Source organism: Phoenix dactylifera, unplaced genomic scaffold (assembly GCF_009389715.1).
Source record: "Phoenix dactylifera cultivar Barhee BC4 unplaced genomic scaffold, palm_55x_up_171113_PBpolish2nd_filt_p 001197F, whole genome shotgun sequence".
NCBI classification, from domain to species: domain Eukaryota; kingdom Viridiplantae; phylum Streptophyta; class Magnoliopsida; order Arecales; family Arecaceae; genus Phoenix; species Phoenix dactylifera.
This window is the reverse complement of record NW_024068533.1, coordinates 1-131,249: the sequence shown is the minus strand read 5'-3', so window position 1 is coordinate 131,249 and position 131,249 is coordinate 1. Positions and strand designations below refer to the sequence as shown.

The 131,249-nt window shown below is 40.6% G+C and overlaps 1 protein-coding gene across 1 annotated transcript; it reads right to left on the bottom strand.

Moving 5' to 3' along the window:
- Nucleotides 1-18,835: 18,835 nt before the first annotated feature.
- Nucleotides 18,836-97,417, bottom strand: LOC103698335 (importin beta-like SAD2). Its single transcript, XM_039121730.1, is given in 24 exon segments — nt 18,836-19,695; nt 19,806-19,929; nt 23,279-23,436; nt 23,950-24,089; nt 24,197-24,336; nt 35,896-36,075; nt 36,933-37,036; nt 39,736-39,867; nt 44,701-44,899; nt 44,992-45,110; nt 45,192-45,233; nt 45,320-45,479; nt 65,734-65,784; nt 65,786-65,918; nt 66,014-66,140; nt 66,226-66,291; nt 66,294-66,373; nt 83,638-83,811; nt 83,890-84,074; nt 84,171-84,333; nt 84,991-85,146; nt 94,582-94,669; nt 94,754-94,889; nt 97,098-97,417. Coding segments are annotated over 24 exon segments (3,099 nt in total). The 5' UTR covers nt 97,188-97,417; the 3' UTR covers nt 18,836-19,543.
- Between the last annotated feature and the right edge of the window lie 33,832 nt (nt 97,418-131,249).

Below are 131,249 nucleotides of genomic sequence, written 5' to 3'. Positions count from 1 at the left end.
ATAAACTAAATCCAGACGGTAGTCGCAGATGGTAGGTGCCACAGCCACAGCAGCAACTTTTGCCCCGTTGCCAACCCGAAGGGTTACCGCACCTTCCGCCAGCCTTCTACTTTCCTTTAGACCCTGCATGGTATGCACAAATGAGCACTAGAACCAAAATCTATAACCCAACTAGAAGTAGAAGAAATCGTTAGATTAGTTTCAATTATGAGCAAGTCTATACCTTCTGAAGGTGTGTCACCTTTCTTGTTTTTCAGGCTCTCGAGGTATGAAGGACAGTTTTTCTTCCAGTGGCCGTCAACATTGCAGTGGAAACATTTTCCTTTGTCATTAGCCTTTTTCTTTTGAACTTCCTTCTTCGGCTTTTTGTCTTTCTTCTGCTTCTTAGCAGGCTTCTTTTTCTTCCAAGTAGACTTTCTCTTGGAACCAGAAGTCAGCTCAGCAGTAAGGACATTGCCCCTTGAACCTTTCAAGGCTCCCTCAGCAGTTACCAACATGTTGATTAGTTCAGTCTTAGTGCATTCAATCTTATTCATGTGGTAGTTTACTATAAACTGACCAAATGAATCAGGAAGTGACTGTAGGATCAAATCCACTTGTAATTCCTTGTGCATGTCCATACCGAGCTTCTCAAGCTCCTCTAGGTCCTTGATCATGGTCAGACCGTGATCATGGACAGACTGCCCCTCGCGCATCTTCGCTTTGAAAAGCCTCTTGGACACTTCAAAACGAGCTGTGCGACTCTGCTCACCATACAACTCTTGCAGGTGTGCCAGTATGTCCCTAGCAGTCTTCATATTTTCATGCTGGCATTGGAGTTCATTAGACATGGATGCCATCATATAGCATTTTACTCTAATGTCATCATCCAACCACTTTTATGCATCTCACGCTGAACGTCAGTAGGACGTGCTGGTAGTGTGGAGATATCTGAATTGAGTATGTAGCCTATTTTCTCACAGTCCAAAACAATTTTGAGATTTCTAAGCCAGTCTTTGTAATTGGTTCCGGTCAGTCGGTTGGTCTCAAGAATACGGGTCAAAGGGTTTGAAGCCGACATTGTATCTGCAGAGAGTAAAGATTCTAGTTAGACTTTTGTACTTGATCCTAATCTGTTCTAAGGTCTTTTAGAACAAATGTAACTCCCACTATTTTCTCGAATCCCTCACACTCCCCTGGTAGGGAAACGAAAATCCCACACGACTAGGGTTTCTAGTGGGTACTGCGGTCCCACCGATTTACATGCCACCTCACCTAACAGTTATTGGTGACACATAGATGGATGAGTGTACAACTCTTGTACAATGCTTCTCAAGCATGTTGCAGTGTAACTTGGTCTCTAAGCCATGAAGACCTCACCTAACAGTTATTGGTCCCATTTCTTAGTTAAGTCAGACCCACCGTATAACCGTAGGAATAAAGTCGTCATTGGGTCCTCACCTAACAGTTATTGGTGCCCAACCCCACCTTTACCCTACAACATCTCATATCTATAGAGAGGTCCAGCCCCCCGATGCAATTTGACCACTGTGTCCAGCCGAGACAAATCAACATCAGAAAGGCCTTAGCAGCTCTACTACAGTGGAAGACCTATTGACTTAACATTGGTTAATCAGGTCTTAGTGTTTGCAACTTGAGCCCTTCATAAGAGGTAATCGAACAATTGGCCAGGTAAGCAGGTGGGAGGCTCCCCTTACTCAGAGAGTAAGGTCCTAATTAAGTAACCACCTTTCATGCTTTCCTAGACACCAATTAGATCAATTAATCTAATATGACTTGCTCATGTCGGTTCACTCTCGACTTGATTGAGGAGGTTTTGATTTATGTCTCAATTGGGTTTGCTACATCACATGTAAACCTATCTATCCGACTCGCATTCACATCACATGCAAACGGCACATCACAGGCAGTTATAATCGCAGCATCAAATTAAAGTTAAACTTTAAATAGGTGATGATCATGGATTCTAGTTAGGTCGTATTACAAGCACATGCACGTCAATCGATCAAATGGTCTTCAACTCTTGAATTGGTTCCAAGCCTCCTTGATTCGATCCTTGATCAACTCTTGATCCCATCGCCATCAACCGCTTAGATCACCTTTCATCTCATGCCTTTGCTTCAACTTGATCGTTGATGTACATCACATCACAGAAATACAACCAGATGTAAAATAATAATTAAATAAATTTCATCCCCTTTCAGGAGGCACGCAGGCCTCTCAAAACATCAAATAAGATGCATGCAAGCATCTGAAAAATTACATGACATCACAGATCACATCGCAGGTCATTACATTTGATACCGAAAGGGTTTGAATCCTATGATCATCACCATATGCAACAATTATAATTTTCAGATCTGAAAACTAACTGATTATATCATGACATAGGTCGCTGATCATGCTAATCATGATTCTAAACTTTGTAATCCCATTAACAATGCAATTAGAATCATCTTTTTATCACATAAAAATCAGCATGCAAAAATCAGCACCCTGAAAAATCTGCATGCAGAATTTTTCAGCATGCATGATCATTCAATTTTCAGATCTAATAAGCCTTTAGATATTTAATTCTTACCTTAATCTACGAAGCCTAGGCTCTGATACCACTGTCGGGAACCCGCCCATGCCGCTGATATTTCAAAAATTAAATCAGATGGCAGCGGAATCGGCATAAACGGGATCGACATTCATCGCATGAACGCTGTTTCTAGACCGTTCGTAGTTAGATAAGAATTAATAAATTTAAAACCTTTAGGGAGATCAGATCTTCACCTTGTGCGGGTAGATGATCACCGCAAACTGATGATCGTGGTTTTAGGATGAAGGTTCATTTGAAGCCGTTCAAACGTCCGGCCTCTACGGGTATCCACACGAAGCAGAGGACCGATCAAAGCTTTCTTGTCTTCCCGGGGTGCTAGCTCCCTTGCAAAGACTTCTTTTGATGGCTGATCTCCTCTCTTTCAATCAACCCTTGATTGTGCTTGAGAGGAGGAAGAAGAAGGATGAAGAAGAGGAAGAAGAAGAATCCCCACGCAGCCTTCTTTCTTTTCCCTGCGTTGGAAGGAAGAAGGGAGGAAGAGGATGCCGCCAACACTTGGAGTTCTTCTTCCCTTGCTTGCGGCTGAAACCAAAGGAGAGGGAGAGGGTGGCCACGGCTCAAGAGGGAGAGGCTTCAATGCTTCTAGGGCGCCGGCCTCATAAGCCCTTTTATAGCCATCAAGGGCTCCTCCAAAGTAGGAGCCCTAGATGACTTTCCAAAAAGGGGGGGGGGGGGCGCCGGCCCCTCTCTTCATGCCGCACACAAGGAGAGGAGGAGGGGCGTGATCCCTCCTTCTTGTGATGCCCTAATCCTCCTCTAAGGAGGATTAGGTGTCCCTCTTATGGCTAAGTCCTAATCCTATTAGGCTTTAACCAAATCATGAATCAATTGGGTTCAATCCATGCTAGTCCTAATCCAATTAGAACTTGAATGAACCATGACTCAATTGAACTCTTCAATCCTAATCCAATTAGGAGTCATGTTGATTCATTAGATTAATAATTAATTAGGACTTAAGGAATCCTAATCCAAATAGGATGTATTTAATTTTAGTCCTAATCCAATTAGGACTCTATTTGAATCCGAAGTCCTAATCCAATTAGGATTTCTAGGAATCCTACTCCAAGTAGGAATCCAATTTTAATTCAAAATTCCTAATCTCATTAGGATTGTAGGAATCCTATTCCAAGTAGGAATCCCAGTCCTACTCCAACTAGGATTCCCAGTCCTAATCCAATTAGGACTCTAGGAATCCTACCCGAAGTAGGACTCTTGTTTCAAGTCCAATTAATTAATTTTCTTTGTTCCTTCTTCAACTTCTTATCAATCAAATTGATTACTTGTGATTTCTAATCACGATTTCAACCATCGGATCGGTCAATACTTCTAGTGTGTGTGACCCCATAGGTTCTATTCTGACTGGTAGTGAGATATATTGTGATCTCTATCACTATATCATTGAAAACTCCTTTCAATGGGTTGGAACGATTCCAACTCAACTCATTAGGGTTTATCGATCATCGAGATAATCCCTGTGAGTCCCACCATCCACCAGTGACACCTAGCAGCATGTAGTGGCTACCCAGCAGAATAGAATGATGAACCTCTAGGTGCAGTTAACATGTGATACAGTCCTACTATCGTGGATCCCTACAGAACGGAGGTCATGGACAACTCGTCAAACCCCATCGTCTGTCATATGTCAAGATTTATTCGACTTGAGTTCGATAGCGGAAAACTCTTTTTCCACTTTATATTACTGCCCCGGCCAAGGTCTTAGAACTCAGTCTAACAAATCACATAGGATCACTCCTCTTCTATCAAGGTCGATAGATTCCTTATAGGTGCATACCCTACTCCTACAGTGAACTTACTGCAGCCAATCTACACTGCATGGACCCATATGGCTAGAGACCATGTATGTGTGCAGTCAAACTACAATAACCTCACTGTGAGTAGCCGAAGCACCGCAGGTCAAAGGACCAGTCACACTACTACAACATCAAACAAGTCACTGACGAGTGGATAGACATCCAAGTAACTTCTTGTCTTGGTCACGCTCAGTACCCTTGTTCTCTAACAAGCACCTGCACTATCACTTCAGTGTCCCTACACTGTGGACTCAAGTCTCGTCCATCCAGAAGGAAAGTGATCTGTGCACTGATCGGATCGATCACCGTCCTCGTGATGATCCATTGATCAGGAGCATTTAGAAATTAATCACCAATGATACATGGCTCAAATTCTCAACTCTTGAGAATATGTATCATCATCTTATTAATTCCTTGGACGATTCATAGACACATAAATAATATGAATGAAAAGATGCCTTTTATTTATTCAATAATAAACAGTCAAGTACAAAATTATGTCCCTAGAATCAACAATGTGTCAGCCAAATTGGCTTCTAGGGCATACATCTAATAGAGTGGAGTGGTAACCTATGAAGACAATGGAAAAGAACTTATCATGGAAAAGGGTAAAATCTATATAACTCCATCCATATTTATAGAAAATATTTTATTAGTTAATGGTCTGAAACATAACTTGCTTAAATCAATTTTGTGATAAAGGTCTTAAAGTCACATTTGAAACCTCAGTATGCATAATTACAAATTCTAAAGATAATAGCATTGTACTTATGGAAAATAGGCATGAAAATATTTATATGGTAGATCTTCATGATTTAGACAAGAAAAATGGATTATGCTTAATTACTAATGAAGAAAGGAAAAGTGAAACAAGTTGGCTTTGGCACCGTAGACTAGGACATGCTAGTATGGACTTAGTATCAAAACTAGTCAAGAAGGATTTGATAAAAGATGTGTCAAAATTGATATTTGAAAAAGACAAAATCTGTGAACCATGCTCATTAGGAAAGCAAATAAAATCATCCTTCAAATCAAAGAATATAGTATCAACCACTAGGCCCTTTGAACTCATACACATGGATCTATTTGGGCCTACTAGAACTGCAAGTTTTGGAGGAAAAAACTATGGACTAGTTATAGTAGATGATTTCTCAAGATATATATGGGTTTCATTTCTTGCACATAAAAATGAAGCATTTTCAGCATTCTTGAAATATTATAAAAATATCATAACTGAAAAGAAGCTCACCTTAATTGCAATTCGAAGTGATCATGGAACTGAATTTGAAAATCAACACTTTGAAGAATTTTGTAATGAAAATGGTATCTCACATCAATTTTCAGCACCTAGAACGCCTCAACAAAATGGAATTGTTGAAAGAAAAAATAGGACCTTGGCAGAAATGGCACGCACGATGTTATGTGAGTCAAATCTTCTAAAATACTTTTGGGCTAAAGCTATAAGTACTGCTTGCCATATTTTAAATCGTGTTTTAATACGACCTATAACCAAGAAAACTCCTTATGAACTTTGGAAGAATAAGAAGCCAACTGCTAAATATCTTAGAGTATTTGGATGTAGATGTTTCATTTTAAACAATGGCAAGGAAGATCTAATAAAATTTGATGCCAAGTAAGATGAAGGTATCTTTTTAGGATACTCTACATCTAGCAGGGCATACAGAGTGTTCAACAAAAGAACTCTTGTAGTTGAAGAGTCAATTAATATCATTTTTGATGAGTCTGATAGTGAGTCTCCTAGGAGAGAAAATACTTTTAATGATGATGCAGGAATTATTGAGTTTGAAAAATTGAATCTTAATGACATGCCAAATCAAGAAAAGGAAGATGATCGTGTGCCACCACAATCTCAAGATTTGCCAAAGAAATGAAGGTACGCACATGAACACCCTAAAGATTTAATCATTGGTGATCCATCTCAAGGGGTAAGAACTCGATCCTCTCTTAGAAATTTAAATGACTATCTTGCTTTTGTTTCACAAATAGAACCTAAGACTTATAAAGAAGCTGAAAATGACATAAATTGGATTAATGCTATACAAGAAAAATTAAATCAATTTAAAAGAAGCAATGTTTGGACATTAACTGAGAGACCAAAGCATAATTCTGTAATTGGTATAAAATAGGTTTTTAGAAATAAATTAGATGAAAATGGGGTTGTTTTAAGAAATAAAGCTAGACTTGTAGCTAAAGAATACAATCAAGAAGAAGGGATAGATTTTGAAGAAACATTTGCTTCCGTGGCTAGATTAGAAGCTATTAGATTACTTCTAGCATTTGTATACTTCATGGACTTCAAATTATATCAAATGAATGTTAAAAGTGCCTTCTTAAATGGTTATATAGAAGAAGAATTGTATATAGAGCAACCGTCTGGTTTTGAGAATCATGAATTTTCTGATTATGTATTTAGATTACATAAGGCACTATATGGATTGAAACAAGCACCTAGGGCATGGTATGATCGACTAAGCAAATTTTTGTTAAATAATGATTTCAGTAGAGGAAATGTAGATAAAACACTTTTTCTCAAGAGAAAAGACAAAAATTTGCTAGTAGTACAAATATATGTAGATGACATAATTTTCGGTGCTACTAATGATAGTCTTTACAAAAAATTTACTGAATTAATACAAGGAGAATTCGAGATGAGTATGATGGAAGAACTGAATTTCTTTCTGGGATTGCAAATCAAACAAACTAAGGAAGGCATCTTTATTCATCAAACTAAGTACACAAAGAAAATATTAAAGAAGTTTGGAAATGAAAATCACAAGGAAATAAGCACCCCAATGAACCCCACTAGTAAGCTAGACAAAGATGAAAAAGAAAAAAGTGTAGATATGAAGCTCTATAGAGGCTTAATTGGATCTTTGCTTTACCTTACTGCTAGTAGGCCAGACATAGTATTTAGTGTGAGAATATGTGCTAGATACCAATCAGATCCTAAGGAGTCACATCTAAGTGCTGTCAAAAGAATCTTTAGATATTTGAGAGGAACCACAAACATAGGATTATGGTACTCTAGAGACTCTTGTCTAGATTTGCTTGCATATTCTGATGCAGATTTTGCTGGATGCAAATTAGATAGGAAGAGCATTAGTGGAACATGTCAATCTTAGGAAATAACTTAGTATCATGGTTTAGTAAAAAGCAAAAATTCAGTAGCATTGTCAACGGCTGAGGCTGAATATATAGCTGCCGGAAGTTGCTGTGCTCAAGTACTATGGCTCAAGCAACAACTAGAGGACTATGAAACTAAACTAGATAACATTCCTATAAAGTGTGATAGCACTAGTGCCATTAACCTTACCATAAATTCGGTTCAACACTCTAAAGCCAAACATATTGAAATAAGGTATCATTTCATTAGAGATTATGTACAAAATAGGAATGTATGTATTGAACATGTCTGTATCGAGAAACAATTAGCTGACATATTCACAAAACCTCTAAGTGAAGATAGATTTTGTATGCTTAGGAGGAAATTAGGTATATGTGATCCCTTTGATTGAAAACAAATGAAGAGAACAAGTTGTCACATGATACTCTCCTTCCATTTTGAAAATCCCATGAAACATGAGTAAAATTATTCATTTATAGATTCCTTACTCACATATCAATGTCCCACAAAGATTTGGTAAGGATTGGAAGAACTGAAGAATTAAAAAAAAATATTTAAAGCCTGAACTGGGGCCGACCCGAGCTAGAATGGGGTCGACCCCACGTTGAGTCGACCCAAGAAAAATCTAGGGTCGACCCAACGGAGGGACCCTATTTTTAAAAGAGGGACTCGAGAGCCATTTTAGGGCACTATTTTCATTTGTCCTCTTCCTAAAACCCTATTTTCCACTTTTCAATCTCTTCCAATCACCTCCAAACAGTAGAAGATTGCTTCCCCAAGCTGTTGGATCAAGACCTAAGGAAGCATTTGGTGAAAATGGGACCGAAGCAAGCCGTTGTAAGAGATCCGAGAGAGTTTCACGGCCAACCCTTGTAGATAGACATGCTAGAGATTCTTCTATAGTGCCCCCACAAGGTGAGACACGTGTAGAGCCTCCTCCTCCTCCTTTCCCTTCAGTTCAACTTGCAAATATGCGAGAAGACCGGTAACTATGGGGAGAAGGATCCACTCCGAATTTTTGGATCAAGAAAGGTTCCGTTTGGGGGATTGGATCCGAAGGCAAGGATGGGAGTATCTTTGCTCCCTAGATTTGGTGACCTACCCGGGCTTGGTTCGTGAGTTCTACGTCTTCCTAAAAGTTGGACCGGGAGGGCTTGTGTCTGTGGTCCGAGGAGTAAGGGTTAGGGTTTCAGAAGAAAGTTTGAGTGAGTTGCTTCATCTTTCTTGCAAAGGAGCCACACCAGAAAGACCAGACAACAAGTTGAGGGCTCTACAGATAATCTTTGAGAGAGATGACTTTGACTACTCCGAAAATATGATTGCTAGCTCTCTATCAGCTGAGATGAGGTTGTTGCGCAACTTCATAAATCGGATTTTGTTTTCGAAGAGTGAAAGATTTGATCACATATCTGAGCGAGACATGGTCATTATGGAGCATGTCATTCAGGGTATTCCCCTGAATCTTCCAGCTATGATGATCAGGCAGATGAGAGAGGCCATTAGCAAATCGAAAGTTTCCTTGCCCTACGGTATGATGCTCATCCTGATATTCCGACAGCATGACATATCTGTGGAGGGAGAGATATCCAGACATCTGCTATTTACTAACACTTATACTGCACGGTCCTTAGTTCGCATGGGTTATGAGAAGGTGAACGGTCAGTGGGTGCATGGAGGAGCAGGGATACATGCACCAGAGGGTGATGCACCAGAGATTGGAGACTCTGTCCCTGAGCATGAGATATCTGCGGATCATCCTACAGCACCTTCAGAGGCTGGACCTTCGTCATCCGTACCTACGGGATGCACAGAGGAGTTTTGGAGTAGGATGACTGAGCTTGTGTCAGCTCAGGTGAGGACTCTCTCTGATGGGATGATGAGCAGGATGGATATTATGACTGCTGAGATTAGACACCTCAGAGACCAGGTGGGAGCATTACAGAGAAAGAGAGGCTCATGGTCCATCTGTGTCTCGAGCAGCTGAGTCGGAGGTTTCGGCACAGAGTCACCCAGCTCAGTGAGGTCCACGCCAGACTCAGTCCCATTAGGCTCGACCTCCCCTCGCCACTTATGCTAGGAGGATGAGGACTAGATCACAGCCCTTAGATTTTCCCTAGGCCCGATGTTAGCACTACAAGAGTCCATCATGAATAGTGCCTAGGATTTATCTAGTTCTTATATGCATTTTACTTGGTTGATGTATTTTGCACCTTAATTGAAGAACATTGTACTTTTGGCATTAATGTACTACAATGTTCCATTTTGATCAATGAAATTTGAATTTTTATCATTTACTGCTTCTACTCATCTATTGCTATACACTCGTTTGATGATAATAAAAAGGAGGAGAAGTAAGAAAAGAAAGAAGTTGCAATATAAAGGGACAAATAAGTTTGAAAATTATAGTAAGAGATAATATTCAATTATGGGGGAGCAATATGTAACAATGAAAATTTTTAAAACAAGAAAGTCTGAATTTTTAATCAAAATTTCTAAATTTAGCGCATACTTCTCTTGCCTCGATACATAACCTGAAACTCTTGCTTTATCTCAAATTTTTGAAGTTTCATCCTTAATAAAATACAAAAGAAAGGGGGAGAAAATCAAAAGTTCTAATTGGCAATATTTGGATGAAAGAGGGAGAGTCTTCACTTTCAAATTTGAAAAGCTAAAATTCAGCAACTTGAGCTCTTTCTAAAACAGAACTCCTAATTTCAATATAAGTATCAATCTGTTCATATTCAATGTTTTGTAATCATCAAAAAGGGGGAGATTGAGGATGATAGTGTTATTTCGATGATTGACACAATTATTGAAGAAATATCAAATTAGAAATACAATTTAATATGATACATCACTAATGAATACGACACCTTCAATACATTTAGAGAATGAGATCAAGATGTCTTCCAATGATTAATAACGAGATAAAATCTGTAATAGAAAAGGGATAGAGAATTCTTAATTCTAATTCAGCAAGGTTTCAAGTGAAATATACTCTTAAGGGGAAGACAGTGATTTTCATTATTAAGAGTATGCAGCACTACCATAGCATACACTCAAAATTGCTTGAAATATATTTCATTGATTATATGGATTAGTCTAACCTTAAGATGCAGCAAAGTGTGGAATGAGTCGATCCCAACATAAGTGGAGTCGACCCTGGCACATTATGGAACCATCTGGCACACCCCTGCAAAAATGGTACTGATGAACAGTAAGTGGAGTCGACCCCATATATGCTTGAGTCGACCCCAAAGAACCTTGAGTCGACCCCAGCTTCAAGCCTCAAGAAAACAACTCTCTGGAATTTACTGAGAGGGCCGCCCCCAAGCTTCCTTGAGCTGACCCAGCTGGAGCCGACCCCAAGAATACTTGAGTCAACCCTAATGAAGCCGACCCCAACTAAACATGAGCTGACCCCAAGGATATATGCTCAAAAACTATGCCTCTGGAATCCCTGAGAGGGTCGACCCCAATAGAACTTGAGTCGACCCCACTGTAGCTTGGGTCGACCCCAAGAAAGGTTGAGTCGACCCTAGTGAAAGCAGCTGAAAATATAAGTTTTTGTGGTTTCTGAGAAAGCCGACCCCACTGTAGCAGGGGTCGACCCTAGTGAAGGTTGGGTCGACCCCAGAGGAAGTTGAGTCGACCCCAAGTCCAATAAATAGTAAGTTGAGTCGACCCAAGTAAAGTTTGGGTCGACCCCACCACGGACAAGGGCATAACGGCTAGTTCTGCAGAAGTACTTTTTAACCTCCCAACAGCTAGTAACGGCTAGTTTTTCAAATCTAACCAACGGAAAGTGACCAATAGATGAGGAAAAGTATTTAAAGTGATACTATTTATCAGAGGAAGCATCCTTTTGCAAAAAGATCAAAGCTCATTCAAGAAAGAAAAAGCCCTAGCATTCTTCATTCAAGTGTTTCATTCAACGAGCCAAAAGGAGAAAAGTCTTATCAAAGCGATAACTATATTCTAAACTCTTTTTTGTAACTCATAATTGTTATATTTGCTCATCTAGGAGTTTCAACTTTCTTCTTCTTAATCACTTTGTAAGGTTTGTTGGTGAGCCCGTAAAACCAACGGTGTAGGTTTATTGGTGAACCCGTAAACCAACGGTGAAGGTTTGTTGGTGAGCCTGTAAAACCAACATAGGTTTTTGGTGATCCCGAAAAACCAAAGTGTAAAGATATTTGGATTGTGAGCCCAGAAAACAATCCAACTGTAATCTGTGAGATTATAGTGAATTTCCAAGGGGACGCTTGGGGAGTGGACGTAGGTGCTTAGGAGAGCACCGAACCACTATTCTTTTTGTGTGTTTGCCTTGTGTGTCTTTCTATTTTCACTACACACACTTAATTAGTATTAACTAAGCGATTCAATCTTCTAACAATTTAATTGGAGAACCAAAAAAATTTAGAAGAACCAAACCAATTCACCCCCCCCCCCCCTCCTAGCTTATCACTTTGGGCAACACGGGCGAAAGACGGAAAAATTTGAATACGTGGTTAAGTTCTTAAAGGCGAGGCCACGTGAATTCAAAGACATAGAGGAATTAAAGGAGAAAAAGTTTACTTCATTAATACCAAAAGGCGAGGGCCAAATACAAGGGAAGTTGACCTCAAGGTCAGACAAAATATGAAGGGCCTCCCAGGTGGCCAACTTTACAAAGAAGAAAAGAAAAAAGAAAATGTACACTTAAGCCAAAGGCTTAATCGGCCTGTTCCACCTCGGGTCAACTTCGGGAGAGGTTTTCACTCTCAGCCTCAGTAGCGGGCACCGTCGTGGCCTTTGTAGCAGCTTCAACGAGGTCTGCCGCCCCAACAGTGGATCCATGTGTTTCCACTGACTCGCCCGCCTATCTGTCATCGTCCAAACACGGGCATAAGCCACTAAAGTCGACCCCGGGATATAGTTTTTGGGCTTGGTCCCGACAATTGTCAAAACCCCGGACCATGGCATCCGCCGCCACCTCTGCCAATTTGTCCATATACTCCCTAGACTCGCGGAAGTTCTGGACGGCCACTGAAACTTGCTCCTTAGTGAACCGGCCAAGCTACTTGGCCTTCTGTTCCAGAGCTTCAATTTTGCGCCCCCGGTTGGCTAGCGCAGACTCCAACTCCGAGATGCGACCCTCGGAGGCCGATCGCACCTGAAGAAGCTCGGCCTCCATCTCTTGAATTCGGGCGAGCTCAGCCTCGACCCAAGACTCGACCTCTTCTCTCCATTGCTGTTGGGAATTGTATCCTAAATGTCAATCATCAGCATGTTGATGATTGAATTTTGTAAATGAATTGACATATTAATAAAGTGTTATTTGGCATTATTCATCATTTCATCTTCAAATAAACTCTTATATGATGAAGTCCTTAGGAATTATATTATGATAAAGGAGGATTTATCTTTGAGTCCTTAAACTTGTTCGCGACCAAATGATTGTTGTTACTAGGATGATAGCATTATCGAGATTAGGTCGTTGTGTGACATATACGTTGGTTGTCCTCTTAACCAAGAAGTGTGGAGACACTGGTATGCCACACAGGTGAAGTGTAAGAGTACATTTCACTAAACGTGACCAATTTCGGAACACTCTACTGTCAAAGATGTTCCGAGTGGATATGGGTATAAGTTTGGCCCTCTGACTTGAGACCGCAACCTGTGACTATCAAGCAACTCACTGTACTTTGGTACCGAACTACCCGAATTTCTAATTCAATGACGGAAGGTGACTGGGTGCAGTCAAGTACTTGCGTAGTCAGTTGTGAGTCTAGATGGAATTGAACCCTCTTAAAAATAGGAGATAATGTCTTGTGATTAATTTAGCAAAACCTTGGCTAGGGTAATCCCATGAGGAGTCACGGGATATCTAAAGTTAATCATATAATGGATGTACTAATTATAGGGTTGACAGTGAGCTTTAATTCATCCTGGCATTACGAGTCAAAGTGATTGAATTATACAGTAACCATAGTTCAGGGTTCCAGAATATTTGCTTCGCATATATTCGGCCTATCCGGACGTCGGGTACCATTGCTAGATGGTCACATCGATTAGTGTAGGAAGACGTTCCTATACCACCAGCTTAGGTTCGAACCTATGAGGTCATATGTATAGAAGTTTCCTAATTGATCAAGATGGCTGATAGATGATTGAGAATCATTCAGAGGTAATTTGGTCAATTCGATTGACAAATTATCCCATAAAATAATTAAAGTAATTATTAGAGGATTAATTAGTAATTAGATTACTAATAAACTCAATTTGATTCAGTAATTGGACTAAGGATGAGCCAAATTGAATTGGATTCAATTCTAGGCTCAATCAGGGTTTTTAATCTGATTGGATTAGGTCTGAATCAAGAGGACTTAGGTTAACCAAATTAAATTAGATTAAATTTGTGCTTAATTAGGGATTGACCTAATTAGATTAGGTTCAACCCAAGGTAATTGGACCATCCTAATTGTTAGGATTTAATTTAATTAAATGGGTTTGATCTGAAACTGTTTGGATCTTTAAATCCACATGTCACATATCCATGCATAGCGCCATAAATTAATTTTTTAATATGATTAAAATTTAATTTAATTTATTTAATGGCGCCATGGGACATGTGGTACACATTAGGGGCCTCCTTCATCATCAGATGGGGTGACATGGAGAGATAAATTCATGAAAAGAATTGGATAAGATCAAATTCTCTCTCTTCATGGCATATGTCATCTTTATCTTTATCTCACTTCTAATTAAGTTTGAATTTCGAATTTAAACACCACAAAATCACCACATGACTTTCTAATCTGGTTGTGGGCATGGAAATTCGAAATTGAAAGAGGGAAGTGACGATATGATGAATGGTTTAGATTAGATCAAGCTTCATCATGTTATGGCGTATGAACTTGAATTTTGAATTCAAAATTCAAAACCCCACAAAATCCTTCCCAAATATGGGATGGTTGGCGTGAAGTTAGAGGGAAGAGCAACATTAAAAGGACCTCCATCAGCTGGTGGTTGAATTCAAGAAAAAAAGAAAGAAAAAAAGAAGAAAAAAAAGGAAGAAGCCTAATGCATGAAAAGAAAAATCAGCCTTCCACTCGCCATTAGTTCATCTACTAAGTTCATGTTGCCATAGCTGTTAGGGATCCAAGAGTCTTTAGATCATATCTAAGTCCTCTTCCATCCCTCTAAACCTTTCCTCCAAGTTCTTCCAAGAAGGTGAATCAAAAGTTGATAGCATTGGAAAAATCAAATTTCAGCCTCAAGAAATTCTGCGCAAGCTAGCACTTCCGCAGGATTGGATATCTTCGGAAACTTCGTGTGTACTTCTCGTACTACGAGGCCATTCGTATGCATAGCTGCGAAGTCAAAGATCAGATCCACAAGTTTCATCCATTATAAAAGGTATTAATCCCACATCAATCTTTTATTTTGGTGTCAAGGTCTAGGTCCGATTCTCCGAAGTTTTACCCTCCTTTGGGGCTCCTCACGGAGTTATCTCCAGAATCCATTCGATGGATATTCGGAGATTAATTGAAATAGAGTGTTTAACTTTCAGATCTGATAGTGAATCATGCATAAAGTTTTAGCATAATTGTTTAAACGATTCCGGCATAATCCTATGTGTTCTTACAATGCTGATTTCTAGATTTGTTCTTATAAGCATGCACGAATTAAATTGTTTGATTCGATTTTTCCGCTGCATTTTTGAAACTTAAAAAAAACTATGTATGGCTTGATCCCCCTTATGAAGTGGTACATAGGCAACCCGATCAGGTTCAGCCATGATTTAAAAAAAAAAATTCAACATGCTTAACACCGAAGAACCTAGAATTCACTTTCAGTTGCTTTTCGGTGGTTACGTCCGACCGCAAATCCCAAATCTTTTTCCAGAAGTTGGTCGTGGCGATCACCAATATATCGACCCAATCATTATCTGGTACAAAAGAACAAGAGTAAGCCAAGGTCAAGTACCTATGCAAAAGCAATATCGCTTACCGAAACAATGGTAGTGTAGGCTTCGTCAACGACTCCAGGTAGTCCGAGCTCCACCAACTCGGCACGATTGCACGGGAGTGAGGCCCAACGCACAACCTTACGCGTGACCTCACTTGATTGCAGTGTTGTGTCATCTTCGAACAGCTAGCAATCAAGATGGAACGGCCTCCTTCTGGACTCCGGGGGAGTAGGCCGAACCTCGGACGAAGCCACGGTCATGGAAGAAACCCGAGCCTTAGGTCTATTCCCAGGCTCGAGACCCGACGAAGGCGATCGGGCGACTCTCTTGGCGCTACGAGCTTCAGCGGGTGATGTGACCGCCCGCTTTCCTGCGCCCTTCCCCGCCACCTGCGGTGGTGGCCTTACTCCGAGTGGAGTAACTTGCTTGGGCTCGGGCCGAGCAAGTTCAGCAGTAACTATTCCAAGACGGCGCCTCTCGGCACCAGGTCCCGAAGCAGCTCAAGCTTTCTTCTTCGACTCTGGCCGAGCTCCATCAGAGGCCACCGCTTTTTTGCGGTATTTGGCCGTTAAAGTCTCAGAATCCAGGCACATCCTTGCAACCACTGGCAAACGAAATTCCATCAGAATTCAACAATAATAAAAAAAAACAAAATAAATATTTTGCCTTTAAGCCGACCTTTACCAAGACCTCTTCAGTGAGTAGGTCGAGGAGTCCTGGAGTTTCTTCCAAACTGAGCAGCGTATCTAGGGTCGTCTGCTCGAGCTGTGATAACTTGGGCAGCCTGTTATTAATGATAACCCGCGACATGTCTCAGGCTGACTCAAAACCCCACGGCTGCTCGGAGGAAATAAAGAAGAACTTGCACTTCCACCCATGAATGGAGGAAGGCGCCCCTCGGAAGAGTGAGTAGCCTCCCTGAGGAGATAAATACTACCACCCTTTGCCTGCGGAGTTAGCTTTCAGCATGAAGCACCACCCTTTGCCTGCGGAGTTAGCTTTCAGCATGAAGCACCTCTGGAAGACATTAACCGAGGGAAGTAGGCTATGTGCAAGGCACAAAACGAGGAAGCCCACTATCATCCTCCATGAATTCGGGGTAAGTTGCGCTGGGACTAAACAGTAAGACGCCAGGAGCTCGTTCACGAACCCATGCAAGGGGAATCTCAGTCCTGCTCGGAGTGTATCCATGTACACCCCAATCCGACCCTCAGGAGGATCGTCAACGCGAGCCCCAGGACCAGGGAGTTCCAAGGTAAACCCCGAGGGAATGAAAAACTGCGCTCGAACATGGGACAATTCTTCCCCAACCATGCGAGAGCTAAGCCCATACGGGTCAAGGTTCCCATCAAGCTCAGCTTCCTCCGACGATGAAGAAACCCGAGCTTGAGATGGGCCCGCATCAAGCACAAGGGCCCTTGAGGGTGACCCCATTGCCTTGCCCACAGTAAAGGAAGAAAATAAAGAAAGAAAAGTCCCTCCGAGCAACCAACAAGGGGTTAGGACACCTACTTAAGGGACTCACCGAAGAAAAGAGACAGAAAAGGGTCGCCGAAAGTTTCGCCGAAAGTTTCACATTGCTCCGTGAATCTCCAAAAAGGTTCGAAAAGAAGGCGACAACAGATAAAAAAAGAAAGAAAAATAGGAATCCTGGAGATCTCCCTCTCAAGGCTTTATATAGCCTGCTTCAGCGGCTCCGATCGACTTCCCGAAACGACGGGACGATCAAATCTCGCCACGCGGTAACCCTCCGGGGCCGTCATAGCAAATCTTCCCCCAGACTGTCATACTAAAGGCCGGTCATCATGGCGGGCGCTTTTGAAAACGGGGCATTGATGAAGCCCCTCGCGTTCCTCGTGTTCCGCCCAACGACGCTTCGAAAGGAAACGCGCACGCAAGGCATTAAAGGAACTCTAGCAACCCCTTCCTCTTCAGCTGACGTGGCGACCTAATCCGTCCAAGTTCGCCTCACGAAATGCGACCGAAAGAGACGGACCCTTAACATGCATACCCAGTTCGGTACACGCCTCTTTTTACTTATGTAACTGAAGCACTGGACGATCAGCAGTCTGACTACTTCCATCATCCGAGCAGCAAGTCAGCTCAGCCTTGGAAGTGAGGGGCAAATGATAGAGGAAAAAATGGATCATCCAACCCACAACTAAAAGGCCGCCCAGTTTCGGCCCAGTAAACACCAACGACAATTAGCTAAATTTTCGCTTCGGCCCAAGGTCAGCTCGTCTTCGGGACCCCGCTGAAGGCTCCACTAACTTCGGATATTCGCCGACTCCCTCGACCAAGCTCGGGATACCTCCAGACGATCGCCGATCGGGGCGCCAACCCCAGCAGTATGCCCCGACCCTCGAGCTCGAAGCGCTCCAGCGAACACGCCTCGGAGCCTAGGAAGCCGAGCTACTCCCGGCACCTGCCGAGCCGACCTCTTCAAACGCATGATGCGACTACTTGACGAGCACGGCTTCGCCAATGATTGCGCATATGTGCGGGCCTGCGCCCACCTACGTAGCTGTACTTCACAACACTACCGTATCATGTCTCTATAACCAGCCTACAATAGTCAGACGGCACCTTGATACTCCAGCCATACCCTGCCATAACTGTCAACACCCTACCGTTCTCAAGAACGAACTGTACCGCACGTTACCAGCCAGCCTGAGCTGCGCGCCATCCGGCTTAGAACCACGCCCCCTCATGATGAGGGCTGACAGTACCTCCACCGTCTGAGCCACTCCACCGAGTCTATAAATAGCTCGATCAGATAATTTCTAAGGGACTTTTAGCTAGACCAACTTTACCCCACTCTAATTTGATCGTCTGAGGGCCCTCACCAGAAACACCGGTGAAGCTTTGTGCAGATCCGCAACAGTCGCGTAGAACCACAACAATGTTAATGCATATTCGAAGGAAGCAGATTACCCGGCATGTCTGCATCTTACTTTGAATTAAGATTTACCCTCTACCTCTCTCATTTCGAATGATGATGTTTCCGGCCAGTACATTGAATGGTTTTTGTAAGGAGACCTTGAAGACTCAGCCAACAGTATATCTAAAATAATAGAGTTAAAAAGCTAAATGGGAAGTTGGGACAGTGAAATTACAGGTAAATAATTGCTAAACCTAATTGCTAAACCCGTGCATGCTGGAAGATCATGAATACCGTCACAACAGAACTGAGTGAACGTACGTTCACCAGCTTCAACCAGAAACCGTAACATGAACACATGCACTTCACATGCCATCAGTGGGTTAGTACAAAGGAATCACATCATGCATCATATATCTTTAAAATCTTTTCTTATAGATTTGAAAAGAAAAAAGGAAAACTCCCAGCTTAACAAATCCAATCTCCAATTATCAAGACCATTAAAAGAATATAGATGGTTTGAATACAACCACTAATGCAGGTCGCGACCTGAACCTCAACAACTAATAAGATATTTTTGACGCCACAAAATTATGTAACACAGCCTCTCACATGCCTCTCTGTTGTCCTCAGTATACCTGATAGAACAATCATATCATATACACTCTATACCGGTAGAACCCCCAGTCTGAAACAAAGACAACTACAAAGCTTAAATCAAAATTCTCTTGACAGATCTGCTGATGAAGGGAAATTCCTCCAAAGAAATAAAGCTTGTAAACTTCTAAAGGGGAAAACAACAGAAAGAGGAAAAAACAACAGGCACTCTTAGGCATGACAACCTCAACCGGAGAAGCTGTCACATCCATCAATAAGAATGCTAATAGCACTACCATAGACAACAGATGATTCCTCACCTTGAATCTGTCATCTCCGGTTCACCTGACATGGGAGAAGCAAAAATTGTAGGAACCTAGAACAAGCCCTAACAATCAGACCTCAGGAAGACCATGGCACTGTAGGTCCTCAAGAACAGAGCCAACCAATACATGGAACTCTGCAACCTACATCAGTTCTACCCCAGCTGAGGAAACGGTAAACAACAAGAATACCAAGACAAATCCAATCTGCACTACAGCAACAATCATCACTGAGTAGTAGTGCTGCCCAGCTTCTCTTTCTCAATCTCTACTCTTCTCTGATCAGCATGTTGAGCTATGCCACTGGCAAGTGCTTGATAGTGGAAGTCCAAGGTCTGCATTAGGCTCTGGAACCTAGTTGAATTGGATGCTTGCACAACTGCACATAATTGTTACATGTCAGATGTTTCTGTGCCTTAAAATCTACAAAAGAAGAAACTGACTGGAGCCAATAAAAATTGATTTTAGAGTTGAAAAGGTAATGCTTGCCTTGGACTGTTTCCACAAAGAAAATGAAAGGATCCACCTCATCAATAGGTGATTGCAGCTCTTCATCATCAGTAAAATCATCGTCTGAATCATCATCCTCATCATTCGACGGGAAAGCTTTCGCCTGATTTTTCCATGAATAAAATATACAGTAAATTTAATAATTAAGAATGAGATAAATGAGCTTCAAGGACCGGATCAAAAACTACGCAAATAAAAGAAGTGAAAACCAGATTATCGGGATTCATTAAAGGGTATGTAACAGATGTTTAGAAATAAGAAAGTTCAGGAATTTTCTGGCAAAATATTTTACAATTGTAAGAGTACAAATAGCACCAGAGAACATACAAAAGATAAAAGGCTCAATGTCTGCACAAGCAAGCTTTATTCCAGAGAAATGCACTGACCTAGGCACGTCAGTGCATCAAACATGCACTTGACTGTAAGTAGAACCTACAATAATAAGAGCACATGTATCACATCCAAAGGATTGATCAGTCCAAAACCTACAGAATGCTCAACCTAAATGATGGCTTAAGTCAACAGGGGTGTAAACAAACGATAGGCATGTATTTGTCATCTTCATGAGTCCTATGTGACAATAATTTCTATCCAAGACCATGTTCTCATCTTCGTCACTCGATGCAATAACTCAGCTGCTGGCAGTATCAGCTGGACACAGACACAGAAGTCAAGTGTCCAAGTCCCCAAACCACTTGGTTTGTTTCTGAAGGCTGAACAAAACCACTTTGGACAATTTGAAATTTTCTCCAACATAAAGCCCAATCTGCTTGGCCCTTGCTAGACCGGATCTAATCAACTTAAACCCATCTTTCCCTACGTGGCTTCAGATCTATTGTCCTCTCCAACTCACTCAATTCCCTCTCTGACTCTCTAAAATACCTGCGGACTGCAATGGTTAACATGATCATGCCTGATGCCTCCGATGGCTGAAAGGTGATGGACATGCCCATCAACAGATCTGCCAGGATTACCTTCTTGAACACACAGAGAGATTGCCAGATTATTTGCAATTGTCTGCCCCAAAGAAGACAACTGTGGGAGCAGTGGAACAGGTAGCAGGCATGACTTGAGGACCTGGAGGCCAAGAAAAAATTGTTCAGCCAAGCCCTAGTTCTACCCTCTTCTATCTCGTATTTTTCTCGATTTTTTCCTTCTTGAGTGAAACAAGATCAGAGCTTTGTTAACATGTAATACACATCTCACGTGCAGTACAATGTCCATGTGGGGGCACAGAAAAAAAAAAACCTTAAATTTTCTGTGGCTAGGTAACATTTTCTGCTGGTTTAGAACACATGGGGCACATTGAAATCAGAGGCCCCAATGTTCATATTGTATGTTATATGCCACGTGGATTTCTTAAATACATGGCACAAATAAATAGGCATCCAATATACTTCTAACTCTTAACACAATTTTGATGGTACATAACATTGTAAACAACTTGTTTTTTTAGTATAGACAACTTCAGTAGTTACACCATGCAGAGATCAAATTGTGCAGCCAACAGGTTATCATCAGAAGTGCTTGCCAAGGAAATTACATTTAGTCCTTTAGGCACTAGATCTTCAAACCATTTGATAAAGATCAAGCAGGATATTCTGTCCCCAGTCCTACATGCCAATCCTAACACCATGGTAAATACAGACCGTTCCTTGTGACCTTCAACAATAATTCAACCACATTACTCTTCATTTGCATGCTCGATCCTCTTCCCATAGTAATGGTTGACCTGACTGGCCTGAGGCCTGCTGAGTCATTCCAACTTGGGACCTGACTTCTTTTGCAATATCTATGCTTTGATAATGCTTATTGACATTCAGAAAACTAGTATACGAGATTTGAGCTTCAGGATAGAGAAACTACAATGAAAAAGGTTACTTTTTCTTGAAGTTCTTTAGGATCTGATGTTCAAATTATTCCAGTCTTCTTAAATTTGCAGTCTTAGTCTAATCTAGAGAAAATCCTTCTTAGCATTTAAAGAAATGAAGAAATGGAAAAGAAGCATAAACATCCCATATATCCACTAAATTTGGCTGTATAGGTGTCAAAAAACTTTGAAACGCACACTAGGTTTAGAACAGCCAAACTTGGAAATTGACTTCAATTACAGAGTTTCAGATGAAAGTTCAAGCCACAACATTAATATTTTATAAGTTGGGCTTACATATTTTCATATATCACCCAAGCAAGGCACTGGTTTCATGTACATGAGGAAGTGTATATCTTATTAAGAAAAATGTTAACAGCAAAGAAGAAAAAGATCTAACATCAAAATCATTAAACTTTTATGTCCAAGCTGATAGAGCGACAATAACCCAGAAATTTCAGTTTGAAAATTGTTTTAATTAAATGTCCACATATTGCACTGATTTGGTTTTTTTGTAGTAGCTTGCTAGTGGCCCAGACATTAAACATAACATTTGATACTGATTTCTTTTTTGCTGGACAGTACATGCTTTAATACTTGAATGTATTACCTCATGTTAACAGAAACTAATAACACTTATTCATTCAAGTATATTATTTTCAAATAGTAAATATATCACAGGAAGGTGCTCATGTACACATGATTTAGACATGTTCATCTGAATAAACCATATGTGAGACGGACCTATACCAACAAAGGGGTATGGACCCTGATTGTACTTCAATCTGGTCCTTCTCACTTTATCTAGGTTTTCAAAATTGGAAGGCAAATTTGACGGTTAATCCCCAAGTTAATGAACTTAGGTTGCATAAGAAATAAGTCCTAAAACTTAATATTGAGTAAAATTCTATACCAGTGATTTGATGTTAAGGTTTGGTAGATAGCCATCCATAAAAGACTCAAGCTTATAGGGATCATACCATGATCCATAGAAATAACCCTACATATGGGGTAAAAATTATCAGTTAATTGGTTCATACTAAATAAACTCGGAGTTTTTCCGAATTTACCATGAAACGATGCTTCGTAAGCATGCCAGGTTTCTAAGTAAAACTTAGAATATAATGAGGACAGAAGATGTTAAGAACCAAGGGAAGAAGGAAAAAAAAGGTGGGGGGAGAGGTATAGCTGTTGTACACACAGAGAGAGGAGGTTCAGCAACAACAAATCCACTTATTTCTCATAAACAATTGAAAAAATTTATGAAAAACCAAAAAACTTCATTCTCAAGATGTTCTGAAGGTAAAATATCTGAGGGGAATTGAAACCTGAATACAATGAAAAGTCTTAACCTGGAATTTTCTGCCATTGTTCCTCTAATTAACAACCAATATTAAGACTACAAAATTTATACATAAACAATTTTATAAGAAAAATATTTTCCATTAAATAACGTGAAGACAAATCTCTGAAACTGACAAAAGCCAAACATCCTTTTAGGAGGGACAAAACACTTGATGCTAGACCGACATGAAGATGAAGCAGGATTCTAAAAAACGACTTTGCGGCTTATACTACTAACCTCCGCAGCTAGCCTTTGGAGCTTGAGGCTGTCTGCTAAATCTCCATCCTCAGCATCAACTCCCATTTCCTTGTCCTCCTCATCTTCCTCCTCATCTTCCTCATCAGCTTCAAAGCCATCCATTTCATCATCATCGACATCATTTTGCTTCATAGACTCTGTCCAGCAAAACCCAACAAAAGGTGTAAGCATAGATTATTTAGTTTCATAATGACTAGAAAAAGCGAAGAAGGGTAAGAAAAGCAAGAGAAATGCTGAAAATGGAAATACAACCATAACATGGGGAGTTCAATATACCACACTGTAAAATGATATACAAGATCAAAAGTTGATGCTGGATTGAAGCAATCAATCAAAAAGTCATCTATAAATGAATTGACAACAGAACAAATCCTATATGCAAAATATAACCCGCATAAGGACACTTGGAACTTCAGATTAAATTTTTCAGGTACAATAGATGGAGCTGGTAGGATTAAGAAGAGTGTATCCAACTGATACATGAAAACGTAACTATACATAAGAAGATGCTTCTCAGAAGACAACTAAAAGATAGCAACATAACATTTTCAAAGCAAAGGCCATCTTGCAACCCATATAAGCGATCAAAGAAAAAGACCCTTCAGAAACAATACAAAGCTATAGCAGAAAATGGCAATGAGATGCACCACCTGCAACTTGATCCTTGTAAGAGACAAGTAGTTCAAGTGTTGCTTTAAAGATACGTTCGAAAGCTTCCCCTGGTAACTGGTCCGCAGGGAGGCCAAGAAGTGAAGTCAATCCTAGGGAGCAAACTTTTTTATCATGTTCTCTGCAATTATAAGAGGATGTTGATGTCCAGCCGGAAGGCAAAAGATGACATATAAAGAAAACTTATAAAGAAAAGAGCATAGGAGAAGGAAGAGCTAGTAATCTTACCTTTTAAAATTAGCACGTAAACCACTCTTTTTAACTTGTTGTAGCATCTGGAACCAGAGATTGAAAACTTCTGTTGCAACCCCAAGCTTATGCAAAATCCCAAGTGTCAAGGAGGCATTGTAATAAAGAGCATCTGCAATCTGCAGCATAAACAAGATTTTATAATAAAGAAGGCATAGAAAACTGAAAATGCCAAATAACATCAAATCCAAACTTAATGACATAAAGTAGTTTAACTTTAGAGTGGATAAAGGAGAAAGCAGAGAGGATAGCAGATAGAATTTTAGCACTCCCATCTCTCTCTGCTGACCCAAAGATTGATTTTGATGATCACAAAACCTTGAAGTATAATTACTAATGTTTGTGTTGCAAGAAGAAAGATAATTTGTTTTGCAAGGAACATAGCAAGTTGGAAAAATACAAGAAGGCCTCAAAAGCTCTCAAGAAAAGTTGGAAGAAAGCCACACTTCATTGGCCCAAGTTTCAAGTTCAAAGAATTCAAGTTGGAGTAGCAAATTGAAAGAAAAATTCAAAAGAACAGTCGTCGAGTCGACTCCTGGAAGTTCAGAGTCGACTTTGACACTCTGGAGTTTCAAGGAACAATGCTCGAGTCGACTCCTACTGTTCACGAGCCAACTCCCACAGAAAAAGACAGAGATTTGATTTTCAGCGCTACAGTGCTCGAGTCGACTCCAGCTACAATGCCAGGCAGACTCCTATTCACGAGTCGACTCCTACTTCAGCCGAGTCGACTCGAGAACGCTGAGAGGCATAACGGCTAGTTATTTCTCAACTCCAACGGCTCTATTTTTGTCTCTAACGGCTAGATCTTTGTTTCCACGTCATCCAAAGCTATAAAATCAAGAGGAGAGCTATGGGAGAACTTAAGAAAGTGGGAGAGAACACATAGGAAAGATATTTCAAGAAAAACCTCCCAAAAGTACAAAAGGGTCATTCAAAGCAAAAGAGAGAAGAAGAGCATCCGAGTGAATCCCAAAGCTTCCTCTCCAACTGTGTGCTGTCTCAGTGATCCTCTACCTCGAGCGAAATCAGAAGAGGATCAAGTAAAGAAGAAGCCGAGTTCCTTCATCTACAAAACTTGTTTGAGGACTTCTTCTCTTTACTCTATTTGTTTATATTTGTTTATATTTGTTATATCTGCTTGTTTGAGAAGCTTGTATTTGTTTTAAACTCCTATTCTGACATCTTGTAACTTGATTCAATCAAGGAATTGAATCAAGGGGTTAAGGGTTGTTGGTGAGCCAGTGAAAACCAACATTGTAGGTTGTAGTTGGTAATCCGGAAAAAAACAACTGGGTTGGATTGTGAGCTCGTGAAAACAGTCGGATTGGTTCTAGTCGGTGAGCCTGTGAAAACCGACCGAGTTCATTGTGATCTCGTGAAAACAACAAGTTAGGTTGTGAGCTTGTAAAACAACCGGCTGTAATCTGAGGGATTATAGTGAAATTCCCAAGAGATCTTGGGAAATGGATGTAGGTGCTGGGGTGCACCGAACCACTATATATCTTTGTGTCTGTGATGCCTTATCTCTTGTGTTTCATGCCTTAAATTCATGCTTGATTGTGTAATATCTCTAGCTTTGTTTCCTATAGATTTATAAGTGATTGTTTAGAACTTGCTTAGCTTCCACTCTATTCTTACCATTCACATAGATTAAAATTGATCATACAACTATAAGTTAATTTTAGATCAATTGCACCCTAAAGCCATAGTATAATTGCTCTAGCCTAATTTTCCACTGCTTTACTTGTAATTGCCTAGAGCTTAAGTAAATAACATCTTATCATTCTGCTGCATTCAATTCAAAGTTAATTAGGGAACATAATTTTTGAAAAACCTAATTCACCCCCCCTCTTGGGTTGTCACCTTGGGCAACAAGTGGTATCAGAGCAGGTGCTCTAAGGTTAATTGTTAATTTCACGATCAAGAGCCAAAGATCATGACAACTTAGATAGTTTTCTAAGAGAGGAACAATTAATTGATAGACCTCCACTATTTAATGGCATAAACTACACACATTGGAAAGCACGCATGCGCATTTTCATTCAAGCACATGACTATGATTTATGGAGTATCATAGTCAATGGTCCACACATAAACACTAATCATGATAAGGGAATGGCTCAGCAAAATACAAAAGCCATGAATATTCCATATTGTGCATTAGATGATAGTGAACTTAATAACATATCTTTTTGCATAACTGCTAAGAAAATCTGGAATATGCTTGAAGTTAAATATGAATGCACTCACATTTTTAGTGAATCTGAAACTAGCTCTGAAGAAGAACAGCAAACTGAAATTGAAAATTTTTGCTTTGTGGGACATGAAGATGAGGTATGTACTAGAACACAAAGTGATTTCTCATTCAAAGATGAAGTACATGCCGAAACTCAATCTGATTTTATATTTGATGAACTTCATGATGCCTTTTCTGATTTGTATTTAAAATATAAGAAACTTATTTGTAAGAACAAGAACTTGAAGAATGAAAATCAAATCCTAATAGATGAAAAACTAAAACTAACTAATAAAACTGAAATCTTAATTGAGAAAAATAAAGAACTAAAAAGCCAACTTCTCACTAAAAGCCATGATAAACTTAAGAAAAACAATGAATTGTTTTCAGAAGATAACAGAAGATTAACTAAAGAAGTTGACAAATTAAAACCTGTTGTTGAAATATTTACTTTGAGCTCTGAAAAGTTGAACCTAATGATAAATAATCAAAGAGCTGAATTTGATAAAGTTGAATTGGGATATCAACCTTGGTATACCCAAAAAAATTTCAAGAATATGTTTGTTAAAACAGTTTCTAATTATTTTAAAATAGATTCTTATAATGCTGATAAACAGGAACAAAAGCTATGCAAAATCTCTTCTGTTGTTCCTAAATCTGTACATTACAAATTAGATGAATCTAAAAGGCAAAAACAGAAAACTGAAGGTTTATCTACTACTCATGTTAAATCTATGTTAAATTTAATAAGAGGATGTAGAAATACACTCCTCGTAATCCTAAAATCTGCAAACCTATGGACAAAATAACTATTAAGAAAATATGGGTTCCTAAAGGAACAATAATAGCTAACCTGCAAGGACCCAAAAGAGCTTAGGTTCCTAAGTTGAAAACTTGAATATTTTCTGCAGGTGTCTAGCACTCAAGGCTCCAACAAAAGATGTTAATTTGGATATTGGATGCTCTAGACATATATTAAAAAATGAAACTTAAAATATACTTAAGAAAAGTAATTGAAATGAAAAGAATAATAAAATTAGTAATCCTTGCATCTCATCATCCTCTTTACCTTAGTATCTGATTAAAACATAAATTGCAGGTATTAATCAATTTTGTGATATAGGTAATATTTTTAAAAATATAATCAAATCACTTCATTTTATAGTATGCTTTACTTACTGTTGGATAAGTTGCTAAATGATTAATCAATTTATTAAGAATAACTCTATGAATTTTCTATATGCTTGATTGAGAGTTTTTCTCCATGGCATTATCTTTTATTGGTCATAGACATGAGAATGTATACTTGGTATGCCTTTGAATATATGCACTATGAATACCAAGACTAAATAAACCACTTTTGGCATATAAAATCAACTCATGCTAGTATGTACTTAACCTCAAAAGACCTGTCATTGGCTTACTTAGATTAATTTCTATAAGGTCAAAGTTTGCTATGCATGTCATCTAGGAAAACAAACTAGAATCATTTCTAAATCTGAAAAACATTGTTTCCACCTCATAGTCTTTGAAAATTCTCCACGAACTTATTTGGATCTCTAGAATTGTGAACCTAGGAGATACGTTTCTTGATTTTGTAATTGTGGATGATTTCTCAAAGTTAACGTTGGTTTTGTTCTTGGTACTTAAATTGAAATATTTTCTGCATTGGCACAAACTCACAAAAAGGGTTCAAATGAAAAAGGTTTGCAAACTGTGAAAATAAAGAAGTATCATGGCATAGTTTTGAAAACCAATTTCTTGTTAAGTTTTGCACAGAAAATAATATTGAATACAATTGTTTCTGTACCAAGAACACCATAAGTAAAATAGGGTTAATAGAATTTTTGAAGAAATGAAAAAGACAATGTTGTATGATAGTCATCTACTTAAATGATTTCTGTTAAAAGCTATCATCACTGCTTGTCATACATATAGTTTCTATTAGATCTATTTTTGATAAAAACTTCTTTTGATCTTCTGAAAAATAGAAAATGAACTATAGCATATCTTTCATATTTTTCAGTTGTACATGTTATGTTTGATATGTTCTTATGAAAATAATGCCAAATCTGATAAAGATATTCCTATCTTTGGATATCATTCATCAAGCAATGCATATAGAATATTCAATGAAAAGATCCTAGTTGTAGAATATCAATTCATTTTATTCTTTATGAGACTAATGATCTTTCATCAAGACACTAAAATCAAATTATATATGTATATGGCTAATCTTTTTGCTTACATATAACAATCTTAAACTTGAACAAGATTATAATTAGTCAAGTTAAACTAAATCATTTTTGAAAGAGATAAAATTTGAAACCTTGCCAATAAAATCTGAAAACTTGTTTATAATTAGAACCAAATTGAGTTTTTCAGAAATGCACTTAATGAAGAAAAATTGGTGATTACTAAAAGATTTAATCAAGAAAAGATGAAATAGATCTTGATGAATTTCTTGCATGATTAGAAGTAAAGATCACCATTATCATTTGCTTGCTTTATGAGCTTTATATTTTGTCAAATGAATGAGTAGAATACACTCCTATGTGGTTATTTCATTAAAAAAGATCTATGTAAAATGACCACCTTATTTGAAAACACTCATTACAAATATGATAAAGCAATATGTGATTTGGAACAAGCACCAAAAGCATGATATAAAAGCTTGAGTAACTTTTTGATAGAAAGTAATAGTGATAAAACTATGCATCAAAAAGAAGAATTTGTGATATCCTATTTACTCAAAGTATACATTGATGACATCATTTTTGGTTTTACTAATGAAGATTTTACTAAGCTCTTGCAAGGTGAGTTTGAAATATATATGATGAATGAGTTAACATTTTCTCTCAAACTCCAAATTAAGACAAACAAGAAAGGAGATCTTCATTGACCAAAGTTAGTCCACAAGAAAACTCTTATAGAAAATTGGCATGAAGAAAGTATGTCTATAACCTCATCTTGTAGAATTTGAAAAGGATGAACAATGTAGATCTATTGTTTTAAAGTTGTATTGAAGCATGATAGAATAATTATTTTATCATACAGCTAGTAGACCAGATTGTATGCTCATTATATGCCCTTGTGCAAGACTTCAATCTAACTCTAATGAATCATATTTTATTGATAACAAATAAATCATAATCAGAATTTTGATAGAAACAACTGACAATTAGATTAAAACTTAATTTGTGATCTTTTGAGCATAATAAGAATTTTGTTTGCATGATATATACTTATGTGTTATGAAGCATATTAGATTATTTCTTTATTTCTGCTCTTTCATGTAAATTACTTGAGAATAACAAAAAGAGAGAGAGAGATTAAAAAAAATGAACATTATTCAAGGGAAATAAAATCTAAGTAAAGGCAAATACTCCAATCTTAAGGAAAAGCAAAACAAGCATAATATATTCGGCACATTTGTGAGAATTGTGTGAGCATTCTTTTGGAAGGGATAAGATCCGTAATTAATTACACACAAACAGGAAAAGTTTGAAGCGAACATTTTAACCTTTTTATATTGCTCATCATAGGGATGGTGCCAATGGAGAGGCTAGTGATAGTACCCGGCACTATTTGATCCAACAATTTGGTGTAGGGTGTATTAGGGACGGCACAAGAGGGAGGCCAGTGGTAGTACCTCGTGCCCCTTCCAACTCCACCGGATAAGGAGCAAATAGAGTATTGAGCATAAGAAAGTAAAAACGAAAAACAAAATCAAAATGTTCATTAATTGGTTAAGAAAAGAAATTCAAAAAAAAATGAGAAAATGAATGACAAAGTAAATGAAAGTATATAAGAAGAATCAAGTCAAGTTTTAATTACTTGAAAACACACCTTAAGGATGAAATCAGTGCATAATTATATAAGAAAAGTTTATTTGAAAAGAATTGATTTTGATCCATGACATACTTGTTATGTTTTGCATTCTTTGAATTATATATTTTCAATATTCAGTTTGAAATGCTCCATGCTTGAATAATTTGATTGAAACATGCTTCTACCAATAGCAAATTTATTTTTCTTTTTATGAAACTCATAATTTGAAATAGGCTTTAACTTTGTACACAAGTCTTTGCTTCACCTTTGACTTCGAAATAACTTGTGTTCCAAAGCCTAATGAAAATTGTTTTCACTTGCATTCCATACTCATCAATGATATTTTGGATTTCTCTTGTACTCTTTTGATTAAAAAAATTTTCTTATTAAATCGGTTCCAATGCTTGAATATTTGAAAAATTACATAAGAATTTTTCTAAAAGTATTTTTGAAAGAAATTTTAGATTTGTCGTTCATGATCACCTTTGAAATCTGAAAGTTGAATATATTTACAAAAAGAAGAAGAAAAGGATACTTCTATTTTAATGAATATCTTCTGAAAAAATAAAAGAAAAGGATAATCTGAATTTGCAAATTAGGCAGAATGAATTGATTATAATTTATCTTTCAACTTACCTAATATTGGTACATAATGTCCTAATACTTGTTAAAATATCCTCCATTTTGTACCGAAACTCAATATTAAATACAAAGATTCTGAATGTGCTCTAATGTGTTTGAAATATGTGTTTTCAATCTTAATAATTTATGATGAGCTACGATGTAGAAGATGCATATCTCAAATTATAATCCTGAAAGCTTTCTTGAAAATTTTTTATGAAGTTCAGAATCTGATTTTGTATAAAAGCTTAAACTTAATTTAAAAATGCTTATATCATTACATCTTTGTAACCTTAGTTATATGCTTCAAGGATCGCATCATTTAGGAGAATAACTCAATATGATTCCTAAATGAAAATTTTAACTTAAGAAAAATAGAATTAATTTTGATGTCTTGGTTGATTGCTCCGATACGCATCTGAAACATATCATTTCTTATTTTTAAAGTGTACTAAAATTGGTCTAAATGATGTATTTTTCAATGATCTTGATTCTAAATATATGATTTTATTTTGATATTAAAAAGATTCATTGTGTTTCATGTATACATTGATGTCTATGAGTAAGAAATTAAATTCTATAAACATTCACTTGAATGATCTTCTATCCCTTTCTGCATGATTGTTGCTTCCATCACTAAAAGAAAGCTATTTTTAAAAGAGAGTGAATGCTCCTAAAGCTAGAAACATTTCAGCTCACTCAAATGACTCTTAAAAGAAAGAAAATGTAATTGCTTTTGAAAGAAATTGACCTTCAAATGAATTATTTTCTGATTAATATTTCAGTACATTTTCTCAAAAATTAATAGGAAGCATAACTTGTTCTTGAAAGATGAAAAAGAGTGATTGCTATAAATTTTGAAAAACTCTAGATCACTTTACATTCTTGATATCATAAAATTTCAGTTTTATTTACGCTTATCATTAAAATCTGAAATTTAATAAGAAAAGAATGATTAAAGAAGAATGCATCTTTTGAGGGGAGCTTTAGACATATCAATCTCTCTAGATTTTGCATCTTATTCAAAAGTCACCATCATATGATGCATACCTTGAATATTTTATGCATTGATTTTGATGAATCTCCTTGTGTTGCCATTACCTGTCTTAGTTATATATAGCCTATACTTTGAGTTTAATTCTATAAAGCATTTATTATCTCAAATGAATATGATTTGATACTTGCAAATATGCTCTCAATGGGTTAAGGTGAAAATATGCTGAAATTTGTAGAAAACATATTTTCAAGATTAACAATTTGAATGTTTTATTGAAAATTATCTTCAAATTCTAAACTCTTAAATGGAATGCTTAATTAATGGGGAGAAAAAAAATTTCAGAGGGAGAGATCATATGAAACTTAAGCGCATAAATCCATAACTAAAGGAGAGAGAAAGAATACTAAATGAGAAGTGATCCTAATACTCTCTAATATGTATCATCTGAAATTTAAATCTGAAAATCTTTATGTTATTTGGTTAGTATATCTTATACATCAACCATGAACCAAATTGCAATTCAAACAGTTGATCTTAAGTGCCTCTAATTTAATAAAAAAGGGGGAGAAAAATAAAAGTAAAAAAATAGCTTGGAACGTAATGTTTTATGTCTGATTCATGATCATTGTTGTCGATATCTGAAAAGTATGAATAGATCTCAAGAGGCTTACATAAATGAAAAAAATGAATGTTCTTAAAAACTAAATCAATAAAGGATACTCTATGTAAATTTGGCAAAGGACTTTTAGTATGCTTTTAATGTCTAATTGGTATCAATTTAAGCAGATTTTTGGTATCAAACTTTATGCTTCATTGAATATCTTTTGAAAGTTGAATTTTCATTTGTACTTAATTGGTAAATCATTTGTTGTGAAGAATTTCACCTGTCTTAGTACCAGAAATTTTCATTGGAATCTACTAATGAGTTCTTATTGGCTTGCACTTTAGAGTTTTAATCCTGTGCCAATTCATTTTAATTGATTTTAATGTTATTCTCTTTAACGGAGTAAAAGAAAGTCTTTAAAAGAGCTCTAAAAGAACCTTCAAAGCTTTGAATTTTATGTATGTTCTAAGATATATCATAAATTGCATGAATTCGTATTTTGGTACTTGTGCCCGAATGCTTTTATTATCATAAAAGAACTTTAGAGTCATTAAGAATCGATGATCCAACATGATGGTATATTTTTCAAGTATATAAGTTTTGATCTTATACTCTGAAAATTAATTAGATTGCACTCATATTGTTAAATACTTAATATATTGGGCAAAAGATCTTAAATGACCAAACTTTCATACTTGTTATTAAAGATCTTTCCCAAAAAAAAAAGATTAGATTTTCATTCGTGCTTTCTTTGAATATCATTCTTGACATTCCTTGAATTAACTTGAAAAAGATTCCACCTGCACTTGATTTGAAAACTATCTTTGGAATCTATATTTAAAGGTTTCTTTTGGTTCGTATCTCAAATGTATTATTCTTAAAGCCAAACTTTTCATTCTTGATTCTGATGACATTCTTAAAGCCAAATAATTTCGAGTTTATTCTTTTTGAAAGAGGGGTAAAAGAACTTTAAAAGAATGTTAAAATTATCAAATTCAATGTGATCTCATTTAAATTTGCTCTGAAATCATTGTAATTGGCTCTGATACATGCTCATTAATTTTGTTCTGACATTATTGCCTTGAGTTATATCATTCATATTCTTGCAATAATTCCACATGCATTGACTGAAAACCAGAGTACAATAAGGGAGAGAAATATCTAAGTTTAGTTTATTACTTTGCGCTTAATGTTTTATTATTTTGCAACCTTTTTGATGTTGTCAAAAAGAGGAAGAAATATCTGAGTATATGCTCATAATGTTTTATGTGTTGATTATGTTAAGTTGATTAAATCTAAAACATTATCATGAAGTATGTTTTAAATATGCATGTTTTCTACTTCATGCAACTTAGCTATACATTAGTTCTATAACACAATCTATTTTATATTGCATATACTCCAAGTTCTATCATCATCAAAAAGGGGGAGATTGTTGACCCAAAGATTGATTTTGATGATCACAAAACCTTAAAGTATAATTACTAATGTGTGTTGCAAGAAGAAAGATAATTTGTTTTGCAAGGAACATAGCAAGTTGGAAAAATACAAGGCCTCAAAAGCTCTCAAGAAAAGTTGGAAGAAAGCCACACTTCATTGGCCCAAGTTTCAAGTTCAAAGGATTCAAGTTGGAGTAACAAATTCAAAGAAAAATTCAAAAGAACAGTCCTCGAGTCGACTACTAGAAGTTCAGAGTCGACTTTGGAGTTTCAAGGAACAGTGCTCGAGTCGACTCCTACTGTTCACGAACCGACTCTCGTAGAAAAAGACAGAGAGTTGATTTTCAGCGCTACAGTGCTCGAGTCGACTCCTATTCACGAGTCGACTCGAGAACGCTGGAAGGCATAACGGCTAGTTTTTTCTCAACTCCAATGGCTCTATTTTTGTCTCTAACGGCTAGATCTTTGTTCCCACGCCATCCAAAGCTATAAAATCAAGGAAAGAGCTAGGGGAGAAGTTAAGGAAGTGAGAGAGAACACATAGGGAAGATATTTCAAAGAGATTTCAAGAGAAACCTTCCAAAAGCACAAAAGGGCCATTCAAAGCAAAAGAGAGAAAAGAGCATCCGAGTGAATCCCAAAGCTTCCTCTCCAACTGTGTGCTGCCTCAGTAATCCTCTACCTCGTGCGAAATCAGAAGAGGGTCAAGTAAAGAAGAAGCTTCTTCTCTTTACTCTATTTGTTTATATTTGTTATATCTGCTTGTTTGAAAAGCTTGTATTTATTTTAAACTCCTATTCTGACATCTTGTAACTTGATTCAATCAAGGGATTGAATCAAGGGGTTAAGGGTTGTTGGTGAGCCAGTGAAAACCAACGTTGTAGGTTGTAGTTGGTAATCCGGAAAAAACCAACTGGGTTGGATTGTGAGCCCGTGAAAACAGTCGGATTGGTTCTAGTTAGTGAGCCTGTGAAAACCAACCGAGTTCGTTGTGATCTCGTAAAACAACCGGCTGTAATCTGAGGGATTATAGTGAAATTCCCAAGAGATCTTGGAAAGTGGATGTAAGTGCTGGGGTGCACCGAACCACTATACATCTTTGTATTTGTGATGCCTTATCTCTTGTGTTTCATGCCTTACATTCATACTTGATTGTGTAATATCTCTAGCTTTGTTTCCTATAGATTTATAAGTGATTGTTTAGAACTTGCTTAGCTTATACTCTATTCTTACCATTCACATAGATTAAAATTGATCATACAACTATAAGTTAATTTTAGATCAATTGCACCCTAAAGCCATAGTATAATTGCTCTAGCTTATTTTTCCACTGCTTTACTTGTAATTGCCTAGAGCTTAAGTAAATAACATCTTATCATTCCGCTGCATTCAATTCAAAGTTAATTAGGGAACATAATTTTTAGAAAATCCAATTCACCCTCCCTCTTGGGTTGTCACCTCGGGCAACACTCTCTCTCTCTCTGGTGTTTGGATTATGCCATGTTGGGCTGGATTGGTTCACCATTCCAAGTAAACATCCAATCAAAAAGGATCACCTAAGCCTTGCCAGATCACCCAGGCAGGTGTCCAAAAGGGTACTTGTTCGCATGCTAGGTCTCCTGGGCAGGCCACACCTACCAGCCTAGCTGAGCACCCATGATAACTATGCTCATAGTCAAATTAGCTACTAAACTTGTAGCCATCAACGATTATATACAGAATAAGCATGTATGATTGGTTTCTTAATTTACTCACAGTTACCATAATTGAGAAAGAAAATGCTTGTCACTATGGTTGGCTAGCTATAAGACACCAAAGCTAAAAGTTTATGTGCCAGATAAATTATCCACCATGTCAGATTTACGATAATATGCTATCAGCATGACCATAAGAACATAAAAACAAGCTAGGAACTTAAGAACGCCAACATCTCAAATACACTCTTACCACTTGTATTAATAAACATTTTAAGAATGGCTTTTCTGCTTGTCGCAATCGATCAATTGTAATCCTGAGATATGCCTCAACCCATTGATCCACTTGACCTTTGCAATTATGGAATACTACTTCAATAAGCTTTGGTGCAGGCTCAATATCAGTATCTTCAATGTTTTTGTCCGACATAATCTGCATAATGCATAATACATAGGTTTTGTAATCGATTTGCATCAAAAAACAAAATCTTTACTTCATAAAATATTTGTTCAGATCGAGTATAAACAGCAAGTAGAATCAATGTTTTCAAGATGGCTATAAATTATCTGGATCTCATCTTTGGATCAGTATCAGTTTGGATCAAAATATCTAGATCTGTATCATGGATCAAAAGATCCAGCTTGAGCATGAATCATATGGAAGTCCATATTATATAATTTGTTGGACTATGCAGATTTTAGAATCACTTATTTGTCTCTAATAAGCCTAAGCACAAAAAGTTAGCAAGCTTGATAGGGATTGACTTATAAAGACAGAAAAAGAAGTTTTGCAGTTAAGTTTCAATCAAATATCAAAATTTGCATATATTTACAACCACCTGCTAAAATGCAATTCCCTTCTTCCCAAAATATCCTACCTGAAATGATACTTGAATTGGCAGCTAGACAAGATGTTTGTACCATGAGACATGCCCTATATAGTTTATGATGGTGGAAACTAATAATCATATGTGTGGCTTTTAATTCTTCATCAATCTAATTATAATTGACTCATTTTCCTATTTTCAAATTATATTATACATTTTAAATTCTTGAAGAAATTATAAAATCAATCTTACAGTCTGCAATTTAATCTACAAGGGATCCAATCTAACAGCCTCCATGATTTATTAATTGCAACTGATCTCGACAACGTTTAGAATTTATTAATTTTATATTGGAAACAAATTTGATGGGATTAGACTTCTGATATTCATGGTTATGTGGAGAAGAACAGAAAAGAAATTCCAGGAAGACAGAAATTTAAAAAAAAAAGGTAATATGACTCACAGATGAAAGTATATTCCACAAGCTTTGCTGGTAGTCAGGATCTTTGCATGTTAGAAAATGTGCAGTCCCCCTGGATATGTAGTTGTCCAGTGGAACAAGAATATCTACATGAAAATAACCCTGTAAGATCTAAAGGTGCATTTAAAAATGGAAGAAAAAGAAATGCCGGAAGACTTCTGTCAAAAATATTGCTAGTTGAAATTTGAACATTCAAGTTAACACTCAAAGCATATAACGAATTAAGAAAGAAAGCAATTAAATGCAAGTAAACTTTGTACATATCTGCTTTTCTTAGATGGAACTATATGAACATAAAATGTAAGCCAAGCGGGTTTCAAATTTCATTATGAAAAATAACAAAAAAAAAATTCTTAGAAATAATCATAACAATCAAACCAATTAAGCAACACTAGAAAAGAAACAGATTCCCACATATGCAGATACCTGTTGAAAAATAACTTGATGGAATGTACAGTCCATGTAATCCAATAACTAGTTCATGACAGAAGAACTAATCATGTCCATTCCCATATTTCTCATCCATCTACTTTTCCTTCTCATCATCCTCCATCTCCTCGGCAGTAAGAAAGCAGCCATTTTGAAGGTTTGCCTTCTCCAAGGATTCAAAGCAAGGTTCGCCGTATTGACCGTACCGACGTACCGGTGCAGAACCGAGCCAAACCGGTATTGTACCGAAAGTGCCACAGTGTGCGGCACTTAGCGCGTGGCTTTAGCCACGCACTATCTTCCATGAAGAACACCCTGTAGCGGTGCGAACCGGCTCGGTTCGCACCGGTACAGGCCATGAACCAATCCGTTCTGATACAGATTGGGTCGGTACTGATTGCTCGGTTTGCACCAGTACAGGCCATGAATCAATCCATTCTGATACAGATTGGGTCGGTACTGATTTCAATAGCCGTATCGTACCGGTGCCTGTCGGTACCGGTACGGTACGGGCTGTACCGTACCGGTCGGTTCAGCAAACCATTTCAAACCAAAAAGCACGAAGACTATTGGTAGAGTCAGACAAACAGTTATTCAAATCTTCTATTCTGCCAGCAACTTATTTTTAATTTTGTCTTTTCTGTTAAAAATCAGAGTCATCACCGGTCCTTGCTCTGCCCAAAAACTTTAGCCTCCAAACTCCCTTCCACTCCTAAGCGCTCAAAACCTCAAGAACATTTGCATTCTTTCCTTCACAGCAAAACACCCATGACATATCGAACACAAATCTGGATAGTGAGCCTCATTTATCTAAAAATGCAATAAGTTTCAGTTCTCTTTATAATCCCATCCAATTCATTACTTGAAATTATATGAACTTTATAATGGTCTCATCAATGCTTTGTTGATATAAGTTAACATCTCCTTCAGAGTAGGTCCGCTGTGCCGATCATACCGACGTACCGGTGGGCACCGGTACCCTACCGAACCGATACTGTACCGGTTCGGCTGGTTCGGGCCAAAAGCTAAAAAAAATTTGAGGTCGGTACGAGCCGGTCGGTACCGGGCCGGTACGAGGCCGGTACTGACCGATACGGGTTGCGAATAGTCGGAACCGAAAAATATAGCTGTACCGTACCAGCCCGTTTCGACCCGTACCGATCGGTACGGTAGACCATGCTTCAGACACAACACTTGAATAGAGGCAACCAAGCATCCACTGCAAGAAACAGATCCAACTTCCTCCCTAATGGGAGAACAACACCTTAATTCCTCTTCACAGAAAGTATAATAATCCCCATTATTGTGCATAATATTCATTACATATTTTGGTTCATTATATAAATTACCAGGGATTTATTGATCTATATCCAAGACAAAGTTCTTAGCTGATACATGCTCCGTTTTCTTATAAATGCTGACTTGATAAACTCAGATCAGGAAGCAATACTTATTTACAGATAAAGAAAAAGTGCAAAGAATTCTAGGATTGGCAAATATGGCTGAATTTTTGTTTGGTTTCTCAAAATGTAAAAACATTTTTCCCTAAGTTCAGAAGATGACATATAATCCAACTCATGGATTCAAAAATAGTGAAGGGCATGTATATCAAGAAACTTCAGAGGAGCAACGTGGCCAAAGGACATCTCACAATAACCAATTACAACGTGTTTGAGAAGAGGTAGATTAGGGCATCAGGCTTTGGCTAAAAGTTCGAAACGGAGACAGGCCTACATGCGCTCCATAATGACTAGCTCCAATTACATCAGATTCGACGTATGTAACACAAGAAATAAACATTTATTTCAATGGCATTCTCATATTTTTTTAATATCGCATGCATTTAACAAAATGCAATCACGTGTTATTAAAATTTCACTAGTTATACTTCCTAGTGGATACCATGCATCTTTTACTTAACCCATCCCAACCAGAACAAAAATATTCCAGCAAATCAAAACAATTTTGAAATGACTCCTTGTGAAGAATTCAATGAATTCACTTAGCAAAAGTTATGAAATTTTTTTAAGAAGTTATATTTTTATAATCAATTGTAATCTACAAATCAAGATTTAAAAAGAAACTAAGCAAGATTTAGCATAACCAGCATAACAGAAAATCATCAAGTATATTACCATGGAAAGTCCATAAATTGTATATTCAAAATACATAACATATATGGAACATAAAATAAGATGCCAACATCAGCATGCAGGAATTTTAATAGAAATCCTGCTCCACTAAGCAGAACCCTTTACCCCATTGAAGAGAGAAACAGTTTTGTCAACAATGAGAGTATAGAAACTTCAGAAAATATAAACAACGGCAATGAGTTCATTGCGATGTATACACTTACTTTCAAAGTAATCAATAGCCCAATCATTAAGAGCATCCACCATCAAAGGCCAAAGACTCCACATCTCCAATGAAATTGTTGGAGAGAAAAACGTCACGTAGGAGACAATTTCCAAAACTTCTTCAAAAACATCTGCCATGCATAATAAAGAGTATAATAAAAGAAAAATAAGATTACCCTAAAAGGATGAAGCAAACTTTCAGATAGAGTTGAAGGAAGACAACAAGAGAAAATAAGTTCATAAATAGGATGCAAGCTTTCTGGAAGGAGTTCCAATTGGCAAAACTGAAGTGAAGCTTATACATCAGATAAAGCGATAATGGCATGCACATAACATGAAAATATTAGATATCCTTACCAAATAATATCCACAATGCTTAACAAGACTGACAAAACAGTCAGTAGTGGCAACTAAAGTAGACAATCAACCATTAAGAAAACAATATCTATTTAGCAAATATTAAAAAATATGCACAAGAAACAAGTTAGATCTAAATAAAAGGAAGTTAATAGAGGGGAGGCTTATTACTCAAGCACATATAGACATACCTTCTATTACATAAACCAATATATGATTCCAAGCTCAAATACCAACAATGCTGGTCACAAGCCATTATAGAAAATGTGGAGGGTTTGTCAAGTTAACAGCCTACCATCAAAATGAATGAACAACCTAATCGAAATGAGTGTGATTAAAAGCCACAATACATATGGGACAAGGTTGGTTAACAATTCTTGTTAAAAACTATCTAGATTGCAGAAGCTGACCTCAGCTAGAAGTGCCAACACTTGTCACATTTTTCCGGGGTGTCATTTAGGGGAATCTTAATATCAAGTGATGTGCACTTTAAGCACAATAACAAAAGTTACCATTATTATTTATCAACACGAGTACCTAAAAACAAATCTTAGGTAACCTTAAATATATCTAAGGAATAACTTATACAATGCCTGTTCTATAACTTTGTATTTTAGACATCATATATATATATATATCTTCTTTCTCGTTCAATTTTCCATTTCTGGATAAGCATCAAAACGATAGATGTATGTATATGTATATGTATTATAAACATATACATGTGTGTGCAACACCTGAGGACAGTTAGACAATCAGCACCCATTCCAAATGAGCAAGTAAAATGACGACGAAACAGATTGTTAGCAGCACCAGATAGGTTTGTCAATTTATGGTTCAAATTGTGTTGAATTCTTTAAGCTGACTAATATGCGTAGATTTGGTTCCTCACTATGACATATACATGGAGGTTTAAATCCATAGCCAAAAAGATGTAAGATGATTAATGAAATTACCTATATTATTTTGGAAGAAGGGTATGAACACAAAGCCAACAGGTAGAGGGTTGTGTCACACTTTGGCCTTTGAGCTGGAAGAGTCTGCAAGTCACAATTGGAGAGTGAACAAGTGTAAGTGGTGTAAACCATCAAGAGAATCAGATCATTTTGGACACTTGAAATTGTCCAAAACTACAGGTAAAGTTAGGGGTGCAAATGGGTCGGGTCGATCCGACCTGATTTCTTATTCAGGTTCTAATTTTGGACCCAGACCCGACCCAATTGAAAATCGGTTCAGGTCCGCGGTTACAATTTTTAACCCAACAGGTCATTCGGGTTGGGTCGGGTCGGGTCCAGATGGGTTTGGATCCGGATCGGGTCCGGACTTCGTTTTCTCTTTAAAAGTTTTCCTACAACCATCCCATCATCATTAAGGGCAACATGACATTTCGCCACGTGTCATATGACGATCGGCTGTTGCTGCTGCTTCACCATTTAACGATGGAAGGAAGAGGTCTCAGAGGATGGGAGGAGTCCTCCACCTCTATAAAGAAGTAAAAAACCCATTCCTCTCCTCCTCTCCTTTGTTGTTGCTGTTGTCTCCATGCCATTGTTGCTGCAGGTATGCCGAGAGGCTGACGCAGTCCTTTATCCCCACCGTGGCACCCTTGGGCCACCTCAACGCAGGCAAAAATCAAGGACATCCCCCTCCACTACCTCTCATTCCTTCCGTCGTCCACCTCAGCTCCCTAGTCATCAATCGGACGGTTGGCGGGCGGCGGAGGGGACAGGATAAGGAGGCGGCGACTACTCCTGGGTAGTCGCCTCAGTCGGACTTAAATTTTCTTTCCTTCTTCAAGTTAGATAGGGGTAGAGAACGAAATGAGAGAGAGAGAAGAGACCAAGGGGAATAGAAGCGGAGGAGTCTCAAATGTGTCTTCCTTTGGGACAATGACGCAGCCCTCATAAAACCGCACCACCACAACCCTCTCTCTCCGGGGATTTACAACAACCCAGATGCATAGGAATGCACAATGGCAACCGCGTCCATGGGTTTAGATTTAACGAAGTATCTGCCCTCAACCTGATATTGTAGGATTGTTGTTTTTAAATGGTGAGATAGAGAGATCCAAATGCATGTAAAACTATATCACGCCTCTTTTGTCGTACCACTCCCCCCCACCTCCTTTAGCTGTCATGTACTCTTGTTAGGGATATAAATTTGCCTTCTTTTGTTGTGGTCAGTGGTCTGGGGAATTAAGATGTTCGTGAGGTGCATTTGAAACAGGGCGGTGGGTTACATTTGTGTGGAAAAAGGCAAGGTTTAGCTTCTCGGGCCTAAATGGGTAATTCAGATTCGAGTCGGGTCGGATCGGATCATTGGATAAATGATCCAAAATTGATCCAAAAAAAAAAGGGATCAGGTCGAGTCGAGATTCAGTAAACCCAGATCCAACCCGAAAAATAGAATGGGTCCAATTTTAGGACCCGACCCAGCCCCGTGGGTCCTCCAATTGAGGTCGGGTCAGGTCACGGGTCAACCCGACCCATTTGCAGCCTTAGGTAAGGTTGGGCACCGCATTCATATGGCTATCATTCTGTACAATATCTGATAAAAGATTAGAGTGGATGTTTTCCTCATAGTCATCAAAAAATTTGACTATGCACTATCATAATGAATAGGCTTCATACTAAAAGGTCAATAGAACAAGACCATATCTTGGAAACCACTATCAAAGTTGGAGATATCGATCTCGTATGTACAACATGCAAGTGGTCTCTTGACTTGAGAACACGACTACCCACTATCATTTTGATTCATTTTGATTACTGTCCATAATCCCCTGGATTTTATCCTTAATAGAGAGCACAGTAGTTTATTCTGCGGCTCCGCCTTGTCATGATAGATAAGCATTATCCAAGGAATCTACCTACAGCATGTTTTCCACATCAAAGAGGCACGTGTCTTGCAACCAAGCAGCATTTTAATCGAATTGATTTTATATTATAAAATATTATATACATTCAATATAGAAAAATGTTATTCAAAAATTGATTTTGCATGTGAATCAGTTTTTAGTCGTCTCAAACATGCGATCCAAGGTTCTGATGGGCCATGAAATTGACTGCCTACTATATTGATTATATATTTTCCACATGATCCATCAAGGATAGAAGGTTGAGGGACTGAATTGCAGCAATAGTTGTTATGAATGGATACTTTTTTGTCCATTCTATCTACTAGGGATTAGCATGATTATACATCCCTATATATAAGGAAACTGGCCTACCTTGTTTCATTGGACAATCACACATCAATCAAGCAAGATAGGGCATGGTAGATTAGAAAAACAAGTTAACCTTGGGGTCCCATACTTTACACCATCCTTAGCATTTCACTGAATTTCTCAAGTACCCACCAAACTCTTAATCAATCAACTGAGCAGGTAAATCCAACCCTTGGTATAGGGATTGATTCTTATGGGCTAGCATAACATTGTTGGGCTGGTTTATGGATCAGACCAAGCCCAACCTTGGATTAGCCGACTCCTAGGGTTAACCCTAGATGGCTGACCCACCACTAGAAAACCCTAGGTTAGTTGGCCACACACCAAGCACTTCCTAGGTGGCCGCCACATGCTAGGTCTTATCACTAGCGAGCGCCACAAACCTAGGGTTTCCAAGGGTGGCATGCACGACCTAAGATTTCACCCTAGGTCGGCTCCTCCTGTTACAAATAGGAAGGAAGGCAGGTTTTTAGGTGTGCAATGTATTATTTTTCAGATATCTCATGTAGAAATCTCAAAAAAGAGCGATTGAGAGAAGAAATAGGGCAGAAAGAAAGAGATGAGATTGTCGAGTAATTCTTGGAGGGCCTGCTGGGTGCGATTACTCTATGTGGATCCAAGTCTTTCAACCAATCTTCTTCCATTTTTTATGTTCTCATGTTTTCGCTGTAGAAATTAATCTATGCTATTATGCATTTAATATATGTTTTTTTTTGGTAATTATCGAAAAAGAGCAATCTAAGTATTAATCTTCCACCGCATCATGATGTTGGACTTTATTTGTGTCCATCATATATTTCATTTTTGGTTCCATTCAACTCTTACAAAAGCTCCATGCTAAGATTTGGGCTTTTAAACATGAACATTTGATCTTGCACTTGAAGATTTCTTAGACTCTATTACTCTTTTCTAAATATTTAATTCAAAAATAAGATCTAAAACAATTAGTAGAACCAACACTCACCGAGAAATAGAATTTCCAGAGGGGCAGAAACATAGCTTCAGTGCCAAATATCTATTAAATTGCTTGGCAACAAACTCTGAGCTACTTAAGCAAGCCAAGCACCCATAAAGGGACAATAATATACCACAGAGAAACAAAGAATAACTTGATTATTATGACAATGTTGTGATTATGACACTACATGCCCATTTCAATATGTTCCAAGAATAAAGGAGCGGGCAGCATACTAGCATTGCTAGATAAATGAGATATTAATTTAGATAATCATATGACAGAGAAACGTACTTAAGAGGCAAGGTCAAATCATGCCATTTTAACATTGGTATATGTCATAAGGCAACATGTATATGAACAATTGATATTCACCACATATATTTGGTCAATTACATTTGTTATATGCACTCGAAAAGTAGTTACCTTGACCATCTGTAGTCAACATTCTTCGCATTATAGGTAATAATGTAGGCTCAATTTGGACAAAAAGATGGGGAAGCCTGCTCACAGACTCAAGAATTGTGCCTATGGCACGCAAACAACCAACAGCTGCCAGAGCACCTGAATCATCAGCCTCCTCATCTGCTTCAGATGTATCCATGCACCTCCAGAATGCAGCAGCCTAGGCAAAGATTTTCCGCAGATATATATGATAAGGAACTGCCTTGCAGCACATGAATATACAGAGAATTGTTAGACACGAAAGTAAATTACTAGATTCTGGCATAAGCCAATAGCATATGGTGCCATCTCTTCACCAAATTTGTCCACAATAGTCTCAAGAGTGAAGACAAGGTCCTCATTTTCAACTTCATTCATGAGTTTGAAGAACTCTGCAAGTGAGAATTCAAAATTCTACTAAATAATATCCATTCAGACAGAAATATTTATAAAATTATAAGAAAGATACATACCATCAAGCAATTGAGGAAGAATTGGACGGACCTCATTTAGATCTATATCAGAAATAGAACTCTTAGAAAATTCAGGAGAACAAATATAAAAAGTATAAAAAGTTGAATAGGAGGCCAAGAAAACATGCCTTTGCATGCTTCAACAAAAGAGCGCAATGCAAAGACTGAATCAACACGGACAGGAAGCTCTGGGTCACGCAATCCAGAGACAACACAGTGAAATGCCCTCCGAAAGTTGTTTTGATCTTGAAAGTTGATATGAGCATACTGCCCTGCAACCCATGCTGCCTGATAGTCCAGAATACAGATGAATCAATTAACAAAAACAAATAACTTTGTAAAGCAAAAAAATTAATTCAACTTCAACAAATACACCATTAAAATGGATTTGAAAAAGAAATAGAGAAGAAACAATCAACAAAAATGACACTCAAGATACACCATACCATACCGAACCGGACGGTACAGCGCATACCGCACCGTATCGGTACCAAACCGGTATATGTGATATAGAGGGCGTACTGAGTGTCGGTATTGCCAAACCAAACCCCATACCGGGCATACCAACATAGTAACAGATTGGCACTGGTACAAAGCCGAATAACAAGACGGCATACCTTGATGACACTTATTGAAGCAACTGTAGAACATAGGATGAAAAAGGGTAATGATAAGATTTAAGCATAAATACGAACAAGATTTTGTTTCCAAAAGCTAATAACCATTTGATTGATGTAATTTATTTACATGATTGGATTTTGCGAAACTTTCAACTAACACCTTAAACATATCTCAAGTCATGCACAGCGAGCATTAATACAAACAATCCCCAAAGTTATCAAATATATCCAATGTTACTTGGACACATGGTCAAGTGCCAACATGGGAATCTTCTGAAAATTCGACACTGAGTATCTTACATATGTAAGTCTAAGTACACATTGATGTATGCATATAATAAATAATGAGATAGACCTATACTCCTTAAGTTCATAAAGTCTAACAAGATCGTCACTAATTATGATGCCAGAAATAAAATAACTTTCACATTGAAGTGCCAAAATAAGACATGCATAATGATTGCATCATAACTAAATAGTATGTAGTGTCAAGGAGTGTCATAAAGCATCCGAAGTGTCCATGTGTCCCATACATCTAGAAACCCAAAACATAAAGTGTCTAGGTAACACATATATACCTTAGCATTATTGGTGAGAGTTGGAGATGCAGATGCACAACTCATGTGCATTCATTTTGTCCATTCCCACTTAATGTATTCTAGCTGTGAAATGTTAGTAGACATCATTATGATCAATCTCTTACAGATTACATTTTGAACCCAGATTATGCACCGTATGGCTGTTAGAGGTGATCTCCTATTGGCTGTAAAGGAAATGGTGAACAGGCTAGATGACTCAAAAGAGAGGCATCTATTGCTATTAGAGAGGTAATACTGATTTTAAGGGAGTTTGACTATCGGTAATAATTAAGTGCAAGTCTCAAACATCATTCTAGCATGAAAGGATTTGAACCAATGGAGAAAAATTTTGCCAGTCATGCATAGCTTTAAGGAGGCTAATGAGTTTTTGGGAGAGATTAGCCTGAGACCGGTGTGATTTATTACAATACAAATTTTACAGAATTCAATTCAAACAGTGCCTGCTAGCAGATTACCTGCAAATGGGCTTACATGAATACTTTTGGCTTGCAGATGATTGGTGGCTCTAATATTCTAGAGATGTAGCGAATCTAAATATTACAGTTCACATCCTCCAAGTTTTTGCATACCCTCCCTGACCCATGAGCTCCCCCCACTGGGCTCATCACCCATATGTGAGTACATCACCCCAGCGCCACCTCGGTACCAGCGGACCAGTAGCGCTTCCACCGACAGCATCCAGGCGTGGGGCATCCGGTCCCCAAATTTAACCGACGCTCGCGCGTTTCGAACCTGCACCACCCCAGTGAAAGCCAACATCCTCCTTTTGCAAACTGTCACATTCAATGGATACAAGAGGATCTAGCAAAACTCCCATATACATTCAAAAGAGAGAAATCACCTCATACATCACTGGCTCGAAAGGTTATACATGCAGTTAAGGCTAAAGTACACCAGCCAACAACAAAAGGTGTAAGTTGATCCTCTCAACGCGGAGTACACACATGATACAAAGAATCTTGTGATTAGTTGCCTCAAGGACTAACATAATCAAGACGAGCCCCAAGTAAATGAGCCTAATTTTCCTTTGTCACAGGGCAGGCCAGGGTTATCAAAATCATGATGGCAGGAGAATCAAGGAACTTCTTAACATCAGAAACAACAAGAGTACCCCTCAAATCTATAAGGCTGGAAACAAGCAAAAGAGTAGTAGCACTGAAGAGAAAACACCATATCTTTTGGAGGTCTGGATTGCGGCTTCCCCAAATCATCCAGAGATAACGACAAGAATGATAACACTAGCCAAGATTTTAGGACTACATGTGGTGATGGTAGCATAGGCATGGGACACAGGCAATCATACAGGTCACTGAGCCCATTTACTTGTAAGACCAATTGGTAACTAAATCCAAAATTCTGATCTCTGTCAAGGCATGGTTTGCCGAACCAAACAGTACTGATACGTACCGACCATACCGTACCATACCAATACATGGTACGAGAGGCATACTGAGTGTCGATACGCCAAACCAGCCTCCGTACTAGGTGTACTGATATAGTAATAGGATGGCATCAGTACAGGACCCGGTACTGAGATGGCGAATCTTGATCAAAGGTAACTTAGTTTTAAGAGATCATACCTAAGGAGGAGCAATGGCAAGGGAAACAGGGGGCCTACAAACAGCCATAAGGGGCACAAATTCCAGATGGGGACATCGAGAGGGTATGGATGCTATCACAGAAAAAAGTTAGCTCAATGGGGTAGTCCAGTGTTGATAATCAATATCCGTAGCAGAATGCATCATCGACATCCATTCTATAATCCATGACACATTTAACTTGTGGTCATAAAATGAGGGATCTCTTGTGATGACTCAAGTCCCGACGGGATGTTCCATAGGACACCGACATGGGGTACCATCCCGAGTGTTGGGATAGAACCATCCTACCATTGTCCCATCATCCCAATTGGCATGTCTTGGAATATCCCTTGTCCCAAGTGTCAGAACAAGATGAGACAATAGCATGTCCGGTTCCATAGGAAAACGAGGGCAGCCCCAACCCACGAGATTTAAAACCTTGATCTCTTGCATCATCTCCAATAATCAAAGACACATGCAAGACTCACAACCACATCCAACCTCTAAGATTATGGTGAATCAAGGTATCTTTGGGTTCTCGGAGATACAATAACACAGATGCTTACCTTCTATAATCAAATAACTCCATACCAACTTGTTGCAGTTGGTGTTTAAATGTTGATGCCCATGCAGATTGTTCAAGTTGCATACCATAAGCACAAGAGATGTATATAATTGTTCAAGTTGCATACCACAATAAGAACCTGGCAGCTAATGAGGATGCCTATGAGCCCACTACATAATTAATGCAGAAGTGAGGTAAGGACAATTTATAATAGAATAACACTGGCATGCTGACCCCCCAAGACCATGAAGACTCATGCCCTTGGACAGCATGGCACATATTGAGGCATACTCTATCATTTGATAACCAACAAAGTTATCAACAAAAACTTTTAAAACCAATGTCGGCAGAACCAACCTGAACCGTCCGGTTCTGCCCGTTTCGAACCATACTGGTGGCTCACCGGTAAAGTTCCGGCTCAAAAAAATAGGACGTTTCCGGAGCTGAAGAAGAAGGAAAAAGAGCAAGCGGAGGAGGGAGGGAGAGAGAGAGAAGAAGAGGATGCCGGCGAAAGGCCGACAGAGCCCGGCGGAGGCTGCAAGGGGGCCAGCACTGGAGAAGAAAGGCTACTTAAGCGGTCGACCCATGAGAGAGGCAGAACGAGAGAGGAAAAGAGGGCGGGGGAGGGAGGGAAGGACGCCGGCGGAGGGCCGACGGAGCATGATAGAGCCCGGCGGAGCCTGCGAGGGGGCCGACGCCAAGGAAGAAGGCCGCTTAAAAATTTTGCCAATTCATAAGTGAAGTCGGCAATCGACTTCACTTAAGCGGCCTTCTTCCTCGATGCCAGCCCCCTCGCAACCTCCGCCGGGCTCCACCAGGCTTCGCTAGCCCTCCTTCTATTGTGTTACCCCCACACGCGTTGCGACGATCGCAGCGGAAAGACACGTGCGGGGGCGTTCATCTCATGAACGTTCTAAGGAACATAGATTTCAAAATTTTTCTAGAGTTCTCTAACTCAGTTTTATGAAATCTAAAGAAAAGATTAAAATTAAAAGACATGATTAATTTCAGATCTACTACAATTCCTAATTGTATAGAATTTATAAAGATCTAATCTTTAGCTTTGAGCAGGTAGAACTTCACCGCTATCTGATAATCATAGGATTTCTGGTTGCGACGATCCGCACAAGCATCCGGCCTCTACAGGTATCCACACGAGGTACAGATCGCTCCAAGATCTCACCGGGGTGCTAGCTCCCTTGCAGAGATCACCTTTGATGGCTGAATTCCTCTCTCTTTAATCAACTTCTTGATTACTTTGAGAGGAAGAAGAAGGAAGACGACGAACGTCAAAGGGGAGGAAGAAGAAGACGACGGCTCTTCTTCTTCCTCTCTTGCTCACACCAAAGGGAAGGAGGGAGAGGATGGCGGCTGATTGAAGGCTCCAATTCCTTATGCATCACGCCTGGTCCCTTTAAATAGGCATCTCATGCCTACACAAACAAGGAATAATTTCATCAATCAATCAATCCTTGATTCATCCCTCCAAAATCAGCAACACCCCTTACTTAATTCTATCACAACCCTTACTTAAAAGTGATTGGAGAGAATCCAAGGGATGTGCTCGTGCCATGTGGTAATCCGCGTGAAAGAGGAGCATCCGGCCCTCCATGTGGCATGGGATCAAACTAGGAAAGGAAGGGCGGACGCCCCTCCTTTCTTCATGCGTGTGAGGAGGGGTGGACGCCCCTCCTTTCCTTCTTTGTTCCACACGGCATGAAGGAAGATCCCTTCCTGGTTTTACATACATTTATTTCCTAATCTAATTAGGAATTACATGGTCCCACTTGGCCAATTGAATTCTAATCTAATTAGAACTAAATGTGTCCTCCAAATTGATTTATATGAATCCTAATCCAATTAGGACTTGAATTGGACTTCATGAATCAAGTTCCTTATCTAATAAGGAGTTCTAATTAATTAGGCCTTCCCATCCTTATCCAATAAGGTTAAGCCTAATTTAATGAGGTCCAATTAAATCAATTAAATTGCAATCCAATTGCAAATCCTTCTTCTTTAACTCACTAACTTTTAGCGGGTTAAACCAATTGTCAATCAAATTGACAATCAATTTTAATTGCGAATCTAAACCGCAATCCAACCGTCGGAACGATCAAAACCTCTAATGTTTGTGACCCCGTAGGTTCTATTCTGATTGGTAGTGAGATATATTATGATCTCCATCATAATATCATCGAAACTTCTTTCAATGGGTTGAAACGATATCAACTGTACTCTTAGGATTCACTGATCACCAAGTGAATGCCTTTGAGTCTCACAATCCACTAGTGATACCTAGCAGCATATAGTGACAACCCAGCAGAAACAGAAGGGATGAACCTCTAGGTGCAGTTAGCGTATGATATAGTACCTCTATCGTAGATCCTGACATGACGAAAGTTATGAATAACTCGTCAAATCCATCGTCTGTCTTATGTCAGATTTCTTTGACTCAAGTTCGAGATTGGAAAACTCTTTTTTCAGAACTGCCCTGACCAAGGTCTTTCGAACTTAATCTTATAAATCACATAGGATCACTCCTAATCTATCAAGGTCGATAGATCCTATCTAGATGCAACCCTAATCCGACAGCGAACCTACTGCAGCCAATCTGCACCACAAGAACACTTAGGGCTCATGTTTATGTGCTCGTCAAACTACAGAAACCTCACCGTGACTAGTTGAGGCATCGCAGATCTAAGTACTAGTCATACAACTGCAGGCATCAAGTAAGTCACTGACGAATGGATAGACATCCCAAGTGACTTCTTGCTTTGGTCACGCTCAGTACTCTTATTCTCTAACAAGCACTTGCACAATCACCCCCAGTGTCACCACACTGTGGACTTAAGACTCCGTCCATCAAGGAAAATGATCTGTGCACTAATCTCATCGGATCGATCACCGCCTTCGTGATGATTCACGATCAGGAGCAATTTAGGGAATTAACTATTATTACACATGCCTTAAATTTTCAACTCTTTGAATATGTGTTAATCATCTTATTAATTTCTAGGGCGATTCATGGACATCATAATAACATGAATGAAACAAAAATGCCTATTTTTATTTATTAATAAAATGATCAAGTACAAATTTCATGCCTCTAGAATAATTACAATGTGTCTGCCAAATTGGCTTCTAGGGCATACTCCTAACACCTCCGATGTCCTCTCCCTCCCTCCCTCCCCCGCTCTCTTTTTCTCTCTTGTTTTGCCTCTCCCGTCTATCGCTGTGTCGGTACGGGCCCCAGCACGGCATGGCGTGGGCCCGTACCGAGCTGTCCCACCGGAGAACTATTACGACGTCTGGTACCGCCGGTTCCTCCGACCTTGTTTAAAACCTTGATAGTTTGAACAATGAATTTTATTTTCTATGCAACATCATTAGTATTTAAACATTAAAATTCTACTTTTCAGTTTGTTTGATGTACAGATTCACCTAAGACAATTCTATCCATCTCTGTTGAGATCTCAAATTATATCTCAGTTTAACCCAGAATTAGCAATACATCCAATTAGTACCTAAGAAAAAGTTCTTTTCCAAGAATTGGATGCAATCAAAACATATAACAAAATAACAATGAATGAGTTGCTAAACATCAATGGTGAATCAAGACAAGTCTAGTACCACATGGACACAAACATAAGAGATGGCTTCAAACACAGCCAAGTGTTTGATCGTCAAGAGGAGAAATACAACAAATAAAATAGAACAAAGAAAGAAGCACATAGATAAATTCTAACCAATTTTTATAAATATTTTAGGATATTATAAATTCTTACCATATACAATTAGAAAAGCTTTTCTGCATTCTTCTTATGGGTTGTAAGTGGAGTCATGTCTCTTTAGAGTGGGAAAAGACAATTTATCTCACCTCCACCTCTATAAAATACAATTCATTTAATAAATACCACCGTTCACCTTCTAATCCATAACTAAGAAAGAAAAGTACAAACACTAAAAACAGGGACTACAGCTATCAAGTCAGAATTGTTCATCATGTGCTGCTCTTGTACAAAATTGCATGCACGTATATACTCCAAGAAGAATCAAGAAATATGGGATCACAAACCATCCATCATATGCTCCTCCCTCTCAAATAAGCCACAAACATCATTTGTATTTGACACAAGTATTATACTAAGGTGGTTCAACTTGCAAATAAATTTGTCACAGGCTTTTCTTTCTTGTCAACTATTAATTGTGATGGATTAGTTCCTTATGTCCCTCTTGAGTTTCATTCATTTTAATGAGTGTAACCAATTTGATGTGTATGTTGTAGCAGTGGTAACAATGGTTATTAGCAATGTTCTTGCAAATCCTAAATAGAGGTCATGAGAAAAAACTATGATATAGGATAGCTCATTTCCTGAGTTAAAATTATGCGAAAGGCACCGAAAGTGTATGTAGCAATGTTATTTTTTAAAACCTTTTAAAAGGATTGTGTTATATGTCTTCATAGTAGCATTGCTACTAAAATACGTGTTCCTCATTCGAAACACCAGATTGACTCAAGAAATCAAAATATTACATTTCGCAAAATGTGTTCTTTTATATCTCCACCCTTAACCAGCTATAAAAACTATCACATGATCCAAGTCAAACTCATTGCTGGAAGTAAGGTCAGTGCACATCCCAAACCACCCAATTCCGGAGCATACCAAAAGCATACCAAACGGGCAGATCGGCACAATTCATTCCCTCAATTAGAGAAACCAACAAGGGAGGTGAAGAGGGAGAAGGAGAGAGAGGAAAAGAGAGAGGGAGAGGGAGAGGAAGGGAAAGAGAGGGAGAGAGCAGCAGAGAGAGAGAGATGCGGAGGGAGGGAGAGAGAGGGCTTTTGTGAGACCTTGGAACTGGGCCCGGTCCATTTGACCGGCCCAGTCCCAAGTTACGGTCTCACGTGCGTTGCACGTGAGGCAGCGAGATGGAAGGATCCATCCCAAAGAGGAAGGAAGCCCTGTTTTAGGGCTTCTCCTCATTTGATGCCACTGAGGTAGAGCCACCGCACCCAAGGAAGAGGGGGGTTCTTCGTGTTGCCGCCAAGAGAGAGAGAGAGAGAGAGAGAGAGAAGAGGGTCGTTGGGTGGCCTTCTTCTTCCTTTGCCGCCGGAAAGAAGCTGCCGGATCTTCGCCGAGGCTGAGGTAAGGATTTCTACCCTTCACTTCTTTGTTATACCATTTAAAAAAAAAAAAAAAGAAAAAGAAAGAGAGGGAAGGAGAAGGCCGACCGTCGCGGGCTCTTCTCCCGTGCGCATGCCTCCTCCGCGTGAAGAAGGAGAGGGCCGGCCGTCACGTGCCCCGCCGGCCTCGACTTGGCCTCTCCCGAGCTCGCCGACCTCCCTTCGCAGGAGAAGAAAGAAGAAAGAAAGGAGGGGAAGGAGAAGAAGTCGGGAGAAGAGAAGAGGAGGAGAAAGAAAAAGAAAGAAGAAAGAAAGGGGGGAAGAAAGAAAGAAGTCGGGAGAAGATCCTGGAGAAGAAGAGAAGAAAAAGAAAAAGAAAAGGGAAGGAAAGAAAAGAAAAGAAAAGAAAAAGAAAAGAAAAGAAAAGAAAGAAAGAAAGAAAAAATAATAATAAAGGCAGAGGGTGGTTTACGGGTATGAACCCGAACCCGAACTTGAACTTGGGATGCTAAGCACTTCTGCAGGATCAGCCATGGGAAGATATTAAAATTTAAGTTTTTTTGTATACATATATTGTGATGAATTTTAAAAAAGAATATGATTTTGGATATTAGGTTCTGCGAGGAATTGCCGGAATTAATTGAATTTATATGGATCGTGTTCGCGAAGTGATGTAACCTCTTTACTAGATTTATCGGAAACTATATGTTTTACGAATCGAATTATTCGTGATTACGATTTGATGCGTGGTTATTTGTATATTTTTAGACTATTGTAGATTCTGATTGAACGTATGTGCTTCTGATTTGGATTTTATTTGATTGCTCTGACATTGTACCTTTCAGTTTGGAACACTGAACATAATGTGAGAAAAGATAATAACTTGAAATAGATTCAGACTCGCAGTCGGGCTATGTGAGGACCCTGCCAATGGAGGCTAATAAATTGGTACTGCAAGAAGATTAGTCGGTGATATGACCCTGCCACACAGAATATGTGGTCATATTCCTGGCTGTCGATTGAATCTGATAAATTGAAAGAAATTAAGATATGAACGATATTTGATTTGACAACGCATGTTTTCATAACTGAAATATGAAATAAAGAACTAATTGAACTTTGACCTGGCATGTGAGGACCCCGCCAATGGGGCAGATACATTGGCAATTGACTGTCTTGAAGAACTCACCGCAAGAAGATTAATGGGTGTATGACCCTGCCACAGAAAATGGTCATAGTTCAGGATCGACAAGATGAATTAAATATGTGAAAGAATCTCGAAACCGTGAAAAGTATCTTAAAAATTTAAGAAATATTTGGACTTGTACCTTGGAACTGCATATATATTATTTTCTACATATTATTGCTTGATTTATCTAGTTAGAGTGTTCATTACTTACTGGGTTGTTTAGCTCATTATACAAATTTCTTGTTGTTTTACAGATTCGAGAACTAGTCTATTGTGGTTCCAAAATGGGAGAGCGACTAGCAGGATTGTGGCATAAGCTATCTTATATTAGGGTTATTTAAGTTGAACTATTATCTTAGACATTTATTGATGCTGACATTGCAAGGTTTTGTTATTTTAAGAACTAAGTTTGCATGTTGCTAAATTAGTGTTCCGCTGCGTACTTAGAATTGTGAGACTTTATGACTGAGTTAGTTAATGGAATAAGATGGCATTAATTTAGTTGAATTATTTAGATTTATAAAATTGAAATGTTTGGTTAAGATGCCTTGCATGCTCATGGGGAGAGTTTCCTATGGGTGTGCGGCGGTTGGTGTGACCCCGGCTCGCGATCTCGGCCGGGGGCGTGACAACTTTTATAGTATCAGAGCTTAGGTTTAAGATTACTAGGAAATCGTGATAGTCATATCAGAGCTTAGCTTTTAGGATCTAGAAATTGTCGAAAAGTGTGAGATGGGGCAAGAAGACAAATATCTTTGTTTACTTTTGTTAGTGGTAAATTTGTGTTATCTTATCTGAATTTTGTGATGTTGAAATCAGAATGCTAGCTAACTGTGTTTGTAGCCAAAGTATGAATAAGCTATTTTGAGAGTTTTCTTAGTGGAGTAATTTGTATTCCAAGTTATGATTAATTGGATTTTGACTAAGTTAAGTAAAAGAGTATTAGTCATGAAATATTATCGTGCAATGTAAGTATTTTGGAAGTTCAAATTGATATCGGGTATGGTGATGTTACTTTTAGCTTGAAGTTAATCAATTTGGTGACAAGTTGAGGTTCACAAATGAAATGTTGTTTAAGGTTTGGGTTTAAATAATATATATATATTTCATGATATTCCTTAAAATATTCTTCGAGGATTGAAAACTGTATGTGGATCATGTATGAAACTTCAGTGTAGATGGAGAATATATTTGGGATGAAATTCTACAATTATTCTTTGGCTTTACCGAGAATTTGAAATTTTAGACGCGCACTTTACAACACAAACAAGACAAAGAAGCTAAGCGTGAACAGAAGCATCCGCATCCGCAGAATCCGAATCATCCGCCGAAACAGACGCAGCTGCCACTAAAGCATTAGCATCAAAAGAAGCAGAAGCTTAAGCAGAAACAGAAGCATCCGTATCGGAAAAAGCTAAAGCCGAACCAGACGCTGAAGAGGGGAAGAGTTCCAACAACCGTGATCCCGATTCTGAGTCTTTTGACTTGTTTAGGAAGGAGGGCTTTTTCAAATCTCAAACTTATGAAGCTACTAATTCCTCCTCTGCTTCCGGTAAATCAAATGGCAATCTCTCACATTCGGCTAGAGAAGAAATTAGAAAAAAGAGCTGGTGCAAAAGCCCAAGCTAGAACTCATACTTTACTCAGAGCTTTAGCTTTGCTGTGAAACTCACACTCGAGCTAGAGCTCAAGCAATAGCAATGTTTTGATTTTTGTCAGAAGAGTGAACCCACATAGTAGACACTGGTGGAAATAGAAACTCGAATTTTCATTTTTCGCTAGTGGCTACGTGATGTGGAGTTCAGTTTGATTGTGTCGAGTTTCCATTTCCAAAAGCAACCAAAATATTCCTAGTCGATAAAAAAGAAGCTGGTGTGGTAGTATTTGTATTGTAGCCAGCAATGGGTCTGTCGGCGGCGAGGTCTTAAATGGAGGAATTGGCGTGGACACAACTCCCTTATCGAGAGATACTGCGCTTAACGCTCTAACCATCATCTGGGGCCAAAGTGCGTCAGGTTCATTTCGGTGGGCCCCCGAGACCGAAAGGGACGAGTCTCATATCGAAACAGGATTCCGTAAAAACCCTGTGGACAGACACTCTTCTCTTGTTGATAGGCGAGGGGACTTCCCTTTTTGCTCATAAGTAAGCCACCTCCTTGGATTTCCATCCACAAACTATCTTGTCTTGCGGTCGGCCCGGTTCTCTCTCTTTCCCAGCCGGCCCTCTCTTTCCGGAGCGAGCACCAATATCACTTGAATTTGAAGGAGCAAAAAGACCTAGAAATGTTACAAGTTGATCTTTTATCTTTTCAAATTACAATGTAGATTGGGATTTTGATTTGAAGTGATTTAGTAAATTATGAGAATATTGGTTGTTTAAATTATTTTAAGATGATCAACGATATTAACTCTTTGATTGGAAAATATTTTCTGATGGGTTTCCTTGTTAAGGAGAATTTCGTTGTCAAAAAAAGAATAGTGTTTTTGATTTTAACTGGATATTATCATGATATTAGTAGGTTCTTCTATCTGTTGTAAAAAAAAAAAAAAGAGAGAGAGAGAAATCTAGCATCCCAAGTCTAGGATTAATGGTTCTTGCATTAGCTGATCTTGGATTTGGAATGTTTTAGCCTAGATCTCTTTTCTCTTAAATTATAGCTTATGCTTTTGACAGAATTAAGGAATAATTATCAATCTTGAAGTGAAATTTTATTGGAGATTGTAAAGTATTCATCTCGGTGGAATTATTAATAATTTAAATTATCGTCTTTGGATCCAAATAATAGATCTTGTTCATGTTTATCGAAAACTATGTAATGTATATGAAACTTTAATTCAAAGTTTGGATTTATAAGCCGATCTAGGGTCTTCTGTCAATATTGTTGTCGTTGCTGATAAACCTAGATTTGCATAAAGAATTTGAATTTTAGAGGCTTACATGATTATGATGGAAGTTTCTAATAAATGCTAAAGATCTCAGTGAAGGAAACTCTAGGAGAGATGATCGAGTCGGTTTTACTCATTTGTGTCGTTTAAGGTCTTTTAACTTGGTGGAGCAATGCGAAAATTCTTCTGGATGTTTTACTTATAGGAGTTGAATTGAAATTTCGATCTCTTTAGTTCATAATATAAGTTGTATTTTGATCAAAAGTTATTAGTGAATGCAAAGGATTTGGTAGTTTGAATCAGAGTGCGCAGCGAAAGCGTAGTGGTCTGAATTATCTTTTTAAGCTGATCAGAAGTATTATCTTTTGATTTGGCAAGTTTTAAAAACAAAAGAATTGATCTATTTCCTTGTGTAGTAAGATTTTTTTTTGATAAACGAAAAGCAAATGTTCTGATACTTGATATCGCTGCACTATCCTAGGTTCTCCAATTTGATGTCGTGCTAAGAAATACTAAGCATCTTAAGACTAGAATTAATGGATCATCAATTTTGATCTTGGATCATGTCTCTCCTAAATCTAAAGCTGTACCTCTTCAATTAATAACCCTCTGTCTGATTGAAAGAAATTGAGGTTTTCAATCGACTTTGATGAAATTCTACTAAGGGTTTAGAATTGTTTATGATATAATCTTGTGATAGATCGGTTAATCAAGAACAATTAATTTCTTGGAGAAAAAGACTTATGGCATTTTAATCCATGGTTGAAAGGTTAGTCTTATTTTGAAAAAGAAGCTACCTGAGAATTGGAAGATGAGATGAAGCAGAAATACCCTCAACTTTCGAAACTGCAGGTACGCAAATTTCGAGGACGAAATTTTTTTTTTAAGAGGGGGAAATGTGAGACCCGGAAACTGGGCCCGGTCCATTTGACTGGCCGGTCCATTTGACTGGCCCAGTCCCAATTCGGCCTCACGTGGATGGAAGGATCCATCCCGAAGAGGAAGCCCTGTTTTAGGGCTTCTCCTCCTTGATGCCATCGAGGCAGAGCCAACGCACCCAAGGAAGAGGGGGTTCTGAAAGAGTAGATGCCTACAAGCCAATCATAATGTATTGAATGATTTTCTTTTGATTTTCCAAATCATGTACATGACATTTAATATAAATAAAGCATTGTGTTTCATCATATGCTTTGATTATATTTGTGATGAACCCCTTAGATTAAGGCAATGATTTGAGGCTATGATGAGATCATACTAGTGAGACCTAAAATTCTAAAACCTAATCTAAATATTCCCAGTCATTGGTACATTGAGTCGGGATCAATGTTTACCGGAAAGACTGGCAACTTATGTTGCTCGATGCAAAGGTGATTGATCTCACAATCACTTTGTGGACACTAATACAAAGATGTGGGTGCTCATTAGAGAAATGAGTTCACTGAATTGACCTACAAAAAAAATCTTATGAAGTCTTACTTACATGTCAAAAGATGATTCTCTTAGTGGGAGTGTGCAACTGATCCTTTGACCTGAGATCAGCATAGTATCTTTGTGCACATAAATCCATATTTTGGTATCCACTCATTCATGATAATTAAGTACGAGGTCTTCTGATATGGTGGATTGTGTACGAAGGTTATGAGTAGGTCAACAAGAATAATCACTTCTAGTAAAAGAAGATCGCATCCTATTTATTCTAATCATATGATAATTCAGGAAGCCTTTGATCAAAGCACAATGAAAATTAGAAAGAGTTTCTAATGTTTCATTATTCGATTATATTAGAAGATTGAGAAATATATGAATATGAAATTGAGTTGACATATATTCATACTCATATACATATTCGGGATGCATTTGTTTAAAGGATTGAATTGCACGGTAACTTGCCACTGAAGAGTATTTGTATTCTCCAAATTCCATATTTTCTGAGACAAGACACGTTACTAGACGTCAATCTTGTCTATAGGTTTGATCGAATAAATATTTATTCGATCACCAATTAAAAGAATTCTAATTGTTAAGTTCAGGTTCGCGCAAGTTTGGACTTAAATCGATTAGAAGAGTTCTAATCAAGTTGGGTCAACTCGCACTCACACCTATTGCTGGCTAAGTATGGAACCCAATGGTCACACACAAAAAACTTATTAAGGTCTAATTGATTAGATCATTTGCAAGATAGACATCCTAGCAGGTGTTGCAAATCCTTAGCTCTTGATTCGAATTGGATTCGAATCCGATCTTAATTGATCTAATTTGATTAGATCATGTTCTAATATGGATTAGCCAAGAGTTGGCACCTAATTAGCTTGGTTTGAATCTAATGGATTAGATTTAATAAATCATTCAATCAGACGTTGATCTTGATCTACCGTTGGATGAAGACATAATGGAGAGTTGGTTAACCCAATGGATTGAGTTAGAGGATGGCTACCATAATTGACCATTGGATCTTAATCCCACCATGGATGAAGACATAATGGGTCAAGTGAATGGCGCCTTGCATTGGAGCCCTTGGATCATCATCATGAAAATCAAGAGGTGAGGCGTGATGGACATGATAGCATGTGATGTTGACTTGGTCAAAATAGGCACCACATGAAAGGACAATCATTTGATACACCTCACTTGATCGCACCTCCACTTATTTGATAGGCCCTTTAGATGATGGCCCTTTTCATGAGAGGATGTGTGGATGGGATACATCCCTTGGAGATGCATCCCTACACCTATTAAAAATACAGCACTCCATGGGTTCATCATTCCAACTCCACCCACTCCTCTCTTCTTTCTTTACTTCATTAGTTTCTTTCTTTCAGCATTGCTTAGTGTGTCCTAAGCCAAGACAAGTGGTCTTCTTTAGGACAAAAGGATAGAAGTGATTTTAGAAAGTTAAAAAAAAATAGAAAGAAAGAAAGCAAGCCATTAGAGTTCTTTAGAAGAATCTGCATTAAGGATCAAGTCTTTGAGCTTAAGACTTAAATCAAGTTTTCGTGTGGATCAACATTGGAGGGTGACACTTGAGTACCTAGTGAAAATTCTGCATATTGATTAGCGTTAGAGTATTCTTCTATTCTGCATTTAATTATATTATTTGATTGCTTCCATTAAGGTGATCTTGGCTTATAAGGGTTTTATGTTAAGGAACTTTATCAAGAAATTTTAAAATTCCTAGCTTCGGCTGCCCATTATACATACTAGAACCTTCAGTTCTTCGTGTTGCCGCCGAAAGAGAGAGAGAAGGGTCGTTGGTGGCCTTCTCTTCCTTTGTCGCCGGATCTTCGCCAGGGCTGAGTAAGGGTTCTACCCTTCACTTCTTTGTATACATTGAAAAAAAAAAAAAAAAAGAAGGGAAAGAAGGAGAAGCCGACCGTCGGGGCTCTCTTCTTCTCCGTGTGCACCTCCTCCGGGAAGAAGAAAAGGCTGCCGCCGCGGCGCCCGCCTCGACTGCCTCTCCCGAGCTCGCCAACCTCCCTTCGCAGGACAAGAAGAAGAAGAAAGAAAGGGGGAAGGAGAAGAAGTCGAGAGAAGAGAAGAGGAGAAAGAAAAAGAAAGAAGAAAGAAGTCTGAGAAGATTCTGGAGAAGAAGAGAAGAAAAAAAAAGAAAAGGAAGAAAGAAAAAGAAAAGAAAGAAAAAAAGAAAGAAAGAAAGAAAAAGAAAAGAAAGAAAAAAAATAATAAATAAAGGGAGGGTGGTTTACTTGGGATGCTAGGCACTTCTGCAAGGTCAGTCATGGAAGAATATTAAAATTTAAGTTTTTTTAATACATATAGTGAATTTTAAAAGAAGAAATATGGATATAGTGCTGCGAGAGATTTGCGAAATTAATTGAATTTATTATGGATCGTGTTCGCAAGTAAATATGTAACATCTTTACTAGATTTATCGGCAAACTATATATATTTTACGAATCGAATTATTCGTGATTACGAATTTGATGCGTGGGTTATATGTAATTTTCGAATATTGTATGATTCATTGAACGTATTGCTTCCAATTTGGATTGTGTTTGATTGCTCTAACATTGTACTTCGATTTGGAACACCGACATAATGTGAGAAAAATAACTTGAAATAGATTCAAACTCGCAGTCGGGCTATTGAGGACCTGCAATGGGGCTAATACATTGTACCGCAAGAAAATTAGTCGGTGATATGACCCTGCATAGAAAATTGTCATAATTCCTGGCTGTCGAGTTGAATCGATAAAGAAAAGAAATTAAGAGATGAACATATTGTTTGACACTGCATGTTTTCATAACTAAAATATGAAATAGAAAACAATTGAACTTGACCTGCTATGTTGAGACCCCGCCAATGGCGATACATGGCAATTGACAATCCTGAGGACTCACCGCAAGAAGATTAATGGTGTTGATGACCCTGCCACAGGGAACATGTGGTCATAGTCCAGGATCGACAAGATGATTGAATATATGAAAAGAATCTCGAAACCGTGAAAAGAATTTAAAAGAAAATATGAACTGTAACCTTGACGCATATATTTATCTACTATTACTGCTGATTATCTAGTAGAGTGTCATACTTACTGGGTTGTAGCTCATAAAATTTCTTGTTTTATACGACAGATTTCGAGAACTAGCTTATGTGGTTCCAAAATGGGAAGTCTAGCAGGATGGCGCAACTATCTTAGATAGGGTTATTTAAGTTAAACATATCTTAGACATTTATGATTGCTGGACATTGCAAGGTTTTTTTTTAAGAACTAAGTTTGCAGGCTAATGGTGTCCGCTGCATTTAAATTGTGAGACTTATGACTTGAGTTAGTCAATGAATATGATTGCATTTATTGGTTGAATTATTTAGATTATAAAATGAAATGTTGGTTAAGATGCTTGCATACTCAGGGAGAGTTCCTACGGGTGCGCGGTTGGCAGGACCCCAGTTCGCGATCTCGGACCGGGCATGACAGCTTTGATGCAGATCGCACCTTCCCTTAATTCGAGAAACCGACAAGGGAGTGAAGAGGAGAAAGAGAGGCAAAAAGAGCGAGAGGGATAGAGAGAAAGGGAAAGAGGGGAGAGGCAATGGAGAGAGATGCAGAGGAGGGAGAGAAGAGCTTCTCCTCTACGATGTCGGAATAGGGGGCGAAGCCCATGTTTTGAAACGAAACGGGGCTTCGAAAGCCCTCTCTCCTCCCTCCCTTCTCCCTCTTTCACTCTCTCCTTCCCTTCCCCCTCCTACTGTTTTCATTGATATGCATTTAATAAAACGGCATAGCACAATACCATACCGTACTACAGCTTACAGGCACAGATGCTGGTTCGGTACTACAGATCTTGATTGGAAGAGTTCAACCTTGATAGAACATGTCATTAAGGTGTTGGTGAATATCTAAAGTACCTGAAATGTTAACTTTCAAGCTAAATGTCATGTTTGCATCAAATTAGAGCAAGAAAAGAATCGGATAATCAAATGGATATGATATTACACAAGCAAATCTTATTTATATTGATATTACACAAGCAAATCTTATTTATCAGATATAAGAAACACAAAAGAAGTCAATACTTATATGTTACAAAAGATAATTAGACTATGCAGGTCTAAAAGGCAATACAGAGGAGATTCATTATGTATAGGAGCTCTGGTCCGCAAGGAACCAATTGCTTGAGTACTTAACAGAACACCCAGATATTAAATAGCTGAGGAAGATTTTTTAAATGGATTAATCAGATAAAAGTAAAGGACCATTTATCTCCATAAGGCTCCAACCAAATTCCTATTGAGCAACAAGATCAAAAAGCTTGCAACACCTCCTACATATGCTAGTCGCTTCACAAAAAACTGAGCATGTAGCTTCTGCTATCAAGTTTACAAATCAAATAGTGAATATCATGCCAATCACTAAGCAAGAAATTGAATTCAACTGCCATTACAAGTTTTGCAAATCAAATAATGAAAATTAGAGCAGAACTTCAATTTATTGCGATTGAAGCCATATGATGCGATTACATTCTAGATATCAGCATAATTTTAGGATACAGATTTAACTTTTATATTATTGCAAAGGTACTTAAGATCACATTCTATAGAATAGTCAGTTGCCTTGAGGAATTACTTGATACATAATCCACTGCTAAAATAATTGCTTATTCTCCAAAATGGAATGCTAAAGCAAGATTGCAAGAACCGCTACCGACAGGTATACCGGCAAGCAACCGAGAGTATGTACCAGTCCATATTGTACCAAACAATGGCATACCAAAACCGCATCAAGGGAGATGGAAAGGAAATCTAGGGTTTTGAGCTTGATGGTGGGTGAATCGACCGGTTCTCAAAAACACTAGCGAGGGTTTCGAGAGAGGGAGGGAGGAGGGAGGAGGGAGACTTACTAGAGGTTGATGGAAAAGTGAATGAGACTTACCGGAGGTCTCAAGTCTCGAACGAAGTGGAAGGCCGCTCTCAAGTCTCAAACGATAGAACAGAGGAGCGTGCTAAGTCTCAAATGATCGAATGAAGTGATCGAAGTCATTGAACGGATGGCTTACCTGTCGACTGGCAAGGGCAGCAAGGTTAAGACAAGTGCAACACACAAGCGAATGGGGGGAACAAAAAGAGAGACCGAGATGAAAATCCAAGCAAATCAACCAATTTATAGGCCCATTTCGAATTTAGAGGCTAAAATGTGTATGTAATCGACCGATCCGGTTTGGTACACCCCGAGCAGGGCGATCTAGCATGGTTTGGCAATCCTTGCATTGAAGCTTTCACTTTGTAAAATATATGCACCTAGTCCATAATTGCTGCAAAAATTGGGTCAATTTGGGAATGGAACTAGTCTGGTGTATGAGCATATCTAGAAAGAAACTAACAAGAACTGTTGTTGATGAACAAGCATATGAATTGATATTCAGTTGTCTAACAAAACTACACGTACAAGCAGACAACCTATAAAATTAACAATTATTTAAAAAATAAGAAATTAGAATACATTTAAACATTTCTATCCTAGCTTCCTATTTTCTGACCACTAATTCTTTTTGAGTGAGCATTTTGCTCCCTAAAAGCATTTATCCCAAAAACAGATATCCATTAATTTCCTCGCCCACACTTCAAAAGTTTATGGTTTATTCCCATCTTAGCTTCAGCCAGATAAAATGCCCATCACCATCCAAAGTCTTCATTATAGATAAGATATGAACAAGGAAACATAATTAACTATAACTAAGTTTACCTGCTAATGCAATTCTAATGCACCTTTTTTGTGCTCATTTCTGACTTTGAGCTTTGCAGTACCATTATTATATCTCAACAATGATACTAAACAATTTTCATCATTCTCAGGGAGCATCAAATGTTCAATGATCCAGGAACACCTCTCCACCATCCAACAAGATTATTCCAACCCATAACAATATTATCCAACAGCTAACTTTTAGTTGGATCCAAAGGGACTGGCGAAGGGCCAGATAACAAAGTTAATTTATCTGTAATAGCTAAAAATAAATGCAAATTTCTTCACCTATTTAACTGCTTTACTAACGCAGGTGAGTTTACTATGCATATTTTACAAAAATGCACTCTACCATTCTATAGCTTATGAAGGAAAAAGCATATAAAACTCAGAGGTGTTCCAGGTTTCAGATTTCTAAATATGTAACCATAAAAATTAGGCAGCAGAATATGCACTCCATATTTCGTAAATTCACTGCATTATGAAACTGAGGCCCATTGGTGCACTACACACAAGCAGAACAATTTGAAGTACACATTACATATAGAATCCTGCGTTGTCCAAGAAAACAACACTCAAATAGTGGTTGACATTTACTTGTAAAAAATGAAGTAAAGAAGCATTCAGAAATGTGTCTCGTAAGACATGATTAAACAAATATAATATTTAAATTTCAATTCTCCATACAAAAAGTAATAAAGGACTTAAATACAGACAACCAACAGGAAAGAATGTAGTAGGGTAATTTGCAAGTAAAAGGGAAAAAATAAAAAATGCAACCTTTGCTCGAAGATGACCAACATGGCTCGTGAATTCAGGGAAAGCATGTTGCCACTAACATGCGCTCTAGCTCAGACTTGTAGGGCTCAGTTTGCTTTAATTTATCACATAATGTTCCAATAGCAAGAAGAGCACCATCCTTTTGGCGATATGGTTTAAACTCAACAGATGCCTCATCATATCTAGTTACAAGTAAATACCTTGAAAAAGTAAGTATCTTGTATGACAGAATCATGAAATTGCAACATCTAAGACAGAATCAACTTATTGTGGATATCATATACCTCCTAAAATCTCCACAATGAACTGAATGAACTTATGGAGGTTTCCTTTACCACGTTTTCTCACTAATTCACTAACAAAGTCCATGGCAGCAGTCCGAGGGCTGTATAGATCCTCGATAATATCTGTATAGAATCATAAAATCATCCTGAATATTATCCTTATTATGACTTTATATTCAGAAGAGTATAATTACAGAAGTCTAAAGACTCACCATAGCCTTCCTGACATACTCATGAGGATCCTCATTCCATAATTTTTGATCATTATCATTGAACACATTAGTGGAAAAATTATCTCAAAAAGAACAATGTCAAGGTGTGGCTGCAGCAATTGATACATGTTGTTTCTTGGAATACTGCAAGAAGGGCAACATAAGTGTAAATTGAGTTGTCTTTAAAATAAATGGTTGCAGTGTTGTCACAATTAATTTATCAGAAAATGCTTTTTTTTTGCTGCGGAGAATGGAGAGGATACCCTTAAGATTAGCAAAAAAATCAGAACAAAAAAGCAAAATAAAGACCTTATTACTATTTGGTATGCAGATAATTGCATCATCACATAAGCACCAAGGAGAGTAGCCTGAAAATCAGGAACTATTACTGAGTAATTTTCTTTTTTACCAATATGAAAATCTAATATTAACATGTGAGGATGATAGTGTTATTTTGATGATTAACACAACCATTGAGGAAATATCTAATTAGTACTACAAGTTAACGTGATACATCACTACTAAGTTCGACACTCTCGATATATTAGAAGAATGAGATCAAGATGTCTTTCAATGATTAATAATGAGATAAATTTGTAATAGAAAAAGGATAGAGAATTCTAAATTCTAATTTAGCAAAGTTTCAAGTGAAATGTACTCTTAAGGGCAAAATAGTAATTTTAATTGTTAAAAGTATGTAGCACTACCATGGCATACATTCAAAATTGCTTGAAATATATTTCATTCTTTGTATGGATGAGTCTAACCTTAAGATGCAGCAAAGTGTGAAATGAGTCGACCCCCAACATAGGTGGAGTCGACCTTGGCACATCATGAAACCATCAGGCACACCTCTGCAAAAATGGTATGGATGAACAGTGTGGAGTCGACCTCAAGTATGCTTGAGCCGACCCGAAAGAACTTGAGTCGACCCCAGCTTCAAGCCTCAAGAAAATAAGTCTCTGGAATTTACTGAGAAGGCCGACCCAACTTTTCTTGAGCCGACCCAGATGTAGCCCGACCCCAGGAATGCTTGAGTCGACCCCAATGGAGTCGACCCCCAACTGAACATGAGTCGACCCCAAGGCTATGTCGTTCAAAACTGTCTCTGGAATCCCTAAGAGGGTCGACCCCCAATGAACTTGAGTCGACCCCACTGTAGCTTGAGTCGACCCCAAAAGGAGTTGAGTCCACCCCAGTGAAAAACAGCTGAAATACAAAGTTCTGTGATTCCTGAGAGGACCGACCCCGCTGTAGCAGGAGTCGACCCAGTGAAAGTTGGGTCGACCCCAAGTATGATGAACAGTGGTTTGAGTCGACCTCAGAAAAGTTTGGGTCGACCCCAGCACGGGCAGAAGCATAACGGCTAGTTTTGCAGAAGTACTTTTTGACCTCCAACAGCTAGTAACGGATAGTTTTTCAAATCTAACCAATGGGGAGTAACCTAAACATGTGGGAAAGTATTTATAATGACACTATTCATCAGAACAAGGCATCTTTTGTATGAAAATCAAAGCTTACTTAAGAAGACAAAGCCCTAATTTTCTTCATCAAGGTGCTTCATTCAAGAGTCAAAAGAAAGTGGTTGAGCAGATCAAAAGAGGCATTAAGAGCTCCACCAACCCTAGAAGAGTGAAGCATTCCTTGCAAAGAAGAGAAGAGCCTTATCAAAACGATAAACTATTCTAACTCTACTTTGTAGCTTTATAATTGTTATATCTGCTCATCTAGGAGTTTCAACCTTCTTCTTCTTAACAATCTTGTAACGTTTGTTGGTGAGCCCGTAAAACCAACTATGTAGGTTTGTTGGTGAACCCGTAAAACCAATGTGAAGGTTTGTTGGTGAGCCCGTAAAACCAACATAGGTTTTGGTGATCCCGAAAATCAAGTGTAAAGATTTTTGGATGTGAGCCCGGAAAACAATCCAACTGTAATCCGCGGGATTATAGTGAATTCCCAAGGGATCGCTTGAGGAGTGGACTAAAGAAGTCCATAACTGAAATGTTACTAGATTCACGGAAATCATAAATGGACTAAAGAGTTTAGGTAAGTCTTATACTAATCTGGACTAGTGCGAAAAATTCACAGATCTTTACCAAAAGTATGGGAGGCCAAGGTAACTGCAATTCAAGAAGCACAAGAACCTCAATACATTACAATTGGAAGAACTTCTAGGATCACTCATGACCCATGAGTTGACCATGAAGCAAAATTCAGAAGATGAGGTCAAGAAAAGGAAGACTATTGTCTTGAAGTCTACAACTCCAAAACAGAAAATTGAATCAGAAGAATCTGATGATGAGGAGGAATATGATGAAGAAGAAATGGCTATGCTCACAAGAAAGTTCAGAAAGTTTATGAAAGGAAAGAAGAATTTCATAAAAGGAAGACCTTCCTCAAAGGTAGCTCGAGCAAGGAAAAGAGAAATAACAAAGAAAAAGAAAGGAAAACGCCAATCTGATATGAGTGTAACAAGCCCGGACATTTTAAGATAGATTATCCAGAATTAAAATGGATGGCAAGAAAAACTTAAAAAGAGCAACCTCATAGCTGAATGGAGTGAAAGTGAGAAGTCAAGTTCGAAAGAGGAAGATCCAACAAGAGACGGTCCAAATCTGCTACCAATGGCCAATAACGATGAGGTAGATTCTAAACTTGAATGTGATTTTTCAGTAGAAGAGTTACATGATGCATTTTTAGAACTGATAGAAGAACACAGAAGCTAATCAATAAAAATAAAGTTCTAAAAGATGAAAATCAATCTCTTATCAAAGATAAGCTAAAACTATCTAATGACTAGAAACATTGAGTAGGAGGTTCACAAATGAAACAAAAATCTAATTGCTGAAAATGTCAAGCTAAAAGAAGATGCAGAAAAATACAAATCCTTAGTGGATTAAGTTTACACTTAGTTCAACTAAATTAAATATGATTCTTGATAGTCAAAAGCTGTATATGATAAGGCTGGTTTGGGATATAAAACAATAGGAAGCAAAAATACTTAAAGAACATATTTGTGAAGCCAAAACTGAAAATATAACTTGTCATTGTTGCAATAAAGTAGGACACAAAGCATATGAATGCAATTTTAGGAAGCCTAGCTATAACAAATTGAGTGATAAGAGTAAGCTAAAGTCCAAGAAAATTTGGGTTCCAAAAGGAACATCAAGTACTAATCTTAAAGGACCCAACATGGTTTGGGTACCTAAAGCACATTCTTGACTTTGATTCCAGGAGTGTCTTACAGCTAATAAGAGGGATAAACGATGGTAATCTAGATAGCGACCGTTCAAGACACATGACAGGTGACATAGAACAATGTCACCTTGGAATCTAAGAAGGATGGAGTGGTAACCTATGGAGACAATGGAAAAGAACTTATCATTGAAAAGGGTAAATCTATATTACTCCATCCACATTTATAGAAAATATTTTATTAGTTAATGGTCTGAAACATAACTTGCTTAGCATAAGTCAATTTTTGTGATAAGGTTTACCTTCATATTTGAAGCTTCAGTATGCATAATTACAAATCCAAAAGATAATAGCATTGTACTTATGGGACATAGGCATGGAAAATATTTATATGGTAGATCTTCATGATTTAGACAAGAAAATGGATTATGCCTTAATTACTAATGAAGAAAGAAAAAGTGAAATAAGTTGGCTTTGGCACCGTAGACTAAGACATGCTAGTATGGACTTAATATCAAAACTAGTCAAGAAGGATCTGATAAAAGATGTGCCAAAATTAATCTTTGAAAAAGACAATTTGTGGACCATGCTCATTGGGAAAGCAAACAAAATCATCCTTCAAATCAAAGAATATAATATCAACCACTAGGCCCTTTGAACTCATATACATGAATCTATTTGGGCCTACTAGAACTGCAAGTCTAGGAGGAAAAAAGTATGAACTAGTTATAGTAGATGATTTCTCAAGATATACATGAGTTTCATTTCTTGCACCATAAGAATGAATCATTTTCAGTACTCTTGAAATATTATAAATGAAAAGAAGCTCACCTTAATTGCAATTCGAAGTGATCATGGAACTGAATTTGAAAATCAACACTTTGAAGAATTTGTAATGAAAATGGTATCTTCCATCAATTTTCAGCACCTAGAACGCCTCAACAAAATGTGGTTGTTGAAAAGAAAAATAGGACCTTGGCAAAGATGGCACGCACGATGTTGTGTGAGTCAAATCTTCCAAAGTACTTTTGGGCTGAAGCTGTAAGTATTGCTTGCCATATTTTAAATCATGTTTTAATACGACCTATAACCAAGAAAACTCCTTATGAACTTTGGAAGAATAGGAAGCCAACTGCTAAATATCTTAGAGTATTTGGATGTATATGTTTCATTTTAAACAATGGCAAGAAGGATCTAAGTAAATTTGATGCTAAGTCAGATGAAGGTATCTTCTTAGGATACTCTACATCTAGCAGGGCATACAAAGTGTTCAACAAAATAACTCTTGTAGTTGAAGAGTCAATTAATATCATTTTTGATGAGTCTGATAGTGAGTCTCCTAAGAGAGAAAATACTCTTGATGATGATGCAGGAATTATTGATTTTGAAAAATTAAATCTTAATGACATGCCAAATCAAGAAAAGGAAGATCGCGTGCCCACCACAATCTCAAGACTTGCCAAAAGAATGGAGGTACGCACATGGACACCCTAAAGACTTAATCATTGGTGATCCATCTCAAGGGGTAAGAACTCGATCCTCTCTTAGAAATTTAAATGACTATCTTGCTTTTGTTTCACAAATAGAACCTAAGACTTATGAAGAAGCTGAAAATGACATAAATTGGATTAATGCTATGCAAGAAGAATTAAATCAATTTAAAAGAAGCAATGTTTGGACATTAACTGAGAGACCAAAGCATAACTCTATAATTGGTACAAAATGGGTTTTTAGAAATAAATTAGATGAAAATGGGGTTGTTTTAAGAAATAAAGCTAAACTTGTAGCTAAAGGATACAATCAAGAGAAGGGATAGATTTTGAAGAAACATTTGCTCCCGTGGCTAGATTAGAAGCTATTAGATTACTCCTAGCACTTGCATACTTCATGGACTTCAAATTATATCAAATGGATGTAAAAAGTGTCTTCTTAAATGGTTATATAGAGAAAGAAGTATATGTAGAGCAACCTCCTGATTTTGAGAATCATGAATTGCCAAATCATGTGTTTAGATTACATAAGGCATTATATGGATTGAAACAAGCACCTAGGACTTGGTATGATCGACTAAGCAAATTTCTGCTAAATAATAATTTTAGTAGAGGAAATATAGATAAAACACTTTTTCTCAAAAGAAAAGACAAAAATTTGCTATTAGTACAATTATATGTAGATAACATAATCTTTGCTACCACTAATGATAATCTTTGCAAAGAATTTGCTAAATTAATGCAAGGAGAATTCGAGATGAGTATGATGGGAGAACTAAATTTCTTTCTCGGATTACAAATCAAGCAAACTAAGGAAGGCATCTTTATTCATCAAACTAAGTACACAAAGAAAATACTAAAGAAGTTTGGGAATGAAAATCATAAGGGGATAGGCACTCCTATGAACCCCACTAGCAAACTAGACAAAGATGAAAAGAAAAAAGTATAGATATGAAGCTCTATAGAGGATTAATTGGATTTTTGCTTTACCTAACTGCCAGTAGGCCAGACATAGTATTTAGTGTGGGAATATGTGCTAGATACCAATCAAATCCTAAGGAATCACATTTAAGTGCTGTCAAAAGAATCTTTAGAGTCGGCCTTTCACCGACTCGTGCTGAGCTCGGTCTTTCACCGAGCAGTTGGTGGGTGCGCCGGATGGCTGCTTCCGGCGGGGAACCTGACCAGGGAAAACGGGATGTCCCCTTGCCAGGCCTGGCTGAGACCACACCAGGTGGGCTGAGGTGGCGCGAGGGCTTCCGGCTCAACCGAAGATGGTGTGCCATCGGTTTACCGAGGAGGAACTGGTTGAACTCGAACGACGGTTTCCTCGGGTGGTGACTTTGCCGACGGAGAGGGTGATGCAGGCGAGGAGTGATTGGGAGGGGAGAGCTGTGCTCGCGACCTCAAAGGACAGGCTAAGCTTTAGGGGGCGGTGGAGGTTCTTCCAATGGCGAAGGGCCTTTTGACCATCCGATTCGAGTCAGGGGAGGACCGGGCGAAGGCAATGGCAGCGGCCCCGTGGCTGGTGGGGGGCCAATTGATGGCGATGGAAGATTGGCGTCCCGACTTTCATCCCGGGCGTCCACTCGGTTAGCCGGACAGTGGTCTGGATCCGGTTACCGGGGCTGCCTCTGGAGTATTAGGACAGTGCATCTATCCTGGAGATGGTGGCGGCGGCAGGAAGGCCAGTGGCGCTCGATACGGTGTCGAGTGAAAGGCGGAGGGTCGACTATGCCCGAGCTAAGGTCAAGATCGACGCCAGCCTTCCTCTAGTACCTGGCATGCTGGTTCAGTGGGGGAAGAAGAGGTTCTGGCAGGCCTTCGTTTACGAAGACCTGCCGAGCCTCTGCTACCTCTGTGCCCGCACCGGTCACCAGGCAGCGGAGTGCCGGTTCTGCGAGGCGGGAGGGAGATCAGACCCGGCGGTTAATGGAGATCTTGGAGGTTCCTCAGCGGCAGCGGAGGGGAACTTACCCGGGGGGAGGAGGCCGAGAGTGTTCGGTCCCTAGATGACCTCTTCCAGGTTTCCGGCACAGCGAGGAGGAGGTGCGGCTAGGGTTGCTGCAAGGCCGAAGGGGACGACGAGTTCCCGAACTGAGCCTACTCGGGAACCGGCTCATGCCTACTCGGGTCCGAGTCCGGCCAAGGGAGGGCCGAGCGAGCCTCAGTCATCGCCGAACTCTGAGGGCTGGCGGAAGCCCAAGAAGATTGCTCGGCGCATATCGCCGGCGAAGGGAGCGGGGGGTGTCGAACCGATGTTGGGAGTGGCGGCGACACCGACGAAGCGACCCGAGTTGACACCGAGTCAAGCTCGGCAGGGGGCCGTCCAAGCCCCAGCGAGCCCGGTCCAGACCAGGGCCTGTGATCAGGGGCCCGGTCTGGGCCCATCCGGTATGGAGAGTGGGCCTAGCCCAATGAAAAGGGCCAGAAGCCCATCCAAATGGCGGAGGGCCCTTGGGCTGGAACGAGGACTAGTCCGAGACCTTTCGGCGCCCTCTGTGCCTGGGTCCCTCGTGCCGGGGCCTCACGCGCCGGAGGTTAGGGCGGCGAACCAGAACGGTGATCGGCGACGGTTCAGGAGTCGGAGCGCGTCGCCAGCGATCGTGGAAGGCCTGCGACCCGGGAGGTCTACCGGCGGGGGCGGCAAGGGCGGATCTAGTCGGGAGCGAACATCCGCGGATCCCATTTCTCGACGAGGTTCGGCGGCGTGAGGTGGAGCTGGGGGTCTGCGTCCGGTGGCGCCAGGCTGTGAGGTTGCTCGGACGGTGGAAGAGCCCGGGCGAGGTGGCCTCCCGCCAGCGGACAAGAGGCTGAAACCCAGATCGGTCAGCGGAAGCATGGGGAAGGGTCTCAGGGCCGAATCTGTGCGGGAGGGGAACCTGCTCACTTCCAGGAATTGTTTATGTGGGAAGACTCAATTGGACCAGTTGAAGACCCACTGTGAGAATTCTAAGGAGGGAATGGCAGGGAAGCCTAGGGAGATGGAAGATCAGTATGAGCTTGAGAGCACCGGGCACCCACGAGGGCCGGCACACGAAGCTCTGGTACACAAGGTGAAGGATGTGCTTGAGATGGCCGGTCCAAAAGAGGGTGAGGCGCTTGGTAAGGTGGGAGGGCTGCAAGACCCTGAGGGGGTGGCCATGCACCAAAAGACCCAAGTGTTGTCATGAAGGTTCTTCTATGGAACTGTCGGGGAGCGGGGAAGCCTTCCTTTCGGTCGGCCTTCCGCAGGTTAGTGAGTCTGCATGACCCAGATGTTTGTATTCTGCTTGAGACCCGATTGTCGGGATCTAGTTTGGAACGGGCTAGGCGTGCCATCCCGCGATCATGGGGGACATATGCGGTGGACTCTCGAGGCCTCTCAGGGGGCATCATTGTGTTATGGAGGCTAGGGGGAGTTGGCATTGATGTCTTCCACAAGTGCAACCAACAGGTGATCTTAGTGATTTCTGAGGGGGCCGGGCCTCCTTGGGTCCTTTTAGCTACATATGCCAGTACAGAGTATCGGGAGAGGAGTCTTGTGGGAGGAGGCCACCAATCTCATTCAGCTTGGCCACCCTGTGATGATGGCAGGGGATTTTAATTGCATTGACAGCCCGGAGGACAAGAGAGGGGGTAAGGTCTTCACCAACAACATTGAGGTCAGAGAGCTCCAGGACTTTACACAGTCCAACGGGCTGGCTGACCTTGGCTTCACGGGCCCGCGCTTCACTTGGTGCAACAACATGCTGGGGATGGCACGTGTTTGGGAGCGGATTGATCGAGTCTACGCGACGCCCGGATGGATTTAGAGATTTCCGGATTTCTTGGTGCGCCACCTGCCCAGGATTGCTTTTGACCACTACCCGGTACTGGTGAGTACCTCTTATACTTTTCCAATTCATTGTCCTTTTCGCTTTGAGAAGGTATGGTTGTCTTATCCACGGTCGTGGGAGGTAGTGAGAAAGGCGTGGCAGACGCCGGTTAGGGGGGATGTGATGTATAGGGTTACCCGGAAACTGGAGCTAACCAGACGCCGGCTGCAAAGGTGGAATAAGGAGGAGGTGGGGAACATCTTCAGGAGGGTGGAGGAGACAAAGGCATCCATCACTAGGTTACAGGCACTTAAGGATAGTGGGGGCGGTCTTTCAGAGGTGGATCAGGGGGAGCTTAGGAGACTATTGGCTAGACACCACTCCCTTTTGAGGCAGCAGGAGGTGTTTTGGAGGCAGAAGTCCAGGATCCAGTGGATTAAGAAGGGGGATCGGAATACCAGGTTCTTTCACCAGTCTACCATCATCAGGAGACACCGGAACCGGATCGGCCGGATCAGGGACAGCGGTGGGCAGGTGTCTGAGGACCAGGAGATAGTCAAGAGGATCTTGGTGCAGTTTTTTCGCGACACATGGACCGAGTCAGGGGGTACAGATGGAGGAGCATGTGGACCGGCACCAGCGAGGCAGGTGTTAGTGGAGGAGAACGCAGCTTTGGTCAGTCCAGTGTCCGGGGATGAGGTACAGGCGGCCCTTTGGTCTTTAGGCGAGGACAGAGCCCCGGGCCCAGATGGTTTCCCTCCTTTCTTCTTCAGGAGGTACTGGCATATAGTCAGACAGGAGGTGATTGCGGCGGTCCAGCAGTTCTTTGTGTCGACAGCGATGCCCGTGGAGTGGAGGACCTTCATCACATTGATTCCGAAGAGACAGGACCCTGTTGAGCCGAGCCACTACAGACCGATTAGTTTGTGCACCACCTTGTATAAGGTGGTGGCGAGGGTACTAGTCCAGAGGATGAGGGGCATTCTACCCAGACTCATTTGCCCTGAACAGGGGGCGTTCGTTGGGGGGCGATCCATCTCGGATAACGTCCTCATTGCTCATGAGTTCATGGCTGACCTCCAGAAAGCGCCTAAGCGTAGGTGCTTAATGGGTGTCAAACTCGATATGGAGCGGGCATATGACAGGATGAGATGGGAGTTTGTGCGGCGATGTTTGGAGGGGTTTGGATTTCACCCACAGTGGGTCAGATGGGTGCTCGGATGTATACTGTCCCCGTCCTTTGCCTTATTGGTCAACAGCTCACCATCGTGTTTCTTCGAGTCGTCAGTAGGATTGAGACAGGGCTGCCCTTTGTCACCACTTTTGTTCATCCTATGTGCAGATTCTTTGTCCCGTGCACTCAGACAGGCCATCCATGAGCAGGAGTTGGAGGTCTATGGCCCGGCGACCGGGACGACTAGGGTTTCTCATCTGTTATTCGCTGATGATTGTATACTGTTAGCTCGCGCGACGAGCAGATCAGCACGGGCCATTAGCAGGATCTTGGGGGCATATTGTGGAGTATCGGGTCAGCAGGTCAATCTGACCAAGTCTGCCATTTCTTTTAGCCCGAAGACTGACCATGAGGCGAGGCAGTCTATCATGAGTCTTCTAGGGATTGGAGAGCAGGAGGGGACCCTTACATATCTCGGGGTACCTATTACGGGACGCCGCCTACGACGGAGGGAGTGTACATCCATGGAGCTGAGCATCACCCGCCAATTGGAGAGTTGGCAGGCGGGTGCACTGTCGATGATGGGCCGAGTCATTTTGGTACGGTCAGTGTTGAGCTCCATCCCCACTTACTTGCTTTCCAATACCCTGGTCCCTCTTGCAACGATCCGGGGATTGGAGAGGATGTTTCGCACCTTCATCTGGGGACGGCGGGGAGGCAGAGACGGAGTTCATCTGGTGGCATGGGAGCCTATTTGCCAGCCGACCAGCAGGGGAGGACTTGGTATTCATTCGTTGGTTGAGCGCAGGGAGTTATTGGCGACCAGGATGGCAGCCCGGTTTCTCCTAGAGCCTGAGGGCCTTTGGGGCTCATTGTTGAGGGCAAAGTACGGGGATCCTGCCCCCCACTACGTCCTACGTGCTGGCCGAGGAGCTTCCTTTATCTGGAGAGAGATCTGCGCTCGCGCCCCATGAGTGATGCCAGAGAACAGGTGGAAGATTGGGGATGGGTGGACGATCAGTATTCTGGAGGACAGATGGCTGGCTAAAGTAGCATTGCAGGGTTGGCCCACCGAGATTGACCATGGTTGGATGGAGGGACGCAGAGTGTGTGCCTTATTTGCCCAGGGGGAGCCGAGATGGGACGCGAGTCTTGTTCGGCAGGTGTTCGGGGAGCACCTTGCTGAGCGTGTCCTAGCTCTGTCGATCCCAGAGGGGGAGGCAGTGGATAGGAGGGTATGGAGCAGGACAGGGAGGACGATTGTGAGAGTTCAGGACCTCTTGTCGATTGGTAGAGGGCCCTCAGCGCGACAGATGGACTGCGACTGGATTTGGAGGATGCACATTCACCCCCGAGTGGCCTTGTTCCTGTGGAAGGTGGCTTGGGGGTGTTTACCTACCAGTGGGGTTTTGGTGAGGCGGGGAGTGAGGGTCCCGGCCGGATGTGGAGCTTGTCAGGCGACGGAGGAGACCATCTACCATGTTCTTTTTGGGTGCCCTAGGGCCAGTCAGATATGAAGACATGCTTCAGCTCAGCTTGACCAGAGGCAGATGTGGGCGTCCACTGAGTTCCTACAACATTTGGAGGCCTCCATCCGGGGGTCTGTACGACAGGAGAGGGGGACTCGTGATGCCTACCTGGCCTATCATTGCTGGCTGGAAAGGAATACACGGATTTTCGACGGCGAGAGCCGCCATCCGAGGATGGTGGTGGACCGAGCTCTACGGCATGCGGCGGAGATCACCGACATTATTGTGGCTTCACCTACTGGGTTGGTCAGGGACATCTGGGGGCCCCATTCTATTCTTGCAGCGTCCAGGACAATACTAGTATCCTGGGTGCCCCCACCCCCTGGCTTTCTCAAGGTGAACTTCGATGGTAGCGTATCTGCGGACGGAAGCTGCGGAGGTGTGGAATTTATTATTAGGGATCATGATGCCAGACTTGTGGCGGTAGGTGGACGGCGGATTTTTTACTCATCAGTGGTGACCGCGGAGCTTCGGACGGCCTGGGAGGGTGTCTCCTATGCGAGGCGGGTTCTAGGTGCGAGTCGCATCCTTCTCGAGGGGGACTCGACCACGGTGATCCGGTGGATCCAGGAAGGGGGGTGCTCAGTTGAGGACCGGCCGCTGCTCCACGATATCCGCAGAGCTTTGGGGGAACTTGTCTCCTACCAAGCCTCGCACGTATATCGGAAGGCGAACGGTGCGGCAGATTGGGTTGCTTCCTTCGCGGCTCATCACTCGGGAGGCTTTTTTTGGATAGACCACGAGGCTGTGCCTACGCCTCTGCGCAGCATTTTGTTTTCTGATTTTGTTGGCCATCTTCACACTTGTCATGTGTGAGTCGCCGATGTACCAAAAAAAAGAATCTTTAGATATTTGAGAGGAACCACAAACATAGGATTATGGTACTCTAGAGACTCCTGTATTGATTTGCTTGCATATTCTGATGCAGATTTTGCTGGATGTAAATTAGATAGGAAGAGTACTAGTGGAACATGTCAATTATTAGGAAATAACTTAGTATCATGGTTTAGCAAAAAGCAGAATTCAGTAGCATTGTCAACAGCTGAGGCCGAATATATAGCTGCCGGGAGTTGCTGTACTCAAGTACTATGGCTCAAGCAACAACTAGAGGACTACGGTATTAAACTAGATAACATTCCTATAAAGTGTGATAACACTAGTGCCATTAACCTTACCAAAAATCCGGTTCAGTACTCTAAAGCCAAACATATTGAAATAAGGTATCATTTCATTAGAGATCATGTACAAAATGGGAATGTATGTATTGAACATGTATGTACTGAGAAACAATTAGCTGACATATTCACAAAACCTCTAAGTGAAAATAGATTCTGTATGCTTATGAGGAAATTAGGTATATCGGATCCCTTTGATTGAAAACAAATGAAGAGAACAAGTTGTCACGTGATACTCTCCTCCCATTTTGAAAAACCCATGAAATATTAGTCAAATTAATTATTTATAGACTCCTTACTCATATATCAATGTCCCACAAAGATTTGATAAGGATTGGAAGAAAGGAAGAATAAAAAAAAAATTAAAAGAGTCTGAACTGGGGCCGACCCGAGCCAGAATGGGGTCGACCCCACATTGAGTCGACCCTAGCAGAAACTGGGGTCGACCTAACAACAGGACCCCACTTTTAAAAAGGGACCCGTGAGCTATTATAGGGCACTGTTTCATCTTGTCCTCTTCCTAAAACCCTATTTTTCACTTTCCAATCTCTTCCAATCACCTCCAAACAGTAGAAGATTACTTCCCCAAGCCGTTGGATCAAGACCTAAGGAAGCATTTGGTGAAAATGGGACCCAAGCGAGCCGTTGCTAAGAGATCCGGGAGAGTTTCACGGCCAACCCTTATAGATAGACATGCTAGAGATTCTTCTACAGTGCCCCACAAGGTGAGACACGTGTAGAACCTCCTCCTCCTCCTTCCCCTTCAGTTCAACTTGCAAAATATGCGGGAAGACCAGTAACTACGGGAAGAAGGATCCACTCCGAATTTTTGGATCAAGAAGGGTTCCGTTTGGGGGATTGGATCTGAAGGCAAGGATGGGAGTATCTTTGCTCCCTAGATTTGGTGACCTACCCGGGCTTGGTTCGTGAGTTCTACGCCTTTCTAAAAGTTGGACCGGGAGGGCTTGTGTCTGAGATCCGAGGAGTAAGGGTTAGGATTTCAAAAGAAAGTTTGAGTAAGTTGCTTCATCTTCCCTGCGAAGGTGCAACTCCAGAAAGACCGGAAAGCAAGTTGAGAGCTCTACAGTTGATCTTTGAGAGAAATGATTTTGACTACTCCGAAAATATGATAGCTAGCTCTCTATCAGCTAAGATGAGGTTGTTGCACAACTTCATAGGTCGGATTTTGTTGCCGAAAATTGGGAGATTTGATCACATATCTGAGCGAGATTTGGTCATTATGGTTATATGCATTTTACTTGGTTGATGTATTTTGCACCTTAATTGAAGAACATTGTACTTTTGGCATTAATGTACTACAATATTCCATTTTGATCAATGAAGTTTGAATTTTTATCTTTTACTGCTTCTACTCATCTATTGCTGTACACTGGTTTGATGATATCAAAAAGAGGGAGAAGTAAGAAAAGAAAGAAATTGCAATATAAAGGGACAAATAAGTTTGAAAATTATAGTAAGAGATAATATTCACTTAAGGGGGAGCAATATGTGACAATGAAAATTTAAAAAAAAAAAACAAGAAAGTCTAAATTTTTAATCAAAATTTCTGAATTTGGCACATACCTCTCATGCCTCGATACATAACCTGAAACTCTTGCTTTATCTCAAATTTTTGAAGTTTCATCCTTAACCAAATATAAAAGAAAGGGGGAGAAAATCAAAAGTTCTAATTGGCAATATTTGGATGAAAAAGGAAGAGTCTTCACTTTCAAAATTGAAAAGCTGAAATTCAGCAACCTGAGCTCTTCTAAAACAAATCTTCTAATTTTATAAGTATCAATCTACTCATACTTAATATTTTGTAATAATCAAAAAGTAGGAGATTGAGGATGATAGTGTTATTTTGATGATTAACACAACCATTGAGGAAATATCTAATTAGTACTACAAGTTAACGTGATACATCACTACTGAGTTCGACACTCTCGATACATTAGAAGAATGAGATCAAGATTTCTTTCAATGATTAATAATGAGATAAAATTTGCAATAGAAAAGGGATAGAGAATTCTAAATTCTAATTCAGCAAAGTTTCAAGTGAAATGTACTCTTAAGGGCAAAATAGTAATTTTAATTGTTAAGAGTATGTAGCACTACCATGGCATACATTCAAAATTGCTTGAAATATATTTCATTAATTGTATGGATAAGTCTAACCTTAAGATACAGCAAAGTGTGGAATGAGTCGACCCCAACATAGGTGGAGTCGACCCTGGCACATCATGAACCATCAGGCACACCTCTGCAAAAATGGCATGGATGAACAGTAGTGGAATCAACCCCAAGAATGCTTGAGCCGACCCCAGGAGCGAAGTCGACCCCAAAGAACCTTGAGTCGACCCCAGCTTCAAGCCTTAAGAAAACAAGTCTCTAGAATTTACTGAGAGGGCCGACCCCAACTTTTCTTGAGCCGACCCCAAGAATGCTTAAGTCGACCCCAAATGAACATGAGTCGGCCCCAAGGCTATGTCGTTCAAAACTCTCTAGAATCCCTGAGAGGGTCGACCCCAATGGAACTTGAGTCGACCCCACTGTAACTTGAGTCGACCCCAAAAGAAGTTGAGTCGACCCTAGTGAAAAACAGCTGAAATACAAGGTTCTGTGATTCCTGAGAGGGCCGACCCCGCTGTAGCAGGAGTCGACCCCAGTAAAAGTTGGGTCGACCCCAGTGGAAGTTGAGTCGACCCTAAGTATGATGAACAGTGGTGTGAGTCGACCCCAGAAAAGTTTGGGTCGACCCCAGCACGGGCAGAAGCATAACGGCTAATTCTGCAGAACTACTTTTTGACCTTCCAACGGCTAGTAATGGATAGTTTTTCAAATCTAAGCAATGGGGAGTAACCTAAACATGTGGGAAAGTATTTATAATGACACTATTCATAAGAACAAGGCATCTTTCGTATGAAAATCAAAGCTTATTCAAGAAAGACAAAACCCTAATTTTCTTCATCAAGGTGCTTCATTCAAGAGTCAAAAGGAAGTGGTTGAGCAGATCAAAAGAGGTATTAAGAGCTCCACCAACTCTAGAAAAGTGAAGCATTCCTTGACAAAGAAGAGAAGAGCCTTATCAAAGCGATAACTATATTCTAACTCTTCTTTGTAGCTTATAATTGTTATATCTGCTCATCTAGGAGTTTCAACCTTATTCTTCTTAACAATCTTGTAAGGTTTGTTAGTAAGCCCGTAAAACCAACGGTGTAGGTTTGTTGGTGAACCCGTAAAACCAACGGTGAAGGTTTGTTGGTAAGCCCATAAAACCAACATAGGTTTTTGGTGATCCCGGAAAAACTAAAGTGTAAAGATTTTTGGATTGTGAGCCCAGAAAACAATCCAACTGTAATCCGCGGAATTATAGTGAATTCCCAAGGAGTCGCTTGGGGAGTGGACGTAGGTGCATAGGAGAGCACCGAACCACTATACTTCTTGTTGTTTGTATTGTGTATTGTTCTAACTTCACTACTTGCACTTAATCTATATTAACTAAATCACTCACTCATCAATTAACATAATTAAGGAATCGAAAATCAAGAAAAACCAATTCACCCCCCCCCCCTTCTTGACTTGTCACCTTGGGCAACAACATGCATCAACAAGACTCGTTGATTCAGCAATAGATATAACTATCCACTTGCAGAGATATCAAACCACAGTCTGCCTCCTAAAATATATAGGGTTTTCCAATAACCAATCCAACCATTCAGACACTAAAACCCGTACATTAATGGAAAAGGACTAGACCAAATCACCCAAAAAGTAACATGACTTTGCAGATACCATTATTTAACCTAGAGAAAAAGCAACACATGAAAATATTATTTACAAACTGCAACAAGCACATGATAATCCAGGTAACATGTTTAAATACAAAGCCTCAACAATAAACATTTACCGTGTAGTGGTTACCCTTTTTTATTTAATCAATAAGGGTGTACAATTAACCAACTATGTAATTCATAAAAATACTAGCACCAAAGCAAGGATTGAAATATCAAATGCCACTAGTTCGCCAGACTAATATTGGCATGGTACATACCAAGGTACGCCGTACCAGTACCGGTAGGCGTACCGTCACCTACCGGACCGGTACGATTCCAGTTCAGACCGATTTAAACAGGTACCGAACTGGCCAGCTCTTCCCTGCGAAAGCGAGTGCTCCCTCGCCCTTCCGCCGGCCTCCCACAGTCCTCCATGGGCGGCGGAGGCCTCTCCTTCTCCCTCCCTCCCCCGCTCGCTCTCTCCTTCTCTTCTTCTTCCCTGACTCCGGCTGGGTTCGGCATCTATGGGCCTAATACCGGTTTCCACGACTCCGCTGTACTGATCAGGGCCCGAACCGATACACTATATGCTGAACCGGCTGGTACAGGCAGATTCAGCATACCATGGTATATACCATGCCATGCCCTGGCAATCTAGGCAAGCACTGCATGTATGAAAGCAAATTACTAGCACAGTTCCCACCATCCAAATGCCATGTGCCAATAAGGCACTAGCACAGTACACATCATGCATGACATGTCATGCCAAGTTGCGCGTAAATCCATCCCTTAAGCACGTTTCTAAAATGACAGAATTCTATAGATTATTGAAATTTTCTCAAAATTTCAGAAATTACTATTCTATCCATCCTATTGAAGGAATTGCTGCATCGTAAAGAAAAGCATCTACCCTTCCAATTTTTATTGAAAATTATTTACTCCATTTTTCCACATTTTCTGGTATTTCATAATTTTTACAAATTTGCTGAAATTTTCCTGCTACCAGATATTGTTGACAGGTTACCCTTTCACCTCTCAGGTATTTGTGTTTCTTGTCACACAATTAGCTCCATGTCAATGGCATCTTGCATCCAATTAAGATTTGGTCCTTCAAAATGTCATGTAGTAATAGCAGAATCAAGCAAAATACTAAAGAAAAAATGTTAAATAATTGCTCATTAAATAACTTCTAGTGTACACTACAGAAAAACATTAAATAACTGCAGAATTAAGCAAAATACTTACGCAGCTAGAGATCAAAGCATGACTAACCTGCTGCTGAGATATTGAAGGATAAGGTTGATAACTCTATCAGGTAAATATCCACCTGTACGGATAACATTGAGCAATTGTAGGTGGCATTCCAAAATCTTCCCAGCATAGTTTTTCTGAAACATTTGAGCAAAAGCTTTACTCTCTGGCTTCTGAAGTTTTAGATCCCCAAACCTGATAATGTTCCACGTGCCAATTAAATGCACAATTACAGAAAGCATGTATCCCATTTTCTACCACTGAAGAACTCACCGAGTGTATAAACGGTTTAAGATGTGAATTGTCCACTTTTTGACCTTCCACCATCCCCAAGAGTTCCTAACCTCTGGATCAGATGGTTGACCTTCCAAAGGAACAGGCCTTTCCAATATATTCAAGAATAAAACCATCCAAGCATTGAACATGTTGGGATCAAATAGTTGCTTTGGAATCTCCAACTGAAAAAAGACGGTTCAAACCAACATAAAAGATAAGCTTACACATGTACAGAAGCTTCCAGGAAAAAATGAGACTTGCATATCACAGAAACGTACATATATTGACGACCAGAATATTTTGCATATGAGTTTGATTAAATCAGCTACTTCAACTGAAGGGTTAGCAATCTCAACAAGTTTGTTGTATATACTCAGTAAGTGAGGAAATGTCTCTTCAACAATGAGATAAAGTGGTATTCGCTCTTCATCGGACTTGAACCTTTAAAACAAATAAAGAGCATAGGAAAAAAAATCATTTAGTATGGAAGCACCATAGACATGTCCACAGAAAAGACACTAAAGAAACACCTACTAACATTAATTTATGAGGCAGCACCTTATGGACTCGTACAATTAGCCTCTACTAATATGTTTACGTGTCATAATGAAAGGATGCAAATAGTGAGAACACTAATATACTCGGTTGAGTTTGAAAATTCATGACAAAAACCTCTTCTAATAAAAAATAAGCATAATTAGTAGGGGAAAGGGGCAACTAAACAGAAAGTCTAGTTTTAGAATAAATCAAAAGAGCAAACTGGCATGCCAGACATGAGCAACAATTACAATAATCCAAAGTGATCAAAGTAAACAGCAATGATCACCAAGATTTTGCTTGAATGTCATCTACATTGTATAGTTAAAGCATATTTTGTTGTAGTACCTCAAAAGTTCAATCATAACAAACGATGTTCCAGAGTTGGGGAAAAAAATGCTAGACTGGTGAACAGTTTTTATTTGATATATTAATCATATTGACAAAAATGAAAACCAAGGATCCACATGAAGCATCCAAGACAGTAATATGCAAGAAAAGACAAATTGCATATGGACCAATAATGAAGGTCTTTGAATACACACAAGGGACCATACTTACTCATATTTCCTGGATAGAACCCTCAAAACATATAAGGCTCCAAATATTTGTTGATCTTGCAACTGCAAGTTGCACTTTATCCACTGAAGAAGACTAGGCCACTGTTCTGGGTAATCGGCATGGATTATTGTTTTAATACATTCACCAAGCTGAGCTCTGTTTGATGAAGAGTATGTATCAGAACAGCCAAGGAGAACATCATCATAAAGATACTAACTGAACATGAGAATAGAGAAGGATACTAAATGAATATAAGATTGAAAAAAATAGCATAAAATTGTTTTTAAAAATGTGAATAGAACATCATGCAGATAGAAGATGTTGAAGCTCTCAAAATTGTACTTAGAAGCTTGGGAAAAGTCTTCACAGTAACAGAACTTCATGATGATAAAGTTAAAGTTGCACCTGTCACACATTGCTATGTAACAAGAAAACTTTGATAACATGCCTATTAATGGTGACGTTAATCACATGAAGAAAAAAATATTACAACAAACCACATCTCAGCAATAGGCATATAACTTAATGCTGACCCAAAGATTGATTTTGATGATCACAAAACCTTGAAATATAATTACTAATGGTTGTGTTGCAAAGAAAGATAAATTGTTTTGCAAGGAATATAACAAGTTGGAAGAATGCAAGAAGGCCTCAAAAGTTCTCAAGAAAAGTTGGAAGAAAGCCACACTTCATTGGCCCAAGGTTCAAGTTCAAAGGATTCAAGTTGGAGGAGCAAACTCCAAGAAAAAAATTCAAACGAACAGTCCTCGAGTCGACTCCTGGAAGTTCATAGTCGACTCTGGCACTTTGGAGTTTCAAGAAACAGTGCTCGAGTCAACTCCTACTGTTCACGAGCCAACTCCCGCAGAAAAAGACAGAAAAACAGAATATTGGATTTTAGACCCTGTTAGCGAGTCGACTCTCAGTTTGTCCGAGTCGACTGCCAGAGGAAAACAGTCTGAAAGGCAGAGAATCAGTTTCGGAGATCCTGTGAACGAGTCGACTCCAAATGTTCCAGAGCCGACCCCCAAGTTAGCCGAGTCGACTCCATTAAGGCCCAAGTCGACTCCGAGACAGATCAGTTCAAAAGACAGAGAATTAGTTTTTCGGTCTCTGAGAGCGAGACGTCTCCCGAAGACCTCGAGTCGCCTCTCAAGTCAGCCGAGTCGACTCCAAGTTAACCCGAGTCGACTCGAGGAAGAAAATCAGAAAATGGGTTCTCTGAAATCCTGAGAACGAGCCGACCCCTAAGTGCCCGAGTATACTAAAATGAAACTTAAAATATACTTAAGAATGAAACTTAAAATATACTTAAGAAAAGTAATTGAAATGAAAAGAATAATAAAATTAGTAATCCTTGCATCTCATCATTCTCTTTGCCTTAGCATCTGATTAAAACATGAATTGCTGGTATTAATCAATTTTGTGATATAGGTAATATTTTTAAAAATATAATCAAATCACTTCATTTTATAGTATACTTTACTTACTGCTGGATAAGTTGCTAAATGATTAATCAATTTATTAAGAATAACTCTATGAATTTTCTATATGCTTGATTAAGAGTTCTTATCCATGGCATTATCTTTTATTGATCTTAGACATAAGAATGTGTACTTGGTATATTTTTAGATATATGCATTATAAATACCAAGATTAAAGAAACCACTTTTGCCATATAAAATCAACTCATGCTAGTATGTACTTAATCTCAAAAAATCTTGTCATTGGCTTACTTAGACTAATTTCTACAAGGTCAAAGTTTGCTATGCATGTCATCTAGGGAAACAAACTAGAATCATTTCTAAATCTGAAAACATTGTTTCCACCTCTTAGTCTTTGAAAATTCTCCACAAGAACTTATTTGGATCTCTAAGATAGTGAACCTAGGAGATAAGCTTCTTGAGTTTGTAATTGAGGATGATTTCTCAAAGCTAACGTTGGTTTTATTCTTGGCACTTAAATTGAAATATTTTCTATTTTGGCACAAACTTACAAAAGGTTTCAAATGAAAAAGGTTTAAAAACTATGAAAATTCATGCCACAGCTTTGAAAACCAATTTGTTAATAAGTTTTGTACAGAAAATGGTATTGAATACAATTGTTCTTGCACCAAGAACACCATTGCATATAGGGGTTATAAAAACATAAAAAATAGAACCCTTGAAAAATTTGTGTAATAACAATGCTTTGTGATGGTAACTTGCTTAATTGATTTTAATTAATGTTATCATCACAGCTTGTCATATTATAAGGTTTCTATTAGATCTATTTTTGAAGAAAATCCCTTATGAACTCAAAAAAAAAGGGAAAATCAAATGTTGCACACTTTCATGTTTTTCAGTTGTACATGTTATGTTCTCAACAATGAAAGATATGCCAAATCTGATAAAACAAGTGTTTCTTTGGATATTACTCTTCAAGCAATGCATATAGAATATTCAATGAAAAGATACTAGTTGTAGAAATATCAATTCATACTATTCTTATTAAAACTATATCTTTTATTGATAATATAGTTTATCATTTTGATTTTATGTAACAATCTGAATTTTGATAGAAACAACTGTTTAAGATAATTTGATCAAAACTTAGCTAGCATGTCTTATTGATAATTATCTTAAGCAAATAGAATCTAAGCTAAATTGATTCTGAAAACAAGAAATTGATTTGACCTTGATGAATCTTCCTATTGCCTCACATGCTTGTCCTTGAACCATCTTGGTTAATGAAACTATCTTTTTAGTTCAAGTGACATGTGCTTACTTATATTTAGGCAATCTCTCGAGTAAAGTGACTCAATATTCAATTATTGTCATATCTTATGTTGAGTCATCTAGTTAAGAAATATGTTGTATGAAAGTTTTGTATCTTGAAGAAATTAATGATTTTCCTTTAAGAAAGAAAAAGATTTTGTTAATAATGCAGGATCCTCAAGCAAGAAAATGAGAGATTTCAACTTGAAGAACACCTCCACGTAAGATACAATAAACATTCACATGCAAACAAGAAAGGGGACCTTCTTCAGCCAAAAATTTACACATAAGAAATCTAGTAGGTATTTGACTTGAAGAATGCAGAATGAATCGGTAATTTTAGATAGCTCTCTCATAAATTAGCTGAGCAAAGTCAATAACTTAAATCTTATTGTGGCATGATTAAAGTCTTTAATTATTAATTTCTTGATATCATGTCTATATATGTATTGATTGACTTATACTTTTAGAAATTGTTTCATGGTTTGTCCAAACTAAAATATATCTTTGCCTATGTCATAACCATAAAATACACAAGTTTATGCTTAAAATTTTGATATAAAATAACTTGTGAGAAGCTATGAATCCTTGAGCATAATGAAAATGTTGTTTGCATGATATATATATATGATACATTAGATTATTTCTTTATTCTGCTCTTTCATGTAAATTACTTGAGAATAACAAAAAGAGAGATAAAGAAAAGAAAATGAACATTATTCAAGGAAAGTAAAATCTAAGTAAAGGCAAATACTCTAATCTTAAGAAAAAGCAAAACAAGCATAATATATTCAGCACATTTGTGAGACTTGTATGAGTATTCTTTTGAAAGGGATAAAATCCGTAATTAATTACACTTAAACAGGAGGAGTTTGAAGTGAACATTTTAACCTTTCTATATTGCTCATCATAGGGATGGTGCCAATGGGGAGGCTAGTGGTAGTACCCGGCACTATTTGACCCAACTATTCGGTGTACGGTATATTAGAGACGGCATAAGAGGAAGACTAGTGGTAGTACCTCGTGCCCCTTCCAACTCCACCGGATAGAGAGCAAATAGAGTATAGAGCATAAGAAAATTTAAAAAAAAAAACAAAAATCAAAATCAAAATATTCATTAATTGGTTAAGGAAAGAAATTCAAAAAAAATGAAAAAATGAATGACAAAGTAAATGAAAGTATACCAGAAGAATCAAATCAAGTTTTAATCACTTGAAAACGCATCTTAAGGATGAAATCAATGCATAATTATGTAAGAAAAGTTTATTTGAAAAGAACTGATTTTGATTCATGACATGCTTGTTATGTTTTGCATACTTTGAATTATATGTTTTCAATATTCAGTTTAAAATGCTCCATGCTTGAATAATTTGATTGAAACATGTTTCTACCAATAACAAATTTATTTTTCTTTTTATAACACTCATAATTTGAAATAGGCTTTAACTTTACACACAAGTTTTTGCTTCACCTTTGACTTCGAAATAACTTGTGTTCCAAAGCTTAATGAAAATGGTTTTCACTTGCAAAACATACTCCTCAATGATATGTATTTTCTGGATTCATTGATTCTCTTTGTACTTTTCTGATTTTAATAAATATATTCTTAAAAATAAAAGAAAAGAATAGAATGAATTTGCAATTAAGGCAAAATGAATTGATTTTGAATTATCTTCCATCTTGCCTAAACTTTGGTACATAATATCCTGATACATGTTAAATTGCTTCAATCTGTACCAAAATTCATATTAATTATAAAAATTCTGAATGTGCTCTAATGTTATTGAAATATGTGTTTACAAACTTATTAATTTAAGATGAGCTACAATGTAAAAGATACATATCTCAAATTATAATTTTGAAAGCATTCTTGAAAATTCTTATGAAATTCAGAATCTGATTTTGTATAAAAGCTTAAACTTAATTAAAAAATGCTTATATCGTTGCATCTTTGTAACTTTAGTCATATGCTTCAATGATCGCATCATTCAGTAGAATAACTCAATATGATTTCTAGATGAAAATTATAACTTAAAAAACAGAATTAATTTTGATGCCTTGGTTGATTGCTCTGATACGCATCCGAAACATATCATTTCTTATCTTTAAAGTATACTAATATTGGTCTAAATGATGTGTCTTTTAATGATCTTGATTGCGAACAAATATTTCTAAATATATGATTTTATTTTGATGATTAAGAAGATTTATTATGTTTCATATACACATTGCTGTGAACCTATGAGTAAGAAATTAAATTCTATAAACATTCACTTAAATGATCTTCTATATCCCTTTCTGCATGTTTTTTGCTTCCATCCTAAAAGAAAAAGCTATTATTAAAAGAGAGTGAATGCTCCTAAAGCTAGAATATTTTAACTCACGCAAATGACTCTTAAAAGAAAGAAAATATAATTGCTTTTGAAAGAAATTGAGCTTCAAAAGAATTATTTTCAGATTAATATTTCAGTACATTTTCTCAAAGATTAAGAAGAAGCATGCCTTGTTCTTGAAAAATTAAAAAGCGTGATTGATATAAATTTTGAATAATTCTAGATCATACTACATTCTTGATATCATATAATTTCAGTTTTATTCACGCTTATCATTAAAATCTGAAATTCAATAAAAAAAATGATGATTAAAGAAGAATGCATCTTTTGAGGGGGAGCTTTAGACATATCAATCTCTCTTCATCTTATTCAAAAGTCACCATCATATGATGCATACCTTGAATATTTTATGAATTATTTTTGATAAACCTCCTGGTGTTGCCATTACTTGTTTTAATTATATATAGCCCTATACTTTGTGTTTAATTCTATAGAGCGTTTATTATCTCAAATGAGTATGACTTGATACTTGCAAATATGCTCTCAATGGGTTAAATAGAAAATATGCTGAAATTTGTAGAAAACATATTTTCCAGATTAACAATTTGAATGTTTTATTGAAAATTATTTTCAAATTCTAAACTCTTAAATGGAATGCTCAATTAAGGGGGAGAAAGAAAATTTCAGGAGGAGAGATCATATGGAACTTAATCGCATAAATTCATAACTAAAGGAGAGAAAAAGAAAACTAAATGAGAAGTGATCCTAATACTTTCCAATATGTATCATCTAAAATTTAAATCTGAAAATCTTTATGATACACCTTGAGGCTTGTTATTTGATTAGTATATCTTATGCATCAATCATGAACCAAATTACAATTCAAACAGTTGATCTTAAGAGCCTCTAGTTTAATGAAAGAGGGGGAGAATAATGTGTTGAGCTAAATTTCCTTCAGTATCTCTTATGAACACAAATTTAAAGTAACTACTATATGTGATAGATTTATAGATTTTAAAATACGCCTAATTGACAAATCAGTTCTTTTGAAAATTATTTAAAAAAAAAAAACGAATTCCATCTGTCTCTATTAGAAAATCTATTTTGGAATTCACTAATAAGTTCTTATTGGCTTGCATTTTAGAGTTTCTATCCTGTGTCAATTCCTTTTAATTGATTTTGATGTTATTCTCTTTAACGGAGTAAAAGAAAGTCTTTAAAAGAGCTCTAAAAGAACTTTCAAAGCTTTGCACTTTATGTATGCTCTAAGATATATCATAAATTGCTTGAATTCATGTTTTGGTATTTATACTCCAATGTTTTTATATCATAAAAGAACTTTGAAGTCATTAAGAATTAATGATCCAACATGATGTTATATTTTTCGAGTATATAAGTTTTGATCTTATACTCTGAAAATTAATTAGATTGCTCTCATGTTGCGAAATACTTAATATATTGGGCAAAAGATCTTTGATGAACAAGCTTTCATACTTGTTATTAAAGATCTTTAAAAAAAAAGAGGTTAGATTTCCATTCGTACTTTCTTTGAATATCATTCTTGACACTTTTTGAATTAACTTAAAAAAGATTCCACCTGCACTTGATTTGAAAACTATCTTTGGAATCACATTCAATGTGCTCTCATTATAATTTGCTCTGAAATCATCTTAATTGGCTCTGATCTATGCTCATTAATCTTGTTCTGACATTATTGCCTTGAGTTATATGATTCATATTCTTGCAATAATTCGACATGCATTGACTGAAAATTAGAGTACAATAAGGGAGAGAAATATCTGAGTATAATTTATTGCTTGGCGCTTAATGTTTCATTATTTTGCAACCTTTTTGATGTTGTCAAAAAGGGGAAGAAATATCTAAGTATATGCTCATAATGCTTTATGTATTTTCACTGGAATATAAATCAGCTTAGATTGAAATGTATTGATTGGGTTAAGCTGATTAAATCTAAAGCATTATCATGAAGTATGTTTTAAATATGCATGCCTTCTACTTCATGCAACTTAGCTATACATTAGTTCTAGAACACAATCTATTTTATATTGCATATACTCCAAATTTTGTCATCATCAAAAAGGGGGAGATTGCTGACCCAAAGATTGATTTTGATGATCACAAAACCTTAAAATATAATTACTAATGGTTGTGTTGCAAGAAGAAAGATAAATTGTTTTGCGAGGAATATAGCAAGTTGGAAGAATGTAAGAAGGCCTCAAAAGTTCTCAAGAAAAGTTGGAAGAAAGCCACACTTCATTGGCCCAAGGTTCAAGTTCAAAGGATTCAAGTTAGAGGAGCAAACTCCAAGAAAAAAATTCAAACGAACAGTCCTCGAGTCGACTCCTGGAAGTTCAGAGTCGACTCTGGCACTTTGGAGTTTCAAGAAACAGTGCTCGAGTCAACTCCTACTGTTCACGAGCCAACTTCGCAGAAAAAGACAGAAAAACAGAATGTTGGATTTTAGACCCTGATAGCAAGTCGACTCCAAAAGGTTGCGAGTCGACTCCGATGCTTAGCGAGTCGACTCTCAGTTTGTCCGAGTCGACTCCTAGAGAAAAACAGTCTAAAAGGCAGAGAATCAGTTTCGGAGATCCTGTGAACGAGTCGACTCCAAGTGTTCCAGAGCTGACCCCCAAGTTAGCCGAGTCGACTCCGAGGCAGATCAGTTCAAAAGACAAAGAATCAGTTTTTCGGTCTCTGAGAGCGAGACGTCTCCCGAAGACCTCGAGTCGCCTCTCAAGTCAGCCGAGTCAACTCCAAGTTAACCCGAGTCGACTCGAGGAAGAAAATCAGAAAATGGGTTCTCTGAATTTCTGATAACGAGCCAACCCCTAAGTGCCCGAGTCATCTCCAGCTGTTGGCGAATCGACTCCAGTTTGGTCCAAGTCGACCCTAGGACAAGGCATGCACTTTAATTCAAATTTGGAACAGTGGCCGAGTCGTCTCCAGTAAAGCGCGAGTCGTCTCCAGTAACAGCCGAGTCGACTCCAGATCGCGCGAGTCGACTCCGATCCCAACGGATACATTGTCAAAATGTGCAGACGGGTCATAACGGCTCTATTCTTGTCTCTAACGGCTAGATCTTTGCTCCCACGCCATCCAAAGCTATAAAATCAAGAGGCGAGCAAGGAAAGATGTAAGGAAGAGGAAGAGAACACATAGGAAAGAGATTTCAAAGAGATTTTAAGAGAAACCTCCCAAAAGCACAAAAAGGCCATTCAAAGCAAAAGAGAGAGAAGAAGAGCATCCGAGTGAATCCCAAAGCTTCCTCTCCAACTGTGTGCTGCCTCAGTGATCCTCTACCTCGTGCGAAATCAGAAGAGGATCAAGTAAAGAAGAAGCCGAGTTCCTTCATCTACAAAACTTGTTTGAGGGCTTCTTCTCTTTACTCTATTTGTTTATATTTGTTATATCTGCTTGTTTGAGAAGCTTGTATTTGTTTTAAACTCCTATTCTGACATATTGTAACTTGATTCAATCAAGGGATTGAATCAAGGGGTTAAGGGTTGTTGGTGAGCCAGTGAAAACCAACGTTGTAGGTTGTAGTTGGTAATCCGGAAAAAACCAACTGGGTTGGATTGTGAGCCCGTGAAAACAGTCGGATCGGTTCTAGTCGGTGAGCCTGTGAAAACCGACCGAGTTCCTTGTGATCTCGTGAAAACAACAAGTTAGGTTGTGAGCTTGTAAAACAACCGGCTGTAATCTAAGGGATTATAGTGAAATTTCCAAGAGGTCTTGGGGAGTGGATGTAGGTGCTAGGGTGCACCGAACCACTATACATCTTTGTGTTTGTGATGCCTTATCTCTTGTGCTTTATGCCTTACATTCATACTTGATTGTGTAATATCTCTAGCTTTGTTTCCTATTGATTTATAAGTGATTGTTTAGAGCTTGCTTAGCTTCCACTCCATTCTTTACTATTCACATAGATTAAAATTGATCATACAACTATAAGTTAATTTTAGATCAATTGCACCCTAAAGCCATAGTATAATTGCTCTAGCTTAATTTTTCACTGCTTTACTTGTAATTGCCTAGAGCTTAAGTAAATAACATCTTATCATTCCGCTGCATTCAATTCAAAGTTAATTAGGAAACATAATTTTTAGAAAACCCAATTCACCCCCCCTCTTGGGTTGTCACCTTGAGCAACACATAACCATCTCAATTTGCTGTAACAACAATTATAAAAGAAAATAAAGCAGAAAAGGCCCCATGTTGTGGCAGACGATTGACAATCAGGGCATGGTGAGTTTAGCATGATGACAATAACAAATAAAGGAGGATATAATTAACTGAAAGTTATGACCGCTTGTTGATAAAAATGACTGAAATAAAACAAAGACAAAAGAATGAAGGAACGGATCAAGAGAAGGGGAAAAGTGGGTGCTTCGCCATGAGTTAAATAAGAATGCCCACAGAAATAGTATCTCATCGCTTACTCAGCACACTAATTAGAAACATATATCCAAATGATGTACCTCAGCAGTGGTGGAACTTGAACAATAAATCCAAGGATATTTTCACGGACCATGCGCTTATCACTTTCTGATATCTTTTGGGGCTCACCTATAGATGACAAACAGATTAGCTTTTGTATGCTACCAAAACAATCAAGTAATCACAGATTTAACCTTGTTTTTTTATGCATACCAAGTTCATGAGGTAACCAGTTTTTAGCCACAAAGTTCTTGAAATGAATGCTGGCAACTTGGCGCACAGCCATATCACAACTACCATCTACTATGATCTGCAGCAACCTCACCAAATGCTGTGGCGCATACTGAAACTGCAAAAAAGAACACTTGAATGAATCATGTGTACAGGCAAATACGTGCATGCAAGAAAGAGCAAATACACCAGTTTGTAGTCAATATTTTCTTGGGTGATGTACTTTATCTGTCTATACTTTTAGGGGGAAAAATGAACCTAAAGACAATAAAGATAAAATGTCAGTTAATATGTGCACATGGACTTTAATGGGGAATAATAAAAACAAAATAAATAATGGAAAGGAAGAAAAAAATCTAAAGGCAAGGCATGAAAATGGGAGCACAGGAAATATGTCAAATTCTGACTATCCTTGTTACTAAATTTATCTCCTTGTCAAATTAAATGCATTATGAAAAGTATAGAAGACATGAGCAGACTCCAAAAGCCATTCATAATCCCTATATATGGTATAAAATTATAATGACCTTGTCCAAGATAAGTTGAGATAAATTGGGTGCAACAGGATACATGACAAGCAAGAACACATCATGAACTGATGTAAATGATACAAAGGAAAGTAGTGAATACTGAGATGTCTTATGATCTACAAGTTGTAAATTAATAGCAATAAGTAAATGCATTATGAGAGTCTTCAAAAACTGCAAGATGATAATGCCAAAATAATAAATAAGCTTATTACTTTAATGGATTTCTCGCTCCATGTGCACGTAGACCTTTTAAGGCTGCCAATCTTTTAAAAGAAACATAAGGTTGCATATGTTGGATACACCAGTAGGGAATCCATGTCTATCATGCATCTTAATTAACCTAATCATGGAAACATATAGATAGGGGCAAACTATATACAATCTTAGCATGCTGAGATATAAAGCAACAACAATAGTTGGAGGGAATGCCGTGATGACTGAGGCTTTCTTCATATATCAGATAGCATAAACTCAGAAGATCAGAGGGAAAGGCATATACAGCATAACTATTCTTTCTTCTCCTTTTACAAGTGACAATAGAGTATTGCGTAAATACAATTGATCGAAGAAAAATGAAAGTAGATATTGGAATGGAAAAGACACTCATATACATATCCGTGCATGCACAAGCAAGGAGGATGACATCAAAGAAAAATTTAAAATTTATAACACAGAAATAAATAATTTAATTTCTGATTTTCCAAGATTGTTAGCTTTAACTCACATGGGCCCATCTGGCTATATATCCTTATTAAATTGTACAAATAGGGAAAAGTAAAAGGTAGTATATGCTTAGTACAACATCAGAAAGAGATCTAAATCTGATGCTGAGGTTTACATGGACATTATCACAGAATTTGTGATATGGTGAAGCAAAATCATGTTATGAAAGGAAGCAACTTTTGAGGCCAAAACTCAACTATGCATATTCCTTGGGATCTACAAGTTCAAAATCGTGAGCACTGGACTAGTCACAGCATGTACCATTATTGCAACAAAAGTAGCATAAGTGATAAAAGTGAATGTAATGTGATATATCACAGTTCTGAAAGATCACATGGTAAAGAATACACATCACTGCATTACACTTTCGTTGTTTGGGAAAGGAACACTGTCATCAACCCCAAGGAATATAGTAATGATTGGAACAGAAAAATGCTATTACATACATATATACATGAATGAAGAGCAGAAGGAAGAAGAAATCCCAAGCAAGGCGTAAAATTGAATGACATGCCAAACCAGCCACATAATCTCCACTTTCCCTGGTTCTCAGGTTTTTTCGCATTGGTCCACATGCGTGTATCTCCTTGGAAGATCACATAGTAACCCAGCAGGATGTTTTCCATGAATGTATCACCACTTTGAATAGACTCTATTACCGAGAAGTAAACATGGATTTGTGCAAAATCAAATTTTTAGCATGCTAGAAAAGGCAGGAACATGGCTTCAAAAGTCAATGACAGTAAGGAAGTCACAAGGTCCAATACTACCTATCTAGAAATAACAAATCAAAAACACAGGGTTTGAATGTCTATCACAAGATCCAAGCACTTGAATGGCAAAATTTGCAAGCTTATCTCTTTAGTTGGAAATGAACTAAATTTGGATCAAAACACATATTTTTATACTGAGTCAAATAAACAACATCAAATTAAGAAACCACGAAGATAAAGGATGTATCAAACAATCAAACATGGGACAAGCGCCAGCATCGACAACCTTAAAACCCTGTCGAGGACTCAAAAGCTAAAACATGAAATTAGTAAGATAGAAGCTATGGGCGAAGAATTCACCTGGTTGAGGCTCTCCTCGGCCGCCTTCCTCTCGTCCGGATTGGGGCTAAGCGCGGCCCGGAGAACAACCGCGAGGCTAGGCAGATCCATGACCACGGAAACCCAAGGGGCAGTGGATTCCCGAGGATCGGACGGGCGAGGAGAAGGAAAGGGCTGATCCGAGCTAGGGTTTGGGTGGGTGAGCAGGGTTTTTGGGAGAGAGAGAGAGAGAGAGAGAGAGAGGAGAGAGGAGACAGGAGAAGGAGTCCCTGGCTCGCCTTGTTCCTGGGAGGAAGAAGCGCGGAGGGGGGGGGGGTGTGGAGGGCGTGGAGGGAGAGAGAGCAAACCGGTATTTAACCCTAGGGTTAGGTCAGGTCTGGCCACCAAATCTCCACTCGGAGTCGCATCGCTTGTGTCCGAATTGGCCAGGTCCAATTTATGCTACAAGGCCATCTAAACTATCAAACGGACGCGGCATGCTATGTGGCGGGAGATAAGCAGCAAACTCAATGATTCTGCAGGTAGCAACGAATAGAATTCCGACATGTAGAAGTAGGAATCCGTACCATAGATGGGTTTCGAAGTTTCTGGACCGGACCCAGGGAGGCGGGGCGGTTCGAGTTATTTCCATTGCACGTCTGGCGGGATCTTTGTCTGGATTCCGACTGACTTGAGGATTTTGATGCGTGTACTGGGGTCTAAGTGCATTGCAGGATCTCGAGCGTCTGATTGGTGGATCATCTGGAATGGGCGCACGCCCGCCCAAGCCCCCCCCCCCCCCCCCCCCCCCCCCAACATTGGTTACAGTGTGCGAAGTGAAGTGCGACAATCGGCGACAGTTGGGTTCATAGATCGTTCTGGGGTTCAGTGAACTGTCTCATGCCAGACCTATGCCTCTTCTTTAGGAAACAGTTGTATTTTATTAAAGGGTGCTCTAGCTTGGAGGTTCCAAGAAAATATATTATCGTACAACCCGAGAGCAATTAGTTTAAAAAAAAAAGAATTTAGTTTCCTTCCATAAGTTACTATATGTACTATTAAAACTTCTCTCTCAAGGAACTAAAATACCAAAAAAAAAATATACTATTTTATTCTATTATATTTAAAAACTATTTTGAGTTTATTAGAAGTTCAATGACCATATGGATGTAAGACTCAGTAGACTGAGCTCGGTTCACTTGACCGGCCCAGCCTTTTTTGGCCCAAAAAAAAAAGAAAAAAAAAAAGGCACGTATCGCGTACGTATCTGTAGGGAAAAGACTCTCGATAGGAGTCTTTTTCCTCTCCGAGAAGGTCGGACAAAATCTGACTCTAAGCCATATTCCGGTCGTGACTAAGCTCTATTTAGAGCTCGTCCCCATCTTCTCTTCCCCCACCAAAGGAGCGTCCTCAATCGAAGCTCATCATCGGAGTAATTCCTCGGCCTTTCTCTCCGAACGTCAGTTGTTATCGATGTTGTTACCACGGCCAAATGTTATCGAAAGTCAGGTAAGAACATGGCAATCTTTGTTTAACTCATCTCTCCCTCATACATAACTTTTGGAAGCTCGTTTTCAGTCGGCAATCGTCGGATTTTTGACGAAAAAGGACAATGCCTTGTTTCCTCCATTTTGATCAACCGATCCTATTTTCTTTCGATTCTGGCTACCTCCACCATTGGTGCTTGTCGTCGGAGGCTTACTTTAATCCCTCATGGTAGCTAGAAGCTGTGGCCGGAGCTCTGGCCACCGGGATGTTGGGAATTGTATCCTAAGAGTCAATCATCAGTGTGCTGATGATTGAATTTTGTAAATGAATTGACAAATTAATAAAGTGTTATTTGGCATTGTTCATTATTTCATTGTACATCTTAAAATGAACTCTTATATGATGAAGTCCTTAGGACTTGTTTATGATAAAAGAGGATTTATCTTCAAGTCCTTAAAACTATTCGCGATCAAATGATATGTTGTTACTAGGACGACAACATTATCGAGATTAGATCGTTGTGTGATATATACTGTTGCCCAAGGTCACAAGCCAAGAGGGAGGGGGGTGAATTGGTTTTTTTTAATTTTCGATTCCTTAATTATGTTAATTGATGAGTGAGTAATTTAGTTAATATAGATTAAGTGCAAATAGTGAAGTTAGAGCAATACACAATACAAACAACAAGAAGTATAGTGGTTCGGTGCTCTCCTATGCACCTACGTCCACTCCCCAAGCGACCCCTTGGGAATTCACTATAATCCCGCGGATTACAGTTGGATTGTTTTCCGGGCTCACAATCCAAAAACCTTTACACTTGGTTTTTCGGGATCACCAAAAACCTATGTTGGTTTTACGGGCTCACCAACAAACCTTCACCGTTGGTTTTACGGGTTCACCAACAAATCTACACCGTTGGTTTTACGGGCTCACCAACAAACCTTACAAGATTGTTAAGAAGAAAAAGAAGGTTGAAACTCCTAGATGAGCAGATATAACAATTATAAGCTACAAAGAAGAGTTAGAATATAGTTATCGCTTTGATATGGCTCTTATCTTCTTTGTCAAGGAATGCTTCACTCTTCGAGGGTTGGTGGAGCTCTTAATGTCTCTTTTGATCTGCTCAACCACTTCCTTTTGACTCTTGAATGAAGCACCTTGATGAAGAATACTAGAGCTTTGTCTTTCTTGAGTGAACTTTGATTTTCATGCAAAAGATAACTTGTTCTGATGAATAGTATCATTATAAATACTTTCCCACATGTTTAGATTACTCCCCATTGGTTAGATTTGAAAAACTATCCGTTACTAGACGTTGGGAGGTCAAAAAGTACTTCTGCAGAACTAGCCGTTATGCTTCTGCCCGTGCTGGGATCGACCCAAACTTTTCTGAAGTCGACTCAAACCACTGTTCATCATACTTGGGGTCGACTCAACTTCTACTGGGGTCGACTCCTGCTACAGCGGGGTCGACCTTCTCAGGAATCACAGAACCTTGTATTTCAGCTATTTTTTCACTGGGGTCGACTCAAGTTCCATTGGGGTCAACCCTTTCAGGGATTCCAGAGACACAGTTTTGAACGACATAGCCTTGGGGTCAACTCATGTTCAGTTAGGGTCGACTCCATTGGGGTCGACTCAAGCATTCCTGAGGTCGACTCCATCTGGGGTCGGCTCAAGGAAAGTTGGGGTCGGCCCTCTCAGTAAATTCTAAAGACTTGTTTTCTTGAGGCTTGAAGCTAGGGTCGACTCAAGCATACTTGGGGTTGACTCCACTACTGTTCATCCATGCCATTTTCGCAGAGGTGTGCCTGATGGTTTTATGATGTGCCAAGGTCGACTCCACCTATGTTGGGGTCGACTCATTCCACACTTTGCTGCATCTTAAGATTAGACTCATCCATACAATCAATGAAATATATTTCAAGCAATTTTGAATGTATGCCATGGTAGTACTACATACTCTTAACAATGAAAATTACTATTTTGCCCTTAAGAGTACGTTTCACTTGAAACTTTGCTATTACAAATTTTATCTCATTATTGATCATTGAAAGACATCTTGATTTCATTCTTCTAATGTATCGAGAGTGTCGAACTTAGTAATGATGTATCATGTTAACTTGTAGTACTTAATTAGATATTTCCTCAATGGTTGTGTTAATCATCAAAATAACACTATCATCCTCATATACATTAGTTATCCTCTTAACCAAGGAGTGTGGAGACACTGATATATCACACAGGTGAAGTGTAGGAGTATATTTCACTGAACGTGACCAATTTCGAAACACTCTACGTCGAGAGATGTTCTGAGTGGATATAGGTATAAGTATCCCTTAAACCTAAGATCACCATAGTGACTAGCAAGCAACTTACTGTACTTTGGTACCGGACTAGCAGAATTTCTAATCCTGGGATGGAAGGTCATTGGGTGCAGTCAAGTACTTGCAAAATTAGTGCATGAGTCAAGATGGAATTGACCCCTCCTGAAAACAGAAGATAATGCTTTCTGTTTAATTTAGCAAAACTTTGGCAGGATAATCCTTGTGAAGAGTCACAGGATTTCTAAAGTTGATCATATAGAGGATGTACTTATTATAGAGTTGACAGAACTCTGAAGTAATCCTGACATTAGGAGTCAAAGGGATGAATTATACAGTAACCATAGTCCAGGGTTCCAGAATATTTGCTTCGCATATATTTGGCCTATCCAGACGTCGAGTACCATTGCTGGATGATCATTTCGATTAGTACAAGAAGTTGTTCTTGTGCTACCGACTTAGGTTCGAACCTATGGGGTCACACGCATAGAAGTTTCTAGGTTGATCAAATGACAGATTGATGATTAGGAATCATTCAGGGGTAATTTGGTCAATTCGAATGACAAATTATCTTAAGCAAAAGTTACATTAAAATAATTATTGAATTATTAGAGGGTTAATTAGTAATTGAATTACTAATAAATTTAATTTGATTGAATTATTGGACTTTAATTAAGCAAAATTGAATTAGATTCAATTTGGGCTAAATTAGGGTTTGACCTAATTCGATCGGGTTCGACCCGAGCCGATTGGGCATAACCTAATTGATCGGATTTGACCAAATTGGATTGGGCTTGACTCAAGTCAATTAAGAGTCCTTATTCGATGAGGATTAAGAGTCCAAATAATCAGAATTTATTATGAAAAAAAATTTCTAAAATTTAAGATACTAGCTTTATTTCTTGGAGAAGAAAAACACCTCATCCTTATCCCTAAAAACAGTGATATCTATCCTCTTTATTTTTGGCCAATTTTTGGCATGAGGAAAGAGGAGGTGTGGGGCTATTTTGCAGAAAAATATGGCACCTTAAATCTTCCTAAAAAGATAGGAATCAAATCCCTAATTTGTAGGAACTGCATTGCACATCAAGCAGGGTGGCGTGCAGCTGAAGTTTGGGGTGAAATAACCTCCTAATTTTTAGGGATTCTTGGCACAAGATTAAAAGAGAATTTGTTCATGTCTTAGCTTCTGATTCACCAAAATTTTTTGGAAATTTTGTCAGCCAAATTCGTTGGCCAAATGAGGTGTGAGGCGTGGGGGGTCTTTTAGCTATAAAAAGACCCCCACGCCTAGGGTTTGATGATGATGGTCTTTAGAAAGGGTTCTAAATTCTGAAAAAATTCTGAGAGCCAGCCACCTTATCACCTCCTTCTTCTCCTTCATCTCCATCCTTCATCCTCTCGAAGAAGAATCAAAAGTTGAGTGCTTCGAGGAAGAAAAGTTCAACCACTGCACCACCTCTGTACGAGCTAGCACTCCTGCAGTTGTGGATCTTTCTAGAGCTTCGCGTGGACTATCCGTAGAGGCCGGTGATAAGTGCTATATTGTGCATAAATTAATATCTTATTCATAGCACTTATCATTATTTTAATTCACATATTTTGCAAATTCAACTAAAAAAATGTGTTACCTTCATCACTGCATTTTAATAAATTATTAAAGGTAATTCAAGTTTTACTTATTTACTGATTAAACTTAATGTATGCAGGTCGAGTCAAGCTTAATTAGGTAAAGCCTAAACTGACACTGCATCATTTCACATCCTCCAGAGTCAACTCCAAGAACTCTTCTCCAAAACCCAGTGCTTCCCATTAATTCATGACTCTTCATAAGTTCACCTAAATTTCTTTCCACTCGTTCCAACTTTTTTTTCACATGATCCAATTCTCCTATTTTAATCTCAAAAACAATAAAATCCTTTCAATTATTTGCCTTTCAGATCTCAAAGCATACCATCATAGTTGCACGGATCCCAAAGCTCCATCCACTCCTCACATCTTGTTCAAACTCCCAGCTCCCGTATCCCATTTCAAATCCAAATCCAGCGTCTTCAACCAACCCATCCTCATACTCCCCAGCTCCCAGCCGAATCTAACCTTTCTCTCGCGTCCAGCCTGTGTCCCACGAATAAAGCCAAGTCCCAAATTTCACGCATCTGCCCGCGTGTATCCTAACATCTCTCCCCGTTCCGCGTCACCGGATCACTTCTCCCGTAGAACCCGTCCCAAGCTCATCTCCTTTCAGCCGAATTCCCATTTTCCATCGTCCGCAAGATCTTCTTCAGCTTCTAGATAAGCTTCAAATCCCTTCACCCCAACAGATCAATCCTTCATCTCTTACTAAAAATCTCTTCTTCCCAACATCATCGTCAACTTCTCATCCGAACCAGCTTAAATTCTTATCCCAAGAAAATCCTATCTTCCCAGATCAAATCCCGGCATCCCCTGTTCCCAATCGGATGAACATTCCAAATAACCACTCCCAGCCATTTCCTTCTTTCCGTGAGCCAACTCCTGTTAGATGTATGCCCTAGAAGCCAATTTGGCTGACACATTGTTGATTCTAGGGACATAATTTTGTACTTGACTATTTATTATTGAATAAATAAAAGGCATCTTTTTCATTCATATTGTTTATGTGTCTATGAATCGTCCAAGAAATTAATAAGATGATGATACATATTCTCAAGAGTTGAGAATTTGAGCCATGTATCATTGGTGATTAATTTCTAAATGCTCCTGATCAAAGGATCATCACGAGGACGGTGATCGATCCGATCAGTGCACAGATCACTCTCCTTCTGGATGGACGAGACTTGAGTCCACAGTGTAGGGACACTGAAGTGATAGTGCAGGTGCTTGTTAGAGAACAAGGGTACTGAGCGTGACCAATACAAGAAGTCACTTGGATGTCTATCCACTCGTCAGTGACTTGCTTGATGTTGCAGTAGTGTGACTGGTCCTTTGACCTGCGGCGCTTCGGCTACTCACAGTGAGGTTATTGTAGTTTGACTGCACACATACATGGTCTCTAGCCATATGGGTCCATGCAGTGTAGATTGGCTGCAGTAAGTTCACTGTAGGAGTAGGGTATGCACCTATATGGAATCTATCGACCTTGATAGATAAGGAGAGATCCTATGTGATTTATAAGACTGAGTTCGTAAGACCTCGGCCGGGGCAGTATGCACAGTGGAGAAAGAGTTTTTTCACTATCGAACTCGAGTCGAATAAATCTTGACATATGACAGACGATGGGGTTTGACGAGTTGTCCATGACCTCCGTCCTGTAGGGATCCACGATAGTAGGACTGTATCACATGTTAACTGCACCTAGAGGTTCATCATTCCATTCTGCTGGGTAGCCACTACATGCTGCTAGGTGTCACTGGTGGATGGTGGGACTCATAGGGATTATCTTGATGATCGATAAACCCTAATGAGTTGAGTTGGAATCGTTCCAACCCATTGAAAGGAGTTTTCAATGATATAGTGATAGAGATCACAATATATCTCACTACCAGTCAGAATAGAACCTATGGGGTCACACACACTAGAAGTATTGACTGATCCGATGGTTGAAATCGTGATTAGGAATCACAAGAAATCAATTTGATTGATAAGAAGTTGAAGAAGGAAAAAGGAATTAATTAATTGGACTTGAAACAAGAATCCTACTTCGGGTAGGATAACTAGAGTTCTAATTGGATTAGGACTGGGATTCCTACTTGGAATAGGATTCCTCAATCCTAATGAGATTAGGAGTTTTGAATTAAAAATTGGATTCCTACTTGGAGTAGGATTCCTAGAAATCCTAATTGGATTAGGACTTCGGATTCAAGTAGAGTCCTAATTGGATCAGGACTAAAATTAAACAAATCCTAATTGGATTAGGATTCCTTAAGTCCAAATTAATTATTAATCTAATGAATCAACATGACTCCTAATTGGATTAGGATTGAAGAGTTCAATTGAGTCATGGTTCATTCAAGTCCTAATTGGATTAGGACTAGTATAGATTGAACCCAATTTGGCCAATCCTAATTAGATTAGGATTAAACCATGAGAGAGGCACCTAATCCTCTTTGGAAGAGGATTAGGTTAACCAAGTAAGAGGGGCATCAGCCCCTCTCATCTTGGATGGTGCGGATTGAAGGAGAGAGAGGGGCCGGCGCACCCCCCCTTTCTTTCTTTGGAAAACCATCTAGGGCTCCTACTTTGGAGGAGCCCTTGATGGCTATAAGAAGCACCATGAGGCCGGCGCCCTAGGTATTGGAGCCATCCTCCTCTTGCTGCCGCCACCCTCCCCTCTCCTCTCTTAGTTCAGCCGCAAGCAAAGGAAGAGCAAGGTCCAAGCGTTGGCGCCTTCCTCTTCCTCCAATCCTTCTTCCAATGCAGGGAAAAGAAAGAAGGCTGCAGAAGCTGTGTTCTTCTTCCTTGAGTTCCTTCTTCTTCTTCCTCCTCTCAAGCACTTTCAAGAGTTGAAAGAAAGAGAAGAGATCAGCCATCAAAGGAGTCTTTGCAAGGGAGCTAGCACCCCGGGAAGACAAGAAAGCTTTGATCGGTTCTCTACTTCGTGTGGATACCCGTAGAGGCCGGACGTTTGAACGGCTTCAAACGAACCCTCTTCCAAAACCACGAATTCAGATTCGCGGTGATCATCTACCCGCGCAAGGTGAAGATTTGATCTTTCTATTAGTTCTAAAAGTTTTAATTCTTACCTAATTACGAAAGGTCTCGAAACAAGCGTTCATGCGATGAACGTCGAACCCGTGCATGCCGATTCCGCTGCCATCTGAAAATTTTTGAAATATCAGCGGCATGGGCGGGTTCCCAACAGTGGTATCAGAGCCAGGTTTCGTAGATTAAGGTAAGAATTAAATATCTAAAGGCATATTAGATCTGAAAATTAAATGATCATGCATGCTGAAAAATTCTGCATGCAGATTTTTCAGGGGTGCTGATTTTTACATGCTGATTTTTATGTGATAAAAAGATGATTCTAATTGCATTGTTAATGGGATTACAAAGTTTAGAATCATGATTAGCATGATCAGCGACCTATGTCATGATATAATCAGTTAAGTTTCAGATCTGAAAATTATAATTGTAGCATACGGTGATGATCATAGGATTCAACCCCTTTTGGTATCAAATGTAATGACCTGCGATGTGATCTGCGATGTCATGTAATTTTTCAGATGCTTGCATGCATCTTATTTGATGTTTTGAGAGGCCTGCGTGCCTCCTAAAAGGAGATGTAAATTATTTTTATTTTTATTTTACATCTGGTTGTATTTCTGTGATGTGATGTACATCAACGATCAAGTTGAAGCAAAGGCATGAGATGAAAGGTGATCTAAGCGGTTGATGGCGATGGGATCAAGAGTTGATCAAGGATCGAATCAAGGAAGCTTGGATCCAATTCAAGAGTTGAAGACCACTTGATCGATTGATGTGCATATGCTTGTAATACGACCTAATTAGAATCCATGATCATCACCTAGTTAAAGTTTAGCTTTAATTATTGCCGCGATTATAACTGCCTGCAATGCGCCGTTTGCATGTGATGTGAATGAGAGTCGGGTAGATAGGTCTACATGTGATGTAGCAAACCCAATTGAGACCTAAATCAAAACCTCCTCAATCAAGTCGAGAGTGAACCGACATGAGCAAGTCATATTAGATTAATTGATCTAATTGGTGTCTAGGAAAGCATGAAAGGTGGTTACTTAATTAGGACCTTACTCTCTGAGTAAGGGGAGCCTCCCACCTGCTTACCTGGCCAATTGTTCGATTACCTCTTATGAAAGGCTCAAGTTGCAAACACTAAGACCTGATTAACCAATATTAAGTCAATAGGTCTTCCACTGTAGTAGAGCTGCTACGGCCTTTCTGATGTTGACTTGTCTCGGCTGGATACAGTGGTCAAGTTGCATTGGGGGGCTGGACCTCTCTATAGACATGAGATGTTGTAGGGTAAAGGTGGGGTTGGGTACCAATAACTGTTAGGTGAGGACCCAATGACGACTTTATTCCTACGGTTATACAGTGGGTCTGACTTAACTAAGAAATGAGACCAATAACTGTTAGGTGAGGTCTTCATGGCTTAGAGACCAAGTTGCACTGCAACATGCTTGAGAAGCATTGTACAAGAGTTGTACACTCATCCATCTATATGTCACCAATAACTGTTAGGTGAGGTGGCATGTAAATTGGTGGGACCGCAGTACCCACTAGAAACCCTAGTCGTGTGGGATTACCGTTTTCCTACCAGGGGAGTGTGAGGAATTCGAGAAAATAGTGGGAGTCACATTTGTTCTAAAAGACCTTAGGACAGATTAGGATCAAGTACAAAAGTCTAACTAGAATCTTTACTCTCTGCAGATACAATGTCGGCTTCAAACCCTTTGACCCGTATTCTTGAGACCAACCGACTGACCGGAACCAATTACAAGGACTGGCTTAGAAATCTCAAAATAGTTTTGGACTGTGAGAAGATAGGCTATATACTTGATTCAGATATCCCCACATTACCAGCACGTCCCACTGATGTTCAGCGTGAGATGCATAAAAAGTGGTTGGACGATGACATTAGAGTAAAATGCTATATGATGGCATCTATGTCTAATGAACTCCAATGCCAGCATGAAAATATAAAGACTGCTAGGGACATACTGGCACACCTACAAGAGTTGTATGGTGAGCAGAGTCGCACAGCTCGTTTTGAAGTGTCCAAGAGGCTTTTCAAAGCGAAGATGCGCGAAGGGCAGTCTGTCCATGATCACGGTCTGACCATGATCAAGGACCTAGAGGAGCTTGAGAAGCTCGGTATGGACATGCACAAGGAATTGCAAGTGGATTTGATCCTACAGTCACTTCCTGATTCATTTGGTCAGTTTTATAGTAAACTACCACATGAATAAGATTGAATGCACTAAGACTGAACTAATCAACATGTTGGTAACTGCTGAGGGAGCCTTGAAAGGTTCAAGGGGCAATGTCCTCGCTGCTGAGTTGACTTCTGGTTCCAAGAGAAAGTCTACTTGGAAGAAAAGGAAGCCTACAAAGAAGCAGAAGAAAGACAAGAAGCCAAAGAAGGAAGTTCAAAAGAAAAAGGCTAACGACAAAGGAAAATGTTTCCACTGCAATGTCGAAGGCCACTGGAAGAGAAACTGTCCTTCATACCTCGAGAGCCTAAAGAACAAGAAAGGTGACACACCTTCAGAAGGTATAGACTTGCTCATTATTGAAACTAATCTAACGGTTTCTTCTACTTCTAGTTGGGTTATAGATTCTGGTTCTAGTGCTCATTTGTGCACTACCATGCAGGGTCTAAAGGAAAGTAGAAGGCTGGCGGAAGGTGCGGTAACCCTTCGGGTTGGCAACGGGGCAAAAGTTGCTGCTGTGGCTGTGGGCACCTACCATCTGCGACTACCGTCTGGATTTAGTTTAATACTTAGAGACTGCTATTATGTACCTGTTGCTAGCAGAAATTTGATTTCTGTTTCATGTCTAGCACAGGAAGGTCATGTTTTTACATTTGACAAAGACTGCTGTTCTATTTATTTGAGAAATAAAATAGTCGCACGTGGTTTTATGATTGACAGTCTCTACCATTTACATATGGATGTATCTGTGAATGTTACCGAGCAAGATGTGAGTGCCAAAGGATCCAAAAGATCCAGAGATGAGATAAACCAAAGATATTTGTGGCACCTCAGACTTGGCCATATTGGAGAAGATAGAATGAACAAAATGGATAAAGATGGGCTCTTAGGCTCATTGACTTCCGAGTCATATCCAGTTTGCGAGTCCTGTCTTCAAGGAAAGATGGCCAGACTACCCTTTGTAGGACATGGGGAGAGGACCACTGAAATACTTACCCTAGTACATACAGATGTATGTGGCCCATTCGATGTGCTAGCCAGGGGACGTTATTCTTACTTCATTACCTTTACCGATGATTATTCACGGTATGGGTATGTGTATCTTATGAGACACAAGTCTGAATCCTTTGAAAAGTTCAAAGAGTTCAAGAATGAAGTAGAAAAACAAACTGGAAAACCTCTTAAGGCTCTTCGATCAGATCGAGGAGGAGAATACCTTAGTGGGGAATTCCGGGACTATCTCAAAGAAAACGGCATAGTCTCACAATGGACACCTCCGGGAACACCTCAACTCAACGGGGTGTCAGAGAGGAGAAATCGGACCCTATTGGATATGGTCAGGTCCATGATGAGCTTCACTGATTTACCTATGTTCCTTTGGGGAGATGCCTTACTCACAGCGATTTATTTATTGAATAGAGTTCCCTCTAAATCCGTTCCTACCACACCGTATGAGATATGGCATGGTAAGAAACCAAGTCTGGGTCATCTCAAGATTTGGGGATGTCCGGCCCACGTCAAGCGACTACAGGCGGACAAGTTAGAGGCTAGGACCATAAGTGCTCGTTTTATAGGATATCCTAAAGAGTCATTAGGATACAATTTTTACGTCTCAGAGGATCACAATGTGTTTGTGAGCCGTCATGCCATCTTCTTGGAAAATCAGTTTATCCTTGATAGAGGCAGTGGGAGGAAAATTGAGCTTGAAGAGAAAGTCTCTGAAAAGCAACGAGTCATGGATCCTATAGAACCTATTCATAAGGAGCCAGTACACGATGTCCCTCAACCACCTCGTAGATCTAGTAGAGTCTCCCATCCTCCCGATAGATACTTAGGTATACTTGAAGAGGATACTGAGGAAATGTTCCTAGTGGGAGATAGGGATCACATACAGGATCCCAAAACATACAACGAGGCGATATCTGATATCGATTCCGAGAAATGGCTGGAAGCTATGAAGTCAGAGATAGACTCCATGCATTCCAACCAAGTCTGGACCTTAGTAGATCCACCAGAAGGTATTGTACCTATTGGATGCAAATGGATCTACAAAAGGAAGATAGGTTCGGATGGAAAGGTAGAGACCTATAAGGCAAGGCTTGTGGCGAAAGGGTATAGTCAGCGCGAAGGCATTGACTATCAGGAGACCTTTTCACCTGTAGCCATGCTAAAATCCATCCGAACATTGCTTGCCATTGCAGCATTTCATGATTATGAAATCTGGCAGATGGATGTGAAAACTGCTTTCCTGAATGGATATCTTGATGAAGATATCTATATGGAACAGCCTTTGGGTTTCACTTCCAGTGATGGAGATCACAAGGTCTGCAAGCTGCAAAGATCCATCTATGGACTAAAGCAAGCCTCTCGGAGTTGGAACACTCGTTTCGATGATGCAATCAAAACGTTTGATTTCATCAAAAACGAGGAGGAACCATGTGTTTATAAAAAGGTTAGTGGGAGTGCTGTCGTTTTTCTCGTACTGTACGTAGATGACATTCTCCTGATTGGGAATGATGTTCCCATGCTAACCTCGGTCAAGGTCTGGTTGTCAAAAGAATTCTCCATGAAAGACCTTGGGGAAGCATCCTATATTTTGGGAATAAAGGTCTATAGAGATAGATCTAAAAGGATGCTTGGCCTGTCACAGAAAATGTACATAGAGGAGGTGCTGAAGAGGTTCAGCATGGAAAACTCCAAGAGGGGTCTCTTACCCCTAAGGCATGGAATTCATCTCTCCAAGAAGATGTGCCCCAACACATCTGAGGAGATTCAACGCATGAGCAAGATTCCTTATGCATCGGCAATAGGAAGCCTCATGTATGCCATGCTATGTACACGACCTGATATAGCTCTTGCTGTGAGTGTCACAAGCAGATATCAGTCGAATCCAGGTGAAGAACACTGGACAGCTGTGAAGAATATTCTTAAGTACTTGAGAAGAACTAAAGATTTATTCTTGGTTTTTGGAGGATCATCAGAGTTAAAGGTAGAAGGGTACACAGATTCAGACTTCATGACTGATGTCGATGACAGGAAGTCAACATCTGGATACGTGTTCTTGTGCAATGGTGGTACGGTGAATTGGAAGAGTTCTAAACAACCGATCATTGCTGATTCGACTATGGAAGCCGAATACATCGCCGCCTCTGAAGCTGCTAAGGAAGGCTTCTGGTTCAAGAAATTCATTGCAGAGCTGGATGTGATGACATCAGATGCCATAACACTCTACTGCGATAACAATTGCGCCATAGCCCTTGCTAAGGAGCCAAGGTCTCATCAGAAGTCTAAGCATATAGAGCGGCGCTTTCACCTCATACGCGACTATGTGGAGAAGAACTATGTAGAGGTGCAGAGAGTAGACTCCGCGGATAACGTGGCAGACCCTTTCACTAAGCAGCTGAGTCAGCAAAAGACTAAAGCCCACCTTGAGAAGATGGGCCTAAGATATATGACCAATTGGCTTTAGTGCAAGTGGGAGATTGTTAGATGTATGCCCTAGAAGCCAATTTGGCTGACACATTGTTGATTCTAGGGACATAATTTTGTACTTGACTATTTATTATTGAATAAATAAAAGGCATCTTTTTCATTCATATTGTTTATGTGTCTATGAATCGTCCAAGAAATTAATAAGATGATGATACATATTCTCAAGAGTTGAGAATTTGAGCCATGTATCATTGGTGATTAATTTCTAAATGCTCCTGATCAAAGGATCATCACGAGGACGGTGATCGATCCGATCAGTGCACAGATCACTCTCCTTCTGGATGGACGAGACTTGAGTCCACAGTGTAGGGACACTGAAGTGATAGTGCAGGTGCTTGTTAGAGAACAAGGGTACTGAGCGTGACCAATACAAGAAGTCACTTGGATGTCTATCCACTCGTCAGTGACTTGCTTGATGTTGCAGTAGTGTGACTGGTCCTTTGACCTGCGGCGCTTCGGCTACTCACAGTGAGGTTATTGTAGTTTGACTGCACACATACATGGTCTCTAGCCATATGGGTCCATGCAGTGTAGATTGGCTGCAGTAAGTTCACTGTAGGAGTAGGGTATGCACCTATATGGAATCTATCGACCTTGATAGATAAGGAGAGATCCTATGTGATTTATAAGACTGAGTTCGTAAGACCTCGGCCGGGGCAGTATGCACAGTGGAGAAAGAGTTTTTTCACTATCGAACTCGAGTCGAATAAATCTTGACATATGACAGACGATGGGGTTTGACGAGTTGTCCATGACCTCCGTCCTGTAGGGATCCACGATAGTAGGACTGTATCACATGTTAACTGCACCTAGAGGTTCATCATTCCATTCTGCTGGATAGCCACTACATGCTGCTAGGTGTCACTGGTGGATGGTGGGACTCATAGGGATTATCTTGATGATCGATAAACCCTAATGAGTTGAGTTGGAATCGTTCCAACCCATTGAAAGGAGTTTTCAATGATATAGTGATAGAGATCACAATATATCTCACTACCAGTCAGAATAGAACCTATGGGGTCACACACACTAGAAGTATTGACTGATCCGATGGTTGAAATCGTGATTAGGAATCACAAGAAATCAATTTGATTGATAAGAAGTTGAAGAAGGAAAAAGGAATTAATTAATTGGACTTGAAACAAGAATCCTACTTCGGGTAGGATAACTAGAGTTCTAATTGGATTAGGACTGGGATTCCTACTTGGAATAGGATTCCTCAATCCTAATGAGATTAGGAGTTTTGAATTAAAAATTGGATTCCTACTTGGAGTAGGATTCCTAGAAATCCTAATTGGATTAGGACTTCGAATTCAAGTAGAGTCCTAATTGGATCAGGACTAAAATTAAACAAATCCTAATTGGATTAGGATTCCTTAAGTCCAAATTAATTATTAATCTAATGAATCAACATGACTCCTAATTGGATTAGGATTGAAGAGTTCAATTGAGTCATGGTTCATTCAAGTCCTAATTGGATTAGGACTAGTATAGATTGAACCCAATTTGGCCAATCCTAATTAGATTAGGATTAAACCATGAGAGAGGCACCTAATCCTCTTTGGAAGAGGATTAGGTTAACCAAGTAAGAGGGGCATCAGCCCCTCTCATCTTGGATGGTGCGGATTGAAGGAGAGAGAGGGGCCGGCGCACCCCCCCTTTCTTTCTTTGGAAAACCATCTAGGGCTCCTACTTTGGAGGAGCCCTTGATGGCTATAAGAAGCACCATGAGGCCGGCGCCCTAGGTATTGGAGCCATCCTCCTCTTGCTGCCGCCACCCTCCCCTCTCCTCTCTTAGTTCAGCCGCAAGCAAAGGAAGAGCAAGGTCCAAGCGTTGGCGCCTTCCTCTTCCTCCAATCCTTCTTCCAACGCAGGGAAAAGAAAGAAGGCTGCAGAAGCTGTGTTCTTCTTCCTTGAGTTCCTTCTTCTTCTTCCTCCTCTCAAGCACTTTCAAGAGTTGAAAGAAAGAGAAGAGATCAGCCATCAAAGGAGTCTTTGCAAGGGAGCTAGCACCCCGGGAAGACAAGAAAGCTTTGATCGGTTCTCTACTTCGTGTGGATACCCGTAGAGGCCGGACGTTTGAACGGCTTCAAACGAACCCTCTTCCAAAACCACGAATTCAGATTCGCGGTGATCATCTACCCGCGCAAGGTGAAGATTTGATCTTCCTATTAGTTCTAAAAGTTTTAATTCTTACCTAATTACGAAAGGTCTCGAAACAAGCGTTCATGCGATGAACGTCGAACCCGTGCATGCCGATTCCGCTGCCATCTGAAAATTTTTGAAATATCAGCGGCATGGGCGGGTTCCCAACAACTCCATCATCTCGGATAAATCCCTACTTCAAAACAGAGTCTGGATAAGCTCAAACTCAGCGTCCGGATTAGCTTCATCCCGTTGTGATTTTCTTCCGTTCGGATTTGCATTATTTGATCAGGAATCGAAGAAAAAATCTGGGACGATCAAAAAAGGAATTGCTGAAAAAGAAACGCTGCCTAAAAATAAAAAAAAATTGCTGGGAAAATTTCCTTTGGTAACCTCTAAACCTTTCTTATTTAAATTGATTCCCAGTTTGTTTGAAATTTCGTGGTGATTGTTTAATTTTAATTTTAGTAAAAGTGTGAATGCATGCTTGATACACATACACTAATTAATCCGCACATAGTAAAGGTAATCACCCCAACAAGATAAGAACTGGATTTCATTACTAGATTCTTGCCCAAATTAGGTGAGCCAATTTGCACATAGCTATCACTTTAATTAAAATCAATTAGACGTTGGCTCCTAGGGACATTCGAGCTCTATAGGATGAAGATCACCGAAAGTTGCACCAATTTCGTTCTGTGGCTCAGTTGATGTCTAGGCAAGCTTTGTCCCAAGGGAGACAGTTTATCTGTTCGAGGCAAGTGGTTTTTAAGTGGGACCTTTGCAATGCATCGTGACCCCCCCACTTACCTGGAAACTTACCTGGTCAACTCAGTTCATTAGATCGGATTGGAGGCTTAGGTGCCCTCTTCAAACCAGTTAGGAGCTGTCTAGTGATTTTAGGGCAAACATAAGGAATTGATGTGTTTTTCTTTTAATGCATGCTTGACTGCACTTGACTGATTAGAAGAGCTTTAGTGTATGTTAGGGTGTCGTTCCAGATCTCCTGAATTAGTACCTTTTGATTCTGAGATAGAGCGTTCTATTAGGGCCCTTCGAGCTGAAATCTGCACCTATAGAACCATAGAATCTGCTCCACCTGTCAAGATGGCTGAAGAACAATCCAAACTCTTGAGAAAGTACTTTACTCCCACCATTTACACTTCTCCATCTTGCATTCGATTACCTGAGGTAGCAGCTATGCAATATGAATAAAGTCTAGTGTGATCCAAATGCTCCCATCTTTTTATGGGCTCACCAACGAAGACCCATATAAACACCTAGATGAATTTCTTGAGATTTGCACCACTATCAAGATTCAGAACTTCACTGATGATGCTCTGAAACTTAGATTATTCCTCTTCTCCCTTAAAGACAGAGCCAAGCAATGGCTGAATTCTTTAGAGGCTAATTCAATTCGTTCCTGGGATCAAATGCAACAAGAATTCCTTAAAAAATACTTTCCCATAGGAAGAACGAACCAGTTTAGACGTGCCATCACAAGCTTCTCCCAAACTGAGGGAGAAGAATTTCATGAAACCTGGGAGAGATTTCGGGACCTAGTCCGTAAATGCCCGCATCATCAGATACCCAAGTGGCAATTAGTGCAATGCTTTTATGATGGATTGTCTGAACGAAACCGTCAAATGGTTGATGCTTCTTGTGGGGAAACTTTCATGCTTAAAAATAAGCATAAAGCATGGGAATTATTTGAAAATCTCAATGAAAACTCTCTCCACCATGCTTCCTGTTCTCGTCAAGCACCTCCGAGTTCTCAAAGAAAAGGGACCATTTGTGAAATAAGTCATTCTATGGACCTGTCTAGCAAGGTAGATGCATTGTCCCATAAGATTGACCAACTGATGATAGGAGGACATGTCGTTAGCTCTTCCTTAGCACAAGTGTGTGCTATTTGTTCTAGCCCTTCCCTGTTAGATGTATGCCCTAGAAGCCAATTTTGGCTGACACATTATTAATTCTAGGACATAATTTGTACTTGACTTTATTATTATTGAATAAATGAAAGGCATCTTTTTCATTCATATTGTTATTGTGTCTATGAATCGTCCAAGAAATTAATAAGATGATGATGCATATTCTCAAGAGTTGAGAATTTGAGCCATGTATCATTAGTGATTAATTTCTAAACGCTCCTGATCGATGGATCATCATGAGGACGGTGATCGATCCGATGAGATCAGTGCACACATTACTTTCCCTATGGATGGACGAGACTCGAGTCCACGATGTGGAGATACTGAAGTAATAGTGCGGGTGCTTGTAGAGAACAAGGGTACTGAGCGTGACCAAGACAAGAAGTCACTTGGATGTCTATCCACTCGTCAGTGACTTGCTTGATATTACAGTAGTGTGACTGGTCCTTTGACCTGCGATGCTTCGGCTACTCACAGTGAGGTTATTGTAGTTTGACTGCACATATACATGGTCTCTAGCCATATGGGTCCATGCAGTGTAGATTGGCTGCAGTAGGTTCACTGTAGGAGTAGGTGAAAGTTATTCCTAGGTTCTTCGGTGTTTAGCATGCTGAATTTTTTTTTTTTTTTGAAAACCATGGCTGAACCTGATCGGGTTGCCTACGTACCCCTTCACAAGGGGAATCAAGCCGCAAGTAGTTCTTTTAAAATTTCAAAAATACAGCAAAAAAATGAATCAAACAATTTAATTCATGCATGCTTACAAGATCAAATCTAGAAATCAGCACATTAAGAACACATAGGATTATGCCGGAATCGTTTAAACAATTATGCTAAAACTTTTATGCATGATTAACTATCAGATCTGAAACTTAAGAACTCTATTCCAATTAATCTCCGAATATCCATCGAATGGATTCTGGAGATATCTCCGTGAGGAGCCCCAAAAGAGGGTAAAACCTCGGAGAATCGGACCTAGACCTTGACACCATAATAAATGATTAATGCTAGATTAATACCTTTTATGATGGATGAAAGTTGTGAATCTGATTCTTGACTTCGCAGCCACGCACACGAATGGCCTCTACGAGAAGTACACGCGAAGTCCTGAAGGATCTTCTTCCGCAACAGTGCTAGCAGTTGCAGAACACTTGAAAGCTGAAATCTGCCCGTCGGGATTCAATCAACTCTTGATCAATCGTCTTGAAGCAGATGGAGATGAGGTTTGTAAGAAAAGTAGAGGACTCAGATCTAATCTTGAATCTTCTAGATATTCACCCTGAAAACTCTATCTAAAATGGAGAAGAAGAGGAAGAGGAGGCGGGTGAGGAAGAAGGCTGCAATGGATGTGTTTTTGGTGCCCATGTTTGACCCCTTTTAATGGCCTCCGAATTTTCATTCAAAATTCGAAATTTATTTTCAGAAAACCTCTTTTAGTTAGCACATGCAAAGGAATAAGAACAACCCAAATCAGATCTCAACCAAATCTGATTTAAATTCAAATTTTAAACACATGTGCAAGAGGGAAGGAATTTGAAATCCATGCGGTAAGGTAAAACACTTCATAATTTCGAAATCACCTCTTGAAATTCGAATTTAATCCATTCAAAAACTCATACGCCACCTTGGCTGATGGTTTGAGTGATTAAAATCATTTAACACATTGCTTAATGTTTGAATTTAAATTCAAATAACAAACAATGTCGCCATGTGTCAAGCAATGGGTCCATGTGCCATGCAATAATTTTGGTTTATTTAAAATTCTTGAAATCCAATTCCATGTCACCAATAATTGCCACATCATCTGAGCCTAATCCCATTGGGTTGCACCTAATCAAATTTGGTCAAACCCGAATTAAAACAAAGCAATTTGGTTGAACCCAATCTAATCAGGTCAGACCCTGATTGAGCTCAAATTGAATCCAATTCAATTTTGGCTCATGCAAACTCAATCAAATTGAATTAATTACTTTGTGTTGGACCTAATCCAATTAGGTCAATCCCCAATTAAGAACAAATTAATTTAAAATTAATTTGATCAGCTAAGTCCTTTTTGGTTCTAACCTAATCCAATCATGTCAAAATCCTGATTGAGCCCAAACTTGAATCCAATTCAATTTGGCTCATCCTTAGCACAATTACTCAATCAAATTGAGTTTATTAGTAATTTAATTACAAATTAATCCTTCAATAATTACTTTAATTATTTTATAAGATAATTTGCCAATCAAATTGACCAAATTATTCCTGAATGATTCTTAATCATTCATCAGCTTTCTTGATCAATCAGAAATCTTCTATGCGTGTGACCTCATAGGTTCGAACCTAAGCCGGTAATATAGAAACAATTTCCTACACTAATTGATGTGACCATCTAGCAATGGTACCCAACGTCCGGATAGGCCGAATATATGCGAAGCAAATATTCTGGAACCCTGAACTATGGTTACTGTATAATTCAATCCCTTTGACTCCTAATGTCAGGATGACTTAGAGCTCACTGTCAACCCTATAATTAGTACATCCATTATGTGATTAACTTTAGATATTCCGTGACTCCTCACTGGGATTACCCTGGTCAAGGTTTTGCTAAATTAATCACAAGACATTATCTCCTATTTTCAGGAGGGGTCAATTCCATCTTGACTCATAACTGACTACGCAAGTACTTGACTGCACCCAGTGACCTTCCGTCACTGAATTAGAAATTCATGTAGTCCGGTACCAAAGTACAGTGAGTTGCTTACTAGTCACAGGTTGCGGTCTCAGGTCAGAGGGCTAAACTTATACCCATATCCACTCGGAACATCTCTCGACAGTAGAGCGTTCCGAAATTGGTCACGTTCAGTGAAATGTACTCCTACACTTCACCTGTGTGGCATACCAGTGTCTCCACACTCCTTGGTTAAGAGGACAACCAACGTATATGTCACACAACGACCTAATCTCGATAATACTGTCGTCCTAGTAACAACATATCATTTGGTCGCGAACAAGTTTAAGGACTCAAAGATAAATTCTCCTTTATCATAACATAAGTCCTAAGGACTTCATCATATAAGAGTTCATTTGAAGATGAAATGATGAATAATGCCAAATAACACTTTATTAATTTATCAATTCATTTACAAAATTCAATCATCAATATGCTGACGATTGACATTTAGGATACAAATCCCAACAACTCCCACTTAGCCTAATGCCAATCGGCACAGTATCTAATACCCATCTTCGACTTATGTTCGTCGAACTCTTTGAGGAGCGACCCTTGGATGAACCTCCCACTAAGTTCACCGTCTTCTTAAGAAATTGGTGATCATTCTCAAACGTCTGTAGTAACCCCAACAATTAGTGATAATTCACTATAGGTTTCGTCATACGAAAATGAGTGAGAAAAGGACGGTATGATCCAGGAAGTGAGTTTAGTATGGCATCCTTCCCTAATTGATCATGAAGGAAAAAGCCAAGAGAGCTTAGACGCTCGATCAACTCAATCATGTACAGTACATGATCAGTTACCGAGGTCCCATCTTTCATTCGGGCGCTGAAGATGGCACAACTAGTTTTGTGCCTCTCAACGTCGTCAGGAACGCCGAATGATTCATTCAACACTTGAATGATATCTTCCGGCTGCGTATTCTCAAAACGCCTACTAAACTCATCACTCATTGCTGCCAACATGATGCATCGAACAGTGATCCGGTCACTGAGCCACTTCTAATAAGTATCTCTGGCCGATCTTGATGCATTAGCAGCGGGCTGCTCAGGTGCTTGATCCGTTATCACATAAAGGATCCTCTCATGCTCTAGCACTATTTTCAGTTTCCTATGCCAATTATTCAAATTTGGACCAGTCAACTTGTCATTGTCCAACAATGAGTGAAGTGACAAATTAGTGGCCATTTCTGCATAAAAAGAAAATTTGGCTATTAGTATATGAATTGACTAAACTCAATAGACTTGGACTTTAGTCTAAAGGTATTTCCACTATTTTATACAAATTGGTAGCCTCTGCCTCTAATTCGAAAAATTACTCCTAATTCTTTAGTGGGCACTAGAACCCAATAGATCACATATAGGCCCGAGTGTGGCTCGGCCAACCCATATGCACCTATTGGTAGGTTCTTAACCAATTGCTTCACCAAGCAACTTCTAGTGATGATTTTGTCCTAGGTTTTCCGGCAGGTGTGTGGCGCCTCCACCGAATATCCTAGTCAGGTCCAACCATTAAATGATAGGGTTAAGTCTAATCAACTAATAGACGACCAAGCCCGTGTGTGGCTCGGCTCACCTGATCGCCTATTGAAGGTACACTTAACTCATCATATATTGAATGACAATTCCAATGCTTGATAAGTACCAGGCGTGTGGCATCTCCAATAATTATCAAAATATTGGACCCATTATCACCCAACTTAATGAGAGGCTATGACCTAGTTATCCCCATAACCATTTCATTTTAAAGACCTAATAATTTTAGAGGATTTGATAATTAGGATAGATGAGAAGATCCGGTTAGTCTAATTTCTCCCACTCACTTCACCAAATCAGATTAGACTCAAACCGGTTAAGGAGACACCTAAATCAGTCATACTGATTTTTCTTAAGGCATGGGCTAACTCGAATCATTAAGTGATCCAATCAAAATGTGATTGACCATGTCGGCCAGGTAAGTGAGATCGGTGGAAGGGATATGCCATTAACTCGACAAAGACGAATCAGTACGAGTAGCTCCCAATTAAAAACCATCGGTCAAAACTGCCAAACTTACCTTAGACACCGACTGGTTAATTAATTTCGATTTGATTACTCAAATGACTCGGGCTACACCTCTGAGCCTAAATCAAGTTCCATCTTGGTCTAATCAAAGACATGGAATTGATCAATCTACAACTATTGTATTTAACCTAGAGTTTCCTTGACTTAATCTAGTTACTACTTAATTAGATTTGATCAATTAACTCTAATTAGACCATGTTTGATTCTAACCTTAGGTCTAACCCAATCCTAAGAACTTGATTCAAGCAAACCTATATGCCCAAAGAATTATGCAATGTCAATTAATTGAGTTACAATTCTATTTCATAACACTTAATTCTCAATTAAGTTTAGACTTATGAAAGTTTTGATCATTGCATATTTCTTTTTAATTACATATTAATTACAATCTTTCAGTTCTTAAAACATATTTTCAGATCTGAGTTTTTGTAATTAATCACATGTAATCAGATTTAATTCATATTTAAGTCAATATGTTTTATGTTCATGCATCACATATACATAACAACATGAATTAATACAAACAACATACATCTTATGTATTTGTTTTTTCACTTTTATTTTCAGATCTGATTTGTTCATTAAAATCAGAGATCATATGAATCATAAACTTTATTTAGATCTAATCTAAACAATATTATGATTTCAGATTTATTCATGTTACTAATTCTAACACAAACATGCATCATATGCATCCAAAATTTCAGATCTATTTAATCATGCATAATCAGCAATTAAATCAATCATAAAAAGCACTTTAGATCTAATCTAAACATGTTAATGATTTCAGATTTAATTGCAAGAATTAAAACATAAAAGTTTAAACATAAACCTGGCTCTGATACCAATGAAAGTTATTCCTAGGTTCTTCGGTGTTTAGCATGCTGAATTTTTTTTTTTTTTTGAAAACCATGGCTGAACCTAATCGGGTTGCCTACGTACCCCTTCACAAGGGGAATCAAGCCACCCGTAGTTCTTTTAAAATTTCAAAAATACAGCGGAAAAATGAATCAAACAATTTAATTCATGCATGCTTACAAGATCAAATCTAGGAATCAGCACATTAAGAACACATAGGATTATGCCAGAATCATTTAAACAATTATGCTAAAACTTTTATGCATGATTAACTATCAGATCTGCAACTTAAGAACTCTATTCTAATTAATCTCCGAATATCCATCGAATGGATTCTGGAGATATCTCCGTAAGGAGCCCCAAAAGAGGGTAAAACCTCGGAGAATCGGACCTAGACCTTGACACCATAATAAATGATTAATGCTAGATTAATACCTTTTATGATGGATGAAAGTTGTGAATCTGATTCTTGACTTCGTAGCCACGCACACGAATGGCCTCTACGAGAAGTACACGCGAAGTCCTGAAGGATCTTCTTCCGCAACAGTGCTAGCAGTTCCAGAACACTTGAAAGCTGAAATCTGCCCGTCGGGATTCAATCAATCTTGATCAATCGTCTTGAAGCAGATGGAGATGAGGTTTGTAAGAAAAGTAGAGGACTCAGATCTGATCTTGAATCTTCTAGATATTCACCCTGAAAACCCTATCTAAAATGGAGAAGAAAAGGAAGAGGAGGCGGGTGAGGAAGAAGGCTGCAATGGATGTGCTGTTGGTGCCCATGTTTGACCCCTTTTAATGGCCTCCGAATTTTCATTCAAAATTCGAAATTTATTTTCAGAAAACCTCTTTTAGTTGGCACATGCAAAGGAATAGGAACAACCCAAATCAGATCTCAACCAAATCTGATTTAAATTCAAATTTTAAACACATGTGCAAGAGGGAAGGAATTTGAAATCCATGCGGCAAGGTAAAACACTTCATAATTTCGAAATCATCTCTTGAAATTCAAATTTAATCCATTCAAAAACTCATACACCACCTTGGCTGATGGTTTGAGTGATTAAAATCATTTAACACATTGCTTAATATTTGAATTTAAATTCAAATAACAAACAATGTCGCCATGTGTCAAGCAATGGGTCCATGTGCCATGCAATAATTTTGGTTTATTTAAAATTCATGAAATCCAATTCCATGTCTCCAATAATTGCCATATCATCTGAGCCTAATCCTCTTGGGTTGCACCTAATCAAATTTGGTCAAATCCGAATTAAAAAAAAGCAATTTGGTTGAACCCAATCTAATCAGGTCAGACCCGATTGAGCTCAAATTGAATCCAATTCAATTTTGGCTCATGCAAACTCAATCAAATTGAATTAATTACTTTGTGTTGGACCTAATCCAATTAGGTCAATCCCCAATTAAGAACAAATTAATTTAAAATTAATTTGATCAGCTTAAGTCGTTTTTGGTTCTAACCTAATCCAATCAGGTCAAAATCCTGATTGAGCCCAAACTTGAATCCAATTCAATTTGGCTCATCCTTAGCACAATTACTCAATCAAATTGAGTTTATTAGTAATTTAATTACTAATTAATCCTTCAATAATTACTTTAATTATTTTATAAGATAATTTGCCAATCAAATTGATCAAATTATTCCTGAATGATTCTTAATCATTCATCAGCTTTCTTGATCAATCAGGAATCTTCTATGCGTGTGACCTCATAGGTTCGAACCTAAGCCGGTAGTATAGGAACAATTTCCTACACTAATTGATGTGACCATCTAGCAATGGTACCCAATGTTCGGATAGGCCGAATATATGCGAAGCAAATATTCTAGAACCCTGAATTATGGTTACTGTATAATTCAATCTGTTACGGGGGAGCTTAGCCACCATGCCCCACGTGACCGGCACGCGCGCCCAGGAAGACTACGGCTGCGATCCGACCCCGAGTCGGCAAACTCCTGACAACAACAGACTGTTCCCCTGAGGCACGCCGCGGCCCCCTGCTCCACTACTCCCTGCAACGGCCGTATCCGGTGCTGTCCCACGATCCCCTGTAACAGCCGTGCAAAGCGGAGCTCCACTACGCCCTGCCATAGCCGTACCCAGCGCCGCCCCACGACGCCCTGTAACGACCATGTCAGTGGCAACCCCATCGCGCCACACGATGACCAATCCCCGGAAAAACCCTCCAGCCTGATATATATGCGGCTGGGGGGGGGGAAGGGGGAGGGTAAGCAAGATTTTCCAGAGTATCATCTTACCTGCTATCTCTCCTTCTCCTTCGATCTCCCCTAACTTGATCGTCGGAGGGCCCCCACCACCCCGGTGGTGGTGCGAGGCTTGCTTGCAGGTTTCCCGGCGGAAGGTGGAGCGCAACCAAAGCAATTCCAAGGGAACCCCGTTCACACCGCTGTGCCAATCGTTCTCGGTTTGAACCCCCAGCAACAGTTGGCGCTAGAGGAAGGGACCGGATCTCAGAGCGATCGTAATGGCACGGCGAGGTGGTCGTGGAGCTTCCCATGCTTCCGGTCGCGGGGCCTCTCGCGCCTCTGGCCGGAGGGCCGCTGCATCTCCAACACACTCTCAGCAACACTCCACCTCCCCACCGCCCGTTCAGACGGTCGAAGCCGCCCAGTTCGACCAGCTAACCCAGCAGGTTCGCACCCTTGCGGAGGCGGTGCAGAATCTGCAGGATGCGATGTCCCGGGCGCCGCAGCGGGTTCAGGAGCCGCCGCTGCCTGAGCGTTCGCCTGTCCTCCTCAACCCGCGCTCCTTCCTCTCCCATGGGGAAGAGCGCCGGCGCGAGGAGGATTCTCGAGCACGCTCCATTCTGCCGGGACCTTCCCGCCGGAGCTGCGCGGGGTCCGAGAGGCGGGCCCGGGCGCGTTCCCAGACCCCCCAGTCCTCGAGGAACCCGCGCTCCAGTCGGTCCCCCTCTCGCCGCCCCTTGTCTCCCACCCACCGGTCGCGCTCCCTGGACCGGCGGGTGGACGATCTCCACCGACAACTCCAGGTCCTGAAGGGCCAGTCCAAAGATCCCTTCGCCGACTTAGAGATCTCCTCCTAGCCGGCGCTTGCCTCGAGGATCCTGCGGACCCCGAATCCGCCGGGGTTCAAAATGCCGGCGATCGAGCCCTATGACGGGGCGGCGGACCCGCGGGATCACGTCGAGAGTTTCAGGACCCTTATGCTCCTCCACGGAGCATCAGATCCCCTTCTCTGCAAGGCTTTCCCGGCAACCCTCCGTGGCCCGGCGAGGGCATGGTTCGCCGGGCTGGAGGCTGACTCAATCCGGTCCTTCGACCAGTTCACTCGCCTCTTCGTCACTCATTTCGCCGTCAGTAGCCGGCGGCGACTGGTCTCCGACTCCCTCTTTGATGTCCGACAAAACGAGGGAGAAAGCCTGCGGGATTATCTTACCCGCTTCAACAGGGCTACGCTGGAGGTCCGGAGCCTGAGTCAGGAGGTAGCTCTTTCAGCCCTGAAGCGTGGCTTCCGGAAGGGCAGACTCACCTTCTCCCTGGACAAACGCCTGCCGCGGAGCTTTCCAGAGCTGTTGTCCCGGACGAACCAGTATGCGGACGCCGAGGAGGCGGCCGCCCACCGGAGCAAGGAGGCCGCCGAGGTCCCTCCAAAGCTTGGGAAGAAAAGGCGGAAAGAGGCACGCCAGAGGAGGAGCCCGATGCCCCAGCGTCGGCGCAGAAGCCCGTCGCCGGCGAAGAACCACGGCGCCCCACGCCCTCATTCTCCGCCCCGACGTTTCAACCGGTACACCCCTCTCCTGACTCCCCGGGCCCAGATCCTTATGGAGATCAAGGGGCGGGAGGACCTCCCGGCCCCTAGACAGATGCGAAAGATCCCAGGAAAGAGGCCCTCCCGGGCGTACTGTGAGTACCACCGAGACCACGGCCACGACACAGAAGACTGCTTCCAGCTTCGGGACGAGATCGAGGCTCTCATCCGCCGGGGGCGTCTCGGTCGATATGTGAGCGACCGACGTCCCCCCGCAGACCAGCGTCCGGCCGATCCGGCTCCTCCGGAGCCTCGGGAGCAGAATCGACCCGTCGCGGGTGTGATCCACACTATCACTGGGGGCTGCCCCCGGCCCGTGAGGAACGCAGGGGGCTCGACGGAGGCGTCAGGTGCGGCCGTCGCAAAGAGGCAGAGGGTCGGCAATGTAATCACCTTTTGTGATGAGGACGTAAAGGGGGTTCAGACCCCCCACGATGACGCCATGGTGATCTCCCTCACTATGGCAAACTATGATGTAAGGCGTGTTCTTGTGGATAGTGGAAGCTCAGCTGATATCTTGTTTTACGAGGCCTTCCAAAAGCTGGGCTTGCCCAGACAATTGTTGCACAAAATATCCACCCCCCTCATAGGATTCACCGGTGACGCTGTCCCGGTGGAAGGTGTCGTTGAGCTGCCTGTGACTGCGGGCGTCGCACCCGCAGAAGCCACGGTGCGGCTCGGGTTCTTGGTCGTCCGTGTTCCCTCGGCCTACAACGCTATCCTCGGACGACCCGGGCTGAACGCCCTTCGCGCGGTGGTCTCCACGTACCACTTGCTCATGCGGTTCCCCACGACGGCCAGGATCGGGGAGGTCCGAGGTGACCAACCGACCGCACGGCAATGTTTCCTAGCGACCCTCAAAGGGAAGAAGCCCGCAGAAGCCCTAAGCGTCGAGTCCCTTGATGCCAGAGACGAGGTGGCCTTGCGGCAGGGGGAGCCGGCCGAGGGAGTGATCGAAGTTCCCCTCGAGGAAGGCCGCCGGGACCGGGCGGTCCGGGTCGGCGCCAATCTCGACCCGGGAGCTCGGGCCCGGTTGGTGGAATTCCTCCGAGCCAATGCCGATGTATTTGCCTGGTCGGCGGCCGATGTACCTGGGATCGACCCGGAGGTCATTTCTCACGCCCTCAACGTCGACCCGACCCACCGGCCAGTGAAGCAGAAGAAGAGACACTGTGCCCCGGATCGGATCCGGGTGATCGACCAGGAGGTAGACAAACTCTTGGAGGCAGGATTCATAAGGGAAGTGAGTTACCCCGAGTGGCTGGCAAATGTCGTACTTGTCCGGAAGGCAAGCGACAAGTGGAGGATGTGCGTCGACTGTACCGACCTGAACAAGGCGTGCCCCAAGAATAGCTTTCCGCTTCCGCGGATGGACCAACTGGTCGACGCGACTTCCGGACATCAGCTGCTATCTTTCATGGACGCCTTCTCCGGTTACAACCAGATAAAGATGGCCCCACAGGACGAGGAGAAAACTGCCTTTATAACAGACCGGGGGCTGTACTGCTACAAGGTAATGCCCTTCGGTTTGAAGAATGCTGGCGCCACTTACCAGCGCCTCGTCAACAAAATCTTCAAAGAGCAAATCGGCCGGAATATGGAGGTGTACGTGGACGATATGCTGGTGAAGAGCCGCCAGGCAGACCAGCACATCGTGGATCTGGAGGAGACTTTCACCACCTTGCGGAAGTTTCGCATGAAGCTGAACCCAGCGAAGTGCGCCTTTGGCGCTTCGGCCGGGAGGTTCCTCGGTTTCATTGTCAACCAGCGGGGTATCGAAGCCAACCCGGGCAAAATCAAGGCCATCCAAGGTATGTCCCCTCCGACCAAAGTGAAGGAGGTTCAGGAGCTCGCTGGAAGGGTCGCCGCGCTCGGACGATTTGTGGCAAAATCGGCCGAACGCTGCCAACCATTCTTCAAGGTGTTAAAACGCCCGAAAGACTTCCTCTGAACGGCCGAATGTCAAGCAGCATTCGACCAGCTCAAGGAATACCTGGCGTCTCCTCCCCTGCTGTCCAAGCCGCAAGAAGGGGAGATGCTCTACCTCTATCTGGCGGTCTCCCCAACCGCGGTCAGTGCGGTGCTGGTTCGGGAAGAGGCAAAGCTCCAGAAGCCCGTGTACTACATCAGCCGGGTCCTACGGGATGCCGAGGCGCGGTATACGAAGGCTGAAAAGATCGCCTTCGCGCTGCTGACCGCGACCAGGAGGCTCCGCCCCTATTTCCAGGCCCATTCTGTCACCCTCTTAACTGATCAACCACTACGACAGATCCTCAGCAACCCCGAGAATGCGGGACGGCTGGTGAAGTGGGCAATAGAACTCGGTGAGTTCGACATCCGCTACCAGCCTCGGCCCGCCATCAAGGCCCAGGTGCTTGCGGACTTCCTCGCTGAGTGCACGGTGCAGGTGGCGGAACCTAGACCGCCGGAAACGCCCAGCCTCGACCTCCCGACCTGGACGCTTCACATCGATGGGTCGTCGAACCCCGAGGGTGGAGGGGCCGGGCTGGTCCTTACCAGTCCTGATGGAGTGATAGCCGAGTATGCTTTGAGGTTTGGGTTTCCAGTGACCAACAACGAGGCGGAGTACGAGGCCCTAGTCGCGGGACTCAAACTCGCCGGGGAGCTCGGCATCCGGCGTTTGAAGGTCTTCACCGACTCCCAGCTGGTGGTCGGGCAGGTCCGTGGGGAGTTCGAGGCCCGGAGCCCGACCATGCAGAACTACGTCCGGAAGGTGCAAGCACTCATTCCCGACCTCGGCAGCGTCGACCTCCAGCAGGTCCCCAGAAGCGAAAATGCCAGGGCCGACAGGTTGACCCGCTTGGTGGGCGCAGAGGCGCGCAACCTGTCAAGGGCAATCTACCTGGAGACCCTGGATGCCCCGAGCATCGGCGAGGCGGGGGCGGTGATGGCAATTGACCCGGAGCCGTCTTGGATGGACCCGCTCGTCGCCTACCTCGCCGAAGGGATCCTCCCTGAAGACGAAGATCAAGCTCGGCGACTTGTCAGGAAGTCCGCCCACTACGTACTCTATGAAGGGAGGCTGTATCGGACCTCGTTTACCGCCCCCCTCTTAAGGTGCCTCCGCCCCTCGGAGGCGGCCTACGTCCTCGGCGAAGTCCACGAGGGCGTCTGCGGATCGCACTCGGGGGCTAGGTCCTTGGCGCACAAGATCATGAGGCAAGGCTATTATTGGCCTACCTTGTTGGAGGACTCAAAGGATCACGTACGGAAATGCGACGCCTGCCAGCGCCACGCCAACGTCCAGAGAGTCCCTTCTGTCCCCTTGGCACCAATCACCGCACCCTGGCCCTTCGCACAGTGGGGAATGGATATCCTCGGACCATTCCCCGTCGCTTCCGCCCAGCGGAAATTCTTGATTGTTGCAATCGACTACTTCACCAAGTGGGTGGAGGCAGAGCCGCTGGCCACTATCACGGAGGCGCAAGTCCGGAAGTTCGTGAAGAAAAACATCATTGTCCGATTTGGGGTACCCCGGGTCCTCATCTCGGATAATGGTCGACAGTTCGACAACAAGCATTTCCGTGACTTCTGCGAGGAGTTCGGGATCGAGCATCGGTTCACATCTGTGTCGCATCCCCAAACCAACGGCGAGGCCGAGGTGACAAATCGGACAATCCTCCAAGGAATTAAGGCACGAATCGGTCGGACGAGGCAAGCTTGGGTCGAAGAACTCGAGAACGTCCTTTGGGCGTATCGGACCGCGCATCGGACCCCTACCGGGGAGACGCCTTTTAGCCTAACCTATGGCACGGAAGCGGTTGTCCCCGTGGAGCTCGGACTCCCCTCGCCCCGGGTGGCCGCGCACCGACCCGAGGCCAATTCGGAGCAACTCCGAGGGAACCTGGACCTCTTGGAAGCAGCGAGGGAAATGGCGCAGGTTCGGATGGCGATGTATCAGCGGAGGGTGGCCCGATATTATAACTGCAAGGTCCGACCAAAACTTTTCAGAATCGGAGATCTAGTGCTAAGGCGAGCCAAAGCATCTCAACCCGCGGAAGGTGGGAAGCTGGCGCCAAATTGGGAAGACCCGTATAGGGTTCGCTGGGTAAACCGACCTGGCTCCTACCAGTTGGAGGCCCTAGATGGTCGAAAAATTCCAAGGAGCTGGAATTCCGCTAACCTGCGGGTATATTACCAGTAGAAAGACAAAGCCAGAAAGACAGTTCAAAAAAAAAATATATAGTTCTTTTCATTTCAATAATTCCTGGTTACAATGGCGTGTTCGTGTGATTACAAAGAATTCCCAGAGGGGGATTGGGGAGTAAAGAAAGTAAGGAAGAGGTGGGGACTCCGTGGAGCTGAAGATCCGGGATCCCGAACCCTCCATCCGAAGCAGCTGCAATCCCACCGGACGTGGGTGCTTCCCCCCGGAGGCGCCATCGACGCCTCACGCAAAAGACGAAAAGCCGGCGCGGACGAAGAAGAAGTTCACACTGCTCCTAGAGGAACGCCACCTCCAAGGGATATTCCGGTCCTCCCCAGGAGAAGGGGAGGAAAGGAATACAAGGGAGAAGAGCGCGAGGAGGCGTGATCCCGGATGAAACGCCTAGAGCGGAGTTCCACCGGGGAGAATCTTTCCGTTGATCCCAGATGAAACGGCTAGTTGGTGGAAGTCGCGAGGGGCGCGCCTCCCGTTCCTCCGGCAGGGATTTCCCAGCCACGCGCCGGAGAGGAGGTCCACGATCCATGGCAACCTGAACAGCTCCGGCTTGGCAGGCTCCACCGCACCTGCGCTTATATTTATAGCCAAACGGTGGCCCCCCGGTCGTTCCCATGCGGGTGGCTCCAATAAATGCGGGCACATCGAATCCGGAGCCGTTCCGGCTCTCGAGGCTTATCCCCCCACGATCTCCTAAGCGTCGTTCTCCTTAATTGCATTCTTCGTGCAGGACACTCCGGGCGGCGTGTATCCCGCGGCCCACGTATCTCCGCATGCGCCCAGGCCGCATCCGTCTCGAAGAACGCGCGTATCGCGGCCGCTTAACTGGCACTCCTCGCAAGCAGCAACTGGCCGGTCCGATTTTCCAGGTAACGCCTCAATTAGCATTTAATGGCCTTCTGGTGTTCCCCAAGCGATGCTTCGAGAGGAGGAGAAACACGATCGCAGCTGGCCACGGAGAAACCCCGTCGAGTGGCAAGTGATAGGCGCGCGACCAACGAGCGGAATTCTCCGAGGCTCGGCCCTCGGATGCCAGGCTAACCCGATGATCATCCCGGGAGCAGACTAGCCTGAAGCCCCGACCGGTCGCCTCGGCTTGCGCCAGCCTTGGCCGACCAACGAGCGGAATTCTCCGAGGCTCGGCCCTCGGATGCCAGGCTAACCCGATGATCATCCCGGGAGCAGACTAGCCTGAAGCCCCGACCGGTCGCCTCGGCTTGCTCCAGCCTTGGCCGACCAACGAGCGGAATTCCCCGAGGCTCGGCCCTCGGATGCCAGGCTAACCCGATGATCATCCCGGGAGCAGACTAGCCTGAAGCCCCGACCGGTCGCCTCGGCTTGCGCCAGCCTTGGCCGACCAACGAGCGGAATTCCCCGAGGCTCGGCCCTCGGATGCCAGGCTAACCCGATGATCATCCCGGGAGCAGACTAGCCTGAAGCCCCGACCGGTCGCCTCGGCTTGCGCCAGCCTTGGCCGACCAACGAGCGGAATTTCCCGAGGCTCGGCCCTCGGATGCCAAGCTAACCCGATGACCATCCCGGGAGCAGACTAGCCTGAAGCCCCGACCGGTCACCTCGGCTTGCGCCAGCCTTGGCCGACCAACGAGCGGAATTCCCCGAGGCTCGGCCCTCGGATGCCAGGCTAACCCGATGATCATCCCGGGAGCAGACTAGCCTGAAGCCCCGACCGGTCGCCTCGGCTTGCGCCAGCCTTGGCCGACCAACGAGCGGAATTCCCCGAGGCTCGGCCCTCGGATGCCAGGCTAACCCGATGACCACCCCGGGAGCAGACTAGCCTGAAGCCCCGACCGGTCGCCTCGGCTTGCGCCAGCCTTGGCCGACCAACGAGCGGAATTCCCCGAGGCTCGGCCCTCGGATGCCAGGCTAACCCGATGATCATCCCGGGAGCAGGGACTAGCCTGAAGCCCCGACCGATCGCCTCGGCTTGCGCCAGCCTTGGGCCGGACCAGCGGAAGAATTTCCTGAGGGCCTAACCCTCGGATGCCTGGCCTAGCGCCGGAAGAATTTTCTGAGGCCTAACCCTCGGATGCCTGGCCTAGCGCCGGAAGAATTTCCTGAGGCCTAACCCTCGGATGCCTGGCCTAGCGCCGGAAGAATTTCCTGAGGCCCAACCCTCGGATGCCTGGCCTAGCGCCGGAAGAATTTCCTGAGGCCTAACCCTCGGATGCCTGCCTAGCGCCGGAAGAATTTCCTGGGGGCCTAACCCTCGGATGCCTGGCCTAGCGCCGGAAGAATTTCCTGAGGCCTAACCCTCGGATGCCTGGCCTAGCGCCG